The 144,179-nt window shown below is 39.4% G+C and overlaps 3 long non-coding RNA genes and 2 pseudogenes across 8 annotated transcripts; 2 read left to right on the plus strand and 3 right to left on the minus strand.

Moving 5' to 3' along the window:
* Window positions 1-5,771: 5,771 nt before the first annotated feature.
* LOC119714992 (uncharacterized) lies at window positions 5,772-60,615 on the minus strand. Of its 5 annotated transcripts, XR_011805072.1 has the most exons (6): window positions 43,222-43,753; window positions 36,576-36,625; window positions 34,611-36,006; window positions 13,734-13,795; window positions 7,001-7,059; window positions 5,772-6,417 (listed from the first exon to the last, which is right to left on the minus strand). It is a non-coding gene; the product is annotated as an uncharacterized lncRNA (long non-coding RNA). The 5 variants fall into 5 exon arrangements; XR_011805070.1 differs by lacking the exons at window positions 5,772-6,417; window positions 7,001-7,059 and adding an exon at window positions 11,757-12,365; XR_011805071.1 differs by lacking the exons at window positions 5,772-6,417; window positions 7,001-7,059; window positions 13,734-13,795 and adding an exon at window positions 32,431-33,038.
* Window positions 60,616-66,036: 5,421 nt separating this feature from the next.
* Window positions 66,037-71,758, minus strand: LOC113842294 (uncharacterized). 2 transcript variants are annotated; one of them, XR_011805081.1, is made up of 5 exons: window positions 71,302-71,758; window positions 70,894-70,982; window positions 67,510-67,572; window positions 66,848-66,965; window positions 66,037-66,666 (listed from the first exon to the last, which is right to left on the minus strand). It is a non-coding gene; the product is annotated as an uncharacterized lncRNA (long non-coding RNA). The 2 variants fall into 2 exon arrangements; XR_011805080.1 differs by having other exon boundaries at window positions 70,894-71,758.
* A 134-nt stretch (window positions 71,759-71,892) lies between these two features.
* Window positions 71,893-84,463, plus strand: LOC119715325 (serine/threonine-protein kinase RIO2-like; annotated as a pseudogene).
* Window positions 84,464-95,299: 10,836 nt separating this feature from the next.
* Window positions 95,300-98,963, minus strand: LOC139999608 (uncharacterized). The gene is made up of 2 exons (XR_011805079.1): window positions 98,751-98,963; window positions 95,300-96,015 (listed from the first exon to the last, which is right to left on the minus strand). It is a non-coding gene; the product is annotated as an uncharacterized lncRNA (long non-coding RNA).
* Window positions 98,964-99,935: 972 nt separating this feature from the next.
* LOC139999607 (kinesin-like protein KIF27) lies at window positions 99,936-135,874 on the plus strand (annotated as a pseudogene).
* The last annotated feature ends 8,305 nt before the right edge of the window (window positions 135,875-144,179 follow it).

Consider the following 144,179-nt stretch of genomic DNA (forward strand, 5'->3'; position numbering starts at 1 on the left):
ACAAACAGAGAAGGACTGGTGGGAGATGTGGTGGTCGGGAGCTATCCTGGGCAGAGTGACCATGAAATGGTGGAGTTTTCTGTTCTTGGCGAAGTAAGGTGGGGGACCAGTAAAACCACTGTCTTGGACTTCCAGAGGGCTGACTTTGAGCTGTTTGGGACACTGGTTGGTAGAGTCCCTTGCAAGGCAGTTCTGAGGGGCAGAGGAGTCCAGGAAGTCTGGGCACTCCTCAAGAAGGAAATCTTAATGGCTCAGGAGCGGTCTGTCCCCATGTGCCCAAAGATGAGCCAGTGTGGAAGAAGACTGGCCTGGCTGAACAGAGTTGTGGCTAGAGCTTAGGAAAAAAAAAAGAGTTTTTGAGCTTTGGAAAAGAGGGCAGGCCACTCAGAAGTATTATAAGGATGTTGTAAGGATGTGTAGGGACTGTGTAAGGATGTGTAAGGAGGACTAAGGAGAATCTTCATCCTTTACTGGATGCGGGGGGAAACTTAGTGAGGAGAGATGAGGAAAAGGCTAAGATGCTTAATGCCTTCTTCGCCTCAGTCTTCAGCGGTAAGAACAGTTGTTCTCTGGATACCCGGTACCTTGAGCTGGTGGAAAGGCATGGGGAACAGAATGTGGCCCTCATAATCCAGCAGGAAATGGTTGGCGACCTGCTACAGCACTTAGATGTACGCAAGTTGATGGGGCCAGATGGGATCCATCCAAAGGTACTGAGAGAAGTGGCAGAGGAGCTGGCCAAGCCACCTTCCATCATTTATCGGCAGTCCTGGCTATCAGGGGAGGTCCCAGTTGACTGGCAGCTAGCAAACATGACGCCCATCTACAAGAAAGGCAGGAGGGCAGACCTGGGGAACTATAGGCCTGTCAGTTTGACCTCAGTGCCAGGGAAGCTCATGGAGCAGATTATCAGAGTGTCATCACGCAGCGCTTGTAGGGCAACCAGGTGATCTGGCCCAGTCATCATGGGTTTATGGAAGGCAGGTCCTGCTTGATGAACCTGATCAAGTGACATGCTGGGTGGATGAAGGAAAGGCTGTGGATGTGGTCTACCTTGACTTCAGCAAGGCTTTTGACACAGTTCCCCACAGCATTCTCCTCAAGAAACTGGCTGCTCATAGCTTGGACTGGTGTATGCTTCGTAGCATATTCGTTTATTATAAGACATTGCACCTTTGAAACTGATGGCTTTAGTATTGTATTGCTACAAGGTGTTTCTCTGCCAACATTGGCCAGTAATATCATATAAGCTTGATAGTTAAGATTTTATAAGGCCACTTACGAGTTTCTGTAGCATGAAGTTCTAGTCCCAGAAGTGGAACAGCTCTTACTCATATGGCAAATTCAGAGGACCACCAAGCAAGCCAGACTGCTAATGTGGATGTGCTTAGGCAATAATGAGTATCTTGTTTTATATCTTTATATCTTGTTTAATATTGATGTATCAGGCATCATAATTTTGCAGACCCCTATTATTTGACACTCTTATAGAAAGTCTCTATTTTAGTTTTGCATACTGCTAGTAACACTTATGTGACACTAACCAAGAGCATGGAAGTGCATTTTGATGTTTGCCATTGAGCAGTATACAAAACAACACTTATGTAGTAGTAATACCTTATATCACTGTATTGCAGGACAGATCACAAACAGAATCAGCTTATCTAATAGAGAGGCACAACAAATATAAATTCTTTTAGATTTAAAGATTCAGTGGCTCAGTGCCTGGATGACAAGAAGGATAAAGATCTCTTGATGTGACATGTGTGTGACATGTGACAGGCAACTTTTTACATTTTTTATGGAAAAAAAAAAAAAAGCTAATCAACCAAAGATGGAAAATTTGAAAAATTACTATACCTTTATGGAAAACAATTAGCTGCCATTAATACAAATAGCAGATGTATTGTGTGTACTTGGTGCTCAATTCAAAGACACTCTGCGATGTCACTGGGCTTTAAAAGGAAAATCAAGACCAGTTACTGTTTGCATATTTCGTATGTAATCGAAGGTTGAATACAATCCAGAGATTCACATTCGCTGATATCTCTACTCAGACGAATGCTACTTGGTGATTGGCTGCAGTTGGCCTTCAAAAATTTAGTAAAATGATGTGTTTTTGAATGTACCAAACACAAAGCAGTATAGTCAGTGATGACTATACACTAAACAATTTTGCAACTATAAGCCTGCAGTTATAAGTGTGTTATTCATTTCTTGCTTTCAATAGGCTGTTTCACAGTATGTACCTATCTGTCTCAAATATTTGTCATGTATGTTTAAGAACCTGGGTTAAATAATGCTAGTTTTCAAAACACTGAATGCACACAAAGTTATCCCGAGAAAGAGGTATGAAGAGGTAACGAGGAGTGAAGACTCCAAGCAGGGATTTTGGACTGGGCAAGGAATAGATGAAACAGAAGAAATTTATGACTGAAACAGGGCAAAAACTGTTCCTTTTAGGAGTGGCGTTATTACAGAGCAGTTTGTGTCATGTATAAGTAGTTTATATTTTTAAAACATAGTACCCTTGCACTTCTGAAACAGGCCCCAAGCCAATCTTATCTGGTTTCAGATAACCATTATTAATTATCTCCTCTACTTCCAATGCTTCAGGAAAGAATAGGGGTCCATTATAATAGGTTTTATACAAATGGCTATTACAAAAATTCTCCAACTGTAAATAGCTCACACACGGAAATGGTGGGGAAAGAAAAATAATATTCTTTGTTTACTCATAACCATCCTCAACATAATTAGTTTAGTAATTTAAAGAAAACCTTGAGCTGGAGGAATTAATAACTTCATGGTTATTCAAGTCATATGGCATGTGATATATTTCTTGATTACAGCAGGACTTGCTCCTAATATCTAAAACTTATTATGCCTCTGTGGCAATTAGGTATAAAACAGCTTCTGAGAAGTCTTTCATAAGCTACTCTACTTGTCATTAGTTCTTTAATTTTATGGTCTACACTACTCAAATACGTGCATCATGATCATTGGCAAGAAAAATTCATAGACAGCACAAAGTCAAAGAACTGCATGTGAACAGTAGAGAATGAGCAACTGTCACACTGTCTCGGAAAAGATAAAAGTTATTGGGATCCTTAAACTCAGCTTTTATGTTTTTTTTGTTTGTTTGTTTTTTCTGTTATTTATTATTATTATTATTATTATTACTATTATAAAGATAGCTTGAGGCATTACTATAATTATATGAACAGCAAATGAAAATCTTTGTAATCTCTTAGGACAACTACAAATACAATTTTATAAAGAGATGAATAGAACTTGCCAAATTCAATTTGTATAGACAACAAACAAGCAGCTGCTGCAAACAGCTTGCTGTCTGTTCATTTTCCATTTGCCATTTTCATTTAAAATGTTGTATGTCAGCTACTTTCTAGACAAATAACAGGTGCTTCTACAAAACAAATGGATGGAGCACCTGAGTAATTGCATACACTATGGAATTACACACAGCACAATAAATAAATAAATAAATAAATAAATAAATAAATAAATAAACAAAGGCCCCCCAGTGTGATCATTTTAAATTCAACCTGAGTAAGTAGGTCCTTTTGTTCATATTTATTTACAGGAATTTGTATTTATTAAATTTGAGAAGTTACCTTATTATCCTAGATCACATTTAAAAAGACACTCTCTGTCTGTCTCTACATTACTGACTGTGACAATAAATCAAATAACAAAAGAATTAAAAATACATCTTCCAATTTAAAACTGTACATATTCACTCTCAAAGCCTAAATTTACCAGCCCAGTTTTATTGATAGCTTTACTGTAAAAAAAAAAAAAAAAAAAAAAAAAAAAGAAGTAGGGAGAGGAGAGAGCGAAGCAGTACTAAAACGGTCTAAAACAAATCTCTCTAAACTTCTCACATTACTGAAGAGAAACAATAAAACACTACCTATTTTCTGTTCACAGAAATTCACAACAAAACCCTGAACAGATACCTGAGGATCAGGGAATTGGCCCACAAGGCAGACATCCTGGTGGGCGTCTGTTGTAGACAGCCAAACCAGGATGAAGAGGTGGATGTGGTCTTCTATAAGCAGCTGGCAGAAGTCACTCAATCAACAGCACTTGTTCATAGAGGACTTTAAATTCCTGGAAAAATGCTAGCAATACTATACAGCTCAAAGGAAGCAGGCTAGGGGATTTCTAAAGTGCATGAAGACAGCTTCCCAACTCAGCTGGTTAGTCAGCCGGCCAGAGGGGGTGCCCTGCTAGACCTGCTGTTCACAAACAGAGAAGGACTCATAAGGTGGACTGGCAGGGAAGAAGAACAGCATGACTGAACAGGGAACTTTTGCTGAGTGTCGGTGAGAAAAAGAGAGTTTATGTCCAGTGGAAGAAGGGGCAGGCAACATGGGGAGAGTACAGGGAAGTTGCCAACATATACAGAGAAAAAAACAGGAAGGTCAAAGCCCAGCACAAGCTCAACCTGGCCACTATGGTTAAGGATAACAAAAAATGTTTTTACAAATACAATTACAGCAAGAGGAGGAACAAGGAGAATCTTCATTATTTACTGGATGCAGGGGGGAACTGAAGATAAGGAAAAGGCTGAGGTTCTTAATGCCTTCTTTGCATCTGTCTTTACAGACAGATGTCTTTACTAGCCAGACCACTTATCCTTGGCATACTCAGCCTCCCAACCTGGAAGTCTGGGATGAGGAATAGAAGAAACCCCCCACAGTTCAGGTGGGAACAGAGACCTGCTGCTCCACCTGGACCGTCACAAGTCCATGGGACCAGAAGGGATCCACCCGAGCTTGCTGAGGGATTTAGTGGGTGTGATTGTTGGGCCACTTTCCATCATCTATCAGCAGTCAAGGTCAACCTGAGAGGTGGACCATGATGACTGAGATGACTGGAGACTTGCTAATGTGATGCCCATACATAAGAAAGGTCGTAAGGAACACCCAGGGAACCACAGACCTGTCAGTCGGACCTTGGTGCCAGGAAAGGTGATGAAACCAGTGATCTTGAATGTAATCACACAATATATGCTAGACAACCAGGGGATCAGGCCCAGTCAACGTGGGTTCATGAAAGGTAAGTCCTGCCTGACCAACCTTGTCTTCTTCTACGACCAGGTGACCCATGTGGTGGATGAGGTGTTGATGTAGTTTGCCTAGACTTCAGCAAGGCCTTTGACATGGTCTCCCATAGTATTTTCCTGGAGAAGCTGGCAGCCCATCGGTTGGACAGATACACTCTTTGCTGGGTTAAACACTGGCTGGATGGCCAAGCCCAGTGAGTGGTGGTGAATGGAGTGACACCCAGTTGACTACTGGTCACCAGTGGTGTTTTTCCACTGGGGGCTGGGGCCCATCTTCTTTAATATCTTTATTAAAGATATTAAAATAAAGATATTAAAGATATTAAAGATTATTAAAAGATTATTAAAATTAAATTAAATTAATTAAAATTAAATTAAATTAAAGATTATTAAAATTAAAGATATTAAAGTGCACAGCTACATGGCTAGTGTAGCTGTGCACTGCATCAACAAGGTTCAAGTAATTCAGGTCAGTCCCTTTCTGCTTTTACTCCCCAGGTTTGGCTTGCAGGATCTTTTATCTGTCTTACAACATGCACTAACTTGCATAAAAGAAACTTGATCTTTCTCTGAACTGTATTTTTGGAATCTTTTTATATTAAAGACTTTAAAAATGAAAATATAAATATTTTTTCATTTTTTCTGCTTCTTCCTCTTCCATACTCTATTAGTATCCATTTTATAAGAGAATAATCTCAAGAAGTCAGTCTCTGAAAACACAAAAAGCTGCAAGTTTCAGATCTATGTTTGATCTGTGAGAGTGTGTGGGTAAGTTAGTTACACTTCTCACTTGTCAAAAGGAGAAAAATTTTAACCTCTCCCTATTTTTCCTAGTACTTGAACCTATTAGAATGATTATCACAACTAGAATGATTATCACAACTTTAACCCAGATTCATGAAGCTTTGTACTCCCTTACACTTTTCAGTGGAAAAACTTTGCTGATTTAAATGAGCCTTCAGTGAGCTGAAGTCTCACTCTTTCAAACTTCAAAACTTCAAAAGCAAAGAACAATCAAGGAAAGAAGTTGGCACTCCTCTGCAATTGTGCATCTGTTGTATTGAATAGTCTTCACATTAATCTGAATAATAATCCTTTCCAATTTGCTGATAAAGTGACATTAAAGGCAGTGACACATTCAGCTTGGCCCCACAATTAATTTTTTGGCACTTTAGAGTTAATGCATCATCTCTGCAGAGCCTCTTCCAATAAAGTTTTTGCTGGCAGCAGTGTCTGTCCTTGTGAGGCATTAAGATGGTGAGAGGAGTCTCATGATGTAAAGGACAGCAGTGAAATTGCTAGACTGTCAGCCTGATGAGATCTTTCTGAAAAGAGCAAACAGTTCTGATTTAAATCCAGCTGGAATGTCATAGAGTTTAACTCACAACACATTGTTTATCTCACTCACAACACATTATGTTAATTAGATGGTGACAGCATCAGAAAAAAAATCAAAACAAACAAAATCTTTTCTACAGGGGATGGTTTAGGATAGGATAAGACAGTGACACATGAAAACCTCTGAACAAAAGTACATCTGTTATTTGGCAGATTAAAATATTAAGGATTTGTCCATATATTTGTTGTTGTTGTTGCTTGTTTGTTTAGTTTGTTTTTATCTCATATACATACTGTCTGCATAACCATTTATTGCTGACAAGTTTTCACAAAACAAAAGCCAGCATAGACAGTACCGGGCAAGGAAGAGCAGAACTTTCCTGTCTCCTTCTGTGCCTAATGGCAAACAAAGAACTGTCTCACTGAGTCAACAGAGTCACACTGGTGTAAAATTAGGGAAAGCAAGGGGAAATATAGGCTTTGTGAACTATAAAATCTGGAGTCTAAAAGCTGTCCATTTGGCTCAGTGAACTAATACTGTAATCTCTCTGACTGCTAGTGAATACTCACCAAGTCAATGAAGAGCTCACATTGTCACCTGTGGATCAGCTAACAGCTCTTGATGTATGCTACAGAGAAATCATCAGATGTTACTGGAAAGAGTACTTGAGCACTTTACAATAATATTTAATTGTTTTTTAAATAATTTAAGATGTAAAGACAATAATTTAAGATGTAGAGACAACTACAGAATGCTGTAGAAGCCAGCAGGGGATGGGAAGGACTGAATTTGCTGGTGACCATGCAGAACATAAAACAAATGGAAATGTATCATGTTAACAGGGAAGTAGGTGAAGTAGAGAATGCCTCTTAAGGATTACAAGCCACATGCCAGTAAGGGAACACGGTCAAAAGCAAGAAGGAAATGTACTGTTTTTTGAATCTGAAATGTCTCACTGCATGGTAGCCTGTTAGTTCAGCATCACCAACAGGCATCAGCTGCTTTGTCAGATTCTGTTTTCCATCTTCCTGAGCATGTGGTGTGCTCCCTATGAATATTTTCAACATGTTGATTCCAGACCAGCTGGCACAGTACTTGCTGCGTATTGAATGTGGCAGACATACAAAATTGTTTCCAACATAGTGAAAGGGCCCTCAGTAAAAAAAGTGGATGCTTTAAAAGAGGATTGTTTTGTCCTTCAATCCTTTTTGATAGTCAAGCAAGCTGTAAGTAGGAGCTCTATGGTTACCAATGGTTACTCAATGAATAGTGCACTGGCTCTAGAAAGTTTGCTGAGATTCTCCAAATGCTCTACCAGAGCATGTGCACCAATTTATTTATCACCCAGTTTCAATAAATAACTTACCTCATGAAGCAGAAAGAATAAAGTAGACTTAGGAAAATCTTATATATATATATACATGTATATATGGAATAAATAGAAAATTTTAAAAACACATACAAGCTCATTGTAATTTGTGCCATATACACATTAAGCACAGACTCTCTCAAGAGAGGTTTGCTGCCTGCCTGTGGCCCGTATTCTTGACATCACAAGGAGGCTACCGAGACTGGTCAAGCCAGGTGGTTACAGCTGAGGCCATGACAAAGAGACTCGGAAACATCAAAAGGGACTTTATGTCCTTTGGAATGATGCTGAAGAGATCAGGAACACAAGCAGTGTTCTCATCAATCCTTCCAGCTGGAGACTGGGATCAGAGGAGGAGGCAGTGTACGGATCAGGTGAATGATTGGCTGCATAGCTCATGCCACAATCAAGGTTTCAGGTTCTATGATCTTGGCATGCTTTTGAGAGACGGAGCATTCTGACACAGGAGGGGCACACCTGACCACATGAGGCAAGAGCAGTTCGGGTAGCATGCTGGCTGGATTCACTAGCAGGGCTTTAAACTAGATTCGGAGGGGAGCAAGTAATATTGGGGGAATTCACATCAAATTGTAATTATGAATACTGTAATTCTGGTTATGGCCATACTACTTGTTTGCAGAAGACAGGAAAGAGTCATGACAGTTTTATAGAAACATGTTCTGTTGTATTTAGGAAATTTACTGATTTTGTAAACACAAACCACTAAAAAATCTTAGTTAAATGGCTTATAAATGTGAAAGTAACTGTCAAAATTAATTGATTTTGTGTCTAAGGATAAACCATATGCCCTCCTGCACAGCAATGAAATTAGATTAGTTTCTGCAGAAGTACAGGAGTAAAATTCTCTGAAAAAAAACTGTCCTCTATGCAGAGTTGATTTAGTGGGACAGTTTCTACCTTTTCTGACTACTTTATTGTCTATTCTTCTGTACAGTAAGACAGAAACCAAATATCAGGGTGCAAAGACGATCCATACTCTAATGAACAAAAATTCCTTTCCATTTCCTCATATAGTCAAAATTTCAGTGACAGAACTGTAGAGCTGCAGAGAACATTAACCTTCCAGGAATGACCCTGTCAGACATACAACCACTAGGTCAGGTAGGACCTGATTCCCAGCACCTTTATGTGGCAGCATTAGACTGCAGTCATGAGGTCTTCATGCAGAACCAAATTCTCCATTATTTGTCTTTTCCTACACTCTAAATCCTGTCTTTCCTCATGTTTTTCCTTATAATGAATAAAGACAACAGGAATAGACAGAGAATTTGGAAATTTTCTCTTGCTCAGCCAAGACTTCAGCACTTATGTGAGAAAGAAGAGGAAATGAGAGGCAGATAGTAAACAGGCTGGGGAAGCTGCAGTGGAACACATTCAGAAGAAAGAATGATGGATTAAGTCTTAGCATGGTACTCTACAAGTCATTCTTATAGTGTCACAAGTCTATCCGTTGATAGTTACATAGCAGATCCTAACAGGATTTATAATATGTGGAAATTCCAAATTCAAATACATCATTTGTCCAATAAATTGAATTATAGTCTATTGGTGCTGCAGAATGATAGCTAGCAGAACAACTCATATTTTTTTAAGCTTCTTAATGCAAGGGCAGAATGTTTGCCTACCCAGATTTTTAATATTTTCTGTATATGTTAAAAAAATGGAAAAAAAAAAAAAGACAAATTTATGTGTACCTTGGTTCCTTTTATTTACTGCTTCAATTTTCAGCTCCTTAACTGGGCTTTTGCTGTCACTGTCGCTCTACAGGTTTAAATCAACTGTCCCAGGTATGTGTAGTGGCAAGGCTTTTGTAGTGGGGGGCATAGGGGTGGCTTCTGTGAGAAGAATCCTGAAGCTGCCCCATGTTAGATAAGGGGCCGACCGCTGGCCAGAGCCAAGACAATAAGCGATGTCATTTGCATTTCTGTGAGAACAGATTTAAGAAATCAAAAAGAAGAAGTGATGAAAAACAAAAAGAGGTGATGGGCACATCACCAGAAAAAGAGGTAATGGGCACAAACGGGAACACAGGAACACAGGGGCTTCTCTCTGAGCATCAGGAAGCACTTCTCTACTGTGAGGGTGATAAAGCACTGGCATAGGTTCTCCACAGAGGTTGGGGGGTCTCTTTCCTTCGAGACCTTCAAAAGCCTTCTGGATGTGGTCCTAAGCAACCATCTTGAGCAGGGGTTTGGACCAGATCACCTCTAGAGGTCCCTTCCAACCTCAACCATTCAGTGATTTTGTGAGATAAAAATGAGACACTTTGCCCAGTGATTTTGTGCCTTCATTGGTGAAAACATGTAATTTTGAGAGAAATATAAGTTCTGTTCCAGGCTCTGGGAATAATACAATTAGAATCTAATTAGAGACAAGAATCTAATTAGAAAAATAAAATGGAAATAAATGGAAATTTAAAATATTATTCTATATTGTTTTTCAACATTAATCTCTTTCTTGAGACGAGCCACACATGACAAAGAACTTGTCACAATTAGTGGCTTAAAACTCATCTGATTTGACTTAAGTTGTTCTGCATCACTCACACTAGCTCAGAACCTAAGAAGAAGAAATTTATGAATCTGAAGCTTTCCTGTTGTAAGACACTTTCTTACAGTTGAGATGCAACAACTAACAGTATGATGCTCTTGCCTCCTTTTTATCAGACCACAGCCCCAGTTCACACCCAGCACAGTTGGGTAATCAGTTAAAGAAGTGATTTCTGGTTCTTTATTGGACTACATTACTGTGTTACCTGATATACAGATGAATTTGAATTAACCATGTGCTATATTGTATAGGACAGTTTAAAATCTTTAGTGTCTCTAGGCAATGGAGTTAAGACAAAAATGAGAAAACCCCTCACAGTTCTGATTCAGGTTTCCAGTAAAAGTTCCAGTCCCCTTTTCCGAAACTCCTCTTTGAATGTCATCACATTTCAATTCAATTCTTAATATTATCCCAGTGTCATGGGTGCACTTGGTTTCCTGCTGACCTTGTATCTGACTCCTAGTCTTACTGTAAGTTTATATTGCAGGAGTACATTTTTTTTTCTTTAGAACTTTTTTTAAATCCTTTACTATTTTCGCTGCAATACTTCAGATCTCCAAGTCAGATCTACAGCATGAAAAACTTTAGTCTAAAAAAGATAAAAGCTCCTAACTGTCACAAATAGGATTTTATTGCAGAAACTCTTGGGCAACTTAAATAGACAATACGACGAGACCAGGATGAAATACTGTAAAGTATTTATTGTAAAGTATTGTAGATGCACTTAGAAAGAGTAATCTTTTATTTTTTTAAGGTGACAGCAGTTTCTCTTCTGAGGGCTAAATGTTTCTTTGACATCTTAAAGCATTATACTTTCTAAAAATATTTTTTAATTAGTCCTCTTGCCTACTGTCTGTAGGATCTCAGAGAATAGAATGTATATATATTAGAAGGAGGAAAATAAATCATTGTCTCCTGTGATTTTGATATCACTTTTATTAACGTGTAGTCTTAATCTCTCTCTCACGAAAGCCTTTGAATCACAGTTTGTAATGATGGCCTGATGACTCTTGTGATGAATGATTCTCACTGAGTTCCTCTATTCTAACAATCATGTAGTGTGCTTCAAGACATATTCTTTGTTTTAATATACTTCCTAAATGTACTTGATTTCATAGAGCTATCTAGAATGAGTGCTTGGTTTAAAACAAACCACCCAGTACATCATGAAGTACAGACAAAAATCAGAACAGTCGCACACATGATAGAGACCTTCAGTCATCATGAGGTTTTGGTCTGCAGTGTGTTCCATGAGTGGTAGCACATTTTCAACGAAGCATTGTGGCTTTTCTCCAGTTCCCTAAAATGTGAATATACTGACTAGTAGAGAACTTCCATGTGGAACTAAAAAATCTGGATGATATCACCAGCAAAGGTAAGGAGTTATGAGAAGATTAAAATATCTTTATGAGTTTATGGTATTTAACCTCAGTCAGTGTTTTATGGGTATCCAACCTTTTTGGTTTTTGCTTTTATCTAAGGTAGTTGGCTCAGAAATTGCAGAGTCCAAGAAATAGTTTAGCAATAAATAAATCCTGTTAAAATTCTTAGACCTCATTTACTTCATTAACTGACAACCATTCTTTATTTCCTCTTCATCCAAAGCAGCCTGAATGCAATAAAATTCCATGTATTCTACAACTAAAAACAAATTTAAAGATAACAAAAATAAAAACAAACAAACAAAAAATGAAACCAAACCAACAACAACAACAAAAAATACAAACAAAAGGCAATGAAAAAACAACCCCCATTTTTTCCATTTTTCAGAGATTTTTGAAGAGGATAAGGAACTTTCATGAAAGGACAGAAAACCCTGAAAAGACTCTCTGGGAGTCCTTTCAATTATTATCTTTTTTTCATTGATGATTTCATTAATGGAAGAATTAGCTGTGTTTGAAGGTATGCAACATTTGTTCTTTTTTTTTCCTTTTTTTTCCAGATCTGTAGAGAATGGTTTACCAAGCTCTGCTGCAAGTGACAAGTTGATCGAGCTAGGAAAAAGAACATTTCATCAAGTCTTGGCAAAATAATTTTACAGTCATTTCTACAGTACTAAATTTCTTCCAGTACGAGAGAACAACAGTTTTCCCTGCACTGAGGTAACTTATGTTTGTGTATGAGTTTCAGCATTGGTTCATTTTGATTTATACAATAATTTAATTTCCCTGTTATGAGAATAAACAAGGAGAAATATTAGATCATGGCAATGGACCTTTTGGTAGGAATGAATATAATACTTATATAGAACAAAATCACTTTTTACAAGTTCTCAAAAGAGAACTGTTTTTGTGGTTGGTTTTCTGCTTGGGTCTTTTTCCTTAGGCAAGTATCAAAAAATCAGTTAGTCTGATTATATAGAAGTCAGAATGTGTGCTTCTGAGGAATGGAAGGAATACTTATAACTACAGCACCCCTACCATCATGGTAGAAAAATCTGCTTACTTAATCAGTGTGCAAATTCTGCTGACAACTATGCTGACAGCTTTTTAAGTTGTTAACATACTTCCCAGAAGCGCATCCTGTGGTCCCAAACTGAAAGGAACTGGTCTTGAAAAAGAACATAATAAAACTGCATTATTGTTTCAAATATTACACTTAAAGTCATTTTTCCTTCTTTCCTTCATCTTTTTTCTTTCTTCTCAGATTCAACCTGTTGACCTCAGAGTCCCTCCAATCACATCTATTCTAGTCACACTGACATGGAAGAATTTGAAGAAACAGAAAGGTAAGAAAAACAGTCACTTGGGCATGTCTTTTTGCTGAAATCCTGGGGATATACCAAACTAAGTGACATCATGCACCAACATTTCTGAGAGGTGAAACTAAAGGTGAATGACCTGTTGATAAACTCAATCACAAGCAGTTGACAGATTTAATTATCTTGTCACCAGTTCAAGTGCTGCCTTATTGTACGTTTCACTGAAGCACAGGCTGACAGTAGCCAGAGGAACTGTGTCCCCACTTCTCCCATTCATCCATCATTAGTATTCATTCTGAGTTAAAAAAAAAATAAAAAAATGCTTCTGGCACATTTATCCAAGTTGTCAGCAGAATTCCTAACATCTCTGTTACCTTCCAGGTGTCATGACTGCTCATTTCAAGTCAAGAAGCACTCATCTCCCTTAGTCATTTTTAAAAGCAGAGCAGATTACATGCCCTGACTTTAATTTTTTCCCTCATGGCACACAAAGTAATTTCTCTTAGGCTCACAGTAGTTCTTCTTGTCTTCAATACTTATTACTAAGAGATCAGACTAAGAAGAGGAGAAAAAGAGTGTTTCTGACAGAGGCTTTGATACAAAGCCCTAAATTCTTAGATGTTCCCAGCTTCTCAAGATAAAGTACAATATCTGCACTTACTTGCTAAGCAGTAGTAGATGCACAAGCCCAGACATCAGAGATAACAAAAGCATCTAGAAGAGCTGTGAAAACAAACACCAATACAAAAATAAGGCATATTTGTTGTTGGTTCATAAAAACAGGTTTATGTTCTGTGTTGGCCAATAACGAAAAGTCCAATTACATTAAGTATCTAGGTGTAAGCAAGAACTGGAACTTGACAAACCTTCCCCTGAACCTGTTCTTTCCCACAGAAGGACATGCCACTGTGCACCAACTACACCTTCTTTAAGGTTCACATGGTACACGATATGCATCCATAATGATGCATCAGCAATATTCTGTTATGACTAAGTAGAGAAGAAGCTATTGTTTCAAACTAAGTTACAAAAATAGAATATAGAGCAAGAGTAGCTTGGGAACAGAGAGAAGGCTAGTTTGAAGAACTGAAATTTTTAAGTAAAACAGAGAAAAGCTGGTCAAAAAGAGAACAACTACTCCAAGTGAGGAAAAGTCTGCCACTTTCATAATTTTTATCAGTGTAATAATTGTGAAGACTTAAAATTCCATTTATTCCACATGAAATGAGCCTATTTTCTACACATACTTAATGTTAGTTTGTAGAATTTGGCTGGTGTAGCCAGAAATCCACTGAAGATTATGAAAACTATTTTTAAGATTCCAGCTGCTTATGTATGCAAGAAATTAATCCGAAGCAGAATATCCTGAGCTTCATCCTTTTGAACTAGTTTTCAGAGCCAAATGAACAGGTCTTGGAAAACACTATAGAAGCTGATTGTGCCCATTAAGTTTTTCATGGACAATGCTGCATATTCCTGAGCACAATGAACTGTTACTTTATCTATGGAGATGTTCCTCCAGAAGAGTATTCCTGTATTCTCATGTCTGAATAGAAACATGAGGACAGCATTGTGGTGCTTTCAGGGGCTGTATGACAGAAGGATAGCTGTTCTTCAGCTGTACATGCTGTACCTCTGGAGCTGCAAAATCCATTCTGAATACTTTTTTTTTTTTTAATAGAGTTTGTCCCATTCGAAATACATTTTTTAAAATAGTGTTTGCTTAGTCTTCATTCTTAAAATCTTGTGTTACCATTTTGCATATGTATACTAGCTATATCCAGTAACCTCATGAAACCCGTATGTATGTCATAGAAATTAAATTAAATCAAACAGAATACCTGGGCTTAAATTTCATTATTACCACAATGAAATAGAACATTGCCAGAGTTAACCCTCTGCTTAGAATACTTAGAGACATGACACAGCTCTAAAGAAAGGGAGACAGTGGTTAGGATACTTTGGAAGCCAGTCAGAGACAGTTGATGATAATCCAACCACAAAGCAATCTGTTGGGTCCGACATTAACTACCCCAACATCTAATAAATCCCAGTACCATTAAAGTACCCAACAGAAATCATGCAATAAGACTACATTTATGCTACATCTCCAGGGAGTGAACCAATGTCTGAGTGGTAGGGTGATATATAGGCCCAATTTCATTTCTCTGTATGGAGACTTGGCATTTTTTCTAGAGTTATTTGCTTGTGGTTTGGGTTTGATACCTACTCTGTAGTCTCTATGTGGACATTCCCATGTAGTTCTTAGTTTCACAATCTCTAAGTCCACACTGGCCTGTTCACAAGTTTATCTGATACCCAAAGTAAGCTGCAATGATCTGCTTCAGTAACTTGCCCAGTATGTTTTCTATGTAGATATCTCATCGCTCTTCTTCCATAAATACAACAACAGTAATATGTGACCATAGAGTCTTGATACAGCAAAGAAGGAAGCAAATATTTAATCATTACTGCTGCCAAAGTCTTTGGTAATGGTGGTTTTTTGTTTGTTTGTTTTAATAATAAAAAGAAAAAATTCAAGTGTTGAGGCACTTTCGAATGTAATCTCTCTCTTTTTATTAGAGACCACAGTGTTAACTAGCTCTAATGATTGAGATCACATGACAAAAAATTTTGCCATTTGACCCATTTTAGAAAAACTTTCTATTGAGATCCATTACATCATTTTATGCAAGAGTAGCATTTAATAAACAAATAAAATTACTAGAATGGTCTTTTTTTTTTCTTCTTCTAAAACAACAGTATTTAAGCTAATTCAGTATTGATAAGCTTACATCATGCCATATCACAAGTGAAAGCAGATACACACGTGTAGATTCCCTTCTCTGACACCCAATATAAAGTGGCATTACATTGAGAAAAGCAAATGCAACATTAAAACTGTAGAATCTTTTCTTTGTCAAGGATTCTGGAGAATTTCAGGGAAAGTAATATGATTTTCTTGATTCTCAGCTGACAACTGGGGTTACGAAAGAAGACAGACCTTAGTCATGCAGTAAAGATGAACAGAATTACACTAACAAAGGTGAGTTCTAATGCTGCCCACTAGTAGAAATGAATGGATTTCTATTTCACTTGACTATATTTTTATACTTCCTTGGACTGTGAAGTAGCTTATTGTCAAGAAGCATGTTCACTGAAAACTATCCAGGGAAAGCACAAATAATACTAAAAGCAAACAACAAAGCAAAAACAACCCTAACAATAAAAAGGAGCTCTGTCCTGTTACATCTCCAGCTTAGTTCTCTTGAAAAGCAAAATTCTCATTCTTTTAGTGAAAACCACACCCTGGTTTCTGAAAGGTTGATTGCAGTCTAACTGCTTTCTGGTATATATGGTCAGCATCTGCCTTAGTAAACAATGACTAAAGAACTTTTTTTCTGTTAATCTTTAAATAAGTCTGTCCTCTTAATCTCAGTTAGCCAAATGGAGAATAACCTTACCTAACCTTATGGATATGAGAACAGTTGTAGTGCCAGGTGTTACTCTGTAAACTTCAAATGTAATCACTCTTTGAACAAAACTACAAAAATTTCAACTATGGTCTTAAAAAAAAAAAAAAAAAGATGTTATACGTGCCCTAGCATACCAAAAAGGTGGTCAGTTCTATTGAAATTAATAAAATATTGATTCCTCAATAAATTGCAGAGTTACACTGTAGGAAGCTTTTAAATAAATATATAAATAGTTTTCAATATGCCAACTCATTAAGCTTAATTTGAACAAATCTCTTTGTGTCGTAGCAGTGCATCAGTGATACAGCAGCACTTATCAATTAAATTACTTCTCATTAAATTTTTAAAAAGAAATGAAAACACAAGAGTTAAAAACTTCAGTACACCTAAATAACTAAACTTAATAGATACAACTTTAAGACAGTGCATAATTTATATATATAGGGAGAAAAACAACAGGAGAATACTTCCCATTTTTAATCAAATGGTATTGAAAGAGGAGGTGAGGCTGAGTACATCCATGACAGATGAGAGGAGAGGGGGCAGATCCTCCTTTGGCATTGTATCTGAAAACAGTTTCTGCTCTAGTTTAGTTTCTAGACAGCCCTCTGTCTCCACTGACCACACAAGGATCCTGGGGAGAATTGAAGTGCTGTATAACCTTTATGGCGTTGTCCCATTATCAGACCATGGGCAATCATAGGTGAATTTCTGATTAAAGGAAAGGGAAATTCTATGTTCCCCTAAGTGGTATCAAGTGCTCAGTACTGAAGTCCAAACCCATAAAGTCCATTCTTCCTCCAGATGATAACAACATCATTTGTTTTTTATAAGCAGGTTCTTGCTGATATTTGATTTAAACAAAGAATAGAAAAGCACAGGATAAAAGTGTGTCACTTCCTTGCAAACCTAATTCTATTACTCTGCTTTGTCACTGTTGTTTTGACCAACATGTTTATTATTTCATAGAAGAGGAGTACTCATAGTAAAAATCTGAAGGAAAATGACATTTTTTCATTGTTTTTGTAATTGAAGTTATTGTTTTGCTACAAACTTGCAGTCTTCCTTATTCTTATTTTTTGTCCTTGTGTGTTTACATCCCTCAGGTTTGGGGTGGAATAAATCATCAGGTGGAATAGCAGGTGAGGAGGAGAATATTGGCAGACAGATGATAATGCTGCTTAGCTTTCTGCACAGGAGATGCTTTTCTGGGCAGCACATTGCCACCTACCAGCAGCTTGGCTGAGCAGCACATTCCCCTTTATGGCTGAAGCATTTCCAACTGCACTGAAATGCAACATGAACGGTGGAAATAACATGCAACACTGCAAGCTGCACTTAGCAAGTGCAGATGGAGATCTCCCTGGGCTCATGCAAAATAAGAAACTAAGGGCATGAGACTACCACATGAACTAGAGAAAGCCCAAATTTCAGCATCAACACTAAAAGGAAATTCAGTCTACCTTCATGGTGCTTTTGTAGCTTTACTTTTAACACCTTTCCATGCACAATCACTGAGTCCATTTGAGAGACCAGTAGCATTAGGGTTTTTAAGTAGTTGACCATGTTGCAAGGAGTAGTCTGATGCTTAGCAATTGTTTAGAAATTCAGACATAATTAGGCAGTTCCTCCAAATATACTGTTGTGCAGCAAATTGTTTAGGAGAATGCAGCTACAACAAAGAAGCTTCCAGAAAAATCTGAAAAATCTACCTGGCCATGTGATGAGAAATTCTAAACTGCGTGAGTCTTTAAAACGTGATCAACTTTTATTCCTTTCTTGCAGGGAAATAAGAAACTTTTTCAGTGTGCTCAGTGACCAAGGTGTATCTAGTTAAGCACATGGTTTCATAAATCCAAGCTCTTGAGGTGCTAGCTATTCTGAGAAAATAAGTCTTCGGAAATTTCTTTATGAAGTCTTCAATCTGAAAATATTTTATCTAAAAAATGCTACTTTTTAAAGTCTTCTGTGCATGAGCAGATTGACTATGAATCTCTTTTGTCACACCTGTAGAACTCTATTTACCATATATAAGCTAACAGTGACAAGCACTCCTTTGCTCTGCTCTGGGCTAAGAGCCAGCTGAAGTCAGCTGCAAGCAGCTGGCTTGGCTCCAGTGCACCTTACACTCTTTCCCACCATTGAATTATTACCAAATTCATCTTCTTAACAAGTCATCAATCCTTTATTCTGCTGCCCTGTGCTGCCCTGAGAAGCTGTCATCAGCCCAAGCTTTTCCTGTTGGTCTCTGCACATTCCCTAGTCTTTCCATTTTTTTTCCCAGCTGTGGATAACATATTGAAGAAGGATCCTGTAAACATCTGTGTCAGGTTTATCATTCATTTTAAATGAAGATACTGTTTTAGTATAATATCCAAGCTGGTAAACTCCTGACAGACTCTCTGAGATGCAGTTTCAGCACTAAAGCAAATAGGGAAACCAGAAGCTTCCTTATCAGTTGCATTCTATAACAAAGAGAAAGACGGGAAAAAAAAAATATGTTTTAACAGAGGGGAGCTTGCAGAATGACAGGCAAGTGGAAGAGAATCTACTAGGAAATGCTACTACGGGAGTGTCTAAAAATAAGTATTTCTATTTTAAGATTGAAAGAAAGCACAAAGTACTGCACGACTACGTCCTTTTGTGCAACAAACGTGCCAAAGGTCTATTTTTTGATGTGTTTGTTTTTTAAAGCAATTATTTATACAAATAAGAAAAATTGAAATATTGAAGTGAAATCTGCAGCTTAGGGGTTGAACAAGAGCAATTCAGTCCCTTATCCATAAGGACTGATTCACTGTCCTGGAACCGCCTCAAAATCCCAGTACATCCTACGCCTTCTTCCTCTTAATCGAGTAGCAGCAATAGTTCAGACCCATGGGCCATCTAGGTCGCAGCCAGAGAAAGGGATATCCAGTGCTATCCAACAGTCATTTGCAATATTCCACAAAGGAAAGGGCAGCCAGCCAACAGACAGTAGCCTGGATTTGGTCTGTAATTCACACTGATTAAGGGTACAACAATGATGACCTCTGTCTGATATCAACTACAGAACACTGACATCACTGTTCTATGCCTTAGCTTTCAGTTTGAGATGGCTAGACAATAGCTGTTGAGAAATACTATCAGCTAAGATAGTATATCTTAACATACAAAATAACTTTAACTAAGAAGCAGAAAGATTTCTTGGATTTTGGCAGTCCTGGCTACCAACTTGAAAGGAAATTGTAAATATAACAAACACTCAGGATAAGACCTGAGTTTCGTAAGAGGACTGTAGATTCCAGCCAGATAATTTGATTGAAACAAGGAGCATCCTTCTATCACTAAGTTTCGTTAGCTAATAAATTTTCAAACTCCTATCGAGCTGATGAAAGTCACAAACAAAACACTGTTTTTGGTGGCCTTCCTTAAGCACAACGGCGGTTTCCCAGATAATATTCCTCACAGCCTCCTCATCGTCTAGCACTTATCTTCTGTTTGACTTTGACTATGCTATTATTATAAAATGCATTGCAGAGCACTTTACCATTAAGCTTTAAGTCTGTGAAGCATATTGCAATGATCTTTTTTGCTTGTGTTAAAGGACCATGCCAGATTTAAGAACATGACATCTCATGGCATACAACTTGTCATTTGGAACACAAATGCATGTTGCAGTATGTCTGGTCCAGAAGACAGAAGTTTCACATGGTGAAACTAGTAAATTAACCGATATTGCAAGATGACCTCAGATAGCTTCACTGCAAAACACTCCCTTTCAGTAGACTGATTTAAGTAGTCAGAAACAACTTTCGGAGAATGAACCACCAAAATAAATAAAAGCCTTTTGTGTCCCATATAACTTTTAAAGAACCAAGAGCCATATCAAACAGGTTGCACATTTTTTATCTCAGGTGTTCCTTGGTAAAGAAAATATACCAAGTTTATATTATTTCCATAAAAGGTCAGCTTCAGTGAAATTTCATTTCTCCAAGGCTAAAGAAAAGAAAAAAAAAAAAAAAAAAAAGAAAAAGAAAAATTAATCCAGGCAAAGTTTAGCTACAGTTGCATATTGTACACAAAAACTACTCTCCGCCTCCCACCCCTACATCCACCTTTTAAAAATCAGCTTGCCAGTTGCTATCTCCAACACATTCCTTGAGAGTTGAGGCATATCTTCTAATTTTTGCTATTTTCTGAAGCACCGGACATGTGCCATTTGCAAGCACCTTTTAAAATAGAGTTCTCCAAGGACAGCTTATACAGCATGCATCCAAAGTTTTAATAGAAGTAAAGGCAAAGACAGCTATTTGAGAACAAGATACGGGTATTGATCCATTAATAGAGTTTTAATCTTCACATAGATTATGATTAGACATTTTTCCTGTTTTAATAATATATTACATGAAGGATGGAATAACATTATACTGAAAAAGTACATTTGCTTCCAATTTGATTAAACGTAGTCTGTCAAAAATACTTTATCTCCTCCAGTATTCTTCCCCTTAAATTTTTGTTTCTTTTGTTCTTAATAAGCACAAAGCCAAACGTTAGTGCCCTGAAATCCTTTAAGAAATGGAAATTCAATCCTCAGCACACATGCTTTTGTCACACGTTTCTGGTTTTATTTTATTACAAGCCACAGCACCAACACAAAGCTTGAGTACAAGCACAATATTTCATGACTGCTGCAAAGTAAGCAACAAAATATAAAAATCTGTTTAGTAAAAAACTCGAGCAGTGTCTGCCTAGCTATAGTGGTGCTTCAAATATCTTCGGATTAGTGCCAAAGTAGTGCAGTATATGATTTAACAAGCACTTCAAATGAAGTGTTTATTTCATTGGTTATTTTATTTCATACACCATTCCCCCTAGATCTGCTAAAACATTTGAGAAACAGTAAAATGTAGTGGCAGACACACTAAGCCATACAACAATCTACTGAGGACTGTCTCAGACAGAAAGCTACACAAGGAACAATAATGAATAGCAAAGAAAAAAAAAAAAAGAATATTGTAGTATGTTCAGGGAGCCAAGGATGTAGGCAGAAGAGGAGTGATCTTTTGGCATAAGGAATAAATTTAAGAAGCAACAGCTTTAGCTTTTAGATCCTGCCTCATCTGAACCAAGGCTTGTTGGACACTGTAGAAAAAATTCTTTTGATGTCCACAGGTTAGCAGTACTTTGCCTGAAGCCATCCAGGGGTGAAGCCTGATTTTTTCTTTGCTCAGGCTGCCAGCACATAAACCTGAACAGAAAAGGTGAGGGCCATCAAATTAGAGCAACAAATTTGCTGATTCCCAGAACACAAAAGACAAAATACGAGGAATCTTCAGCAGAGATGTATCCCAAAGCAAAGAAGTGGGAGGAACATATACTGTGGAAGTGCTTATTTCACCCTTTCTTTTTCCTCCAAACCTTGTAGACTTACACCACACATAAAATAAGAACAATGATGCCTCTCTAAGTATGGGAATGGGAAGAGGGAAGGCTGCTAGGCACAATGGTCAGGAATGTGATTCCAAAGCCAAACATAAACACCTATAAGTTTGTGACAGATCATCTAACCAGACTGCTTCTGAGGAGTGGAAATAATAGAGGCTATCTTATAGAGATGCTTTGTAGTATTGATGATTCTCCAGGCTCTTATTTTTTCTTCACAACAAACTGCATTTATTAATGCTTCTGCATTTGCTCTGTTCTAAATTCCCTAACTACTTGCATCTTTTCCTCATGTAGGGTTCATTTTGATGGTTCACTTTCTTTCTTTCTTTCACATACACACATTTTTAAAAAAATGCAAACCACAATGAGCTGAATATTAGTTGGACTCTAACTACAACTCTACTAAGCTAGTAGAGTTTTCTGTGCCTACCAGCAATTGACATCCGTGCCTTACTAGAAGTACATAATCTACAAATTTCATAGGCATGAGTAAGATGTCAGCTGTCCAGTTGCCTGCCTGTATGAATAGCTCTTCCCCTTTGTATTCTTTTTCAGCAAGGTTTTTGACCCATTCTCATCAACTCTTCCTATTAAAAATGATATAGAGGAAATTTGTTTATTCATTTCTGACATTTGTGGGAGTCTTGTTCATTCGTTACTAACAAAATAGAGCATGATTAGTCATTAGCATGTTGCCTAGCAATGGCAACAAAGAAAAAAAAAGAACCTCCAGTGCTCTGCAGCAGGCACAGTCCTTTGAAGTGTTAATATTAAAATTTCTGAGAATGCAACAGAGTTCCTGTGCCAGACAAACAAACAAACAAACAAAAAAGTGAGGAAGAGGCCTGCAAAAATGGAAACAGAAAGAGGGAAGGGAGACATTTCCTCAGTTTTCCTGAAATTTTTAATTGGTATTACTCAATCAGTTGTTAGCATCATTATTTTTAATTGCTATTACTAACTTTACAAATTAAATACATTATTTTGTAAACACACTAGTCCTTCTCTGAGAATGTGTTGGGAACAGCCCTGAGCAGGAAGCACCTCTCCTATGAAGACAGGCTGAGGGAGTTGGGGTTGTTGAGCCTAAAGAAGAGAAGGGTCTGGGGGGACCTTACAGTGGCCTTCCATTACCTAAATGGGGCCTACAGTAAAGCTGGGAAGAGACTCTTTATCAGGCAGTGTACAGTGAAGGGGACACGGGGTAATGGTTTCAAATTTAAAAAAAAGGTACATTTAGATTAGGTACTAGGAAGAAATTATTTATTCTAATGGTGGTGAGGCACTGGAACAGGTTGCTCTAAGAAGCTGTGGATGGGATGCCCCTGGAAGTGCCCAAGACCAGGTTGGATGGGGCTTTGAGCAACCTAGTCCAGCAGAGGGTATCCCAGCCCATGGTAGGGGATCAAACATGATGATCTTTAAGGTCCCTTCCAATACAAACCATTCTATGTTGATAAGACAGGTGGAAAATTTAACCCCTTAACTAATACTCTTAAGCGTTGAGTTTGGCTCCTAAATTCACTAGGAGAATATGGGAACAAACAAACAAACAGACAGCGAGACAAACAAACAAAAAAAACCAAAACCAACCAAACAAAAAAACCCTTTGAACAGTCTTTCTTGCCATTTCACTTTAGCTGCAGTGACTCTGAATCTAAGCATAGTCCTGTAAGAGTTAGGAGGAGGTGGGAAGGAATAAATAAAGGAGCAATAAACAAGATAGCACTTTACCCTGAAATTAATTCAGATCCTATGAAAGAACAACCTTCACGTGACAGACTTCTGGGTGCCATAAAAAGGTGGTTGTTAGAATATTACAACAAATTTCCATAAGACTAGAAGCTTTGTGCTATCTCATTAACATGGCTAAAAAAGTAAATATCACTCCTGCAGAGGTTTTAAAAAATATTAAACAACAATAACAACGAAGCTATGTTTCAAAAGAAAAAGCCAACCTTTTTTTTTTTTCTGTGAAACAGATGCTAAGCTTTCCAACAAAATTTACTCAAAGAAAACAACCTTTTTGTTTTGAAAATTAATTTATTAAATGCTCTTTTAAGGTTTTAGAAAATAAATACTTAGTGATCAACAACATATTTCCAACATATGGCTTAATTAAATCAAATTGATTTGTAATCTTACAAAGATACTAAGGAATAAAACTAGCTCCTTAGCCTTTAGAAAGGTCGTTCTTTTTTCCCCTGATTAAAACTCATAATTAAATTACAGCAGCTATGTTTTTCATCAAGGAAGTGGTTAAATTACTAATTTTATATAAATACATTACATGCTAGCTCAATAAATTAGAAAGAACAAGGATAATCTGGTTAGAATCCAATTCAGAGGAAACTGTGGGCGGATCCTTGTGTGCTAAGGATCCTTGAGCTGTGTAATGGCATTATTGGATGTGCCTAAATAGTTACAAAACTGTGTCTGTAGGAAGCCTGGAAACTATCAATGCGTTCTGCCAGAGCGAACTGGCAGCAAACAGAACTGGAGGTGTGCAGAAATTAGAAACGAGTGGGAGATAAGAGGTGACAAAGTTTGTAACATGGTAGAAGGGATCATAAAAACTAACTTAATGCCTTATTCGAAAAAAAAAAAAAAAAGTCTCTTTACTAGGTGAAGCTGTGTCAGCTGTGTCCTGTTGTTTCTGTACAGTTCACAGAACAAGCTTTAGAGACTCTGACTCCTAGTATCTGAAACTTTTAGTCAGTTTTTACTGAATACAAGATTCAAAATCTCAGGTGTATTTAATGATATGCATCCATTTCCTGCAAGTGCAAACTTGCTTCTGATCAACTTCTTAGAGACACTAGAAAAAATGAGGGCTTCATGGAAACTGGGCAGGTGTTTGTGGTCATCTAGCACAACTCTATAACTTGAAAGCAATTACTTGGTGTAGCTGGGAACCACTGAAGAACTAGTGAAACTGTTTCAGCTCCGTGGTGTGCCAGGTTAGTTCCTTGCTCTGTTTAAACAAATGCAAGAATTTTTCACTACATCTTTATCTCACACTTTGCATTTTGATTTTGAGGAAATGCAATATTTTTATTTAAAAAGAAACCAAAAACAGGCATATGAGGCCTTAAAAAAAAAAAAAAAATTATATATATCATCCAAGTAAACTGTATATTGACAGATTCCAAACTTTGACACACCTCAAACGAGAACATCTGTAGGTCCTCTGCAGTATGTGAGGCAAAATGCACTCCTAAGACACAGCTTGAGGTTGCCTTAAAGTAGAAACTGTTGGTAATTTTTGTTTTTTGTTGTTTTTTTTTTTTCCCCACGTGCTGACTTTGCAAATAAGTAACTTCTTTGGAAGCCCGTAATAGAAGGCTGTGAACATTGTGTATGCAGTATTTTCTTAAACTCGTGTTCCTACAAAAAAAACACACTTCTAAGCATGTAAAAGCTTACTTTTTCAGTGGCTATGGCTGTACAAGAAAGATATATAGGGAGACCTTTTAGAAATTAAAAGAAAATCAAAAAAAAAATAAAAAAATTGTAGAGCTTAGGGATATGGTTTAGTGGGGACTGTTAGTGTTAGGTTAGAGGTTGGACTCGATGATCTTGAGGTCTCTTCCAACCTAGAAATTCTGTGATTCTGTGATTCTGGATGGCCATTTACATGAGAAAGCACAGGATAAATAAGGTTCATAAATTATTCACAGCTCACCAACAAAATTTAGGGCATCAAATCTTTTTAGAAATTAAATGAGAACTGCTGGCAGAGTGATTCAATTTATTCCCCCTGAAGGGAGAGAAAAAATAATTTCCAATCTTCTAATAATTCTGATTTCTTTATTTTGTCAAAATTACCCTAAAAAGGAACCAGTGACACATCACACTGTCACCAGTACTGGTATTAACCGTCTTGCTACAGTTCCGATGTTTCAAGGCAGATAACATAAGATTTTTTTGATTAAGTCTTTCATTTAATTAATGAATAAAAATGTCTGGTATTCCATTTTCTGTGTGAGTTACTCACATTAAATGGAATTTGGCCAATTCAAAAGCCAAATTTTTTTTGCAGCTTTAGAAAACTGCTGGTAGTGAAGTAACAGTCTGCAACCCTGTCAGAAAAGCAGTCTGTGGTGTGCATCAGAACATTCTAACAAGCTGGTTTTTAAGCTGTTCCTAAATCTTCCTCTGTTCAGGATCTGAATCTACCACTATTATACTATGTGAAAAGTTCCAAATTTAGGTGTTATCTTAAAACAGAGTAGGGCTTTTCACCTCCAGAATCTTTTTTTTTTCTTCTTTCAAAAGAAGAAGAGCAAGACTTTGCTCTCCCTCCTTCCAGCTAAGCTAAGGTTCTTGCTTCTTGTGCCGCAATAAAAGTTATGATGTAATCCTTATTTTTCCACATATACTATCAAGGCTTTATTAAATTAAATCTTATGATTAATATGGCAGTTACAGAAAGGAAGCTGCTGTCATCATACAAGGAAGCATTTCCAGAACCATTACTCTCTTCCTCCCTGCCCTGCCTTCTTTAAGCCCTTTCCTTCTTCAAGCCCTTTCCTTCTTCATGCCCACACTGTTTACAGAATCTGTCTTCAATAACTAGTTAAAGCCAAGAAATATCTAAAAGGGAACGAATTGTACCTGCTTCTTCAATGCCTGAAGAAGGTGCAAAGTTCTGCAAAATCTGTGAAGTGTGAAGTATAGGAAGGTATTTGAAGCACAAAATCTGTCATGAAAATGAAACAGGCTGAAAAGGCTTTGCTATTTTGAGGCACCTCACAGGACTAGTCAGATTAGTGAGTTAGTTCTGCACAGAAGCCGTTTGATTTGTTTAGAATGTAGTAATTTCTTACCGTATTTACAGTACCCCCAAACCATGTATCTCTTCTCTTTCTTTTAGGAGGTAAATAATGGACAGAGAAAAATGGCTTCTCCTTTCCCGTACAAACTAAGCCTGGGCCATAAAAACAAAAACAACCACAGATTTTACAAGTTTCTGAAGTTGTGTATTTTTTAATGTATTTGTTGTATCTGCACATACGGATTCAGTATTTATGTACTTGCAGACTGTTATGGTTTAATTTGACACTTCTCATCTTTCAAGTGGAAAATTTTTAATGATGTGTAAAAGTCAAACATAAAATTGTGAACAGGATGGGTTTTTTGTTGTTTGCTTTTTTGTTGTTGTTTGTTTGTTTTTGCAATCATTTTTAAGCATGTTTCTTGAAAGAATCTTCCCTTAGTCCTACCCATACTTAAAAAGGTTTTTCTATTTGTCAGTGTTTGCTTCATTTAAACAAGCTGGTACCTCGATTTTCTAGTGCACTTCAGCACACTGAAGTCATTCTGACTTCAAAAATTAATTTACCTGCCTGTCTATTTCATGAGTAATTAGTTACCAACTACTTTTATTAAGAAGCAAAACAAAACAAAACAAAATGTAATGTGTGCAATGAAGTGACCTGGATTGTTTTCTGATAGATAATCTATGCAAGTAGATTGAGGACAGTATCTACCCTAGACCTCCACTGTAGAAGAGCAAACTTGGCTAAGATACAGGCCTGTGGCACCAGGTTTCATATTGGTCTATGCAGATTATGAGGTATTTTATCCTACAGAAATAAATTACTGTTCTAAATCTTCAGAGTACAGAAGAACAGACTGGAGTGCAGTTTTGTTACATTCAACAATAAGCAGCCCCATATCATTTTAGAGCATCTAACAAGTTTTTCCACCCTCAGCCTTTGACAAAGATTTCATTTTACAGACTTTTTACCTGTTGAAATCTTTTGGATACAGAACCAATGACTTGATTGATTCTTCTACTGATTTCTTGTGTAAGTTCATCCTTTGTATAACAGGAATAAAAAAAGATGAAGCACATAAGAATTCAGCCTCACCTTCACAACCAAAGTAGATTGTTTGCTGACTCTCAATGTCCAATATGGACTGTGTGGATATTTGCCAGGCTAGACTTAAACAGCAGAATATGAAACGTCATAAACTCATATTCTGTTTCAATTTTTCCTCTTCTCAAAAGACTGACAGCAGAAGGTGGTCAAAATAATGGTATTTAACATGATCAAATGATTGCATCTGAGCTTCCCAGCTAACCTTCTAAAGGGGCTAGTGCAATCTTTGGTTTGGGGCAGAATACAGAAAAAATAAATAAATTTTATTGAAAATTATCAGTGCACTTATGCTGCAGTCACTAACCTTTCAGATAACTGAAAACCCTTTCCAAATTGTGGAAACTACGTTAAAATACTTGAAGTCTTCACGGATTCTTGCCTGCTAGCTGTCTTAATCTCTGCTAATACAACTGTATACTTCTACACTACTAGCCCTGCTATGGAATGTGACAAATTAGTATTTTAATTTGGGACAGTCACAATAGCAGCTTCCACTGGCTATATGTATATTTGGTAATCATCATTTTCAACTCAGATAACAACAACTGGAAAAAGAGTCAACCGCTCTGAGCAACCATATATTCATGATATGTCCATCCCTGGAGATATTAAAACTTGACTGGACAATTCACTTAACAAGCCAATCTAAACTGATCTGGCTTTGAATATGACAGTTAACAAGATGTCTTTCAGAGACCAAATTATATACTTCTGATTTCTGTTTTGTACAAGTCCAAGCAAACATTCCCAGCAAAGACATAATTTTTTCCACTTACAGGTTTGGTACTATGGAAATGGACTGTAGGAGCACACATATTGATGTGATGGAAATATAGAAGTTCCTGTATTGTGCCTTGAATTGGTGTTACAGCAAGACCACAGGGACAGACTCTGAAGAGTTGAAGACTTCTAACAGTATTTAAAGGCAGTTCTCAGTGCTTTTGTATTCTAACATATGATGTTTGGATAGATATTATTTCCTCTCTTCATTTTCAAAATGCATCATTTTTCTCTACTCCTGCACAGAATTTGATACAACATGGATTTTAAGATATTTTATCTGCTGTATCCCAAACAAAAATTAATTTATTCTTTTCCATGGGTAGAGAAGGAAGGAGATGACACTGGCCTAAAGCACTTGACTTTGCCCTGCATCATGTAATATTTCAAAATGATGCAATAGGAATTTTCTTCAGATGGAATCATTCTGTCATCAATGGTCTTAGCCTCAGATGTATCATAGCATCTATCTTCAGTTCTCAAAAATGTCCATGTAATCTCAATGGAACAATGATCCTTGAATCACAGAATAGCAGGTGAGACTGGATACAAAAGGGCCTTTCAGCTTGTGCTCACCAAAAATGTTACGACTATATTTCACAAAGCCATCTTCATCACTTCTTTCCTATTATGTCCATCTCTAGCCTCTACCACGCCCACAACTCTTCCTCTTACTACCACAAACTCCGTTTTGAAGCCAGCCTATTCTATCTGATCACAACTGATAAGCACTGGCTGTTGATACTTGTCTCAGCTCAGCACAATGAGAAGCCAATGACAAGATAAAAACAGATCTGTTCGAGAAGCAACTCAGATGATCTTCCAGTGGTACAAACTACAACTAAATATACACTCTTCCTTCAGCTGGAAAGACAAAATATATGAGCCAACCCTTGGCAATCATAAACATGAGCTTTGAACTCGGCAACCAACACTACCCTATTAGCTTGCATATCAAACACATTTCCAGGGGTTCATAGACAGAGATCAGAAAGCCAGTCTAATAAATATAGTTCTTGCCTTTGAAGTTGGAAGTGTTGAGGCCTACTTTGATTTATTTTTGCTAACAGAAACTGCACACGTAGTTGAAAGGAAATAGTTAAAAAAAAAAAAAATCAAAACAACAACAACAAAAAAAACCTGCTGAACTGCTGCTGGAAAGAAAACAGAAGATTACATGTATATGATTGATTACTAGCCAGCTACAGTACATTGCAGAGCAGCCATAACAATTGTAAAACAAAATAAAATCAAGTGCTACACGTGCATAAAAAAAAAAAAAAAGAACAGACACTGTCAGAAAATAGAAGTGATGGGCATCAAGGGTTCACTTATTCCTTGATGTTACAAGTGATACTGATGCACAGCATCTGGAGCATGCGCTGCCAAGTTCCTGCTATAGTTTGAGTAGAGAAGATGAAGGTTCCCCTCAGCTGCATTCACTTCCAAAAATGTATTTATATATCTCTCAAAACACTACGGAAAAATAGAGCCAATTATTCTGAAACAGAAAGGCCATGTCCTGGCTCAGTACCCATACAAACATAATGGATTATCCAGTTGATTTTAAAAGGGCTTTAAAATTTATGCCGCTGTTCTCCCTCTATTTTCTACAAAATTTTCTCTGCAAAGGTTTGCACTCAGCTTCAGGGTGGATATAAAATTCACACCACCTTATCTCCTTCCCTCAGCTACATCTGAAGCTGTGCTTAAAACCATAAATAACCCCATCAAGATGGCTATTTTACTGCAAGCTTTCAAACCTTCATACACATTTTAGAAAACACGGACAACCTGTGTATTGATTACTGTTTTGAGGTTCCATTTTGCATGGACCTAGCCAATTTTTTGGAAGGGTCCGCAAACCAGCTGCCCAGGTATACAGAAAAAAATCTGCATGGAAAATTCTTTGTACACTGTCCTCCCAGTTTCCTGCATTATCTGCTCCCTTGTGACACTGACATAATACCTACATGCTGTTGCTTCTTTACTTTCTGTTCAGCATCACGTGTTCTCTATCTACTGACTGTCACTGTAAATGAAGCAAGTTATATATTTTTGAATGACACACTAATTTTCAGAGCAAAACAGTCAAACTTAGGGACAAGGCTGGTGCAGACCAAAAGTAATATTCCCCCTCTGCTGTACAGGTGACAGAGCACTGGCACAGGTTGTCCTGAGAGATTGTGGGGTCTCCTTCCTTGGAGATCTTCAAAAGCTGACTGGGCATGGTCCTGGGCAGCCTGCTGTGGCCGGCACTGCTTGAACAGCAGGTTGGACAAGATGACTGCTAGAGGTCACTTCCAAACTAAAATAGTCTGCAACTCTATGAGATGTGAGATAAAGTAGAGAAGAAAAAAATAAGTCCAATTTGGCAGGAATTTTGGATAATCTTCTATTTGTCAGAGAGATCAAAGTAACTCTTTACTATAAGTGATCAACTGTGCACTAAGGCAACAGACAATAGCTTGTAGGTGTTGGCTTTGTAGGTGTTTTTGTGGCTTTCTCCTATCACTGTCTATGACCAGAATAAGCATTTGCATGACTATATGAAAGAGGATTTTTTTGGTTTTCATCTTCATCATTAAGAAAGAAACCACTAACAATTTACAGAGATCACAGACAAAGGAACTAAATGACAGATGGTTCTGATTTTTAAGCGGCACAAAGTACCCCAAAACATTGGAAAGTAGAATTTACAAAAGGCCTGGCTGCCTAAACTAATGCTGAAATTGGTAAATTTCAGTCCCACAACTGATCATTCACCTGTGATACTACACATAGCTTTACAAGCAGCACCTGCTTCAGGTACAGTTTCAAAGAAGCACATTTCAAAAGTTTAATATCCTTTACTCAGGATTCATTTTGCACTGTTATAATTAATTGTGTGTGACCTGTACATAAGCTTAAAAGGTTCTAAGACATATTATCGACAGCTATGGCAGGCACAGAAGATTTTGAATATTGAACATTAGAAACTATTTTCTCCTTACATTTACACCTAAATTTAGCAGATTTGTTTTAAAGAAAAAGTTTAAGTACATGCCTATTTGTTGAGAAGCCTAGATTACAATTTTTTTCTTTTCCAATCTTCTGTTGCAGAGGTGGAACTAAGCGGTTGGTTGCTTCCAACCTTACTGAACTGATTCCATCTGTTTACAAAGAAAACAGCTTGACTTTTTTCCTCCTGGATGAAAAACAAGATTTTGTTTATAGCAGGATGGCATAAACCATCTGCAAGGCTCCTTCAGATCAGTGAGAGTGATTTAACTTCCGTTCAGTACAGCTGTAGATCTTGTACAAACTTAAAGCTGCTTTCATTTATAATTCATAAAGGATTGACCCCAGTTTTCCAGATGGATGTATATGCTGAAAAAATGTGTCACAGTCTTCAAAGGCTGTGATTTTGCCATAGCACACACTCGTTCAAGTTATGGCCTATTTTATGCTACTACCAGTTCAAAATAATTTAAATAGCTCTGACTAATTTAAACAAAGCAACAATAACATAGGCAAAAAAAAAAAGCCCTCTCAGATGCCATTAGTATTTATGTAAGGTATCCTTCAGCTAGTGTATGTATTTTGATAAATAGATTCTTCATTTAGTTAAAAGAAATATTAGGGTACCCCAGTAAAACAAACCAAAAGTGAAACCATGAATTTGCAAAGTTGCTTTAGAATTTGACATTTCTGCTATTGGATTTCAAAACATATGTGGTATTTGACAACAATAAAACAAAATTAAAAGACCTTATAGTATACTGGGAATTACGCACTTATGATTGTATATATTCTAGAAAACAGCTTTATTTGTTGTTTTCATAACTACATACATTTATAAAACAACAGCAGAGAATCAGGAGGTAAGTACTGATATAAATATTTAGGTGTATCTCTTTAAATAAAAAGCAATTAGCCTTGATAATAATTTTGTTCTTCTGTCATATGTGAAATGTTGACTAAGATAATGGATGTCATTCCCATATGAATCATTATACTTACATATTTACAGAGGAGAAAGTTTCTTTGTTTTAGAGATAAAAACACTAAATTGTGATCCTACTTGCTTAGTCTTTGCATTGAATTTAATCGGAAAATTTTGTCTGACAATTCCAGATATTTAATACACATACAGCTGAGGAGCAAAAAAGTAAATAAACAAACAAACAAAAATCTGTAAGATCACTAGAACTACTAGTATAATACACAAAACAAAAAGTTTAAATATAGTTTTAGGATGAACAAGTAGATGTTTTAAATGAGTACATTTGGATGTCGGCATTCACACTGATCAGTTTAAAATGGCTTCTGTCAGAGAGGTAGAGATAATTGAGCTTTCTTTAGCTGGCAATCTTGAATCTGAGTATTAGTCACTTTTTCATTTCCAAAGTCATTCTTAGGGAGAAAAAAAAAAAATGGTTTTTTTTTTTATTTATATATTCAGCTGTTCGAGACATTTATGCATTAATATAGAAATTAATGCATTAATATGGAAAAAGCATTATGTTTCAGACTGAATATGTGTATGGAGAAAAAGCAATAGGAAGTTTTTATGATTAGAATAATCAGCTACAATGAAAATAAAATCTGTAACTAAAAGAAACCAGCAGAAATCTTTGAAAATTGCTACGTAAACTGGTCTGGATGGATAAGTCTGTATGCACAATTAGCAAGAGGGCAAAGTTCTGATATGGACATTTACTGACTTAGAATCATAGAATCATAGAATATCTTGAGTTGGAAGGGACCCACTTGCTTCATGGAAACGCTTCTTCTGAAGAAGAAGCCAGCATACTCTCTTGTGTTAGAAAGGGCCAACTGCAGTGTGCTGTTTGACACCTATAGCAGTAACACTTTGGTATAAACATAAGCCATCAAGCCAATAGCAACAAAAAAAGTTAAATAAAAATTCACAGGAGATAGTATATGCAACCAGTGCTTTGATGTGAATTTTTAGTTTTAAGGCCACAGTAGCTGATAAAATGTTAACAACAGAGCTATATGATACAGCTTGTAGAGTAACCTGGATAGGAATAATCATATTTTATGACACCTCTCCATCCCCACTACCTCTGGAATATTGGGTAATCCAGAAAGTATTAAGAGACCCATTTGAATTTCCTCTCTGTCACAGTGAAAATCACAAGGTACTAATAAATATTATATCACAGCCACCCACTATAAGTGTTACTATAACCCAAGGCACTGTATGTCCTTCTCTACTAGCACCATAAATAACTGATTATGACACTCTAGGGAAGGTGGGTGGTTATTTTCAGTTATAAGCAGGATCCATGTTCAAAGAACAGATTACAGATAATTATGTGTGCATTTATCTCTATTAATTATTCATTAATAATTATGCATGTTTATGTCTCCTGTCAGCTCAGCCAGCAAATCACTGTTTTGAAGACAGTCTCATCATAAGACAGCTGGAAGCAAAATGAAGGCTTACACTCCATCTTTCAATAAACAGACACTATGCATTTTGTAGAACCTAGATATCTTCTAAATCAAAGTGTGTTCTACCTTACTAAAGTTTCACCTTCACCTTGTAAAATGCAAAAAGCTGAAACAGGAATACGACCAAAAACTTATATGCTTTCCTGATATTTAAAAAATAAAACATCAACATACATGTATATGCAAAATAATAACTACCAAACAAACAAACAAAAACACTTATTATGAATATTTGAAAGGGTCAAGCCAAAGAATTACTAGAACTTGACAAAACAGTAACAGTCCACAGTCACTTTACTGCAGAGTACTGAATTTCTTTTTAGATATCACTAAAAAGGAATGAAAAGGAATGAAGGGTACATCTGTCTTTTTTCCTGTTGGAAAGAACAGAATTTTTTTTGAGCCATAATTACTAGAAATGAGCAACAAAAAGGGAACAGGTCCTTCATATCACTCCCGCAGTCATCTATGCCACAGAACCACAAGTTCCAAGTCTGTGCTTACCAGCAGTAGCTGTAATGATAATCAGCCTCAGAATATTGCTGTGTCAGGACAGAACTGAAAATACAATGATTCAGCAAATCATGAAAAAGTTCACTGCTCTGTCAAGAGAATGTCACAAGATTTCACTGTTACATACTTTCCCATCTACTTCAATTATAATGTACATTTTAAAAATAATCTAGTTTATATTAATTAATACTAATTAAATATAAACACTTTACCAAATCAGAGCTATTGCTAGATAAATTTATTACATAAAATAAAGTGTAGGCACTTTGTAGGTACTGAAATCTCTAAATCTTGTTAACAGTATGCACTGAGCATGTATGGTGAATGTGTAACAGGAAACTCTGTACCACAGCATGCCAGAAGATGAAGCATCTTATCTGCACAGTCCCTTCTCAGGACACTTCCCCAGCTGGCTCCAAAGGCAGAGTTGCTCATGGAACTGCCACCTAGGCTGGCCATGACAAGGTGCATGTGGAAAGATAATTGGGAAGTCCCAACATGCTAGTCTTGTGATTTCACCACTGAATTAGACAGTGAGAATCTGCTCTACAATTGTGCACTTCAAGCTTTATCTTTTAAAACTAATCTGAATGAGGTAGGCTTTTGTTTTTATATTACCCCATCAGCTGAAAAGAGTTTGATTCTATCATGCTGTCCTAACTTGGAAAACCTTACCTCTGCAGTCATTTACACAGAATAAGCAGATTCACTCTGCACAGACATCAACTGACATGATAGTTCAATCTCATTTCTCAACTTTTTTTTGCTGGAAACAGTCTCTTTGTACTGTTGAAGAAAATTCCCCTGGAATATACTACTCAATTTTATTCAAATGTACTGTTACTTTTCAAGCATTTCCAGATAAACATACCTTCATTTTAAAAACAGCAACATAGTAACACAGAACACACAAAAGAGGAAGCCGGTGCGTAAAGGACATATGCCTTCAGTTATAAACAGAAATGATAAAGTTATGGGAAAAAAAAATCCAACTTGCAATGCTCTCTTCTTTACTCCACACCAATACATGTATAACTAATTAAAAGGGAAATTTATTATTTCTGTAGCTTCATTTCTTCTACTCTGTTACCACAGAATTTTGTTTTACTTCTGTTATTAACAAAAATGCTTAAGAATAGCAGTATTTATTATACAAATACTGTTGCTTAGTGCGTTTTCTAATACATTTACGTTAATTAGGAAGAATTTATGCTTGCACAGAAAATTCAATATATCTTTCCCTGTTGCATTTTGTGTCTCTTAATATCTCTTAGTTTTCCTCCTCCTTTTTCTTCATTTCCAGGAAGTTTCTTGATCTTTGATTTAAAGTCAAAATCTTAAAAGTTTTGGCTCTCCTCATCAAATCATCATCATCATCTAGAAGAAACTGAGAACCATAGCTTGCTTTAGTTTTTTGAAAACATTTTGGGGAAGGAATGGAATAACAATCATTAAATATTTGTAGTCATCAATATAAAAATAAGCTTTGTTTCTGCTTCATTTCTCTCAGTCATTCTTCACGAATCTTCACCCATCACCACCACAACTAATACTTCATACTAACAGCATCTGCTTAGCATATTCTTTTCTATAAACTTCTTGTGGAAAGCTTTACCTGAACCTTGTTATGTAACTTAACATCAACTTTTCCTCACAAGTCCATTTAATGACATTATTACTTGCAGTCTTGGAAGCAGAAGGCAATCTAATCCTTGTCTTTCGGTTCTACTCAGTATTTTCCCCAGTGAACAACTAGTCTGAGTACAACGATTTACAAATACTGAGCTAGTGTCTTCCTACACCTCCCAATTTGTCTCAGAAACTATCCTTTCTGAAGGTCTTATTGCCTGGCATAGGACGCTGGTGCAATTGCTAGGCCATGCCTTGTGAAAGCAGTAACTAATGCTCTTCTTTTAAGAAACGCAGCATTCCTCTGAGTTAATAAATACAACTTACCTTGCCTGAAATTCCCTTCTTTTAACTATTCTTGCCATCTTCTCCCAAGTCTGTAAAGCAACAGAGGCCATAAGTGAAGGAAGAAGAGGATAAAACATGGATGGAAACACAAATGGCAGTCACACACTGTGCAAGCAGAGATGCACTTTTCACACTGTGGGAGGCCTCAGTAGCTGTTCAAACAGCAGGGTCTGAGTAAATCTCAGCTAGTCTGCCATGAAGAGAGTTATTACTCCCATTTCCAGGGAATTATAGGCTACCTGGTATAAGAGACTAAGAAGCAAAAGAGGATGATGTCTCGAACTCTCAGCAGAAAAGGTTGTAGCCACATTTTAAATTGGCTTAGAAAAGAGCATCCTGCAAAAGCAGGAGAGCACTGTTCCAGGGCCAGCCTCCTGGAAACCATCTGAGACATCTCTGCAGCTGTGGTCCTGGCAGTGGGCAGAAGGGAAGGCCTTAGCAACACCTTTCTCCAAAGACCTTTCTAAAAGGTTCTGCACATGCAAAGTAATGGCTACTGGCTTATTAATGTGGTTATAGCTTGTTTTGTGATTACCTGAAATACATGAATACGGATATGCATGAGATTTTATGCCAGACCTCCACAAATCCACAAGTGAGTTCACTGTGAACTTCTACAGAAGAATTTTTTTTCTTCTAATAGAGAAAATAGTTTACTAAAAATAAATTTAACTGGAAAATACATTACACTTCTGAAGATCTAGCATGTTGGAACTTTGGATTTCCTGTCAAATGTCATTGAAGCACGAAACAGTAAGATTTGAATCCTGTTTTAATTGAAAATATTGCTACAATTTCAACCAGGAAACTGCTAACAAAGCTTTCATAATAAAGATTTTAAAACAAAATTGTTTGTTTCTAAACTCTACACATGCACTCAGTTTTATTTTGACTGAAAATGTAATTATATTCTTAAAGGCAAGAATTATATTCTCTTAAAACTGAGACTACTGCTGAATTATGCCAGTTATACAGCCATTTCAAATTCATATTGAGCTTTTTTTTTAAGAGAAAATAAATACTTCCAAACAATCCTTTGCTTCAGAAAATATAAGCATCCTTTCATGATAAATTTGTGTGTGTGTGCATGTACAAACACGTATATGCATGAAAAAATAATTCTTCCCACAGTACTTGTCTTCAAGAATCTCACTGATCAATCCCTTATTCTATCATCCCTTATTCTATCATGGCAGCAACTAGGAATTAGTTTTATGCCTTGCAGTAGATGGCACCTTTTGTGTTAATCATGCTACAAAGCTTAAATTTTATAGCTAATAACTAAAATTCAACAATGTGAGCGATATGCTAAGGGCCACTTCAAACTTCAGAATAGCAAATCTATTTTCTGCTCATGGTTAAGTGTATTTACATTTCTGGAGGCCTGAATAAAGAGGTCCTATTTACACAAAGGGTCAGCCATTCTTGAATTCTGCATATTGAATGGCATATTTTCTTTTGTCACTCATGGTATGGGTACAGGACAAACAACTCAAGTTCAGGATTTCTACAGATATTCTTTACTTTTTGCAATGTGGAGGTGTGTCATTTCTCTGTTGTTAATGTTTTTAATTCAACAACCTTCTTAGCAAAGAGGGAGTTGTTACATAAAATACAAGGACAGCAGTAACATGAAACTACTTAAATTTAAAACTGAATTATGTTGTGATATTATTGCACACAGACATGAATTCAAGCAAGAAAATGAAACATTTAATAAAGCAAGATGAATAAAAAATAAAAATAAAAATAAAATTTGCAACTTGTCATGACCACACTTCCTCTCAAATCACTTTTGAAACCTGTTTTCATAACTTAACCAAGACTCTAATCTTGACTTCCAAAGCTTGAAGTCATTTTAAAAAATAACCAACAAATCAAACAATGAACAAACAATTCACAAGAATCAACTCACTTAGTTTGCTACACTGTCCTGGGTTCAAATGATATGACTGAGTTTGGGGAATTACACATCCAATATTGGTATACTACAATTTGAACTTTTGAATTTTTTGAATTTTTGATTTTTTTTCGTTTATTATTATTATTATTATTATTATTCCTATGGCTTCACAAAGATGGAAACAATTTTGTTTCAAGGGAAAAAAAAAAGTTTTTCTAGTTAGAAAACATTCTGGTTTAGGCCACTTACTTATTCACATTACACTAAAAGAGACCTCAGCATTTCACATGCTTCATTTCTCAGCACTATGATAGGAAAAGCTGTATCTCTAGATAGTCCTGACAATGATATTTCTAGAATTCTGGTAGGAAAAACTCTAAAAACTCATGGACACATGTAGCCCATTCCTGTATGATTCCATTACTTTTATATATATATTTTTTTTTCTCCTGAAGTGTTGTCTGAAGTTCTTTCTTTCAGTTTATATCTGTTACATATCTTAAAATACATTGCCCAAATCTGAAATGGACACCTTTCTCTGTGTAGCAGACTTTTTTATGGTCAAATATCTATGTTTCTAAATATTCAGAGTTTTTCTAAACTTCTTGGACTAAGCAGCTGCAATTCATTCACTTGTACCTAGCAGATAAAGATTTCTAGATCTCTGATCATGTTCATTTGTAGCTTTTGAGACACTGGGGATCAACTATCTGGGGGCTTGGCCAGAGTAATTCAGTTAAAATTCAAAGCTGAACTTTGAAAAAAAGCAATGCTGAGCACTTCCATTACCAGGGCTATAGCCCTGTTCATTCATCAGAGAAACAAATTTGCTAAACATTCCTTCTCTCAGTTAGTTTTTTTCTCTAGTTAGTTTGTTATTAAGCAGATAAATAAACAAATCTAATTCTTGTATATTATTCTAGCACTGGCAATTAAATAATTTCTTTCACATTTTTGTGTTTTGTGGGTTTTTTTTTTTGGTTGTTGTTGTTGCTGTTCTCAAAATCATGTTATTTTAAGTACATTCCATTTGTTCTATTTTTCCTGTTTTTGTCACTTTGTTGACTTCTTGATTAGACAAGTCTGTCGCTAAAAATGAAGTTCTCAAGCCATCCACCTTTCTTGTTCTTGCTGTACAAAAGTCGACCTACAGTCTGCAGTATCTAATGTTTTATTTTCTACTTTCTAGTTAGGGATTAAATTCTAGACCTCCTGCTCTTAAATTTTCTCTGAACAGAATGATCCCTCTGGCGTTATTCTCATACAGCACATTTCTGAGTTCCTTGAAATCACCTGTAACCCCTGATGACTCTCATGGAAAAGCATGTTTATGTGTTAAAATATGTATGCTCAGAGACAGCTAGATAAAGAAGCCCACTTTATCGTGCAACCTTAAATCTGTGTGTGTGTGTGGTGGTTCTACTGTGGTAGGCAGCCAAACACCACAACCACTCTCTCACCCCACCCCCCCAATACAGTGTGCAACAGTGTTATCCACCTTTTCTAGGATGCATAACTTACGAGCATCACCTGCTATTAACAAGTAAGCAAACACTTTCAAGCTTGACATTTCTTACAAATTGCTATAATTGTCTCATACGCAGAAACAGAGCAAAACCTGCCTCAGTTGTTCTGTTCATGCTCTCTAATACAACAAAACAAACTAACCAAGCATTTAATTTTACCATTTAACAAATACACTACTTACAAACACAGAGACCACAATACTGGCTTGTGAAATCAAACCCGATCTCCTGCTTGATTATTTACGTTTCAAAATCTGTCTTCCCTACTGAGACTCTACAGAGAGGTTCAAGTCATTGCAAGTTCTAGTGGAGACAATTGCCTATTCATTTGAAACCACATAAGCATATTTCATCTATACAGCTAAAAAAAACCCACCCATGAGATGGTAAGGTCTTGCTGTTTTATTACAGGGCTGCCTATGAATCAGTCGCTATACAGACAAAAAAGTTTCAAAAGTCTTTTATTATCTCTGAATCAGAAGTGATCCAAGAATCAGCATTTTCTCATTTATCTTCCTTCACTGAACATAATCAGGAATCCTCACTGATCAACAGAATTATTTTGCATAGGTTGGCACATCTGGAAAAAATGGATTGCATCACTCTTCATGCTGATAAATATTTTAAATTACAAACAAACTTTGATTATCATACTTATCCACTTATCCAAAGCATAGAGAAGCATAACTAGAAACATGGGAAAATGATATGCATAAAAGCAACAGACAAATGCAGCAAGCATAATTTAGGTGATTTAAAATGTAAGGATTTGGACCTAAGAAATATTCTGCCAAAAGTCTGTAAAATTTGGTTTTATTATTTACTGAACTATAAAATACAAAGTTTAGAAATGTAAATTTTGCACAGTGCAGATGACACACGATGTGAAAGTAAGCAAGTCACTATCACATTCCTTCAGAGATTGATGACGTCTAGTTGCATGATAAATGTGCCTTAGGGAGGCTGTGGTAAGCTCTCATAGGACTAACATGAAGATCAGTGTTTGCCTTGTGGCAAGCAGGTGTTGGAATAATTCGTTAAGTTTTCCTTTAAGAGCACTGTGTAAAAACAATAAGGCTATGCAAAGGAATAGTAAATGTTGTGAAATAAAAGGAAGCTGATTATGCTAGGTGAAAGGCCACAATCTCCTTTAAGCACCTGCAAGAACAACTGCAAAAATGCTGATGTTTATAAAGTAGCCTGCTGGGACTATAACGAAGATGTCAAAACCTCAGGCGGGCAGCCTTTCTTTAGTCCCCTTAAACCATCTGTGGATAATGTGTGGAGGGGGGGATGATCTCACAAACCATGTAATCACAAATTTCGTGTCTTTTAGTCTCTTAAAACAAATATAAAAACAAAGATCAAAGCCACCATCTAGACTGTGCTGATTGACTTTTTGAAGAACAGCCCAAAGCTAGCATAAGCAAGCACTCAGAGTTCTAAACAATCAGTATCAAAAAAGACTAAACAAGAACATGTTTATCTACCAAATATCTTCTTGTATCCTTTTTCTGTTTAAATCTTCAGCCAGCTGGACATTCAATTTATTGAAAGCATGCCTTCATTTACTAAGAACATGAGTATATTCTTATGGATATGAAAATATATATTTATAGACAAAGTAGAGAGAAAATACATATTAAGCTGTACATAAAATGAGGCAAATGGCTGAGAAAATATGTACTCAGGCAATGCATCAGCTGGTTATCTTTATTTTTTCTTTTTTTTCTTTCTTTTTTTTTTTTTTTAAATGGGAAGTTTTTATTACAACTTATTACATAGCTTGTAAAGTAATGAAAAATCTCTGATGTAAAGTCTTATATTTCATATTGAAATGCAAAGAACCTGGAATTAAAACTACCACTTAAAGATGATATTTTTATGGAAACTTGAATCCTATCACTGTTTTTGATTCGAAGTGTTCTGAATCATTATTTCTCATAATTACATGCAAATTAACATCTCATATGAACACATGGATTTCTATTTTATTTCATTAAGAGACAGAAAATAGCAATCACAAACAAAAAGTAACTGAACTCTTTCCAAAGTCTGAAAGTCTACAGACAAAATTTGCTTTGGTCTTTCAATAACCCAAGCACTTGCCCAAATTTTTAATCTTTCTGGATCCTGCTTCTCTGCAAGTCTTCCAATGTTTTTGCTAGACATAGCCTGATTTCATATGGCAATAAATATTTAAAACAAGAACAGACCCAAAAGCACAGATTTCCTGCAACAGACACCGAGATTTAACTCTTAGTTTTTCACTAATCCAGGAGCTCCAATCGTCAAAAATAATTTACAGCTTTTTTTGTCTTGGTCCCTCATTAGCTATGCTAAATGTCCTTGGCATCAAGAAATGAAGTAGCCATTTGCTCACTGTAGTATCCTTTGAATGGCTGTAAACCAGTAACATCAGGAAAGGTACTGCTTTGCCTCATTAGATTTATTGAACTAGCAGGGAACCATTCTGTTGCATGACTGAAGTCACTATTTGACTAAGTAAACATTTAATGTATTTTAACTAATGTTTCATGCCTACTCACAGCTTACAACTATTGCAACTATATATTTCAGCCATTTTCCTTTTTTTTCCATAACTGCCTCTGATTTTCTTCAGTCTAAACAAGACAAACTATAAAAAGGTCTTGCTCTGCCAAACTGCCAACCTGCATTGGTAATTTACATATTAATAATTACATACATAAAAGAGTAAAGCATTACTTAGCACAATTCATTAACAAAAAGCAGTTTGCATGTTGCCAGAGTTGAACATCACACAAGAATTGCAAGACCTGTCGCCTTTACATTAATATGCAATGCAGGACTTCAGCAGGTGCTCTACCTCCTGAAATCATTTTCATGAACAATTCGTCATGAAAAGTACTCTGATGGAAATATAATTTGCAATAGAGACCAGTGAAAAAATCAGATGTTGTCTCTGGCAACTGTACCAAAATTTCCAGTCACTTGTATGGGTCAAAAAAAAACTTAAATCCAGTTCCATACCCTCACGTCAAATAAAAAGATAAACTTATTAAGTACTGTCCATAAGGATATGAGTGTTTTTATCTGCTTTTCATGAAAAACAAAGAAAGAAAAACACACGCACCCTATCCCAAAGTATCACCTCTCCTAAGGCTTGAAATTTGCTTTTAATTGAAGTTTTAACACATCTGTGCTCCATTCCTACCTCATCTCTGTGTGCCAATGGTGTCCATACAGAAATACATACTTCATAAGAGAAAAAGAAAGATGATGACAGTTCCCTTGATCAATTTTTAGCAGGCTCCTCTAGGCAGCTGTAGCTTTAATCCCAGAGTCAGAAATTAAGACTAAATCTGTGAAGAAGTGCATTAAACAAATTTCACCCACTATGAGGGTGGTGAGGCAGTGGCACAGGCTGCCCAGAGGAGCTGTGGGTGCCCCATCCCTGGCAGTGCCCAAGGCCAGGCTGGATGGGACTTTGAGCAACCTGGTCTGGTGGGAGGTGTCCCTGCCCATGGCAGAAGGGGTGGAACCAGGTGGTTTTAAGGGCCCTTCCAATCCAAACCATTCTGTGATTCTATGAATTGTTGGAACTGTACTGTAGCATTCCAGCCAAGCTTTGTGTACTGGGTACACATGGTAAAGGTTTGGCTGCAGGGGTGAGCAGAGCCCAGCAGCTGCCTCATGTCAGAGCAGAGCTAGCTCCGGCCGGCTCCAAAAGGTTCTGGCTGCTGGCCAGAGCTGAGCCAGAAAGTTTAAATCACGAATTTAAACTTTCCACTTACCACAGCAAACTTCTATGTATGTCACCTCTTGGTTGCTTAGATCTCTTCCTGATGCACAGTAGCGCAAGGCTCAATTTTAAAAAGTCCCTTATTAGGAAACCAGGATGAATGTGACAAGGAGGGAACAGTTTATCACTTCATTCTTTCTCTAACTATCTCCCATTCTTCACTTCTAGGGCGGGACGCTCAATTCACTATAAGCAGTAAAAAAAAAAAAAAAAAAGGCAACAGGCTGTAGCCACCAGGAAAAAAACAGCTATGATGGAAAGCCTTCAAGGTAAATCATTAGCTCCTAGACCTTTTTAAGTCCAGTCAACTGATCTCGTCATAAAATGAAGATGAAAGACATGGTCAATACAAATTCAGAGAATGGTAGAACAATCTGTTTCTTCAGACACAGAACGTCTGCATCCAGCTAGTTTGCAAGTAATCCGATGTGCACAGGAGGATCAGGTGGAGCAGTCAGTTTACTGCAATACCACTTTTCTCAACTTATAACTTTGTAAGTGCCTTGTTTTATCTCTGCTTGTCAAGCCTTTTGTACCAGGTATGTTTTTGTACCGTGCCTTCTGCCTATTCAGGAGAAAGCAGAATGATAAGGACAATATGCTTGCTTGCCTACTGCATGCTACAGTAGACAAATCATGGAAACCTTAAACATGGAAGTTAAAATTTTCATGAACGTCTTAAAAACAATAATAGGAAACTTCTTTAATAGTTGCTATGATCAATCTAAGCACAACTTTTAATTTCCAGACCACTTGTTTTCAATTTTTCATTTCTAGACTATGTCTTTCTAACTGTGGGATGGGAAGTGGACAATAAAATAAAAAAGAATCATGGATGGATTGAAGATAAATTAATACTGATATTACTGATATATTTTTATTAACAGGCTGTGAGCTGTGTCTATTTTCAGATTAAAGTTTGCTATAAAAATACGAAGCCAGCATAAGTTTAAAGCCTTCAAATATATTTTGGGTATTTGCATAATTACACTTGCAAATTAAAATTCCACTATTAATTACGTATATATACAAGCACACCTTTTTATTACTTTTTTTTTTTTTTAATGGATTGGCACTGGACATTTTCTGTAACAAATCTTTAAATGACGTTTAGATGTAGAGCTTAGTGATATGGTTTAGTGGAGGACTTGTTAGTGTTAGGTCAGAGGTTGGAATAGGTGATACTGGAGTCCTCTTCCAACCTAGATGATTCTGTGATTTTGTAAAATATGAATGACCGTGATTTTACCACACTTATTACAAACAATTAAATATCATGCCAAGTTTATTACATCAAGGCACATATCTTTGTTGAAGAAGATAACCACAATGCAATTTTAACATTTAAATGATAGTACCCAGCACCTCAATTAACCTAGTGCTCATGGCACTGAAAGGAAAAAAAAAAGACAAAGAACTCCATATGCATCTGCACATTTCTTAGCAAACAGCAAATTAATTCTGAGTGAGCAGTTTTGAAGTTAGATACATCATGCATTTGTGTCTCTTGGTAAGAAGTCAGTTTCTCTCGTATGCACGGTTGAGCTACAAAATAAGGAATTACCAAGCACCTGACCTGTTGTATGTCCACACAGATATGGAAATCAAGCTGAATTGTTTGCAGTTTCTATCTTTTCTAGAAACCCTAACAGAACGCAATGAGGATAACACAGGTTTAATTCCTATTTTCCAGACAAATGGCAGTCCTCCCTCTAACATAGTCTATACTTATGGGTTTAGCTTTAGACAAGTGTACTTCAGAGAACTGAAAGGATTGGCCATCTTAATAGTAACAAAGGAATTTCTCAGAATTACTGACCACAGAGATTCATAGGAGCAAAGAGTAAGAAAAGATTTTGTAAAGGTTTGTGTACTCTAGGAGACCACAATCTCTTTGTCCCCTCGCCCCCCCCACCGCTATAGCCAGAATTGCAAATGGCTCTGTAAATGTTATGGAGAGCTTTTCTGAAATCAATTCTAATAGCTTTGAATATAACTATAATCAGATTTTGTTTAAAGCTCTTGATATGTTCTTTGCACAGGATGGCTATCAGGCACATATAATTGAACATTATATAATAAAGAAAAAATACATTGGCTTTTTGTTCTAGGCACTAGTTTCCATGGACTACTTCTCATTGTATATTACCATTTTCATAAAAGCAGCTCCAAACAGTTGCAAAGACTTATATATGTAGTCATTTTTTTGCAACGCCCACAAGCTTTAACATTTCAGTTGTTCAGAATCTTACTGGCCTATGCCCCTTTCCCCAACAAAGGAAATAAGGGCACAAAAATAATTTCTCTTCTTGTTTTCTAATGTCTTAGAACAACACATATTCTACCTACACCTGAAGAGGCAACAAGTCACCAAATTTCAGGAAGCATAAAGCATTTAAGCAGGGAAGTCATGCATACACTATTTGGCATGTGTGAAAACCATTCAATTTCAAACATTCTTATCTGTATGGAGAATTTAGGCACTTCAGCAATTCCATGCAAATGGTCCAATACTGCTTTCACCATGTTCTCTCTTAAATAATGTTAACCTCATTCATCTCCAGAATCACAAAATTGGTGCAGTTTACTAAAATTTTGAATGAATTCTCCACCTATTTCCAACACTTGCTTGGAAACAGAGCTGAGAGTGACACCTTACCAAATATGTTTCATTTAGAAAAGATTAGAAGACAAAACCTAAGTTTACTGCAAGGAAGTACATAAATTTTAAATTAGTTAGAAATATTAGTACACACAAAAAGCAATATACTATTTTGAATAAATTCCTGGTGCATTACTAAGTAACTTTAGGTAAAATAATGTTTATCTAAGAGAAACACGGAATTGCTTTACAGGCAAGGAGTAACCTAAAGAGGGGAGGCTTAGTTTAGATATAAAGAAGAAATTATTTGCTCTGAGGGTGGAGAGGTACAGCAACAGGTTGCCCAGAGAAGCTGTGGATGCACTTACCCACAGAGAAGATGTGGAACACTTCCCCACCCCTGGAAGTATTCAAGGCCAGGCTGGATGGGTCCTTGGGCAACCTGGTCCTTGGGCACCAGGGAGGTGTCCCTGCCCTTGTCAGGGGGCTTGGAACTCAATTATCTTTAAGGTACCTTCCAAACCAAACCATTCTATGATTCTGGGATTCTCACATCCTCTTTCCTTACTACCCTTTTGGAAGTCAGTACTCTTCAGACAGCTGCAGGCCCTCTTTCAACCTACATTTCTGGGAACAAAAACAAATTTTCATGTTGAATTTATGTCTCACTTTTGAGTATTTGGGCTCCTCAGTGTTGTATTTGTAAATATTTAATTTCTCTGAGTTTGCCCTTTAAAAACCAAGGGCATTAAAGATCTCTTCCTGTTTACCCATTTAAGTTAAAGCAAATCAATGAAGAATCATAGGATCTAAAGTTCTTTTGTTTTTTCCTAAAATTTTTCTTAATCCTCAATATCAGATTTGTCATGGCAAAGAAATCAATGAAGATACTGGTTGAATGTCAGTACCTAGGCTCTTGGATTATTACTACCATTTTTTTCCCCATAATCCATATTTAGAAAGCTAAAATGTCATATATGACTAGAGTGAACACTCCTATCTACTTTTTTCCCTTTAATACTGTTAGAGAGATCTACAGTTTCCAAAAACTACCTCATCAGAAATTCCTTAGTATCTCTTCCAGACTTCACTGACTCAAGAAACAATGTTATTGACCACACATCTTAGCTTCCTTTCTATTTTCTCTGAACATCATCTTAATTTTTGTAATTACTTTCGTTAGTTAACCTATAGAGCTGGGGTTCAAGCAGATCAAGTTCCTATGTCTAGACATATGTTCCTATGTCTATGAGACTTCCCCCATTCCACACGAACACCTCTATAGTGGCATGCTAACCACAACTAATTAATAATCAAATCCATTCTTCAATGGAGTTACATATCTGGTTATCCCTATTATCAGTATTTATATCTTCCTTTTTCCCTTGCCACTTCTCCTATTACTCTTTTGCTATTTTTACTACATTTGCCATTTTCTTTTTTTAATTCTTCTTAAGTACTAAGTTAGTTTAAAAGAATTCATTACTTCTTCCGAAGTCTCATTTTTGACACTTTCTTTTACTATTTTTCCACTCTCAATTTGAAGATTACACTATTGCAGTGGAATCTATCCATCATGAAGAGCTTGATTTCGTTGAATGTTACCTTGTAGTCAGGTATTCTAAATGAATCTTGAAGTGATTTTTGTTTCTTTTTTAACTTTTATTTATTTATTTATTTATTACGGGGATTAAAATAATTTCACCCATATAGCCCCAGCACCTTTCCTAATCTTGGGCAATTACTCGTTACAGCAAATAATTGTCACTTGTTCCAAGTACCAGTCTTTGCTAGTAGTGACATTGTTACCAGCTTACCGTCCCCCTCCATACTAGACACCCAAAATTTTCTTTTTAAGTGAAAGAATGTCCTTCTAGAGAATGGAAGTTTTTACCCTGACATCTTTTAAGGCACTGATCCTTTATTTCCGTCTTACTATTCTAATCTTACTAATTACTATTTAACCCCCAAACTACTCTTTCCCATTATGTTTTTGTTTGTTTGTTTGTTTTTTTAACATAATTTGCAAATTGCTTTCAGGAAAGCATTAAAGATAATGTTATTTCATTAATTTAAAATTAGTCAAGGTGATTCTCATGATATTTTCTGTTGTTCTTATGCACAAATTGCAAAACACAACTTTTATTAGCCTCACACTGAATTACTTAATTACAGGATGAAATCATATTCAGTAATAACAACTAAAGCACTTAGCCGTGTTCAAGAATGAAGTGAAAATCATTTAGATTCTTGCAAGTGGGTTCTCAGAGTTCCAATACATTTTTAAAGATACTTTTATATCACATAAAACGCATTCTTTTATATGATAGGACAATCCATAACAGAAGAAAATGAAGATCTTCATCCACTACAGCACTCTTTACTCTGAAAGAGAATGTCATGCTATAACCATTACAAAGAATTTCATTATTCTCTCAACCACAGCAGCCACCCAGTGGCTACTCTTTTTAATACTCAGACACGCATAAAACCAGGAATTTAGGAGATGGTCAGAACCTGCAATTTTCAGTGATAGCCTCTTGCATTAAATATTCCTTTTATGTGAAAGAGGAAATAAAGCCATCAACATTTTTTCTTTGGAAGCAGACTCTACACAAACATTCAGAAGAAGAGGAAGAAGAAAAAAACAAAGATATGGATGTAAATGTTGTGAGGCTCTTTTGTCATTACTGTTTATATATATATATATATATATAAACATATATATAAACATATATATATATAGTGTCTGTTTGCTTTTCTTTAAATAAGAGTGTTAATAAGAAGATATATTGTTAATAAAGTTTTAATAGGAAACTATTTCTGTGTGATAGGCTATTTTTTTTCTTTAAACTATAAATCTAGAGAGAAAAAAAAAAGTTATTAAATGGAAAAAAAGTTATTAATGGATGTTAAAAGTATCAAGAAATTTAGACCAACAGCACTGACAGATGTTTCTGAACTACATTATAACTCGTTATGAAAGTTTTGCAACAGTTCTCAATCTTGCAGGAACATAAGAGAATTTATTTCATGCCTTATTTAAGTGTCTTTTTGCGTAGGTGCCAGAAAATGGCTTCATATCCAAAAGTTTGCCTGTTTTTTTTTTAACTGTATTGGTCTAGCTAAAAATGTTACTCTCCCTGCCATTTTTGCCTTGAAGATATCTGTAAACCTTCACAGTTTCAATATTAGTGATTATTAGACACTTTAATATTTATAAAGCAATTATATACAGCCAAAGAGGAACTTAAATAATAAAATTCATTTAAGATGACAAGAAGCATGAAGTTCTTCATCCACATTCTTATGATCTTCCAAATACTCTACTTGAAACCACTTCTTTCCATTTTCTAAGTTCCAAGTTTAACAAAATCTGTGTACATAATGTTTCAATAATGAGGAAAACCTCTATAAAATTCAAAAACTATAACAAATATAAATTATTATCAATGAATAATGCATGTTACTACCAGACAAGAAGTGACAGACGATTACAAAGAAAAGAACCAATACACTTTGTTGTAAATGGCATCGGTTTCTGCTGTGCATACCTAAGTATGTTGGAAGATATATACTTATTGTTACAGGAGTTCCCTCCAGCAATCTTAATATTTGGAAACTGCTATAGTGCACTCTCATTTCAATTGAATGAATGCCATTCTTTGATATTCCTGTATAAGAAACAGAATCAGGAATGATTCTTTGAAATATAAACTTGTGTAATAATTTTGCATTCTTTCACGTTATTACTAGCCTCTACAACTGTATTACTTGTGCTTTCAGTAAACTGATAAAAATTTTTGCCATTTCATCTATAATGATAATGATCTCTAGGAAACAAAATACATAATTAAAAAATCATAAGCTGACCTTCAATGTATGTTTGACCAAAGTCTGGAATTTCTCTTTGAACTGAATCTGATAATTGTGTTCTGTGCTAGAGACGATCACGTACAGTCAGGACTATGCTGCAGCTTCCTTGACACAAAGCTACACAGTCAGTGTCACCAGTCTTCCATACATATGTAGGACAAGCCCACTTTCTGCATCAAGCTGAGTGAAGGTCTACATGAAGTCTTTTAGCAGCACCTACAGATTCCTGTTTTTTTTTTTTTTGTTTGTTTTGTTTTGTTTTTCTCTCAGAGATAGCCACTTCTTTTTGTCACATTTTCTGCTTACTTAAATTTCTTTTTCTTCTCCATCATTATTAGTCCCCAACTTCAAGATGACCCATTTATTTCTGCCCATTTTTCTTTGTAGAGGGTTCAGAACCTCTAACTGAGAACCCAGGAATCAAACATTTTGACACATCTACTTGTTGGTTTGACACCTGGAATTTGATATATAAGTTCAGGTTGAGGAACTGGTATGTTCTCCAAAGCAGACTGCAGGCAACACACAAAAAGTTAATGGAAATATGTAATTTCTTCATACATCATCCCTTCTCATGGAGGAAAGTAGTTACTAGCTTATCTTTGTTCAACTCCTTAACCTGAAACTATTTGCTCTCAATAATTTATATTTGACTTTAATTACGTTTCAGTTCTAAGTTCCAATGAATTCTGATAGACCATATTACTGAAAACATTTGCTTAGTGTTTGCATCATTTAACCAAGGCTAGGGTCGATAAATATTAGCTAGCAGTAGGCCTACAGTCCTAATTTTTATTTTTTTTTAAATTCCTTCTGCTGGACTACAGTACTACCTGAAGCTATGACTTCAGTTTTTCCACTGCAACATGCTTAGCCACTGACAGACTAGGCTGTTGTATGGATAATACCCTTGCCAGAATTTTAAACCCTGCCCAGTGAGATTCAATTTTTATTGGACATTGGAATTAATAATGAAATCAGTTCTTAACTGAATTTAGCAAATCCCAAAGACCTTAAATTCTCTAATACTTGATTTTTTATTTTCCACTTTGTGAGAAACACTCCGTAGCCAATAACTTAGGCTCAGGCGAGGATCTCAGTGAAGTAGTAATTTATTCGCGATTGCAATGGCGGGCGCCCCACAAGCAGGAGAGAGCGCATCTACTAGTTCCAAAACACAGTTTATATACCTTTTGATGGCAGGACCCTCCCCTGTTTCCCCACTGAGTGGGTAATCCAGGTTCACAATCTATCTGATGCTTCACAAACAATGCATAGTCTTCAGTTGCCGGCCTGTTAAATTTCAAATTTCTTTTGACATTTTTACTGTTTGAAGTGGTAATGTTTCTTCACTTATCTGACTTGACTTGACACCGTGATTTTCACCTAATTGTCCTAAGGAGACTGGTTGTCTGCATTTTACAAGGTCGCCTGCTAAACTTTCTTATCACTGTAAGCATATCTCAGTACCACATTCCCTCCTTCTAAACAATGTAACTCTGCAAAAACAACATTTCTATTCCCACAATTCCCCCCTTTTCTTTTTTTTTATAAACTGTTGATTTTTGCAAAACCTTTCTCTAAGGTGCAATTTGATAGACTTCTTCTTCTTTGCTTTCCATCTCCTCATTATCTCCTTATCTGAGTAAGGTGGTAGCTCCATGGTCATTTGTTTCAATAGTGCGGTTTCAGTTAACCACTGTACTAGTCCTCTTACACAGGGGATAATGCAGCAACCAATGGCTGTCAAAACTCCTACAACTACGATCAATGTTGCAAATATGCCTATTTTTTTTTTTTATTTTTTTTTTTTTCTGCCAATTCACTGGCAAGGGTGGTAAGCCCTTGCAATGCTCTTGTTACCGAGCCATCTGGGACACTATTGTTGGGTATAAGAGTGCAACAATGGTTGCTCAGTATTACACACACAAACACACCTACTTCCTCTGCGAGCATCATATCTAATGCTATCCTGTTTTCCCAAGCCATTTTGCTGATGGCATCTAGTTGTTCAGCGATTCCTCTCATTGCATCCTTGGTATAATTGATGAATCTCTGCTGATTATAATAGAAATAATTAATCCAATCCACATTTTTATTGATTGTTACCCACCAGAACAGTGACTCAAACCCTGCAGCAATTTGATTTCTGGCTTTATGTTCATCTGGAACTCCTCTAGGTACCCCAATAGAATCTATATATACTCTATCATCAAATGATATTCCTAAGCCTCTTTTACTTCTGGGTATTTGTGATGTTTCTCTTTCAAATGCCAGGGTGAAGGGTATAGCTAATTGAACAAGTGCACAAGTGCCTTCCCAATTAGATGGTAGGGTGGACCGTAAGATCTCCCCTCCACCGTACCACCAGAGATCTGCCCTGGGGATCTCTAGTCTTGAGCAGTTTCCCATCAAGTCCTTGGTAGCACAAGGCAAATTCTCCCAGATGCCAGGTAGCACTCACACCCTGCCGTGAGAGGCAAGCTGTATGGTTACCTATAGCTGTAGAGAATGCAGGGGGAACCGTGATACTGTTATCATGCAAGGAACAGCAAAGAGAGACTTACAGGCCTCATTTCCCCAGGCAGTCTTTTCTTGGTACAATGCAATCATATATCGCATCCCTTGGGAGTCTTTGGTCCACCCCCATGAGAAGGGCACTATCTGGGCAATCGGTCATCCTGAGGCACAAGCATAGCAGTAGCTACGGTTGAGACTCTGGATGGTATATTTGACCCATTCTATCCAGGCATTCACATCCCCATACCTTGTTTGAACTGACACATTTCAGAGGGCCTCCTGTTTTCTCTCCTGTTTTCTCCTTGAGTTTCTCCCTTTCTCTGATGGCAATAGAGGATTGTTTCCATACAGTATTCTCAATCTGGCTGTTGGGTCTCTCTCAGTTATTGGTTCTCTCTGCTCAATTGTCGTTGGGCATTTAAATCTCCACAAGCTAACACCTCACAAACATCAAACGTGACAGAATGTGGTACATAACCCTCTGTCACAGTCACCCGTATTTTGATGGGGTATCCCGTTTTTGCTATTATCTGGTCATGCCTTTTGCAAGTTGCCAATTGACCAAGGCCTTCTCTGAGGCCTAGAATCACTAAAAACAAAATTAGTAATCATTTTTTCCCTGTCATTATTTTTAAACCTTAGGTTTCCAAATAATTATCAATACAAAAAATAAGATGTACACTACTACTATAACAACCCCCCCTTGGGAGCACTGCATTTCGCTATAGGTCTGTTCTTTCTTTCAATCACAAGTCACAGTCGTTAGTTACCTGTGAAAATAAAGGTTAGTTTACAATTGTAAGCTCTTATCCTGCTCAGAGTCCACTATAAGATTTTTCTATTCAATTTCAACTTCCAACAAGTCTTTTGTAGGAACAGCTTCCCAGGTACTAGCGTCGACGGATGCCTTCACTCGAGTATAGTGAGTCCAACCTTTTCCGCAGTTCTTATGGCTGTTTCAGTGGTTAGTAATTGTCCTTCCCATTCAGGCCGGAGTTGACTCTTTCCAGGTCCGAATCAGGACCCGGTTTCCTGGGTGATGGTGGTGAATGGGGAATTCCAAAGGTGGGGTTTGAGCCCACAACCCACAGGTCCTGAGAAATGACAAAGAAGAGGACAACCCCAGAATACAGTTCTTAAGAAAACTCTCTTGTTTTGAATTGTGGTATCTCATCCCTTCTGCCCAGATAGGGCAATCTGAACAGCATCTCATATGGTGAAATTCCTGTATCCTTTCTTGGTGCTGTTTAAACCTGTAGGAGTAAGCATTTTACCCAAGGAAGTTGGGTTTCTAACACTAGTTTAGTTAATTGCTTCTTTAATGTCTGGTTCATTCTCTCCACCTTCCCAGAAGAGGAGGGGTGCCAGGGGCTGTGAAAATCCCACTCAATCTCTAAGGCCTGCTTTAACCCTTGCAGTAAAGCTTTACGCCCATCCAGTCATGTGGTCAATTAGGACAAACAAGTAACTCAGTAAAATTTACCTGTATACTTTGGAAAGGTCAAATCCCTGGCTCCCGTCCCCCTCTAGATGGGTTACAGAAGACCTTTTTATTTACCTTTTGACATATAGTACATCCTCTGCATATGTGCTTCGCTAAAGTGTATATTCCTATACAGACATACTTTTTTAGCACAACATCACACGTTGCTTGCACCTCCCAATGACTCTTTTGATGTAAAACAGTTAATATTTGCCTCATTATCACTTTATTCAGCATTTCTCTCCCATCAGGGAGTATCCATTTTCCTTCAGACTTCATGGCTCCTGATTTCTTAAAAAAAATCTTTCTTTTAAAACTTTTTAGTTCTTTCTTAATTTTCAACAATTCTTTGAATCCTCTCTGCATTTATTCTTTGTTTTCCTTCAGACATTAGATGCCTTAAATTCCTGACTTCTCTTTCTCCATATTGTAATTTATTTATTTTTTTTTTTTAATACTCCCAAGCCCTGCTTTCCCAGAAAGTTGAATAGCTTGTTAGTAGCTTTCTTCACAACTCTTTTCTCCTGTCCTGACAATAGAAAACGATCCACATATTTGTTAACATTAATACCTCCTCGGGAGGTTGTAATTGCTCCAAAGTCTTTTTTTTTTTTTTTTTTTTTTTTAGAACTTACCCAAATAGATAGGTGGCCCTGTATAGCCCTGAGGTAAAATTGTCCACCTATATTGTTGCTTCCGCCCCCATTTCAGGGTCTTTCCAGTCAGAGGTGAATATATGTTTGCTCTCAGGGTCTGAGAGCACTCCATTAATAACGCTGTTATTCCAGTCTAACAATTTACTAGTTGAATGCCCAATTTAATCATCAAATTCCTTCTCAACAAGTTAGTTCCTGCCTTGGGTACATACAACAATTACCTAGCGATCATTTTATCCCCTAGTCTCAGCTTGGTATCCCCCAAAAGTGGCACTGTTATCCCAACCCCTTCTACCCCCATCACTTTTTAGGGTTTCATTAGTTAATTTAATCCCTGATACTTTACAAGTCAGTAATGACCCCAGTGTATTGGGTCTGATGGCAAGGTTCGGGGGCTGTGAGTGGGGGGGGGGTAGGAAACTGCAGTGGCAGCCCCCGTGAGAAAAAACCCAGAAGCCTCCCCGTGGCAGGTAAGGGACAATTTCATCCGGCCCCTAAGGGGCTCACTGCTGCCCAGAGCCAAGCCATGAGCAATACAGTCCGTGCCTCTGTGAGAGCACATCCACGAAAACAAACAAACAAAGAAACAAACAAAAGCCTGCTGCTCAACAGCAGTTGGGAGAGCGAGAAACCCCCCCGCAGACACCAAAGTCAGTGCCGAAGGAGGGGGGAGGAGGCGCTCCAGGCGCTGGAGCCGAAGCCCCCCTGCGGCTGCTGGAGAGGCCCCTGGTGGAGCAGGCTGTTCCCCCCTCCCCGATCCTTGGGAAGCTGACCAAACACCACAGCAAATATACCAAAACTTCTAGACTGTTACTTAGATAATGCCTACATCACCTTTCCCTGCTCATTCAATTTCAAACAGCTCTGTTAAATATTACATGCCACACCTTTAACACCTTCAGCAACCCTTTTAACACTTCCTTTATCTTTCTCCAGCCTGTACTTTTCTAATACCAGCACCAAAGGCTCAGTCAGGGTCCAACTTAATTCCATACCTTTTCCCTCCAAGATACTGAAACAACATATCAATATAGTATATTTCATGCCATTTTCCTTCTTTCTTCCTTCTCCCACTCCAGATATTCCTATTCGAAGTGGCCAGCCTGGCCACACTTAAAACATCTTATCAAAGCCTGTCCCTGCTAGGACTCAGGCCACAACACAGGCAGCCTTCTTTGCCTGCCATTCCTTCATCTCTCTTCCTCTCCTTTCCATCCTGGCCCTGACTCCCCCTGAAGATTTTTCCTCTTTCTCCAACCCTCTGCCTCACTACCTGCTGCACCACTGTCAATACCATTAGTTTCACTCTCTCTCTCTTTTTTTTTTTTTTTTTTTTTTTTCCTTCTTATCTCCCCTCCAGACACACACCTCCAGGGCCTCCCACAGGAGGGTCCCCCAGTGACTGTTCACTACATCCCCCCACCTTCTGAAGCATTTTCTGCGTATTTTGCCAGGCTTTAATCACACAATGAACTTTCAAGAGCGCTTGGGATACTGGGTTCTCAGGTCTCATCCTCAAGTACTTTCTCATTCTGACCCCAAGTCTCTCATATGATTTCTGTGTTGCACACTATTATTATTCCAGCCAGGATTGGCAAGTGGGTATTTCTGCCCTGCCGGTATTACCCCTGGTCCTGGAGGATGAGCTCTTTCCCATTCTTGTATAGCAGCTCTCCTCCTGATCATTCCCATTTCTTTCCCTGTAAACAACATACTTACAGACATAATTCCCTCCCCCAAGAGTATAAATCAGGTCGTAGGAACTGGTCTAATTGTTCAACTAGGCTGTTGGGGTCCTCGAATAAAGACTTCCTCTCCTTCTTAAAAGTCCTAACCTCTCTGCTGGTAAGGAGGAGGGGGTAGTTCACCTAAGAGGATACACAGTTATTGTTAGTACTGTTAGTATCAGGGAAGGCAAAATTCTCAATATCTCTTCTACCTTGTTCTAATTCTTGCCAGAGCCTAGAGTACGATCCTTCTTTAGGGACAAGTGTTAATTACAGTCCCTGTCTCCCTTCCCGGAGTGACTGCTGCTGCCACCAGTTCAATATTAAGATTATAGGGAGCATAACTTGGCTCCTTCTCTAAAAAAAAAGGAATCTTCTTGTTTACACATAAATTTAAAGCCTGAATTTTCATCAGACCCGTATTTTGGCCAAAATACTGCTGTTTCCTTAATTGGTTCTTTTGTCCAGACTGATACACAATATTTAACCTTTTTTTTTTTTTAATTATTTTTCTTTTACAATCCCTCTAATTTTGGGATTATGTTTCCAATCTCTTATAATTCTTCAGGAAGAACTATTAGTAGGCACTCCCCCAGGGATATCTCCCTGTCCCCTGGAACTCATATTTTCCCATTTTTCCTAACCCTCGCCAGTATGTGCTACAGAAATTTCCCTTCTGCAGTGTACCACACACCAACGTACTGAAAAATGGGGGTGTACCGCCAAGCACTTCCCCGTGCCAGCGTTACCGCACACCTATGAGTTTACCAGATTCCCTGGAACTCGTACTTCCCATCTTTCCTAACCCTCGCCAGTATGTGCTACAGAAATTTCCCTTCTGCAGTTTACCACACACCAACGTACTGAAAGATGGGGGTGTACCGCCAAGCACTTCCCCGTGCCAGCGTTACCGCACACCTGAGTTTACCAGATTCCCTGGTGTACTTCCAAGCACTTCCCCGTGCAAGGATTACCGTACACCAGATTCCCCTGGTGTAGTGCCAGCACTTCCCCGTGCAAGGGCTTACCATACACCAGATACCCGACCCCCAAGGCAATACTTAATATTTCTTACCTTGGTCTGTGCACAGAGTTACCGGATCGATTCTTAAAAACCCGGAGTGCCTACCTTCTTCCTTTCCCCACTACTTCACGGATCCTGCCTCTTTAACCAGTCTCGGGCCCTCTGTCAGCTTTCCGCAGAACCGCCACCGTCGATGCACAGGACCGCTGAAATCAGCGGGGCATGCCTTCCTGCTGCTGCGGCGGTGGGGCTCCCCAGTAGGTGACTGGATCCCGGACGAGCCCCCAAATTGTGAGAAACACTCCGTAGCCAATAACTTAGGCTCAGGCGAGGATCTCAGTGAAGTAGTAATTTATTCGCGATTGCAATGGCGGGCGCCCCACAAGCAGGAGAGAGCGCATCTACTAGTTCCAAAACACAGTTTATATACCTTTTGATGGCAGGACCCTCCCCTGTTTCCCCACTGAGTGGGTAATCCAGGTTCACAATCTATCTGATGCTTCACAAACAATGCATAGTCTTCAGTTGCCGGCCTGTTAAATTTCAAATTTCTTTTGACATTTTTACTGTTTGAAGTGGTAATGTTTCTTCACTTATCTGACTTGACTTGACACCGTGATTTTCACCTAATTGTCCTAAGGAGACTGGTTGTCTGCATTTTACAAGGTCGCCTGCTAAACTTTCTTATCACTGTAAGCATATCTCAGTACCACATTCCCTCCTTCTAAACAATGTAACTCTGCAAAAACAACATTTCTATTCCCACAACTTGGAGTTTCTAAAACAAAATGAGAATAATATTAATAAAGTAGTGGAAGTAAACAAAACCAAGCATTAATATTGGATTAGTATTAATGATCCAATTAATGGAGCAGTTTGTCATTCACTGATGGATCATCAGATTAGCCATAAAACATGCAACATGTTACAAAGAAGGGTTCAACATATCCACTATTTAGAATAAACAACTGATGTAGTGTATGCCTCCGTACCTGATGTACGTAGTGTATAAGTGAATGAGAAATTTGGAAGAAGCAATAAAGTAGAGTGAGCCAGAGCACAAGACGGTATGAGAGATGAAGAGGGACAATGTGACTGTGTAAGAAAAAGACTTGGGCAAGCACACAAGACTAAGCATGAAGAAGCACGTGTGAGAAAGACAGAGCAAGAGAGCACGTGCCCATGACTGAACACAAAGGAGCATACAGAAGACTGACGAACAGCAAGTGAAAAGGCAAGAGCCAAGACAATGAGAGAGCACGTGAGCAAGAGGTAAAATGAAGAGAGTGCGTAACAGAGGGCACACGGGGGAAGGGGTGCACACCCAATGATGGCATAAGAGCACAACAGAGATACAGAGCACAAGGTCTCTTCTCTGGTATCTCTTTTAAAAATCAGCACATTATAGCATCCAGATATTTTCTCATATTAGGAAAAATCAGGCAATGTTACCCACATGAGTGATCACCACTCAAACACTGTAACTTCACATAGCATTTGGCATGAAAGGCAAATTACTGGTTTGGAAGGTGGGGGGGTTAAATCTGACAGGGAGCTAACACACACACAAGTGAAAGAGGAACTCTTCACACGCTACTTTCGTGTACAAACAAGAATTTCATCACAGTGGAGCAAAAATATATAGTAGCAATAGCACAGGTGTCCTATGATCAGCAATATCAACAATAAAACCACAATCTTACCAAAGACAGGAGAGAATATTTAAGGTTTTAAAAACAGAGTCAAAAGTTAGTAATTATTTAAAAAAAAATGACTCACCCACTCACCTAGTGCATTTTAAATTGGAGAGCAAAGTTAGGAGAAAGACAGCAGCTGTCTCTTTCACCAATTACCTGCCAGTGCTAAAGTACTACATTTGCATCCACAAAATGCAATGCAAAACTAAATTTTACTGCATTAAGAGAACTGCTTAGTCTATCGCTTCACAGTTCAGAGAAAACATAGAAGACCCAGAACAGAATCTTGATGCACTTCTGTTTTAAAATGCAAGTCCTGACAACCTGACAATGTTTCATGTAGCCCCTTTATCTCAAAAAATATATAATAATAATAAAAATTAAAATTAAAAATCTCTCTCTCATATGAAACTTGAGCTATCCCAGAATGTATTGTTTCATTTCCAGCACACATGAAATGTAACAAGATATTGCACTTTGGTTGCCTTTTAAAAACAGAAGCACAGCAGAACTCAACATTATCCATAATCCTTTCATTCACATATTTCCTCTCACCTCTTTCATTTTTTAATCAGAGAATTGAATTATTATTGGCCTTAAAAGGCTGATACTTTACCACATCTTGCAAAGTACAAAAGCAACTTTACCTTTTCCCTGCTGCAGCCTGCCTTTTGTTCTTCTTAGATTAGTCATTTTTAAAATCTTCTCCACTGTGAAATCAAACAGGTCGCGCAGGCAGGGCGAGCAGGAAGGGAGGAGAGCAACCCCCGCCCACACGAACGCCTCTTAACGACGGTCTTTAGCTAGGCGATAATGGTCTCCACAAGGCACGGAGCGCTCTGCAGGAGGTCGGTACACACCCAGACCGACTGCCCGTTAAAGAATGCAGCGGTTCAGGTCACCGGATGCAGGGAGTGTCAGAGCCTGCTGCTGCCGTCGGCGGGAGGCAGAGACACTGCGTGCGTGAGATGTGAGCAAGTGGATGACCTGATCCGCATGGTGGCGGAGCTCAAGGAGGAGGTGGAGAGGCTGAGGGCCATCAGGGAATGTGAGCGGGAGATAGACTCCTGGAGCAACTCCCTGCAGGGCCTCAAGGAGAGGTACCGGGGTGAGACACCCCAAATGGGGGTGGACCCCCTGCCCTGTCGCCGTCGGACAGAGGGAGGGGATCTGGGAGTTGAGGAGGAGTGGAGACAGGTCCCTGCGCGACATGGCAGGCGATGCCCTCCCCTTCCGGCCCCACCTTCCCAGGTGCCCTTACAAAACAGGTTTGAGGCCCTGGAGATTGAGAGACCAGCAACTGAGGAAGAGATAGAAAGTGTTCCCAGGAGGATGCCTAGGGCGAGGAGGTCGACTCTACGCATCAGGACTGCCTCCACCAAGAAAGAAAGAAGGGTGATTGTCGTGGGAGACTCTATCCTTAGGGGGACAGAGGGCCCTATTTGTCGGCCTGACCCTACCCGTAGGGAAGTCTGCTGCCTCCCTGGGGCCGGGGTCAGGGACGTTGCCAGGAAGCTCCCCAACCTGGTATGCCCCTCTGATTGTTATCCTCTCCTGATAGTCCAGGCGGGCAGTGATGACATTGATGACAGAAGCCTGAAGGCTATCAAAAGAGACTTTAGGGGGCTGGGACGGTTAGTGGACGGAGCAGGAGTGCAGGTAGTATTTTCGTCCATCCCTATGTTGACAGGGAGGGGTACGGAGAGGACAAGGAAAGCCCACCTGTTAAACACATGGCTCCGGGGCTGGTGCCTACGCAGAAATCTTGGGTTTTTTGACCATGGGGCAGTTTACTCAGCACCTGGTCTGATGGCCGTAGACGGGTCCCTATCCTTTAGGGGAAAAAGGATCCTGGGCCAGGAGCTGGTGGGGCTCATTGATAGGGCTTTAAACTAGGTAAGAAGGGGGATGGGGCTGAAGCAAGGACTGTTGGGGCTGTGCCAGGGGGAGCAATGGCAAGGCCGGAGGATAAGGTAAAGGCCCAGCTGAAGTGCATCTACACCAATGCACGCAGCATGGGTAACAAACAGGAGGAGCTGGAAGCCATCGTGCAGCGGGCAGGCTACGACTTGGTTGCCATCACGGAAACGTGGTGGGACCAGTCTCATGACTGGAGTGCTGTGATGCCTGGCTATAGGCTCTTCAGAAGGGACAGGCAGCACAGAAGGGGTGGTGGTGTGGCTCTCTATATTAGAGAGTCTTTCGATGTTGTAGAACTCGAGGCTAGGAATGACAAGATCGAGTCCCTTTGGGTTAGGATCGGCAGGGACAACAAGGCTAGTGTCCTGGTCGGGGTCTGCTATAGACCGCCGAACCAGGATGAGGAGACGGATGAGGAGTTCTACAGGCAGCTGACAGAAGTTGCGAAATCATCGGCGCTTGTACTCGTGGGGGACTTCAACTTCCCTGACATATCCTGGAAGCACAACACAGCCCAGAGGAAGCAGTCTAGGAGGTTTCTGGAGAAAGTGGAAGATAGCTTCCTGACGCAGCTGATTAGTGAACCTACCAGGGGTGGTGCCCTGCTAGACCTTCTCTTCACAAACAGAGAAGGACTGGTGGAGGATGTGATTGTCGGGAACAGTCTTGGGCAGAGTGACCACGAAATGGTGGAGTTCACTATTCTTGGCGGGGCCAGGAAGGGAACCAGTAAAACCACTGTATTGGACTTTCGGAGGGCTGACTTTGGGCTGCTCAGGACACTAGTTGGTGGAGTCCCATGGGAGGCGGTTCTGAAGGGCAGAGGGGTCCAGAAAGGCTGGGCGCTCTTTAAGAGGCAAATCCTAATGGCGCAGGAGCGGTCTATTCCCATGCGCCCAAAGATGAGCCAGCGGGGAAGAAGACCAGCCTGGCTCAACAGAGAATTGTGGCTTGAGCTTAGGAAAAAAAAGAGGGTTTATAATCTTTGGAAAATTGGGCAGGCCACTAAGGAGGACTATAAGGATGTAGCGAGGCTGTGCAGGGACAAGATTAGGAAGGCCAAAGCTCATCTGGAGCTCAATCTGGCTACTGCTGTTAAAGATAACAAAAAACGCTTTTATAAATACATCAACACCAAAAGGAGGACTAGGAAGAATCTCCATCCTTTACTGGATGCAGGGGGAAACTTAGTTACAAGAGATGAGGAAAAGGCGGAGGTGCTCAATGCCTTCTTTGCCTCAGTCTTTAGCGGCAAAACTGGTTGCTCTCTGGATACCCAGTACCCAGAACTGGTGGAAGGGGACGGGGAGCAGGATGTGGCCCTCACCATCCACGAAGAACTGGTTGGTGACCTGCTACGGCACTTGGATGTCCACAAATCGATGGGGCCGGATGGGATCCACCCAAGGGTACTGAGAGAACTGGCAGAGGAGCTGGCCAAGCCCCTATCCATCATTTATCAGCAGTCCTGGCTATTGGGGGAGGTCCCAGCTGACTGGCGACTAGCAAATGTGACGCCCATCTACAAGAAGGGCCGGAGGGCAGACCCGGGGAACTACAGGCCGGTCAGTTTGACCTCAGTACCAGGGAAGCTCATGGAGCAGATCCTCTTGGGAGTCATCATGCGGCACTTGAAGGGCAAGCAGGCGATCAGGCCCAGCCAGCATGGGTTTATGGAAGGCAGGTCCTGCTTGACGAACCTGATCTCCTTCTACGACAAAGTGACGCGCTGGGTGGATGAGGGAAAGGCTGTGGATGTGGTCTACCTTGACTTCAGCAAGGCTTTTGACACCGTCTCCCACAGCATTCTCCTCAAGAAACTGGCTGGTCTTGGCTTGGACTGGCGCACGCTTCGTTGGGTTAGAAACTGGCTGGATAGCCGGGCCCAAAGAGTTGTGGTAAATGGAGCCCAGTCCAGTTGGAGGCCAGTCACTAGTAGCGTCCCCCAGGGCTCGGTGCTGGGGCCGGTCCTCTTTAACATCTTCATCAATGATCTGGATGACGGCACTGAGTGCACCCTCAGTAAGTTTGCAGATGACACCAAGCTAGGTGCGTGTGTCGATCTGCTCGAGGGTAGGAAGGCTCTGCAGGAGGATCTGGATAGGCTGCACCAATGGGCTGAGGTCAACTGTATGAAGTTCAACAAGGCCAAGTGCCGGGTCCTGCACCTGGGGCGCAATAACCCCAAGCAGAACTACAGGCTGGGAGAGGAATGGTTGGAGAGCTGCCAGGCAGAGAAGGACCTGGGAGTGATGGTGGACAGTCGGCTGAATATGAGCCAGCAGTGTGCTCAGGTGGCCAAGAAGGCCAACGGCATCCTGGCTTGTATCAGAAACACTGTGACCAGCAGGGCTAGGGAGGTGATCGTCCCCCTGTACTCGGCTCTGGTGAGGCCGCACCTCGAGTACTGTGTTCAGTTTTGGGCCCCTCGCTACAAGAAGGACATCGAGGTGCTTGAGCGGGTCCAAAGAAGGGCGACGAAGCTGGTGAGGGGCCTGGAGAGCAAGTCCTATGAGGAGCGGCTGAAGGAGCTGGGCTTGTTCAGCCTAGAGAAGAGGAGGCTCAGGGGTGACCTTATCGCTCTGTATAAGTACATTAAAGGAGGCTGTAGCAATGTGGGGGTTGGCCTGTTCTCCCATGTGCCTGGTGACAGGACGAGGGGGAATGGGCTAAAGTTACACCAGGGGAGTTTTAGGTTAGATGTTAGGAAGAATTTCTTTACTGAAAGGGTTGTTAGGCACTGGAACGGGCTGCCCAGGGAGGTGGTGGAGTCACCATCCCTGGAAGTCTTCAAAAGACGTTTAGATGTAGAGCTTAGGGATATGGTTTAGTGGGGACTGTTAGTGTTAGGTTAGAGGTTGGACTCGATGATCTTGAGGTCTCTTCCAACCTAGAAATTCTGTGATTCTGTGAAATACAATTAGATAACATTTCATTTACTGGGGCTAGCATCCTTTATTATATTAACATCATGCTCAAATTTTTATTCTAAAGTTTATTTTAAAAAATCCATTATTTCTAATGATAAAAGAACATAAAGTGAAGGCATCCAGTATCTACCACACTGTGTTGGGTTTATGAGGCAAGGTTTTGTCAGAGATTGCCCTCCAGACTGTGGAGAAGACCACAGTGAAGCAGTCCTCCTGCAGACCACGGAGGCCCCTGCAGCAGTTGGTTGTGCTCTGAAAAATGCTGCTGCCCATGGAGAGCCCACACAGGTGTTTTTTTGGCAGAACTGTGGCCCAAGTTGGGCCCATGCCTGAGCAGTCTGCTGCTGGAGGACTGCACCCCACTGGAGCGTTCTTGAAGAATGGCAGCCAGGGAGAAAGGGGAACTTGTTAGGAGGAAGGAGTGACAGAGGCTACCTGTTACGAAGAGACCACAACCTCCACTGCCAGCTTCTCACACCATTCAGGGCTCAGGGTGCTGAGGTGGAAGAGTTGGGAGTGAAGTTGAGCCTGGGAAGAAGGAGCAGGTGAGGGGCAGCTGTTTTTGTTTTGTTTCTCACCACGCTTCTCTATTTTTACTTGACAATAAACTATAATAAATTTCCCCTAGTCAAGGGTTTTTTGGCCATGATGGTAATTGGTGATTTCCATGTTCTTATCACAGGTTAGGAGCTTTTCCACCCTGCCCTGTCAAGGACAGGGTGTGGGAGGCTGGAGGAGGCTAGGTGGGCACCTGGCAGTTGCCACGGTCAAGCTGTTTTACTGGTAAATAATATTCATGGTGTATTTGGGTGACCCCTGAAGAGACACTCCAGAATACAGACCCAAGTCTGTATTTCCATGAAAAATACATGCCAAAACAAGCTCATTTTAAAAATCTTACCCCCTTTGCAGAAACATACCTGTCTCTAAAGGGAAAGAGGAAAAAAAGAAAGAATTAAATGAAGCATTTGCCCTGCCAATAACCATTATTTATTAATGGCAACACCTCACACATAGTCTGAATTAATCATATTGCTTACAGAGTTTGCATTTACTGCAAGGTAAGTTTTAAATTTTTATAGATGGTTAAAATACAAATGTATCCTAAATTCTCAGAAAGTTGCAAGCATAGAGGAGTAATGACTCTAAATTTCTTTACGAGCATTACGTGGGCAAAAATATATGCTGGGTTTTGACTGCGGATTGGATTCTCGTTAGAGAGAATACTTTTCTTCTTTTTTTTTTTTTTTTTTTGAGCAGAATAATAAGGGTGTATTCTTATAGCTCCCTTTCTACCTCTACAATTACTTTAAAATGTTGTGAAGACTCAGCTTCTCAGCACAAGCTAAATAGGCAGTTCTTTGCCAAGATCCCTGTCCATTGTGCATTCATGAAAGCAAACATGAATGCCATTGATCCCAGCAGGAAGGCTTGCAGGCTTGACACACTCTGTGCCAAAGCAAGGGCTCTAATTAGTGATCCTTCCAGCTGGACAGTAAAGGCCTTACCCTTCCTTAGGGAATAATAAGACAGGCCATGTCTGAAGTCCCCAAGTAAGCTTTATAGAATAGGGAGCATGCAGAGAACTGCATTAAAGGCACTAAACCAGCCGACACAGGTGACCGAACAGTGAACTGTGCACTTGGCAATGAACAGAAAAATGCCTGCTACACAAGCATCATCTGGTCTTTGGTTCCTCCTGTTTGCCTGAATTACTGTCAGAATTCCAAGGACTGTAATGGATGGCGCAACTATTTAAAAGAAAGCAATAGATTTGTTGCAACAGTGATAGTTTTGAATATCTTCAAACCTTTTCTTCAAAAACAATGCTTGTTGACAATATAACATACCAATTCATAACATCACCATTCTTTGCAGAATAATGATAAAAAACTCATTAGCAGTAACAGGCTTTGAAAAATAGGCAGCATGTGTAATTTCAGCACTTCAAAACTGTTCGCAAAAAAGTCACTTTTAATTATATTTCTTTATAAAGAAAAATTATCTAAAGGATTAAAAATAGAAAGTCCTTTCATAGTAAAGATTACTAGCACTAGACTGCAAACACTGTAACCAGAGAAAAGCACTTATACATATATGCAAAGTGTACATCTAGGTTTCTGTATATAAAAGATCTTATACAACTTCTTTTATTGCATTGCTGCTTCAGAATTCTGACAACCACAATATTCAAAACGCGAGTTTCACTGAAAAAGCAGGATCTACTGAAAACAGTGGCTTATTTAAACATACTTTACATATAAGAGCATGAAATGTATAAAGAAGCATTGACATCTTGAAAGATTACAATGCCAAAAATTGCGTGAAGCTACAGTAGAAAAAAAATCCAAATGGTATATGCATATCCATTGTATACATCAATTATCTATTAACAAATTCCCAACGTAGATAAATTCCTCCTCTGTTCAAAAATAAAAATAAAAAAATCCTAAGTTAACACTTTTAAAAATAAACGAGAACGTACAAGTTTACACCCTTCTAATCCAACCACATTTGCTTTTTGAAAGCAAATGCAAATTCTAAAAGTGAAATATTAAAAGTATTTAAAAACGAAAATTTTTCACTTAGAATTATTATCCTACCTTGAGAACTGCAGTTTCTTTAGCCAAGCAAAATGCTTGGTCCTTCTGATGTTTGTTCCATTTTCACATCAAGTGGATATTAATTTTAACTACTAGCTTTCACTGAGAATCTTTCATTCTTGAAGAGAAATAAGAAAATTACTTATTGAAAACAAACAAGTCTCATTTCAAGATAGCAGCTTTTAGCCAATAGTTTTCTGATTTTCTACCTTTTGTTTAATACTGGTTATTCTTACTTGCCTGAAAGACTGCTACATTTCTCTTATCAGCAACATTATTATATTTTTTCTAAAAATAAGATTGAAAAAAGAGAGGAAGAAAGGCTGTAAACAAAAAGCTGTAGAATACAAAGGCAGTTAAAAGTTGGCTTCACAGCTCCTCAAAATAAATACTGAAGGATTATGATTCTGTAACCACAATCAGGATCTTTTTTACATCAAAGCTAGAGAAAAAGTAATGATATTAGTGCTTTGGACTCTAAATGGAACATACTGTTATTGCTGGGCAATAACTGTCCTTGTGCTGAGTGACAAAAAAAAAAAGGGGAAAAGGCGCACTTCCCCTCCCACATTCCCTGTATATCTCTAAAAATAAAGGACAGGTGAATATTCAAGGTGAAAATCAATATAATTTTTAAGATAGCCAGGAAGCCTTTAAATTACCTGAAGCACATTCTGTGCTCATTTAAAGAACATTCTGTATGCAGGCTGTAGTAAGAAAAGTATCTGTAGAATTAAGCAAAAGATCAATGAACAAATTTTCAGTGTACCACAAACACAAAGAATTCATAATGTAATAGTTATAAAACAATTGACTTTATGATTGTTTAATATTATCACAGGCTCATAGAGATGTATATTCAAGGTATTATAAGGTTGCATTAAAGAAGGTCACATTAAAGTGAGGACAATAGCTCTGAATCTCAAAGGATTTGGTCTAAGAATGTATTGGAAAACGAGAGATTCATAATAGTTTTTTCAGCCTGTTTTAGCATGTTTTCTAATACCATGAAGTCTTATGACATATTTAAAGTCAGTTTAAAGCTTATTTTTCTTCATTAAGACAATAAAGTGTGTTTTTCCTACATTCATGCTATCTATAGCACTTTGGTTTGCACTTCCGGATGCAGCCCAGCTAGTATGCATTTTCTTCTACATTCACTAATGAGGTGGTACAAAAATAAAAATAAAAATCAGGGAATAAATTAGGAGACTAAAATGCAACCTACAGTGAGATGCAATCTACAGGTGGAAAAACATAAAAATTGAGAAGTATGTCAGCGTAAATTCATAGAATCATAGAATATCCTGAGTTGGAAGGGACCCTTAAGGATCATCAAGTCCAACTCTTGACACCGCACAGGTCTACCCAAAAGTTCAGACCATGTGACTAAGTGCACAGTCCAATCTCTTCTTAAATTCAATCAGGCTCGGTGCAGTGACCACTTCCCTGGGGAGCCTGTTCCAGTGTGCAACCACCCTCTCTGTGAAGAACCCCCTCCTGATGTCAAGCCTAAACTTCCCCTGCCTCAGCTTAACCCCGTTCCCGCAGGTCCTGTTGCTGGTGTTAATGGAGAAAAGGTCTCCTTCCTCTCGACACCCCCTTACTAGGAAGTTGTAGACTGCGATGAGGTCGATTGTTAATTGATTGTTAATTGATTGTTATGCTCTGGTAAAAGACGTATTCAAGTGGAGAGAATATCTGTCCAGGCTTGGAGTCAATCATATGCAGTCAGTAGAACCTGGCTCAAATAACAAAACCAGTTTCTGACACTAGGTCCTTACTACTTCAAAAATGAGCAGCTAGGTTCATTTGGTGCTAGACACTGCCCCTCTGGTAGTCTACCCAGGGCCTAGAAGGGACATACCTCCAATCTCTAATGACCTAATAGGTGGGCTGGCAGGAAACTGGCCATCCAGAAAATGACAGGTCCAAGTTTGAGGTTTGATAGGAAGGTTTTGAGAGCTCTCGCTTTGTCACAGCCTGCCAGTTTTCTATGCCCAGGAGAGAGCTCTACTCTTTTTCTTCTCATGGTTTTATTCTCCATCTGAACACATAGAAACTGGCTTCAAAGTCTCAATTCTCCCCACACTGTGATCAAATAAATGAAGTAGTATCGAGGCTCATTCTGATCTCTCCACTCTAATTTATGTACCAGAGCTCTCTAAATGGCATCTGACAGACAAACTCCCTCTGCACCCATGTCTCTGGCTGGACAGCAATTCAAATTCAAATAATAATAATAATAATAATAATAATAATAATAATAATAATAATAATAAAGCTCTCTGTCTTTCCTTCCTTTTTTGAAAACTAAGCAGTTATCACAATGACAAAGAAAAATGACTGCCCTCCTTAAGACATTTGCAAACAACAGATGATTGATGATTATAGAATTTGGCTTACAGAACCTTAGTAACCAGTCAGAAGAACTGCCAATGGCATATACATGTATACAATTTTACCACATGGCATCAACTCGTACCCACCTCTGAGTGCCACACACCTTAAGTTAGCACCACTCAGTCTGCAGGAAGGGGCTGTTACCTGCCTTTAATGTTAAATGTTTAATGTCTAAAAAACACACTACCGTGTATAGAACTTGTTGGAAGTCTCTCACCAAACATAAGAAACTTAACTAGCTTAGCAAACGAGCCAACCTTTCAGACTTTATGTTTATCCCTACTAATGAGAGCAGTACCACCACGATGAGGCAGAGCTGAGAAGCCTGCATGTGTGGAAAGAAACCTCACTAATGTACTGCACGAGCACTAAGCTTTACATACTGCTCAACATGAGCATTAAAATAATGGTGTGCTTTGCAAGCCCTATAGTTTTTAACAAATAAAAGAATCTGAAAAGCTGAATTAGTAAGTATTTTAGGAAAGACTTAAGTGTTAAATATTCTGTATCACTGAATTAAAGCTGAAAGGTTCCCATGTTATCCACTCTAAAAATATCCACTACCCTGCTTTACAGCCTTTTGGAGGCTGTTTTCAGCTACGATGGGGGAATAGACCCCAGCTAGACCTCACACGTATCAGACAAGCCTCAACTCCAATGCAAACGGAGCTGTCTGACCACCAACTAAGGCTCATGAAGTGACTAAACACTTCCTTGACAAGTGCCAAATGCTGATCTAAAATTCCAGATATAAACATGTAGGTAACATAGAGCCACCACTGTGGGCTCTTTATACATACAGCAATTACTTTTTTTTTTTTTTTTTTTTACTAATTCACACACCTTAGCAATTACCTAAACTATAAACTTTAACGCTCCCACAATCTATTCCCTTTAGGTTTATTACTAATTTTCATTTGAAATGGAACACCTGAAGCAATAAAACTGCTAAGCATTCATATCTATCTTGAGAACAGTAGTTTCCTAAAACTACTATGAAAGAGCCCACTATATGAACTGCACTGTTCAAACCTTACACTAACCTACAGCTTTTGGGGATTTATAAAACTCCTTGCAGAAGAGAATGTGCAGCATTTGTACACTTGGCATGGATTCTGCTATTCATTAGAAAAACTTTATAAACACTGAGTTTTTTCTGACACCACAATGATCATTCATGTACATACACATATACATGCATGCATATAAAATGGGTGAAACCTATAATGCTTAAAAATACAAAAATTTGAATGTACTTATGTGTATTCTTCATGATGTCAGCCAGGTCCTTAGAAGTATACTGACCAGTCAAAAATAACAGTATTTTTTACAGTGCTTATTAACAGTTACATCAGTACAGACTTCTAGAGAAGTTTCATGGTTAAACTTCTGACTTTAAGATCACATTTTGTTTTTTGCTTTTTTGTTTGTTTGAACTGTTCGTCTGTTCATGCTGAAATTTAAGATCTGATTTCACAAATTCAACTTTCCAGATGCCTTAAGAGCCAAGAATTAAATTCTGGATAGCCTTACTGTCCACTATATTATGCATATATTGAAACAGCCAGCCTCTTAATTAGCTGATTATACAGGGAGTTAACATCCCCTTTTTTTGCATGGAGTTACCTCATTTGGATACTCACGTTGCAGTCACATATTCCTCATGTTTCTAGCAGAAATACTTTATAGACTAGTCCATATAGGCAGCTTATAAGAAGGACTACACGAGGACCTACATGAGAAACCAGAAAATAATTTCTCTGCCATGCCATCTTGCAGGACGGAGGGGGAAGGAACCACCACCAAAAAACACTTCAGTTTCATCTCTAAAACACTGCCGCCCCCCAGAGGCAGCGGTTCGCGAGCTGCAGCTCTGTCAGCTAAAATTTGCAAAATTCGAGCAAAATTTGAGCGCCTGAGAAACATTGCTGGGCGTTTTCGCGTTAACCGGTGCAGACAGAGGTAACCGTGATAACATATAATGGAAAACCAGCCTCCGTGAGCAACATCACACCGCAGGTTAGACATGATTTGTTCCCAGGTATTGCTACCTAACCACACACGGATGGGATGGCTGCAGCTGTATTTCTGCCTCTTTGGGCCCCGGTATTAGTTATGGCAATAACGGGGTGTCACGGCGAAGAAACCTGTCCGCCCCGGGACTCGAACCCGCAACCCCCGGGTCTGGAACCGCCCCGCCCCGCCCCACTGCCCTCTGCGTGCGCACCGAGCGGGGCTGCCAGGCGCATGCGCACTGGGAGCCTCCACCCCCCCCACACACACCCTCATGGCCGTGGGCGGTGGCCGCGCATGCGCAGTTGCAGCCGGGGGGCAGCGCTCTGGGTGTCTGGTGCCGTGGGTGGTGTTCCCACTGGATCGGTCTGGGCAGATACACATGCAACCCCATTAACTCTTTTAGAGTAGAGCGAGGGGTTAAGCCATCACCTTAAGGCTTATTCTGTCTCGATTCGTAGAGGCTTGTTTTGTCTCTATTTTGAGTTGTAAGTGACTTTGCTACCGGCTCGGTATGCGAAGATACATCGGAGGACACGCGTCTCTATGTAGCTGCCAGGACCCAAAACAAGCTCCGCCGGTAGGGCGAGGTAGGGGAGAGGGGGGCGTGCGCATGCGCGGTGCGTCCGCGTGAGGCCGGCCAGCCCTGTGAGGGGGGTGCGGGCGCGGCCGCCATGGGGAAGCTGAACGTGGCCGTGCTGCGGTACCTCAGCGGGCAGCACTTCAGGGTTCTCACCGCGGTGAGACGGGACGGGACGGGACGGGAAGGGAAGGGAAGGGAAGGGAAGGGAAGGGAAGGCGCAGCTCCCCCCCCTCCCCTCCCGTCCCCTCCCCGCTGATGCCGCCGACCGTTCCCTCTCGCCCCCCGGCAGGTGGAGATGGGCATGAAGAACCACGAGATCGTGCCTGGCAGCCTGGTGGCGCCCATCGCCAGCCTGAAGCACGGCGGCTGCAACAAGGTGCTGCGGGAGCTGGCCAAGCACAAGCTCCTGGCCTACGAGCGGACCAAAAGTGAGTGTGGGGCCTGCGCTGGGAGCCTCCTCCCGGCCCTCCCGGTTCTTCAGCGCCACAGAAGTGCGGTAGCTTGGTCATTCGGGTATCCGGGGCGTTTGTGAGCCCCGTCTCGCCTTGGGGCTAGCTGGGGAATGTGAACTCCTTCAGCAACAAATGGTGTTGGTGATTTCTGAAATTCATGGATTCGTTCGTCCAAATTCGTGGATAAAATAAATAATTGTTAGCTAAGGTAGTATTTAAGTTCACATAGGGATCAGCCCAAATGTGTTACAGTCTTACAGCAGACAAACTGGAGCGGACTGCAAAAGCCTTATACCTTCAGCCGGTCAGGAACGATCACTAAAGTAGTATTTATTCTGTCCCATTCTGTTAGTAGCGTTGGATTTCCTTTAGTCTTGCACTTGCATCTGGCTTTGCAAGCACAATGTGGGAGTCTTCATGAAATTCATCTCCTTTTTGTCTCCGTTTTTCAGACCATTAAGGTTTGGTTTAGGTCTTTGAAACAATCCTGAATCCTTGCCGTGTCTCCTAAGTAATCATCTTTCAAAGTAATCCTATGCAACTTGAACCATTGTCACTGCCTGCATTACCAAGGGGCTAACAAAATGTCTACTTTTTATCCAGTTAGTTTTCAAAAGGCTTGCACGAATTTAAACTTACTGTCAAGTTGGGTTGATACTAGCCAACAGTGAAAATACTATTTGAGTGTTGTGTACCATAAGCAGGAAAAAAAAAAAAGAGAGACCAAAATGAAACTTCTTTTAAAAGAAACACATGCATAATATGGAATGAAATGTTGTGTAATTTATTTTTTCCTAGCTGTCCAGGGCTATCGGTTAACTAAGGCAGGATATGATTACCTTGCCTTGAGAACTCTGTCTTCCCGGCAAGTCATCAGTTCTGTTGGAAACCAGATGGGTGTTGGCAAAGAATCAGGTAATTTAAAAAAGTGTTTTCAGTATATAATTTTTTTTTTTAGAAGAAATGGGTCTGTATTTTTGTTAATTTGTTGGAAACTTGGTGAATTTACCTTTGGATAGTCATATCAGTTAATCTGTCAAACACCAAAATTTATGGTCACTTCAAGTTCTGTGTGAGTCTTGACTACATCTGATTTTTTTCACAAGTGTTGTTCCACTTTGACCATTTTGTACAATTCTTGGATGGTTCCTTAAAAGGTATTTTGCAAACAGGTGACAGTTGTCTTGTGACTTGCAAAGAATTTTGAAGCCTTCTGTCAAAAAGATTAACATCAAATGTTTCATCCCACCTAAAAAAAAAAAAAAAGTAATATACAGTCCAAACTATTGGAGTGCTATCTTGGTTTCTCATGCTCATATGTTGATTGTAATTTGGCACAGCATGTCTTTTGTCATTAAAAAATGACGAAAAAAAAAAAAAGAGGATTATTGGGGACAAATGGTAAAAATGAAACATAGCCAATTGCTAACACTGTTTTAAAGTAAGAGGTACCTTGAGTTTTCTGTCCAGTCAGGAGAAGTCTTTTCTAGTGTGCCATTAAGTTACTTCTTATCCCCTAGTCTGAAATATGTTTCAGATCAGATGGATGGTTCAACCAGATGATCTTGGAGGTCTTTTCCAACCGTAATGATTCTATGATATTCTACTAGTGGAGCAGCATAATCTCTTCACCAATGACTTCTTCTTGTTCAGATTTGTAATACATAATATACAAATTTGGTTGTCTTTTCTGTTAAAAGAAGTGTAGTAGACTTTGCTATTCCAGAAATAGCAGTTACAAGAAGTCAAGTAACCGATTTCTCACTGCACTGTTGCATTATATACCTGTCAGATACCATTTATTTCTCAGATCTGTGCTGCTGTTTTTTCTCCTAGATATTTATATTGTTGCAAATGAAGACGAGCAGCAGTTTGCAATGAAATTGCACAGGCTTGGAAGAACTTCCTTTCGCAGCCTGAAAAATAAGCGTGACTACCATAAGCACAGGCACAAAATGTCATGGCTGTATTTATCCCAGCTAGCAGCAATGAAAGAGTTTGCCTACATGAAGGTAGGTGGTTGTTTGCACCATATTAACAACGATGTAATAGTCTGGAATGTACTTCTCAGATTATCTTCTCATCACTTCATATTTGCAGTATATGTTAGGATGTATGCTTTTTATTTGTTTTTTTTTAGTGGACTTAAAGTATACATTTCAGAGAATGACAGTGCTGATGCATTTTGTATACTTTCAAGTGACAAAATCAAACTTTGCCATGGAAGTCGTATGGAACTGAAGCAATTTCCATAAAATTTCAGGTGAAGCTGTCCAGTCATCTGAGTCTTAATAAAGGCAGTGAATAAACTATCGCCATTTCACTTAACCTTGTCTTAGGAAAGACTATATGCTAGGGAAAATTCGTGAAGTATCTACTAGTATTTTAGTCTTGTCAATTTGGATCACTTCCACAAACATAATTACAGAGTATTTGTTAGGTCTGTAAGCGATGAGTTTCAAACTGGGAGGAGAGCACACTGAGAGCAGCCCTGCAGAGAAGGACTTGGATGTTCTGGTGGATGAAAAGCTTGACATAAGCCAGAAGTATTTGTTTGCATACCTGAAGGCCAGCAGCCTCCTGAGCTGCATCAACAGAGGAGTGGCCAGCAGGTGGAGAGAGGTGATTGTCTCCCTCTGCTCTGCCCTTGTGAGGCCCCACTTGGAGTGCTGCATCCAGGTTTGGGGCCCCCAGCACAAGAAGTATGTGGAGCTGTTAGAGTGGGCCCAGAGGAGGACCACAAAGGTGATCAGAGGGGTGAAGCACCTCTCCTGTGAAGAAAAGCTGAGAGTCAGGGTTATTTAGCTTGGAGAAGAGAAGGCTTAAGGGAATGCTAATAGCAGCCTGCAGTACTTAAGGGGGCCTACTGGTAAGCTGGGGAGGGACTCTTTCAGGGAGTGTTGTGATAGGACAAGGAGTAACAGTTTTAAATTAAAATAATGGTAGATTGAGATTAGATACTAGGAGGAAATTCTGTGCTCAAGATGGTGAGGCACTGGCATAGGCTGCCCAGAGAAGCTGTGGATGCCCCATCCCTGGAGGTGTTCAAGGCCAGGATGGATGGGGCTTTCAGCAGCCTGGTCTAGTGGAGGTGTCCCTGCCCATGGCAGAAGGGGTGGAACCAGGTGGTCTTTAAGGTTCCTTCCAACCTGAGCCATTCTGTGAATCAAGTGAATGATTTGGTAAATATGGTTAGAGCAAGCTAACAGAGCTACAAAATACTATGGCCTACCTTTAGTTAATCTTTAATGTAGTGTAATACTGGATATTAATATTTAAGACGAAACTTTTGCCTTACTGAGACTGAGTGTGGATTACCTGACCAGGCCAAACTGTATTTACAAGAACTGTTGAACCTTTTTCTAACACCCTATTCCCAATTATCTGCTGGTGGTTTCTTAAGCTAACAGACCAGATACGATTCTGCTGTTTTTCTATCCTGTTGTGTTTTCCTGCCACCTGCAGGATAACTAAACTCTGGAAAATACAGAAACATAGTTAGTAGTGAAAGTTCAGATTGCTCTTCCTCCTTAAGCACATGATTTGACTTTTACAGTTAGCAGTTGAATAATGTGTAGGATGCTGCTTCCGCAATGGTGCTTAACTGCTTATCTTATATTTGTAGTTTGTCAGGTATGTAATGTTTTCTTAATGGTTATCTTTTATTTTTTCAATATGTTGTCTCTTTCCAGGCTTTGTATGACAGAGGATTTCCTGTTCCAAAACCTGTAGACTACAACAGGCATGCAGTTATTATGGAACTCCTTGATGGCTACCCTTAGTAAGTTTGGAAGCTTGAAGTCTGTTTTACAGAAACCCTAACAACGATAGGTTCAGTAAGACAGCAGGGATGACGTTTTTCCTTATCGTGTGAGTCAGTTCTGATCATGCTGAATAAAGCATGAATAAAGTCAGGCCCAGAACAGCTAGGGTTCTGCTTCATTATATTTGGAGAAATTGGTGAGAGAAGGAAAACTAAAAACATACTCTCTTTGTCCAAAAAGACTGGTGGAAATAGACTTTTTTTTTTTTTAAGTACGGAATACATCAGAGGAGCAATGTGATACAGAGGTTAGTGCTACAACCATTTTCTACACAGAAATTTTATGTTCTATATGTTATCTATTCAATGATATTCAATATTGATATATTCAGTATATCAAATATTCAGTATTGAGTTGTGTATCCTCCACGTTCTGAGCTCCAGTTCATGATCCATGTTGTGGTAAAGATTCAGGTAGGATTACAACTTGTACAGTTGCCATTGTAGAACTTCTGTGTTGATTTTTTTGGGGGGTGTTTGTTTTTTGTTTGTTTTATTTTTTATTTTATGTATTTGTGTGCATTGAACGCTGTTTTTTGCTCAAGGAAGATTACTTTTCTTCAGTTTTTCAACATCCAGAAACATGAAAAAATGTTGAATTTTGTATGTGAATGAATGGCTTGTTTTGTTTCCATAGCAGAATGCAAAATAGCTATTTGATACTCTGTATAATGTACAGTAACAAAGGTTCAGTGTAATTAATCCCAAAGTATACAGTTGAAGAGTTACATTGAAGAAGTGCCTTTTAAGACTTTATTCTATCCCGTTTCCCCGCCTTTGTTAAATAGTTCCACATCTGTCCTGTAGACAGAAAGCTTTAAAGTTACATGTGGGCATTGCAGGTGAGGCTTACCATGCTATCCCAGTTCTGCAATTTTAACTAAGCATTTCCTGAAGGAGATGCTGTACTAGATGAGAAATTATTTCAGGTGATCAGCATCTCAGAAGATACCAGTTTAGATGACTTCCAAATTCAAAGAACAAATGATATATTTTATGATACAGACCTCTGGCTATAAGAAATGTCACCAATTAATTTTGCTGTTAATATGAAAATATTCAACAGCAGCCTATTACAGAGCTGCTTGAATTCCATTGTGTTTTGTTTGTATGTGCAACTGATATGTTCTCATAACACTACAGTGTTGCATTCAGGCCAAAATATATCACAAATTAGCTGTAAATGACGGCTTCTTGACAGCTCCTGGTATAATAAGACAGCTGCCTATTTATTCTGCTTGTAAAAATAAGGTGATGTCTATTCTGCGCACTTTTGGGGCAAAACATATACTTTGCTTTTATTCTGGAGTTTATGCTGGAGTATATTCTGGAGTGCTTTAAGCTTTTTTTTTTTTTTTTTTTTGGCTTTGCCTTATCCCCAGCTTAGTCTTGAAAACACTTTTTTGTGAGACATTTGAATGGCATTTGAATACAAGAAGACCTAAGTTACCTAAAACAATCCAGACATAAAAATTCGCTGATCCATTGTTTAAATTAGGCAGCATAACCATCGTGTTTGATAGGAGTACAAGAGACAAAGGGCTTTAGTTGAAACGAGGGATTTAACCTGGAGATAGGAGAAGCTTTCTCCCCATGAGGGCAGTGTGGTGGAGATTGCACAGTATGTTTCCATCCCTGGAAACTTTCAAGCCCGCATTGGTAGAGCTCTGATTAGTCTCATCTAATCTCAGAATTGACATAGCTATGAGCAGAGTATTGGACTAGTAACCTCTGGAGATCCCTTACGACTCAAATTGTGACCCTGTCATTCTCTCAGATGTAACTCATATGCCTTGTCTATATTTTTAAATTAATTCCTTCAGGGTTCAGGATATTTTCTTTTTTATTTAACTTTCCAGATGCCAAGTACACCACATCGAAGACCCTGCCGCTGTCTACAGTGAATTAATGGATCTAATTGTAAAACTTGGCAATCATGGTTTGATTCATGGGGATTTCAATGAATTTAATCTCATACTGGATAATGATGATCATGTCACTATGATTGATTTCCCTCAGATGATATCAACATCACATCCAAATGCTGAATGGTACGTACAAATGATGTATGCAAAATAAACCAGTTAAGTGCTGATAACAACAAATAGTCAACCATGATTTGTTTTCATAAGCCTGCTTCAAATTCTTTTTCTACTGTTTTCACCATACATTACAAATGCAATTTGTTTCATGAATGAGTAGAAATCTCCTTAGGATAAATGTGTAATTAATTGCTTCTCAGTTAATATTATTTCTTTCAATTAAGAAATGAATAGAAATAATCTGCATTTATGTATGTATACCTACACGTGTACTTTCTCACTTCGAGTCACTGATGGTTATTAATATTCAAATAAAAGGCAAGAAAGTAGAGTAAAAGTTTGTCATACCAGTAGACTTAATTTCCTTGATTATTGCATTTTTACAATTCTGTATTTTTTAAACAGGTATTTTGACAGGGATGTTAACTGCATTAAGGAGTTTTTTAAGAAATGCTTCAACTATGAGAGTGAGCTCTTCCCATCATTCCAAGATATCAGGTAAAAAATGCCAGCTGACTCGTAATTCCCCCATGTTATGGTAGTTACGTTGGTTTTCTGAGAAAAATGGATGCCTCTGAGAGATGATTTTAGAAGTGAACAGGGGGAAAAAGAGCCAATTTGAAATATTTTTGTCATTCTTACAGTAAAAAGGATACATACTTTCTTCACTGGCAGTTACTAAAAGTGGTTTCCAAAAACTGAAGCACGTCTTAAAATCTGCTGTCTCCTTTGTCTTACCTCTTGCAGCTAGGGGAAGGAGATACATCCAAATGCCGTAAATGTTACGGTGACGCAGAATTAGTTTCTCTGACTCTTAAAACCATATTTAACAGTCCTGGGGGATCAAGTATTAACTTAGTTTTTAATTTTAAATTTAATTTTCAAAATGCTAGTACATGTGGTGACCGCCTCTTCAAATATTATCTTCAAAATTTTCCTACTGTAGCTTGTCCCTTTTGAAAAGCAAACAATTTTCTCACATATTTTAAGAGCAAAGCTGATTCAGTTAAAAGGGTTTTATATCACTCTGAGCCCTTTCTCAAAGGGGAATTGTCTGTGTGTGTGTCAACATGTCCTTCATCGTTCTGTTTGCACAAGCATAATTTAAGTATTATATTTGTTAAAATCAAATTGTTTGCTTTCAGTAAGTGCTGATTATGAAGATGGAATCATCTTGTATGAAAGTCTGGTTCTGTCAGGCTACATTCTGCTAACTACCCAAAGCCCTGCACTGTAATATGTTACCTATGTTCCAATGGAGTATACTCTTTTTGTTAATAGCATGGTAATTATAGTCTAACTGGATAGTATTTTTAATCCAAAATACAGCATAATGATTTGATATATTAAAAGAAAGATCACTTCTATTTCTTTCAGGAGAGAGAGTTCTCTTGACATAGAGATTGCTGCCAGTGGTTATACAAAGGAAATGCAGGAAGATGATGAGCTGCTTTTCCCAGAGTGCTCTGATGAGGATGATCATACAACAGAGGAGAGGGAATTTGTAGAAGATGCTGAAAGTAACGCCAACTTCCTCAGCCAAGATAAAGAAAACAATGCAGACCTCATATAAGAAGTGGTTTCTGAAAGCAGAACCTCTGAAGACTTGTTATCACAGTGAAGATGCTGAAGCCACAGAAAGTAGTGAAAATTCACAAGGACTGAGTATGTCAGAGTTGAGTTCAGCCTTAGAAAAGGTTGAAGGGCAGCCTGTGCTTTCGAAGTCCAGTGAAGATGCAGAGAGTTGTGCACTTGGTTTTTCTGAGCACAAAAGAATACCTGACAATGCTGCTGAAAATCAGACAGAGGGCAGCAGTGATAAGGACAACGATGAATGCCCTGATCTGGTTGACTTGTCAACTTTAAATAAGGAATTGAGACCTTACAGGTAAATACTTATATTTACTGTCTAGTGGTGTGGTGAAATTTTCTTCTTTTTTCTTTATTTCTAGTAATAATGTGAGTAAAAGGTTTTTTTTATATTAAAACGCTGCTGCTGCTAAGTAGCTTTGACAAGTGAGTTTATAATTAGAGTGCTCTTTCTCAGCCTCTGCCCCTCATTCGGCTGAAATTAGCAAGAACAAGCTCTTTGGAATATATTATTCAAATATATTTTACTGAACGTCATACCATGTGGCTTTTAATGCCTTTACTGACACACTTGGAAATTCCTTCTTACCTTTAAGCTAACCCCTTCTTATATAAAATTCAAACTATTAGTTTGCAAGCTCCCCATGTACCTGAATGCATATATAAAGTTCATATACCCTGTTTTCTTTTTGAATTTTTCCTTTTTCGTGAAATTCTACGCCTAGGCAATGTACAGAATCTGAATTAATCTTTTTAGTGTTCTGAAGCTTCTTTTTCTTACACTACTTTGTGTAGTATGTATGTGGCTATTGCACTATAATCCTTCCTGTCATAAAATGTGTTTTTTGAACTAGTGTTAATATTTCAAATGTAAATGTTCTTTCTGTAGTACTCAAATGTTCTGCTAGCACTTTTGATTGTATATCAAAAAAAATGACTGAAACATGATGCTCACTGAATGGAATAAAACATTAATTTACATATTTTAGAAATGAAGACAGTATGGTTCATATTGCGGAGCACAGAACAAGAACTAAAAGTACGTCAACCAGCAGTGTTGGGAGCTGTTCAACCATTCCACCGGTAATTATTACTGCTACTGTCTAGTTTACTCTGATACCATCTTAGGACGTAGCTGTTGAAGATATTTTTACAAATACGTAGTTAGCAGTAACTGTCTTTAATTGATTACTACTATGTACATCTTTGGTTTGTAGTTCCATGTTCACAGAAAATAGGTCTGATGCTTTCTACATGTTTACAAGTGAATTATATCCAGTGCTGTACTTCATGTGTTGTTCTTTGCTCTTTCACAAAAGCTCTACTCCGGCATTAGCAACTTTAATTTCATTTCTGTTGCTAGAAATCAATTCTGTTGCCCATAATTAATGTTTTTGTATTTTAAATTTGCATGCGTGAGTAAAGATTTAACTTGGCCTTTTTTCATCTGTCTTTTTAACACATCTCTTACCACATTTCTGAAACATAGATATGAATTCATTGTAGTCATGGTGTCTTTGGCAATATGAATTTGACTTTCAGCATTACATAAATCAATACTTTGTGGCAGAATTTTACATCTTTCTTCATCCCTACTCAGTATACTATCCAGTATGGCTACCTCTATCACATTTTAAAGAGTGTGTCTAAATTTTAAATGGAAGAAAGGCCAGTTTTATGCATAAATAAATGTGTTAGGGAACAGCATGTTTGCAAGTTGTGTAAGACTTTTACAGGACTTCGTGTGAAGGAAAGAGAGACTTTTGTTAGTCATCCCTGTTCTTACTGTAGGACATGGCCTTGTGCCTTATTAAGGAGAAAAAGAATTAGCCTTGAATTATGAAATGAAGTAAAGAAGAGCTAGGATAAATGCTAGGATAAATGCTAGGAATCGCCTGGCTTCTGATCCATGCGATACATATTTTTTCCCTTTCAGTTTGCTAACCTAAATGTGTAGGATTTCTTTTGGAATCGCCTATAGATCCCTATTTGAAATTATATTTCTGTACACCAGTAGGTGGTAGCAGTGGTCACTCACTGTAGAAACCTTCCTGATTGTTTAGCAAACACATGTTTTTTCTGTAGGCAGACACATCGAACTTGTTAAAATATTCAAATGGCATTTAAGTACCTAATATTCTGTTCTAAAAGAAAGATAAAAGCAGAAGCAGCTTTCAAGAGATTCAGCCACATAAACATCCTGTGTCAATTTACTTTGTGTAATCTTTCCATTTATATGCTCTTACGCTAAGTAAAATGTTTCTGCCCATTGTTAAATCTTATTTGAACTTTTGAATACTAGAACTAAAGAAAGGATATGCATGATGAGCTATTTGTAACATCAGAACGTGATTGCAAAACGAAAAACACAAAAGGCACTGCAGTAAGACCCACTGAGCTGCTTAGAGCCAATGCCTGTTACTGCTTCTAGCACTTCTCTGTTGTTTATATAGCTTTCTCAATGAAGAAACACATTAAAACATAAGCAGGTTTCCAGATTAAACACACAGAAGGAATTCATATGGGCATGTATAAACAATAGCAGTAATAGCAGTAGGTGCAGTCATAGCTGGGTGACTGTGCCAAAAAGAAAGCCTTATGAGTTACAGACAATAAGCTATTCCAGACAAAATAAAATGTCTTGTTGTGCTTGTACAAATCTTTGTAGGGACTGCTGCAATTTAATTATAGGAAATAATGCAAACTATGCAAAAATTTAAATAATAAATGATAGATTTGTTTATTCATTTTGCTTACAGTCAGGCTTAGGATGATGGAGAGACTAGTGAGACTTGCATGCTGTGGTTGAGCAGTAGTATTTTGTGAATTTACATTTTTGCATAGTGAAAATATCTGGTATTTGTATTGCAAAGTTTCTTCTAGCGAGCCTTGTATGAACTGTGAAGGAAGTCATCTGTCCACTGAAGTGGGAGAAGTAGAGAAGCCTTCTTTCAGAGCTCTGCCTATAAAAAGCAGAGGATGACAATTGTCTTACTGACAGAAGAAAAACATCAGTGGCCCAGTTTAAACTAGTTCTTACCAGCTTTCCTCAGGAATTTCTTCTGGAATATTTTTAAAGAGCATTCACAGATTTAATTTCCAAAATGCTCTTGTTTAAATACTGAGTTCTGCTAAGCTTCCGAGGAAAGAAAGACAGATCTTATACTACTCTTTTTATTCACATTTTTGATAGTCAACCTGCATGTGGTAAAGCTTAGGAAACTACTATTCAGGTGAATACTATGTAATTACTACAGCATTCTTACTGAAATCAGCATTGGGTACCTGGATTTATTTACTACCTTGTATTTGCATAATTTAGTTGTATTAGTCACAGCAGTTTTTAAACAGTGCCAAAAGAATTCTTTCTGGTTCCTGACTTAACTACCAACTTACTACTTAATGTGCTGACAGTATCATAAACAAAAAACAAGGCAAGAGAAATTGGGGTAAATGCAAAAGAAATGTTACTAGATTGTGGGGTAATTTTGCACCAGCAGGTACCTCAGCTCCTCCATGCTTCTCTTAGCCCTGTCCTCAGGTGGAAAAAGGGGGAGAAAACATGATGATGTAAAAAATATTCATGGGTTGTGATAAGGACAAGGAGATCTCTCCTTGTGCTGGAGCAAACTCTCTTGGTCCTTTTTCTACTTACAAGATGTTTGTCAAATCTCCAAGCACAGGACATTATCATTTTTGCTGAAGGCATATGTTTTGCACTGAAAAGTACTGGTTCATTATGATTCCTGAATGAAAGGCACCTAAACTCTGCAAGATATCACCTAAGATGCTTTTTATTAGAGCTAACGCTAAAAGAAAAAAAAAATAGCACAGGTGATCGTACACCCCTTCAAATGCTAGAGCCCTGACCCTGACTCCAAACCACATAGCTATACTGTAGACCTTGTCTGTAGCAGAGGTTTTCCCCTTTCACTCAGTTGAGATAACTACATGATTTTCTTACAAAGAAACAACTCTGCTTGCTCAATTTCTGCTGTTGAGAAGAGGTGAAGTTCTTATTATAACTTCTTTCTGCTCTGTTAGATAAAGGCAAGACCACAGAGCAGTGGTAATCACTGGAACCAGGCGGAAGCTGCCTGCAGGCTCCTCTGTCCCAAGAAGCTGGCTGAGTTTGCCCCAGGCCAAGGGATTTGTGCAGCCCCACAGGGGGTTCTGGGGCCACACAGTATGGGCAGCACAGCACAGGGCAGGCCTGGGCAAACTCGAGTTAACCCTGGTGTGGATCACCAGCTGCTCAGCGCATGGTGGTCTTCTCGACAGGTTCACTACCACATGTTCATGTTAGTACTGAGAATACAGTATCATTATGGTAATGTTAGTACTAAATGATGTTCAAAAACTTCTGATACTGAATTGTTTATTTATTTGTAGGAACTGGTGAAAAGGAAGATAAAACGTCAGCTGACAAAACAGCAGAAGTCTGCTCTGAGGCGACGACTACAGAAAGGAGAGGCAAACGTTTATACCAAACAACGTCGAGAAAATATGCACAACATTAAGTCAAGCTTGGATGCAGCTAGTTTCTGGGGATAATTTATCATAGCTGCCACCGAACATGAGAAAACTCACAGTACATACAGCTAAAACAGTTACCTAATAACCAAGCATCCTTTTATACAGTGGAGGAAAAAGTTCTTAACGATACCGTGTATTTTTGGAAACTAATAAACATCACGCTGGTTCCTCTGGTTTTGTTTGCATGATTTTATTTTGTGTTCCTAGTTAAAAATATCGACTGTGATTTAAAATAAATTAGTAGTACTAGGTACGATCATTTAAGTACAGTATTTCCAACAGTATCTTGTTTTAGGTCAATTTTACTGTTTTTGTATAGATTAAGAATCTTCTGATGTGCAGAGGATTCCTCTTTAAAAATTTTCCTTTGTTCCTACAACATAAAATTTAAATGTGAAATTCTGCCCTCAGGTTACAAACAGATATTTGTTTGATTTAATTAAAAATCAAAAGGAAATAAAAACTGATAGCTTTTAACACTCTAAAATTTCTTTTGAACCTGTACAAGGATCATCAAACAACATGATAATGTACATTCTTTGAACCAAGCAATTCTTACTTGTTTTTCCTTTCACTCCAGGATCTTGTATAGATCTTGAAAAGATCTATAGATAAGAGAAAAGGAATAAGTCAGTGCTGTAGAGATCTGGCAGTCACTCAGGTTTTGAATTTGGCTGTGCAGTTACCAATAAATCTAATTCATTTAACAATTTACATAAAGTGGTGAGCATTCTGAACTTCTCTTTTTAAAAAATATTACCATGTTTTTTTTTATGTTATTTTGGGTCTCTGAAGACCTAGAAAAACAAGTATCTTGATGTATCTGTGATTTAGGTGAAGAGCCTTCCTAGAGACGTATGACATGGTAAAGTTTGTCATCAACCCATAGTTTGCAATGTTTTAAATCTTTTACTTGGCTGGGGAAATGAGGAAGTTTGGATTTGAGGTTGATTTTTTATTCACACCTGATACTATCTATATTCTACTTTACCCTAACTGAAAATCAGCTTTTAGTCTATTGAGAATTACAGCCTCTGTCCTGTCTTGCAGCATGCTCTGCTTTGAAAGTTTTCAACTTCTGTCTTTTTGCTTTTACAATAAAAAAACTAGTCTTAGCTAGCAGCGGTATACATTCTTAAAAGCATGGCAGGCCGGAGCAGAGATGTAATAGATAAGTGTTTCTTTTAGCATCAAAGCTGCAGGAAGGTCTGGTGACAGAAGTAAGGAAGTCCAATTAAATCTTAAATGTGATTGTTATCAAGGTATGTAGGGCTGTTTCCTGATGCAAATAGCTCTTTTTAGCACGGGCAGAAAAGCAGCCTAATTGAATTTAATTTTATTTCCATTTTAAATGTAAAGGGAAAAAACATACTTTTATGTTTCTACACTCTTATCTGTTAAGGGGTTGTTTCAGTGACTGCTTAATGAGATTTCAGTTGAAGCTCTTTGCATAAGATGTGCACACACTTTTTGGCTTCTAATTTAGAGCTTTTCACAGTGGGTGAGTTCTTTCTGGTGCATGACCTGAAGTCTGTCTTGGTAATGGGTTCCAAAAATATACAAAGCCTGTCCCGTTTTATTGTGCTCCATGAGAATAGAAAGGATGGAATGATGGAAATCCATGCTGTTTATTTTCAAAACGTTCCTTTAAAGCATCCATTAACTCTTTTAAAGGTATTCTAATGGATGGCTGTAAGTTATCATTTTCATTTACTCTGCCAGACGAGACTTTTCAGAGAGTAGAGTAAGTGAGGGAATTACAGCTTAATATATCTTTATTAAGCCTTTTTTTTTTTTTTTTTTTTCAAAGCAGCAGAATTCCTGAAATATCTGAAGTCATCAAAGGTCGCCACAAAGTTTACACATGGGATGAAGTTTAGAGTTCTCTTAGAGTGAACTTGGGAAAATGCAGAGGTTAAGACAATAGCATTATTGATTATCTTAGCGAATTCACCTAGCAAGGAATGTGCGGGTAATAACAAAATGGGTTTTAAATGTTTTAGTAAACAAACACAATGTTAGTTCATTAATTTGTAAACAAAACATGAAGATAAAGAGTAGATACACCTTGTGCAACGCACACTCTATAAATGAAACAGTATGTACTGAAACTTGCAAGTGATGGAGATAAAAGGTTGCCCAGCAGTTTTCCACTGCTGCATCTTTAAAAAGAAAAAAAGAAAAAAATAATTTTTCTTTGGGAAAGACTGTACAGTAATTAAAGAACACACATCCTTACTTTGGGATTTTTTCCAAATCAAAAAGAAGACTTTACTGGAATTGAAATAAAAGTAAGCTGAGCAAAGCAACTATTTTGTACAGTTTATGACTCTTACACAAATGTGTGTGACAGCAATGTATTTACATTCGTGCTTCAAGCTTTTGCCACTGAATCTGTGTTTGCCTTGATTGGAGTGCCTCTTCAGACCTCTGCATATCCCACAGGTCCTTTTAGATGTAAAAAGTTTAATTCACTGGTATTTTAATACATTTATTGTATAGGGAGTAAGGAAACTGCTTTTCAGGAAACCAGATTCAAATTGGGTTAACCTAATATATCACAAGTTTAATTTTGCTAATCGGATTAATTTTCTATTTGCTATTAATATCCTTCTTCTCCAGTTACATAGTTACAGGAAGAAAAAAAAACACCATACTTTTTATCGAATTTGTTGTTTTCAAACAAGAGCCTGCATGCTGCTTTCAGGCTATCACGTTTAGTATAGCTTTACATAAGTATTTCCTTATATTTGCAATCTTTTCCATAATTTGAGGGTTTGGGTGAGCAAGAGAGTCTCTTTATTCATTTGGTATGAACCAGAGAGGTCTTTGCCTCAGCACATCGCCAATAAACCGATGAAACAAACTTCTTTCTGGTGATTAGCTTCTCTCCCTGGCCTGTAGGTGGGTGTGTTTAACAGAAGGAAGGAGTAGGAATGCGCCTGTCAGCCTGCCTTTGCAGCTAATTAGCTCAGCATACAGCAAAGATAAGCAGTCCGGGGAGGTGGACCCTGCGGAGGGTCGTGGGGTTTGAGGCAATGCCTGATTGGGAGACGTGGGGAGATTCCTCAGGAATCCAGAGTTGGTACAGGACTTGCCTGACTCAGGCATGAGGGCAGCTTGTGGCTGCTTTCTGGAAAAGCAGAGCAGAGATGGATAGAACCTTGGAGTCTCTGCAACTTGTAATTGCCCAAGTTCTGCCTCATCGAGACCCTGCCCTGGTTTTTAAAGACTGTAAGTACCAAAGATAATGATTTTATTTCCCTGATAGTGAGTGTATTTAATTCAAATGTCTGTTGTACCCAACAAATTAAGAGAGAGAAGTAATTAACATGCTTGTACATGTATTCGTGTGCATACCACAAACTATCATTATTTTATCTTGCCTATTTGAAGGCAGTGTTGCTGCTTATTTTTTAAGTTTGCATTTCAGAAAACTGATTCACAACTTTTACCTAGGATATTTAATTACATTCTAATAACATGGTAAAAACTTTACTGCTTGACAATTTTGGAAAACTTTATGCCAACTCTCTTTCTGTGGTTAGTTTGTCCTATAAATTACCTTTCTTGACTGTAGTACTGCAAAATATCAAATATTGCAATCTTAAAACATAAGATGTTTTCCTGCAAGTATATGGAATGTGATTTCCCTCCGCCCCCCCCCATATCAGACTTGACTATGGATGCACTTTTTAAACCTGGCCAAAACACTTTATTCTCTCTTTCTCTCTCATTTTACAAACTATCCCTTGTGAAATGTTCTGAAGTACCTTTCAGTAGATGGCACATAATAAACTGGCCTGATGCATCCCTTGAAACAGAGTTCAATGCAACTCACATCACGGAAATAAGAGTATTTAAATTTGAATTTATGATTTGAGTGGGGCTATGCATGGAACAAAGTGCTATTTAATTAGTAATTTCTTAGAAAATACATCCACAGATTTCATACAATGGAAAAAACCCTCTTCAACAGATCAAATGAAACAATAGTTAAATTCCATTGTTCTCAGTTTTCTTCACAGGTGAATGAGATCTCTTGATGTCATGCCCCCAAATCTGGTCCTACATAAACAATTTGATTGTAAAATTAGTATTTTGCTGGGTGTCATTTCAGTCTGAATCACCTAGTCAATCATTTAACATGCAAACAATGCTGGAACAATGTTAGATTTTTAGAAGGGAGTTTTATTTATTTATTTATTTAACATTCACTTCTAATTGTAATCTCCCGTGTGACCTGAGGCACACTGCAGAGACATTTATTTAATCTCCACTTCATTCTTTTGTCAACAGCTCTGTTAGAGTTAATAAAATCAGTCTCATACTGATGACCTCAACTGTTGCCTTCTAAACTTGCTGTAAAAGGAATAAAGACTTAAAGACATGGCTAGTGATGGACCTAGGGGAAAAACCCATGTACATCTGCATTAAACAACTCCACTTGCCAGATTCTTATGCTCATAGCCACACTGAAAAGTCAGAGGCTGACCCAGTAGTTCCCTGGGACTAAGTTGGATTTACTCTTGTAGAAGGATGCTACTCTTGTGTGAATGTAGCATAAGGATCTGTCCCAGAGCTTAGGAGTCTGACATCTGTTTCTCAGGCCACCCTGCAGGAGGTTTGTATGCTGCTGGGTAGGTTTGTATTACTGTTGCAGTCTTGGGACCTCGTGGAGCAGTCTGTGAATGTACACACATCACAGGAACAAAGAATTTGATCGGGGTGCAGTGTGGGGGGTGGGCTCGAGGAGAGGGGCATTCCCTTTCATAAGTTTCCACTGGTAACCAGTTCCTGCAGGTCTACTGACAAGGCTTTTATTGAAAGTGTATGTACAAGCTGCTTGGACAATGCATTTGTAACCACCCACAGATCTAAGGGAGGGAGAGATGATTAAATAGAAACAAAAGTGCGAGTGGATTCGAGTAGTTTTGTTTTTTTTTTTTTTTCTACTTTAGATTTTCTGAGGTATGAAAAGAATTTTGAAGGCATTCTAATATAAATTTAACCTATACAGGCTTGAAGTTGCTGTGAGTGTGTGCCACTAATTCTGACTGGTGACAGACATTCATAGTGCTTTGTCTGTAAGTCAGATGAGAATTTACATGCATTCTTTTTATCTTCAGCAAAAAGTCATCTTTAGATCTAGGTGGTGTCCATCTCTGACTTTTAATCAGATTTAAATACAGCAAGCAAGTATTAGACTAGAAAGAACATAGTGTCTCATGTTTCCCCATGGGACCACGTCCACATCTCTTACAAACGCATTACTTTCAGACCTTATTGGAAAGAACAAAGTAAGAATGAAGTCCATTCAGGATCTACTTTGTTGCAGCAGCATCTACCCTTTTCACAATGTGGTGTGACTCAGTATGTCAACAGGACTGAGTTTTGCTAGGGCAAGATGTCAGAGCAAGTCTGCTCATCACTGCTCAGCACCACATACACTTTTTGTTCCCATTCCAACCTAGAGGTCTTGGCTTGCACTGTCCCAACACTTTGTTCTGTTGGGAATGTCTCACAGAGGGCTTTCTTCAACAGCAGCAGGGAGAGACAAGATGTTCAAAAGTCCCTGCCCTCCTGGGTGCAGCTTGCAGGAGCAAATACAGTGAGTGGTGCTGTGCCTGCTGCAGCAGTGCTCCTTCTGGGCTAGCATCTGCCCAGCAGAGGCAGAGATGATGGGATTTGGGAAAGATGCAAGATCATGGCTGGGTGCCCTGGCAACAAGACAGCAGGGATAATTTGTTTCTCACAAGTTCCTCCCTGCCATGAGAATGCTTTATCCTTATAGTGGTAAACAATCTTTGGCAGAGAGCAGGGGTCTGAGCAAGGCCCCGTGGTGCAGGCCTGTCACCAGCCCACCGATGGGGGACGGGGAACAGTGGGCTGCAGAGGGGCTGGCAGCTCCAGCAAGAATGGGACAGGCAAAGACATGGAGGAGGAAGGCAAGAAGAAGGAGCCCAGTGCTCAACCCATGCTACTGCAAGAGTTGTGTTTGCTTTTTGGTGTGTGTGTTTCCCTGAACTGTGCGCTGTATGTAGCTTCCATCCCAGATAACATGATAAAAAGATAATGCTTTCTACCATGCAGACCTAATTAACCCCAGCACTGGTCTAATCCATATGCTGACCTTATTACAACTTCGTTTTCATATCAAAAAATATTATGGTATCAGGTAGGAATTACGATAAAGCTTGGAAAAAAGCTAAGTACTTCCAGAAAGTCTTTTTAAGCCCTGACTTGAATTCATGGTTCCTAGATGGATTGCTACTTGGTTGGTTTGTGAACATTTAGCAAAGTGATTTTACATCAGCTGAACAGCACTGTGTCTCCATTTCTTTTTACTGGTAGCAACAAATCGCACATTTTCCTTTGCACGTTTTGCCAGCAAAGATTTCAGGTCAGCAATAGATGGACAGGTTAGACTGTAGAGTTTTTAATAAGAAAGTATGTTAACTTATGGGGATCTGCCCATAATTTTTGGTAGAATCAGCCCAGCTCACTTTTCTTCATTTAACATTGAAATAGATTTGTCAGTGGGTACCATACTAGCTCTCTGATACAAGCTTTTAAATTGAAGTGCACTATAGCCAGAGTAAGTCAGTTGCCTTGGAGAAATATTACAAGATTAAAAGTTTTATCAAACAAACAGTCTTTTCCTTTCTAGATTAATGTTATTATTACTATACTATTCCTGTGCGAATCAGTTATACTTCTGATTATCACAGGAGATTGACCAATTTATAATTCTTTATTGCTATATTCAGATGCTGAAATTATACCAAGGTTCTTATCATTTTCCCATGTAATGCTACATAAGAATGTAGACCAAGCCAAGCTCTTCGGCAATGATTAACAGTTGTCTTCAGACTATCAGCTTAAAAACACCTGACTTTAGTATGTCTACTCATTCTGTTCCAAGTGATAACCTGCTTACTCAATTCATAATGCTGCAGGGATTGACTTTTTGCCTCAGTCCAACGGTGGTGTCAGTGAAACCCTCCCAGTCTCTACCCTTCCTTTCCCTAGCTGCATCTAAATCTGCTGTGACTACAAACATACCAATGGTTCACAAAGCCTACACCATTCTCTGGGCTGCTTGCCTCCAACATCTTCTTCGTTCTTCCTTTACTTGGTAACATGTTCAGAATGGCTCTTGAGGAGGCCATCCAGTTCATTTATTTAATTTTATTTTGTTCTTTTTCCAAATCCTTGAAGTCTAGGAACTGTCAGTCAGTGCTGGATTTAAGGTAGCCATTGCCAATTAAAGATGTTGCTTCTCACAAGTGGAATCTCACCCCACAATCAGATCTTCTTTTCCTGAAACAACATCTTGCTACTTTTTGTGCTTTTTAAGGGTTTTAGACAGAATCACCTAGTAGTCCACTGCTAGATCAGCTCACTCATATAGCATCCAAATCCATCATGGAGAAGGAAAAATGCCCCTGAAGTCCTCTCAGCATATTGTTGGTGTCCCAGTACATGATACTTGATAATGTTTTTATATATATTTAACAATATACCTAATTTCATTAGGTTTAGTAAGGATATGGGGCTTTTTATTTTTGTACATATACATGGAGAACAGAATAGTATAGCATATGGACCAGAATATCCTAACAAAATCACTGCTAACATGCTAATACATAACATAATATATATGATAAATGCATAGTAAGATCATGGGAAAATTAATTGATATTGCCTACTCACATTTGTACCTTTTTTTTCCTAAAGCTATTATTTATATGTTTAAAAATATGCAAAATAAATCAAAAGAGAAGCAATAAAACCTTCCCTCAAAACAGCTGGATCCCACTCCAGTTGCTGCCTTTTTTTTTTTTTTTTCTAGAGATTTAAACAGTATCTCTTTGCTAGCCTGAGCCCAATTTAACAGCTTCCCTAAGATGTATGCATTAAGTTACAAGCCTTAATAGGCTGCAGCTGGGGAAGGGTGCACTTGTAACTTATGAACTTTGTTTAAACGATATAGTTTTACTGATTATGTGCCATGGCTTGATTTAAGACATGTAAGGGAACTTTACTAGCCTCTCACTGAAGAATCTTCTTTAATAGATTTCATATTACATATTTCTTTCATTCAAAAAGCTTGTATTTTTCTTCTGCATTCACGTATTAAATTAAATCCACGAAGGCAGTTAAAAGGACTTTTAGAAACAGCTGTTTTAAGTTTTAAAATGACAAAGTAGGTGGTTATCTTGTGTGTGTGTTCTTTATACTCCACTCTCTCGGCAGTGAGACGTTGTCAAGTATATGACTCCATTCCACTTCAGTGGCAGAGTCACTTGGCTCCCACTCCGATTTGCCCTTCCAGTCTTGGCCAAAACACCCCCCTCCCAGTTGGCCAGCCTCCTGTTTATGGCATTGTTTGTTTGCCTTGGTTGAGGTGAATGCCTAGCCAGTATTTTTAGCAGTAATTCACAGAAACCTGGAGCTATTTTTTTTCTGGCATCAATGCAGTGCAAACTTACTGACATAATCCAAGTTGGAGAGTTCTGTTTCCCACTTAGAATGATATTTAATTTGACTCACAGACTTCCTTGAGCAGAGGCAAGACAGTTGCTACTGAAAGGTGAGAAATTGTCTGGAAAACAATGTTGTGTTATAATAAATGTGTTATCATTTAATCCTCTTTCAAACACAGTTCACATCAAACTGTATTTCTGAACTCTCAAAAGAGCTCAGGGTTCATTTAGGGTAAATGCAGCTGTATAACCCACATATTTGTTGTTCCACAGAACTCGCAGCCTGTCCTAAATTCAAATATATATATATATATAAATAAATAAATAATAAAAAGTCCTTAGAGTCTAGGAAAACTTCAAGAACTCTACCAGGATTTGCACTTGGGGACAGCTTCATTTGGTACAATGCTCAGCCCCTGGGCAAGAGGCTTTTCCAGCTGAGTAAAAAGCAAAGTAGAGAAGAAAAATCATCTTCTCACCTCGTAACTAGGCATTACAGCCAGCTTCAAATAGACTGTTGTGGAACCATTAATATTCACAGATGGGAGAGTACTAAAGGAGGGTATATGGAATTCTTGCTCTTGAACTTGGTGATGCACGTACTACTATGAAACTCTAACTGAGAAAGATCTGAGGTATAAAGTGGATAAAATATTGTCTGAATGGGGTCTTGGCATTGCCTACAACAAAATCAATACTGTTAACTAATTCAGCAACTGACAGTGTACAAAATAAATTGTTTTAAAGCATGGATGATTTAATCCTGAAGAAAATTGTTTGTCATTGCATACAAATACTATAAGCATTATCTTAAAAACTCAGCCACATCATAGGCATCTTTCAAAATACGAAAGTCAATTACAATGAGAATGTCCTTTCAAAATGAGACGTAAATTACAGTATTTTGCTGCATTAAACCATGAATCTTGTTGTTTCATTTATGTACTTCTGAAAATTCTCATTGTTTTCCATACTGCATTTTTAGACTTAAGCCAGTTGGATTCCAAATACCGATATACAGCATAGAGACTGAACAACATTCTGCCTGGAATGTTTAGAAATGAAGGCAAACAATGCATGTGATTGCAGGAAAAATGAATATTGAGAGATCTTAATACAACATTAGTAATCATCATATTAGTAATCATTAGTTACTATCTTAGAATAGTAACTTAGTATATTTGATTGTGCATCTGATCATATGTATACATTTTTCACATCTTCCTAAACTACTACAAATCCATGTGATACATAATGAAGGAAAAAAAAATAATAGTGGCTGTAGTGGCTGTTAGGCATAAATAAAATCTTTTTTTTTTTTTTTTTTTAGTAGAGAACTGTTTTCACACACACCGAATTTTTACAAGTTTAGCTGAAATTGTTTTAATTATATATTTGAAATTGATATGCTGTTTTAATTTAATGATGATAAACATACTGATTCAAGCTAAACAGTTGAGTAAAATAAAATTAATTAAATCAAAACATAAAGAATTCTTGGGGAAAAAAAAGTTTGAGGCTTTGATATCATGGCTGCATTCTGTAGTTTAACCTGATGCATCTTCATGTTCATCACTGTTTTGAGGTGCTAGTTTTGGCTAGGATTGAAAAAATCACAGCAAAAACTGCAGTGATAATTTGATGCTGCCACTACATATATACCACCAAGTATTTCCTGCTACCATCCTCACAGCTAAGCCAGGTTTTATGTTTATCCAATTCAGTACAAACCCAGGCACTTTTAATTACTTAATTACAGAGATATCCAGCTGCACTGTGGGATAGGCACATAGCTTTCATTTGACAGAAATTCTAAACAGAATAAAAATGATGCTGCTCAGCTACTGTTTCTGTGTTAGTCATACACGTATTAGTTTAATCTGTAGCAGCTACTCACTGCTTACTAGTCCTCTGGTAAAATATTGCTTTATCTGTAAAATTTGAGACAGCTTAAAGCATGTTTCAGGATTTCAGGAAAAGAAGGGAAATATATTTCTGTTGGTGTATTGCAGTGAAAGTAGATACCTCTCTATAGCTCTAAAAAGTCTTTTGAATATTAGTTTTCAGAGTGGAAACTTTCAGCCAAGTGAGAGATGCAGGCTGTCTAAATGCTGAATTACCATCGAAAGGACTCATGAACAAGAATGGAAATTAAAACAGAAATTTTACACTCTGAACTCTTAATTTCTGTAAAACTAACAACAGAAGAGAAGCAAGGATCAGACACACAGCAATTTAGGTCACTTATTGCTATCATTGATACTAAACAGTTTAAATACCTGTTTCTTTTATAGACCACTATACCAGTATAATTTCCTCTTGGTAAGCAAAAGCACGCATGATATTTATGGGTAGTTTCCCCTCCATCAATGAGGGGCTTAGGATACTAAAATCTAGGGACTTGGACTGGACAAAAAATGATCATGCTTGGGATTTCCCTGTGCAGCTTTGCCAATTGCATTGTACATCTTCTTAGAAGACTCAACAGTTTATTACCTACAGAATAATCGATCTCATCATGATGTGGGAGAAATCAAGCTTTATTAAAATTTATTTATTTATTGTTTTACCAAAAGTTGTATCATACAGGCTGAATGATGAGACCAGAAAGAGTACTGTGGGTTACCTACACCACCAAATTCATTATTCCTGTGGACTTTGCATTATTGTTTTTAAGGACTGCACTCTTGGACAACAGTTGTTTCAAAAACCAAAGCACTTTATGGAAACATCCTAAATCAGTGATATTCTTAAAGCTGATACTTTCTGTTGCTATCTATTTCAATACCAGTAAAGGACTGAATGTCACCAATACCATTCTCACACTGAAGCAACAGCTCCTACTGAATTGTCATGTTTAAACTTGGAAATTTTACATTCATGAATTTTATGTTCAAATATCAGTTTTCACTTAATGGGTTTAAAATTAGATTGTTACCCAATGTGTGCATGCTCTGTGGAGCAGAAGGTCTCATAAAAAAGAAAAAAAAAAAAGAAGAAAAAAAAAACACTCAGATGTTTACATCAGTGAGGTATTCAGCCAGAGACCAATTTCTGAAGGTGGATTACCATTTGGAGTCCGTACCGGTAGCAGTTTCCCTGGCTAGTAGACCAGTTTTTCTCCCACATTCATCATCATTTAGAAAAGCAGAAGTCAGTTTCTGTGGTTAAGAGTTCCTCAATATTTCAGTTTTTTCTCACAGCTGCACTGAGACAGTGGTTATCCCAACGTGTTTCCTGTTACAAATACAAAATTTATTCAGATAGCTTTCTTCTTTACGGTGAAGCAATATTCCAATGCCATGAGAGTTCTGCAGCTTTAAATGCCCAAAATGCCAGAACTGGTAGGAGCCAACACTGCTGCTGCATCCGTGACACCATCCAGTGGCAGACAGCAGTGTGCTCCAAACACCCTGCCTCGCCTCCCCAGAGCTCAGACCATGCCACCCGCACTTCCTCATGGCTTGAGCACAGCAAAAAGGGAACTGGTGATGACCACACTCTGTGTGTCTGCCCTTGTCATGGCTAAATGCCAAGAAAAGCTGTTGTCTGTGAGAGCAGTGCAGCTGCCAGAAGTCAGGAAACAGGCGGTGACAATATTGGAGCTCACATTGCTCACCCTGCAGCAAACAGAGCAATGCCCTGTCCATAGATTGCATGTGAGCTACCACCAGGGTGACACTGTCTCAAAATGGATCACTTCTACATTATTCCACTACTAACAAGGTCAGACGAGATGAAGAAAGAGGAAAATTATACATGTATGAGGAAAATTATCTCTGCCACTGATTCCTGTATGCACTAACACTTGATACTGAACCAGTATCAGTACTCTGAAGGACCCATACTGCTGCCTAGGGCTTCCATACTTCCACTGGAAGGTCCAAATTAAGAAACATACTTCTTACCTTCTGAATTTAAATTTTCAAGTGAGAAATGATGAACATCATACACAGCTGTTTTTTTTTTGTTTGTTTGTTCATTTGTTTGTTTTTGCATAGTGTTGTGGTTTAACCTATTAGGCAGCTAAGCACCACGCAGCCATTTGCTTACCCTCCTCCCTCCCTCTGTGGGATGGGGGAGAGAATCAGGAAAAAGAAAAAGAAAAAAAAAAAAAAAGGAAAGAAAGCCTGTAGGTTGAGATAAAGACAGTTTATTTGGAGAGAGGAAAAAAAAAAAAAAAAAGAAGAAGAAAAAAAAGGAAAATAATAATAATGATGATAAGAGTATTAATACCACTAATGTGTACAAAACAAGTGATGCACAATGCAATTGCTCACCACCTGCTGAACGATGCCCAGAAAGAAAGAAAATTATCTCTAAGCTACACATGGCTCTGTAAAAGGAGTCTAGATAAACTATACTAAAATTCTTTTCGAGTCCAAGCCGAAAAGTGTTGAGAAAACCCCAACACAGAACGTAAAACTTTGGAGTACTGGCTCAATAGTCATGATGTCAATTGGATTTCTGGTTTTCACATTTCTATTTTCACATTAGCCTGCAACTATTATCATCATAATATACAACACCTTTTTTTCCAGCTACTTCATAAAGTTTTGCATTAAAAGTCAGCTGCTTTCCTTGCATGACCATGTGTTTTTGTTTTTGTTTTTTTTTGAGAATGGAAAAGAGGAATCTGAGTATAACATTTTCTCATGTTTGAAAGTGAGCAGCTTAATGGCTGCTGTGATATCAAAGTTCCAACACATTGACTTAATAGTACAATATTGCTGACCTGCAATTTATGTACTACAGTAGCCTGCAATCCCAGAAAGTCCAAAATTGCCACAAAATCATATTTTTCACACCAGCAGAAATAATCACAGACATTTTATTATCAATAATAAATGTATCAAGCTCATATGTCTGCATTTCTTGTGTAACACAGAAAACACTAAGATCAAGGACATGTATGCATCCTACATTCAGCATTTTTATGTCTTTGACAGTGAATGTCGTAGCAATATTGCAGGAGTTCTGGGAAAGCAAACAGAAGCAGAAGGCCGTATTCCCAAGTGAAGGCATCATTGTGTATGAATCACTGAGCTCCCTGGGCCCACCATTTGTGAGCTATGTTACCTTGCCGGGAGGAAGTTGCTTTGGTAACTTTCAGGTAAGTGTCAGCTTCCAATCTTTGCCAGGGGAATTTTATCTATTTATTTATATATTTATTCAGGAAAATTCTTTTGCCATAGAAGATACAGGACAACTACTTCTGTAACAATGAATACTACACTTGACTTTTCCAATCTCATTCTGTCCCAGCCCTCACCGACTTGAGAGACAAGGTACCTGAAGGAAAACAACACAGAGTTCTAGGAATGATTTTACCAGTCTTGTCTCTGGTTTCCAGTCATATCTACAATGAAGTGAAACATTATGAGTAACTCAAGTCAGGCCAGATATGTCCCTTCTACGTCAATAACCAAACCTGTCAAGTTAAGAACATGGAATTAATGAAAAGGAAATCCTTCTATTTTGATCTGAGTTCACTTTTTTTTTTTTTTTTTTTTTTTTTTTTTTTTTTTCTAGACCAAGAAGAACCAGCAAAAGTCGGGTGAAAAATGAAATGAAAAATGTTAAGGCCAGGCAGCTTGCTCACTGCAAGTGCTAATCTGAAAGCAGATGGAGTGCATCTTCATACACTCCATCCTGAGACACTCCACTCAACAGGCCAGACCAGCTGATGAAGTGCATTGCTGTCCTGAAGTTGAATGTGATGGGCTACTTTTAAGTCTCTTGTTTATGCTGTAGTACTTGAGGTCTATGGCAGGACCACAGCACACTCTTATTTGTCTACCCTTCTTTCTTGATCGTGTGTGGGAAAGAGAGAACGTGCAGAGGCCCTCAGCCACATGTTGCACCTGTCACTCTGTGCAGCTACATCCCTGAGCCAAAGTACCAAACTTCATGCTTGTGAAAGGACTTTACACAAACTACAGAAATCTAAAATGAAGCATCCAAACACTTACAGAAGGGTGGGCCCTCTCGATGCACCTCAACGTGGGATCCACAAGTCCTCACGTGGTTTCATCCAGCACACTTCTCTGTCCCTCCTCGCTAAACTTGCTCAGAGGCAGCTGTTACCAAGGTGTCACAGTGACATCATTCAATTCTGTTTCTGAAGTCATCACCGTAGGCCCCTGGCAGCGGCAACACAACACTCTCTCTTGCTAATGCGAATGTCTCTGAAACAAGTAGAGAAGTCCCACTCTCCCCAAGCTGACTTTAATTGGAGTAGTTCCAAAATTATTCTCTGCCCCCCTACATCTGGGGAAGGTGTGTGAGAAATCTTTTCCTTAAGAAAGGATTACAAGCCAAAAAAAGCTTGCTTCTGATACGTTCCCCTTCCTTTTAGAGCTGTTCACCTTTGATTTCCAAGGAAGAAAAAAGAAGGTGAAATCAACAATTCTCCTCCTCCGAGTTGGGAATATGAAATAAGCCCAATTATTTAGGAAGTGTGAAAAAGGAAACTATACATTTCCTTGTTAAACACCTTGTTGCTTCTGAAAACTTTTCCAGTACTTTGCAGCTGCAGTGCTTTTCGGTGGGTGGGCAGCCGAGCTCCATCACGGCCACTCTCTCCCTCCCCCTCCTCAAAGAAAAGGGAGAGAAAATACGAGGCAAAGGGCTCAAGGGTTGAGACAAGGACAGGGAGATCGCTCAACAAGGATCGTGATGGGCAAAGCAGACTCAGCATAGGGAGACAGTAAGATTTCCTGCCTAACTACTACTACTACCAGGCTAGACAAGTGAGAACCAAAGGAAAGAAACCAAAAACACCTTCCTTCCCCCCATCTGAGCTCTTCCAGCTCCTCCCCCCGTGCAGCGCAGGGGAACAGGGGGACTGGACTGGGGGTTGTGCTCAGTCTGTAGCACTTCATCTCCACCACTCCTCGGTCCCTCTTTGCCCCTGCTCCACGTGGGCTCCTGTCCACGGGCTGCAGCTCTGGCCCGGGGCCTGCTCCTGCGGGGGCTCTCCATGGGCCGCAGCCTCCTCCAGGCCACATCCACCTGCTCCACCGGGGGCTCCTCCACCCATGGGGGGGCTGCAGCGTGGAGATCTGCTCCATGGGGGACCCATGGGCTGCAGGGGGACAGCCTGCTCCACCAGGGGCCTCTCCCTGCACAGCCCGCAGGGGAACTGCTGCTGCCTGCCTGCAGCACCTCCTGCCCTCCTGCGGCGCTCACCTGGGGGGCTGCAGGGCTGCTTCTCTCACGCTTTCACAATCCTCTCTCCCAGCTGCTGTTGCACAGCAGTATTTTCCCCCCTTCCTTAAATCTGCTCCCCCGAAGCCCACCCAGCAGCACTCCCTGCCTCGGCTCTGGCCAGCAGCAGCTCCTTTTTGGAGCCATCTGGAGCTGGCTCTGCTCTGATGCTGACAAGATGGGGCTGCATTCATTTCCAAACTGCCTGTCATAAAGGCCTTCACCTTTGCATTACATTGAGGCAGCGGTGATCTCAGCCTTATTGTATTGCTCTGCGTAATGTAGCTCCCAAAAGAGATCCCAAGGTCCAGAACAGACATGGAAATAACTGGGGGGTTGTAAGGAAAACAATTGCATTCCATCTACATGCTTGGGTGTTATTAACAGAGCTTTGTATACTGAGCTGGTGCTTGGTAGGAGAAAAACCATAAATCTTCCCTAGGAAAGTAGGACCCCCTCAGCTACATACTGCTGTGAGGAAACTCAGATGTAAGAACACACTTAAATAACACATCAGCAGAGCTGTTGTGCTCCTGACCACCAAAGGCACCTTTTTCCAACACCGTCGTACTGGAAGTTGATGCAGCTGGTTCCATCCTTAACGTGGGACTGTACAGTGCTTTAAAAGAAATATTTTTTCACAGCTTTGGAGAAAGTGAAGCAGAGAAAACCCCACCTAACCACTGATACCTGGACCCTAAACTGCCACAGACTGACAGCGATGCCCACTGGATATCTCCTGCTGCCTTCTGACTGCTCCAGCAGAAGTCCCGTTTGAATTAGCCAGCAGGTCCCTCTGAGTGGCTTTGCTAAAACTCCCGCCGTAGGAAGTATCCTACGGGAGCCAAGTTGCTAAACTGATGTGTGGTTTTCCCTTAACCCCCTCAGCCCTGACTTTGCAGCTCCTGACGACACTGCCAACGTGTGCAGTGTCACCGTGTGCCAACTAGGTGCCAGCTGCCATGGTTTATAGATTGTAAAATGAGTGATTTGGGACTCGTGAGCACTGAGAACAGGTTAGCGATTGCTTAAGAGCTTTACTTGTGTCGCTCTGGGGCAGGGAGATGGGTGAAACATCTTAGGCTTGAAAGTGATTCCCTGCAGAGGGACGTGCTCAGATCTGCACAACAGATCTGTTGTTTTGCTCACCTTATTAGATCCCTGCTTGAGAGGTTGCTTGCAAGAATCGATTCCTCTTTACCTTGATGTGTCAAGCTAAAGACAAATCTGTGCCAAAGCACTGTCTGATCAGACGAGTGCCTCAGTTCAGGATTGTTCTTGGACAGCTCCAGAAACACCAGGACGATCAGCGCCTTCAGGAACAGATTAATTGGATCTCGAGGCTGTCATAAAACAGGTCCCTGAAGTTTGAAGACTCTTCCAATAGTTTGGGCCAGCAAGGAGCAGCTGTACCTGGCGGCTGCGGTAACTCGGGGCTCAGAGTCTCAGAGAGCGTGCTGAAAGGTGACCCCCAGCTGGCTGCTGGAGGAAGCTGAGGCAGCGTTCAGCTCTAACCTTTGCCTTCTTGGCTGTCATCTTTGCACTCCTGCTGTCAGTGGGTGTTGAGTGTCCTTCCCCCCAGCCTCAGCACGTGCCCTCAGATGTAGGCAGCCTTTAGCAGCTAGAATTCACTCAAATATAAAGAGTACAAATCATGTGTTTTCTGCTTTTGCTTTGGAACTCTTAGCTTGAGGTTTTCCTGCAGGCCATGAGGTTTCTTGCAGCAGCAGGGATGAGTTCTGTTAGCAAGAGGCTGTTCTGTGCTTCGACTGTGGGAAGATGAATGGTTACCTGTGCACCGTTAAATAGAACTTGACACCTAGCACACCGCACTTGCAGCCTGTGGGGTGCTTTAACAAGCAGGTAAATCAGCAGAGGCTGTTTTGCAGCCGGGGTGATGCTGGGTGATTAAAAAGCAGGGGCAGAACAAGGAGTTTCTAGTGTTTGTTCTTGCTTGTCATCCGACTCTCCACTTCCACTGTTCGTTAGAAAAAAAACAAAAACAAAAACAAAAAACAAAAAACAAGGGGTAAGCATCTTAATATCTTTATTACAAATGGAAGGCACAAAACAGACCAGCTACAGAGACTGTCCAAGAGAAATACTTGGTGCTTTATAAACAAACAAGGAAGTACCCTTAGGTGGGTGTGATAATCCTCCTCTAATGCGTTTTTGGAGTGCAAAAATAGATTTGTTCCTTTCTTGCTCTTCTCTCCAGGACAAAGGCAGAATAGGCAACTGCAAAGTTAGACCAGGGAGGTCAGTTTGTTCCATACTGAGAAAGACAAGCCTGTAAAACAAACTAGACAGATTTTCTTGGTACTATTCATCTTCCTTCAGCAAAGGCAAAGCTTATGACACTTGTTGGTGTGTATTTCCAGACCCCCAGCTACTGGCACTGTAGCGCATCTCTAATTCTTTGGTACAAAAGGTTCAAAATCTCTTAATGCAAACATTTTACCAGCACCCTGGAGCAAAAAAAAGAAATCTAAAAATCTTACCAACTTCTATTACAGACCTGCTGAGTGCACCAGAGTTACTCATTTTTATTCAGGCTTTCAGGGGCAACTTCAGTTGGTTTAGTGCCCGGATTGCCGTGTTAGCAGGTGTCAGTTTAAAAAAAAAAAGCTTTTGAGGTCCTTTTTAAAATGAGACTGCTTTTTTGGAATTTAGGGCTGCGAGGTATGCTTGGTTTTGCTTTCTTCCCATTCCTTAGACCAGATCCATTCAGATTCTGAACAGCGTTCCCGGTCTGTTCAGGAAACTGGAAGGCAACAAGCAAAATGATGAGCTCCTTGGGCAGTCAAAAGAGCTAAATCTGGAGAGTGTTTTGAGTCAAACTTCCATGCTAAGGAGCACCAGTAATTGTTAGAAGTAGATGCAGAGGAACCTGCATGGCACTGGGTGTGTTTCTGAAGGTGCTAAAGGTCCGAAGTGACGATTCCTATCCATAGTAAAGAAGAGAAGGAAAGCTTGCACTTAACTACTGTTTTTATTCCCTTTGCCCAGCAGTCAAAAGCAGTAACTAATATGAGAAGCCAACTTTTCCTCTCTTTATTTTAGATTTGGGAAAATTCCCTGCCAAAAAAATATTTCCTGGAAAATTCACTAGTGTTTGTGTGAGTAAAAGGTTTCAACCTTTGATTATTAATTTGTAAGAACTATTTCATCCACTTTTGTCCAGAAGAGTCAGAAATAATTTGCACAGAAATGTGCAGCGTTTTAATGAAAGGTTTCAGAATCACTCTAATTTGAACTTTATCTGGTCTGGTTGCAGGTTTTGTGTTTAGTGTCTTTAAAAAAAATAATAATTAAAATTTCTGACTTCATCTCAGAAAAAAGAAAAAAAAATGCTTGTGGCTAAATAAAATCTGTTGCAGCTCTGCTCATCGAAAAATCATTGGCTGTTAAATTGGACCTAAGTCGTCTTCTCTAACCTTTCATGATCCTGCAGCAATGGATGAGGATGGATATATGGATTAGGGAACAGCACGTGGTGGCAAACCTGTGGTATTTGCTACAGCGCAGAAAGAAAAACCCAATTGCTTCCAAAAAATCCAACTAATTCAAAATCCTTGGCATCATGCAGTCATGCCACTGGCAAAGTGAGCATTCCCCTGCCTCTCAAAGCTTGCTGTACCCTTGATCTGCTGTCTTCCTGCTGTTAATTGATTGCAACTCTACGTGTCTGATCAGGGCTACGAGTTGTTCTCGCTATGGAGATCATACAACATATACTGTGCACGCTTGTGTGTATAGATCTGTTTATCCTGTATGCATGTACATACGTCTGCATATTTGTGTGCTGGCCCCCAGATCACTCATGTTACAAAGCATCGGCCTCGAAGGCATACTCATCAAAATCTTTTGTAGAGCCTCCATTTTTTTCTAGTTCCCTCAAAATGAGAGAATTTTTACGCGCTCTCTGTGTCGAAAAGGCAAAAATTCTGATTTTCACTGTCGCTCTCGCTAACTTTCTCTCACTCCCTCCTCGTGTGTGTATAAACACAGATGTGTGTATGCGTATGCATATCTGTGGATTTATATGCACTGGTATGTTTTTTGCTGTACAGGTAATAAAGACGGGGAAAGGTTTTTGTGTTTTCTTAATAGGTGAAGAAATCTTGAAGACCAGAGATTGGAACATACTGAATTTTAAATTAAAAAAAAAAAAAAAAAGTTAAATTGTCCGGCTGTGGAAGATGGAGCCTCATTTTTGCAGCCACTTTGAATCATGAGTTCATCTCTAAATGCGCTGGGTTTTTTGTTTTTGTTTTGTTTTGTTTTTTGGTTTTTATTTTTTTGAAGAGCTAACTATCCCTGGCTGTCTCCAGTCTGAGAGAGCATTCAAATGGACTTGCTTCCTCTATTAGTTATAAGCTGTTTAAAAGCACATCCTATGTTTGAATTGTGGATGAGAGGTTCCCTTGGCAAAGTGAGGAGGAAAATTCTTCCTACCCCTTTATTTTTAATTCACGGATTCAGTCTTGGTTTGGCCTACAGGAGAAGTTAACTGGAAGTCTTTGAAGATCGATAACTTTGCTGAGGTTGTCCAGGTAGGTGAAATGGAAGACCCACAGTGCCTGGAACGTGCTGTTTAATGCGTCCTAACTGTGTTCTAGAGAAGTTATTTGTAGCCAGAGTTGATTATTGACTTGCATGTATGATCAGGTGGTTTTTTAAGGAGTGACTCCGTTTTCAGGCTTCCAGATGTGCTCCAAGTCATCTTATTGAGGATGTGGAAGAGAACGCTTGCTGACAAAGCTCCTGGCAGCTTTACGGAACTTTCATATTTAGTTAGTTCATGTAGCAGCTGATTTCAAGGCTTTGCTCTCTTCGAGAGACTGATAACTTGATTTGATGAACTGAAGAAAGCTGGAAAAATGTTGGTTCCTCATTATTTTTCACTTGTTACTTTCTTTAGGGTTACTTTTCAAAAGAAGATTTCCCTGCTCACAAGCCAGTAGAAGACTTTCAGCCCAAGCAAGGGTGAAGACAGCTCTCTCCAAGAGCAGAGGAAGGCCCTGTGGAGAGGAGCCGAGCTTTTTAGCAGAACTCGTCGGCATGTCTAAACAAGGAGACGATTGCTACTTCTATTTCTATTCTACCTGTACCAAGGTATGGCTGGCTTTCCTTTGCTTTGCTTTTTTTTCCCCATTTTTTTTCAGGAAGGAGTAGATTAGGAGGAGGAAGCACGCTGGTCTTTGGTTAACTTGAGAACCAGATAGATTCTGAATTCAGTTGTAGCAACATTAGGCAGCAGCATGGCCATTTTTGAGGCTGTACTCTATTTTCCTCGTTGGTTTCCTTTTGGTTCCAGGGAGACAAATGTGCCTACCGCCACTGCAAAGCTGCTCTGGGCAATGAGACGGTCTGCAAGCTGTGGCAGGAGGGTCGTTGTTTCAGGAACATCTGCCGATTCAGACACATGGAAATTGACGTGAGTGCCTAACGATGTGTTCTCAAAATCAATCAACAAAAGCATTTTTCAGTGCCGTAGGTGTACTGATTGTGCTTTTGCAGGATAGATTTGTTTGCTTCAAAATCATACTGGTTTCTGTTACCAAGAGAGGGGGTGGGAGGAAGCAGAGGGAAATAAAATCAATGCCTTAGGTATGTCTTAGCAAGATATATATATTTTTATTAGATGCTGACAGTTTTCTCAACAGATGCAGAATAGCTGTTAAATAGACTGCTAAAACCTGCTGGAGCAGGGGGGTAATAAACAGGCTGTTCTATCGTCATGGGAGCAGGCTTGATAATGAACTCTCAGGTCTCTTCTGACCCACAGTCCTTCCGATAACGCTGTTCTCGCTGCCTGGGGTAGGAAGTGGGGAAAGTTAAAGGTGCAGAAGAACTAAGTCTCCAAGAAGTAGTTCTAGACAGGGTTAACCTAGGCAATTTCAGATGTTCTTTTTCCCTCTGAATAATGCTAGTATAATCCTAGGTGTATTAGTTTAACCCACCCTCAACTGGTGTCTGAGAGTGCCTGTCTTCTCTAACTGAATGATGACAAATCTAAATGTGCATAGTGGTTCCAGCTTATGCAAACTTTGTGAATATGCCCAGAAATACTCCACTTAACTGAGAAACTGACCTTTGGAATGATGTTTCAGCACTGTGTTGTGACAGCTGTCATGATCTGGAGCTGCGCATCTCTTTGCAAGCCTCAGGTGCATGTTATCACGAGCTTTTCTTTCTTTCTGTCTTCAGAAAAAGTGCAGTGAGATTCCTTGCTACTGGGAGAAGCAGCCGGGAGGCTGTCAGAAAGCCAACTGTGCTTTTCATCATGCAAAGGGACGTTACATCGATGGACAATTCTTCCCACCAAGCAAGAGTGAGTTTAGGTCCTTTTTCTTGAAGTGCTGAAGACTTAATTTGGAGTATTACTTAGTGGGTGCCAATCCTGTAGGGGGCATCAGGTAACTGTTCATTTGTGAGTACAGGAAAAGGTCTGCAGTCATAGGTGTACTGCACGGAGTGTACTGCTGGTGTTTGTTTTCTGCTTTCGTGCTCAGCTTCTCTTGGCTTTGTGTGATGTTTGCCTTGCAGTTTGCTTCCTGTTGTTTCATCTTTTGCTGGGTGGTAGGGAGATGTGTTGTTGTTCGAAGGGAAGTCTTTGTTGACGGTGTAAACAGTGATGGGATGGGCAAAAGGAGATGATGAATTCATTGTCTGTGCGGGTTATCTGCCTTTCCTACCACCTCTTTGCTAAATTGTGGTCAAAGTTTTAAACTGCCATATTACCGATGATCATCCTCTTCCTCTAGCTACACTGCCAAGTCCGCCTGAGTCCGCGGACGATGATTTGAAAGTGGCTCAGATGTCACTGCAGCAAAACAAACTTTCTGTCCAGTCAAATCCCTCTCCACAGCTAAGGGGGTGATGAAAGTGGAAAACTCTGAAAATGTCCCAAGCCCTACACACCCTCCAGTTGTAATCAATGCTGCAGATGATGATGAAGATGATGATGGTGAGCATGTTTTGGTTCTTGGAAGGAATTTGTGCTGTAAATGATTGTGTAAATCTTTGGTTTTTGAAGGAATCTGTGCTGTAAAGGAATGTAGAAATCACAGATGACCTGAGGTCTGACTAGCGATAGGGCAGGCAGTGTGGCCAGGTCACTGGTGGCTTTGTCCGGCAGTCAGTGGACAGAACCTGAAACGTTGGAGGAAAGCTTAGAACCACTCCTGGCTTTAGCTGGTCTGTTGTGTAAAGTTCTATGTGAAACTAGGAAGGAAATTTCTTTTTTCTGTCTGAAGAGCAATGTGTTGTGTAGTAGTTAAAGCTGCAGAGAGAATCTAGAGTCCTAGATGTTTTGTCCTAGTGTATTCTACTTAGGAGTTCATCAGGTCAATGTAGCTCTTTAAAAAACAAAACAAAACAAAACAAAAGAGCAACAAAGTTTTTTATATGAAGCATGGGCTGAAGTGTCACTGCATGAGCTACTTAATCATGAACAATCTGGTCTATGCATAACTGAATAGATTTTTCCCCTTCAGACCAACTTTCTGAGGAAGAAGAAACTAAAACTCCTGTCCAGCAACCAGCTGTGGAAGGCAAAAATGGATTATGGGTGATTTCCACTCGCAAAGGCAGTTCTACTGCTACTAAACAAGGTATTCCAGCACCTTAGTAGGATAAATCAGAAGAACTTGACAGTTAACTCAAAAGCAGTGTGGTGTAAAAACACAACAAAATGTAGGGGTGCTGAATGGACTCAGTTATTTCCATGATCTCATTTCTGCCATGAATACCATCATGTGCCAATTGGGTCAGAAAGGTGAACTCCTTTTCTTTACTTTTGGAGAACAAAACAGGGCCACAGCATGGAGTTGAAATGGCTGCATGTGCAGCCTTGCAACCACTGTTGATAAGCCATATCTAACGATAGAGGGATCTAATATCGTGTAAATGGATTAAAATTAAAACTACATTTTTAAGCCTGAAGGATGAAAGGAGGGGCAAAATGCCCTTGGTTCTCTGGCTCTTTCACTTGTGAGGAGTGTTGACAGGCTTTATTCTAAATACTTCAGAAAGTTGCTGAGCGCTAAGAAGCCTGAGGAGCTGTGGTCCTCAGTGAGTGCCTCTAAGCCAGTCTCATGAACTGTTTCCTATTTTCAGAGGGAAATCTGAATTTTGGAATAAAAACACTTGAGGAAATCAAATCTCAGAAGATGAAGGAAAAAAATAAGAGACACAGTGGTGAGTTAGTACAGTCAGTACTTTAGGTGTTAGCTGAGCACGTGTTTCGATGATAGATGGTGGCAAATAAGCATGTTAGGAATAGACACAAGGAGACAGCGTGTGGGAAGATGCTCTTTTCAAAGTTCTTGGAAATCTGTGGCTTTATTAGTTTAGTTGAAGATGGAAGTGGTTCAAGAGGAACTGAGTTGTGTTTTTGGGCTATTCAGCGTATTTTCCTTGAAACAGTAGATCACCGTATTTAAAGCTATGTGGTTATTCCACAAATGCTTGAAAGTCTGCTCCTAACGTCAGCCTAGAGTCCTAAATTGTGATGTGCTGCTCATTTCTTTGTGGTGTTTGAACATTTGCCAGTTAACTGTAAATTCATGCATGTATACAAAGCTGTACGCAGACCAGGAAGCTGCTGATGCTCCAACTGAGTTTCTGGGTGTGCATTACGCTCCTCTTAACATGTGTGTTGGGGGCTTACAGCAGTGCTTACAGTAGAGCTATTTGACCTGCAGTGTGGGTTAAGGTGGGTAACATAGAAAAGGGATTCGGTGTTACTGAAACACTGGATATGTTACTTTTATCATAGTTAGCTTTGTTACATCATGTCTAAAACTAGACTGAAGCTCTTCAGGGCATTGTCCTGTCTTCTGTTTCTGAGAAGTACTTAAATGCTTTAGGGAACTGAAGCTAGAAATACACCCTTTTGTTTCAGTCATTTCACAGTTTAGCTTTCTAAATGTCTCTTTGTTTATCAAGTCTTTAGGGTGGACTAAGCTCTGTGTACTTACAAATTGCTGCATCAGACATGCTAAAGCAGTGTTCCATGTCATTAGTAGGACCGACTTGGTCTTATCTGTTGTTTTAATATAAAAATCTGAAATAATCCATTCACGTATGCTGACATGGTTTGTAGAAAAGCATGACCTACAAATGAGTAAAGCACTAAATAAATAAATAAATAAATTACTACTTGCTAGAAATAACCATTGCTATAATGTTGCCTTAAAATTATATGGTACATGTATATAATGCTCATCTTCTGTTGGTGATGCATGAATCTGAGTAACAGGTACTTTTGGCTGCAGGAGCTGTGTTCACAACTCTTACTGCTTGGAGCAGACTGCACAGAGAGTTGCACTAACAGCCTGCTAGTGATATGCAGATCAGAACGTTTGGGAACTGGGTCATTTATGGGAGCTGTCAATCCATGCCATGATGGTGTTGCAAGTTGGATTATTGAGGGATCTTTTTGTAACGGGGTTACTTACTTCCTTGACACATTAGTGAAAGCCTTCTCTCAAGACTATGGCTCTTGCTAATACATAACACAAATGGAAACAATTTCAAATACTTGCTAGCAGGCTTTGCTTCCTTTTACCTTCATGCGGATTTTTCCTGTAGCCTATGTAGTAGGGAATATTGTGTTCAGATAAATAGGGTTTGGGCAACAGGCTGTTATTTACTTCCAATATTTTACCGCACTTCAAAACTCTTCCTTGAAAACTACTGTAGAAGTTGAAATGATGCTTCAGGTCATAGTTTGATCTGTGGAATTATGAAACTCCTTGTGGTATTTGATTAAGGAGGCATTGGGGAGGCATTGGGGAGGCAAGGACAATCCCCAGACAAGGACTGTATATCTCGAAACAAGACGCTGCAACTCATGATAAGGAAGCGGTAGACAGACAGAGAAACAAATGGAAGGACTATAAATCTCAAAACTGGACATTGGAATTCATTATAAAGATACAACAAATGGAAGAATTAGCAACAACCAGCGCTTGCAATTAAGAAACATGCCAACTCAGCAGATTCCTGACCAAAGGTGAAAAGTACACTGTGAGGAAGACTCGGGGTCTTCCTCCCAAAGACCCCTGCCCACAATTCTTGGGAGGCTCTACGCAGGTGCAAGGTGCCAAAAGGCTAATTAGCATGAGAAGCGAGGGAAGGCGGGGATAGGTAAGGAATATGTATAGGCACTTGTAGAATATTGAGAGATTGATTGTATAAATTCAAGACTGCTTTCCGCCTTGGGTATGCACGATAGGTGGAGAGATCCCCTGTGCATCATCCAGCGCTGCAATAAAGACTATACCACTTAAAGGAATTTCGGCTTCGATCTTTGAATCATATTTGAACACTTTCTTTCTGTGATCAAAAAGCTTCCTTAAACACAGCCTCAAGCTCAATTACACCAGTGTGTTTTTAATTTTCTACGGCTGGTTATTTCTATAGCAATACAGAATAACACTGCTCATAATTCCTGAGGTGGGGGGAACTATACCAGCCTCTGAAAGGGTGCTAGCAAGCACCTCTAATTAGCTGAAAGCTTTTGAGGTATCAGCCCATTGTTTTTTCAGGGAGGGGGGAATGGGAGCCATACTTTGAAACTGAAGTGCTAGGTGCTTAATAAAATGGGTCTGCCAGAATTGTAGGTGTGGTGCTAAAATATGAAGCCTGGCATGGTGGTAGGCCTTGGTGAATCACTGGATCCATCTTTAGGTGTTGCAGAAGTGGGATAATTTGATCCTGCTGTAATATGAATAGTATTGAAATGTCCTACCAACTGAATTAGCAATGTTAACAACTATCTGCGACTCAACTAGAAAATAACCTGCAATCTCATGTATTTGCAATTCACTTTATAAACTCATTGCCATCCATTATGATGATGATGATGTAGAAACACCGAATTCAGGAATAAGGTTTTGTAAATTGATATCATGTTGTCACTATAGTATTTCAGTGAATTGGAACAGCAGAATTCCATGGGTAGTACTTGTTAAATGTACTTGTCAGCTGGGCTCTTAATTGCATGCCAACTACGATAAGACAGCAAAGGTATACTTACTGGTGTATTTATATTGGTGTATTTATAGACGAAAGAAGGGAGTTTGCAGCCACTTTATGTACCTGTGTAGAGGTTCAGCTACGTGTAATTGTTTTCAGATTGTATGTGCAAAAAGAAGGATTTGGCAGCATTAGCCACTGCTGCCACTGTACAAATAAAGACTGTTGTGCCGTTGTACTGTTTACATTAACTATAAATACACCACAGTAGAGAGAGACTAGAAATTCCAGGCTTTTACTGAAGAGTCATACTATAGTTCTTTTTTTTTTTTTTTTTTTCTTAAGCCAAGCACAGCAGGGAGTCTGCAGACAAAACTTTGAGTGTTGTCTGCTTTAGAGCAACATCCAGCATCATAAGTTCTTGTGGAACATGACTGAGCACTTTTATCTGGTGCTTTTTCTTGCTGTAAAGATGCACCTGTAATCTTTTCTCTGAGCTTCAAGTTTCAACATATTTTGTGTCCAGCTAGTAAGAGCATGAAGTCTCTCAACTTTAACTAATTTCCTCAGCTGGTTAACTATATAGTTATTTAGCATTAAAATATTTGTCAATGTATGCACATGTGTGCATATGTGCACAGTCTTGTCTGCACAAAAATCCAAATGTATCCTGTTCTGTCATTTAAAGAGTGACAAATATGAATTACTTATGATGTAGATATGATTGACCTGTATTTTCTAGATACATAGTTGTGGTCTGATCAGCTAATCTGAATATCAGCATCAAGTAGATTCACAGCTCAATGGCCGTTTTCTCCTAAGATGACCAGCTTCATTTTCTCTTCTTTTGAGAGAAATGGAGTTGAGTAACTTTGTGTGACGAGAATGCTCTTTTCTATAACCTTTTTGTCTCCTGTAAACTTAAGAGTAGAGCATGGTTCTTTCATCTCTGAAAAGTGAAATGACATATTCCTTTTAAATCATTATTTTGGGGAATGGTCTCTGCCATGCTATTGTTGCATGTTGACATATCTGAGTATATATGGAGCACCTATACAATTTTGGACTGGAGAAATTCTGGAGTTAAGTGGTAAAGAGAGCCTGTGGAAACTTCTGCAGAGTCTCATGTTCTTTTGTAATAGTACTTAATAAGGAACAGATTTGTAGGTTATCTAAGCAGATAACTCAAGAACTTGTTTCAAACTCTAAAGATCCCTTTTGAACAGTAATTTCAAGAAGTATGTATTATCTCACTACACCTCTGTCATAATATGTCAGCATATCTAGATGTCTGTTTTCTATGAAATTTGTAATCAGAGATGGATATCATCACTTTCAATACTCTGCTAATTGACCAAACTCTGCATGGAAAAACTGCAGTTGGACAAACATAGATATACCCAGGATCTAGCTTTAATGTTAGGTAAATGATTTGATCTTTAGAATGGTGTCCCAGGGATGTACATGTTGCTTTTAGCTACAGGCAACAACAGAAGGCATAAGTGTTACTTAGTTCTGTCTCCCCCCAGCGTATCCTCTGTGTTTTGCTGTAAGAACAGGTGAACTTGATGTTTGTGGACGGTACCAGCTGAAATGCTGGGCTCACCTCCCTGTGGAGAAAACTGCTTGCTGAATCTCCAGTGCATTGCAAACAAAATTAAACTTCTTGTAAAAGAAGAGATAAGGCTGCTTACCCCAAACTGGAGCTTGCGTATGTGTATTATCTACTTCATTTTTAAATTGTGTTTGTCAGGCTCTGGGGATGGCATCTGAAATAGTTTTTAAGCACTAAATTATTCTATTCTATTCTATTCTATTCTATTCTATTCTATTCTATTCTATTCTATTCTATTCTATTCTATTCTATTCTATTCTATTCTATTCTATTCTATTCTATTCTATTCTATTCTATTCTATTCTATTCTAATTGTGTCTATTTCCACCCAGAACATGAAGACCAGCTTCTTGTAGAGCCACCTTTTTTCCACGAAATCTCTCAAGAGCGAATGTATTAGCCTAAAATGTGTTTGGTAGATTGTTGTTTTTTTTTTTTATTTTATGTAATTCTTCTTTAGTTACCTAAGGTAATACAGTGTAGTCGGTTAAAATATAAATAAATTATACTGTATCTTTTTGATTTCTCCCTCATTCCCCCAATTCCAGCCCTGTCTTATGCTTTCTGAGCCAAAAAAAACCACTTCTGTGGTTTAATGATATGAATTATTGCTTGTTTGATCAAACAATGTTTTCATTCTACCTTCTGTGCTACTTTCCCAGGAAACTGATAATTAAAAGAAGCCAGCTCCCTAGAATTTCAGACATGGCAGTGGAATCTGCTCTAATCAGTTCAGTCCCTACCATTGCGTCTCGTTTTGCCTTACTACAACTGGAAAGTGATACTGATTCAGAGCCTGGAAAAGGCAGAAGTGGCCGACGTGCTGGTAAATCTCTAGCTTCAGGGTGTAGATCTATAAATGTGAAGAAAGGAGAGAAAAGAAGAAAAAGGAGAGAACATCAGCAGAGTGAGGCCAATGATGTAAAGGGATTATATTTTCAACAGTGAGTAAGGTTGTTGTCTCATCAAGAGTTTTTGCTGTCCCTGAAAAGTCATTGGTTTTGGTTTTCCCTGTGAAAGAAGAACTACTTAATCGCAGATTACATCTTTACATTGTCCTGTCTTATGTTTCTGAGAAGTACTTACACGCTTTAGGGAACTGAAGCTGGAAATACACCTTTTTGTTTCAGTCATTTCACAGCTTAGCTTTCTAAATGTCTCTTTGTTTATCAAGTCTTTAGGGTGGAGTAAGCTCTGTGCACTTACAAATTGCTAAAGCAGTGTTCCATGTCATGAATGGGACCGACTTGGTCTTATCTGTTGTTTTTCATATACAAATCGGACAGAATCCGTTCGCGTTTTGCTCCTTGAGCTCTGTCGGCATTGTGTCTACAGATGTGTCTGTGTGTGGACGTGTGCCTGGGCACTCCCGGCGGCTGCTGGGCCAGCAGCTGCGAGCAGTTGTGAGCGTGGCTCGCCTACTTGGAGACCGCTTGTGTTTGAGGGAAAACTCAGCCTTTACCGCTGAGCTCCACCGGAGCCGTAAGGAGACGCTCTCCTCCATGACGAGCGCGGCGATGGAAGCCGCATTTCGCACCCCTGCTTTGACCACAAGCAGACGGCCCCCTCCACCCTCCCCAGGACTCGAGGGCGAGCTGTGCGCGTCCCTGGGGGCCGGGGGCTGCCCCCCGCTGCCCCCCGGTGTCCCCTCACACCCACCCCTCAACCCCCACTCCGCCTGCGCCCTCCTGCTGCGGGGGGCAACTGTGCGCGGCGGGGCGGCGCCGCCGAAGGTTGCGGACGTTGCCTAGCGAGGTGCTGTCACCAGCAGCGCGGGCGGCCCAGGCGCGGCCCGCCGGCCCCTCAGCCCGCCCGGAGGCTGCCTCCCGCCGCCCGGAGCAGGTTTGGAGCGGGGAGCGACGGGGCCGGGGCTGGGGCTGGGGGGAGCCGCCCCACAGCGCCGCTGAGCCGGCATTTTGCTTGGTGTTTGTTTGAGGAAGTAGGAAATGGGATCTCTCCCCTCCTCCGCCCCTCCCCTCCCGCGACTGGTTTGGGTGTCATTTTGGGAGGGGGGGGCGGGGGGGGAGTCAGTAAGTTTTCAGTATGTGCTCGTGATTGCCGTGCCCTTTCTGAAATGAGCAGGATTTCAGGCTCTTGCTTCTCTTTCTTGGCTTCCCTTTGCTCTGTTCTGTACAACAAGGCTTTTTGTCAGCTTCCAAAGTTTCTCAGCTCTGAATGGACAAGCCCTCAATGCAAATGGGTGTGAGTGAAATGCCAAAACTCTTCTCTTTGCAACCACAGAAGACTTGTGTTTCAATCTGGTTGCATTTTCATGCAGGCTGAATTTGATGTGCTTAGCTGGTGAGTTCTGCCAGTTGGGTAACAGAGCAAAAAGGATGCGTGGGAGTTGAGCAAGAAGGAAGTTCAGCAAACTGTCCTTTGCATGGCAAAGCCTCCTTGACTGAGAATCAGCAAGAGCAGAAGATGTGTTTGGGATCCGGCAGCATTTGATACCCATCGAGGCTTTGGAGTGTTTCTGGTAGACATTTGTAAAGAAATCCTATTCGATGCTTCTTCTTGTGCTTCAGAATTAATAGATGGGGGGCAGTATAAGGAACCATGGTTGCTGAAATATATAACTAATAAAAAATAGTTCCATATGGGCATAAAGAGACGGATTAAAATCAGAGGAATGCTTGGTGTGTAGTAATCACAACTATTTAAAATCATACCCCCCATGTAAGCAACACGACAGCTTTCTGTGCTTCTGAAATTCTAAATACTTGGCCCTTGTAAGCAGAAGATGGCTTTCAAGCACGTGTGTGTCTATAGGTATAAATTCAGGATAAAAAGGTTTTGTTTGAATAATTTCTGTTGCCTATGCATCGGTACTGTAGCAGTGAGAAAATAAGGTTCATTGTAAGTCTATGCTTTATCAAGAGTTCATTAACAAGATCTTACAATATTGTTGCTTCATCCGGCAGTATAACGTCCAAACAGAAAGTCTGACCACTTTCAGACCAAAGGTTAAGTCTGCTAGCTTAGAAGGTAATAGAAGCAAAATTAGTTTCTGCACTGGTTTAACAGTTGTTAACATATCTGCTTTTTTATCACAGTTCCTTTCCAGGGTGTAATGTTGCTTATGTATTCTTTGGGAAACTCTTCAACATTCTGCTTCAGCAGGGAGTTAATTCTTTCTTCTTTAACTCGGAAAACATTTTTTCTTAGGTGCAGAAAATTGCAAATGAGGTGAACAGAGGAATTGTAACAGATCTCGTAATGACTTCCTGAATACTGAGGGGGGAGCACAGAGATGGAGGCCGGCATGGAGGAGATCCTGGTTAAAGTTGCAGTAAGGGTCAGACCTCTGCTTTCCAAGGAAGTACTTCATAACCACCAAGTATGCGTGAGATTAGTCCCAAATACACAACAAATAATCATTGGGAAAGACCGTGTCTTCACTTTTGATGTTGTATTTGGCAAAAACTCAACCCAAGAAGAAGTTTATCCAGTTTGCATGAAACCTCTTCTAGTGTCTTTGGCTGAGGGATATAATGCTACAGTATTTGCATACGGACAGACAGGTTCTGGGAAGACTTACACCATTGGAGGTGGTCACATTGGTACGTTGTAAAAAGTCTTTTTTTGTGTGTGTGTGAACAATGTAGTTCTGCAAATTAAGTATTTAATACATAACAGATGATGCTTGAGAATTTTTAAGAGATAATGAAAAAATGTATAGCAAAAAAAGACATATATATTCCAAAGTTTATGTGATGGTTGTGTTCTAAACACAAATTCTGTGTCCGTTAGGCTATACCAAAAGTATGAGAGAAAAAAAAAATAAAAAAAAATTAAAGTGCTCTTTCCCATTCTCTATTCTAACAGGCAACTTACCCTACTTTCTGAAACACAGTGCTTTAGAAATTTTGGCTCCATTTATCCTACTTAGAAAGTATCTGCTTTAGGTAATTGTATGAAGCAAACTCACTCTTGGACTTTTTTCAGAGTCTGACAAAGAGATTTCATAGATAAATTTCATGGAATAGAATCCTAGAATGATTTGGGTTGGAAGGGACCTTAAAGATCACCCAGTTGCAACCCCCCGCCACGGGCAAAGATGTCACCCACTAGACCGGGTTGCCCAGGGCCCCATCCAGCCTGGCCTTGAACACCCCCAGGGATGGGGCATCCACAGCTTCTTTGGGCAACCTGTGCCAGTGCCTTGCCACCCTCTGAGTAAAGAATTTCTTCTGAATATCTAATCCAAATCAACCCTCTTTTAGTTGGAAAGCCATTCCTCCTTGTCCTATCATTACACCACCTGCCAAAGAGTCCCTCCAGAGTCCCTCCCCAGCTTTCCTGTAGGCCCCCTTTAGGCACTGGCAGGCTGCTGTGCCTAAAGCCTCTTCTCCAGGCTGCACAACTCCAACTCCCTCAGCCTGTCTTCGTAAGAGAGGTGCTCCATCTCTCTAAGTATCCCTGTGGCCCTCCTGGACTCTCTCAAATACTTCCATGTCCTCGTGCTGGGGGACCCAGAGCTCCAGGTGGGGTCTCACGAGAGCAGAGCAGAGGGGGACAATCACTTCCCTCCCCCTGCTGGCCATGCTGCTTTTGATGCAGCCCAGGATATGGTTGGCTTTCTGGGCTGGAAGCACACATTGCTGGCTCAGGTGGAGATTCTGATCAACCAACACCGCCAGGTCCTTCTCCTCAAGGCTGCTCTCAATCTGTTTTCTGTCCAGACTGTAGTTGTGCTTGTAACTGTTCCAGCACAAGTGCAGAACCTTGCATATTGGCCTTGTTGAACTTTATGTGGAATTCAAATTTTGCTTTTTTAAAGGCAGATATCTGAAACTCTACTATTCGACTTACTTGGTATTTCCAAGTCAGTGTTTCTCAAACACCCGAGACTGGAAACTACTATTTTTCTGTATTAGTTCGCAGAAGAATTCTTCAGCTTCTGCATGTATACAATTTTGCTTTCTGACTTTCCCTGAAATCGTGTATCACCAGCTCTGGTTATCTTCCCTTCCGTATCGAGAAGTCACAATTTGTTTGTCTGTTCTGCTGAATAAGAGAGAAGAAGTGGAGTAGCAGGAATTAGAAGACTATCTGGATTTTTCTTGGTCCTTGATTCTGAATTTGAAACCCTGAAAATTATGTATTCGTTCTTTTTGCATAAAGGATTTGAAGTTTTATCATTAATTCATTAGCAAGTTCAAAATATTTTTTTCTTCTAGCGTGATTTTTTACTAATTTAATTTTCTTGTAGTCTCGTACCCGCAGAAAGTAGTAAAGTTCTGTATCATTTCCATGCATTTCTGATCAACAGAAAAGCAAATCTTTACATGAAAACTTGGGAAAACTGAGCTCTTCCTATTCCTTATTATATTGAGTGATAAACCTCGCAGACTTCTCTTTAGTTTTAGTCTTTGTAATTTGTGTGACAGAATGACTGCAAGTGTCTGTGACATCTGTGTTTCTATTTTAGCATCAGTTTCAGAGGATGAAAAAGGCATAATCCCACGGGCTATTCAGGAGTTATTTCAGCATATTTCTGAAAACCATAACATCGATTTCCGAGTGAAGGTATCTTATATAGAGGTTTACGAGGAAGAACTTTGAGATTTATTGGAGTTGGAGACCTCTGTGAAAGATTTACATATCTGAGAAGATGAAAACGGAAATACAGGTAGGATTTCAGCTCTAGAACTTCGTGCATTTGATTTCTGTTGTGTGCACAAATTATTGTTTCCATCTCTTGAAAAGAGAGCTTACCGATGACTAATACTAGACGAAGTCACGTTTTCAAAATATCAATTCAGTTTAGCTGATCTGAAGCAGCCTTCATTTGAGATTCCTATGAACAATATCAATGTTCCTCCAGAAGCAGCATCAGGTGGTAAGGTAGTACTGTTACTGTTTCTGCAAATTCAGCATAGAAACACAATTGTGCATGATTATTCAGTTGAATGAATGCTTTAAGATTAAGCCTTTGCTTCTCACTTCAAAGTTATATTTGTTAAGCTACTTATGCTGTAAATATCTGCTTCCATTCCACTAAGAACTATGTTCTTAACATAGGGTGGGAGTCACTTTTACTACAAACTTTCAAAATTTCTGTCTTTTTTTTTTTTTAACTGACAAAGTAAGCTTTGAGCTAGGTTTGCTCATACTTTTTTTCTAGATAGCACTAGGTTGCAAATTGCATAAGACGATGTGTAAACACCTAAGTGTATTCTGTGTATTCTGTTTACAATACTGTTTCAAATGGTGTGACAAAATACACCCATATATTCTATTTCTGCAGGTTTCAGATGTGCTGTACTTCGTGCTTTCCACATACTGTTTTATTTTATTTAGCTATGTGCTACGACCTTATAATAATGCAGGCTTGTATGCTTGTGTGATTTGTGTTTATAGATTGACTCTTCATAATTGCAGTAAGCTTTTACTGAAAAGTTTAAAATTAATGTAATTATTCTGATTTTCTTTTGGTGTTTGAAGTGATTGTTGGTGCTAAGGAATTCCAAGTAGAATGTGCAGATGAAGTGATGAGCCTGTTGGAAAGTGGCAATGCAGCTCGTCACGCAGGCACAACACAAATGAACGAACACTCTAGTCGATCACATGCCATTTTTACTATCAGTATTTGTCAGAAACAATCTGCAGAGTCTCAAAAAAAATAGTGATCCACAGGATTCATCTTGGAAATCAGTCCAGATGATTGCTTCAAAGTTCCATTTTGTGGATTTGGCAGGATCAGAGAGGGTGACAAAGACTGGAAATACCAGTGAAGGATTCAAAGAATCAATTCAAATCAATAGTGGTTTGTTGGCCTTGGGAAATGTCATCAGTGCGCTTGGAGACCCAAAAAGGAAAAGCATACATATTCCATACAGGGATGCTAAAATCACTCGCATTCTGAAAGACTCCCTAGGAGGGAACGCCAAGACTGTCATGATAACATGTATAAGTCCATCCTCATCAGACTTTGACGAATCTGTAAATTCGCTCAAATATGCAAACAGAGCCAAAAACATTAGAAATAAACCAGTTGTCAACTACAACCCTGATCAAGACCGGATTGATGAAATGGAACTTGAAATCAGATTGCTCCGAGAAGCTTTGCAGAACCAACAAGTTGGTAATCAGTGTTGACATGACTTAAATCAAGAAAGAACCCGAATCAGTTTGCTAGAAGAACAGCTCACCCAGCTTCAAGCTCAGTGCTTCAGCTACAGAAACTGTTTGGATGAAGCCTTCCCATTCCTGGTTGATTTGAATGATGATGTTAGCTTAAAAAGCAGGAAGCTCTCACTGTGCAGCAAATTGACACTGGAACTGGCACCATGCAAGAGCCCCATCATATCACAATTCTTCAGCTGAGGAGAGAACTAAAGAACTGCCAGGTATTTCATTCTAAGTTGATTGTTTAGGTACCTATGAACAAATCAGGAAAGCTAATGTGTCTGTCTCGTAGGAGGAGGAGATAGAGTTCCAACAAGTTAGAATTTTATAAAATCAACCTATTTTCATTTTTCACACTGAATTCTGGTAAGCCTGTAGATTGTTACCTCGCAATCGCATACACAAATTCTGGCTTTTCTTGGTTCTCATCATCCTAAATTACAGCTCTGTTATTTATTCTTCATTTTTTTTCTCTGGCTTATTGTAAAGCTCTGCTTCCCAGGTTCAAAACAGTGTAAGAGCTGGGTTTAAACTGAAAGATACCCAGGTAAGCATGCCATCCACAGCTCGGAGGAGATGGTTAGGGAGATGCTAAAATAAACAGGGCAATAAAGGCTCTTGAGCAGCTCTTAAGAGTTGTATTTACTTGAAAGATATAGGTTGTACAGAAAAGATACAGTTGTACAGAAGTATCTGTCTTTAGAATGGTAAGACATAGTGTGTCTATACTTTGCATTTGGCTCCTAAAGGTTTTCTGGAAGGCCAACTACATTTGGAAGTAACCTTCAATCACTATTGGATCACTTGCCCAGAAAAACATCTGAAAAAAAATAACATTATAATTTCTTTAATCTTTAGGCTCTTCTTTGAGATGAAAAATGAGGAGGGCCATCCTTATTTTTTTGTTTGAGAAGTGTATTAATATTATGATTGATGCTGAGATTTTACAGCCAAATCTCACAGCACACCGAAGAAAGTAATTGGATTTAAATACCCACTTTGTAAGGTAGTGTTGGTTATGGGTCCATTATTTCCTTTGGGAGAAAGAAACTTGTCAAAACAAAATCAATAGATGAGAAACAGAAGTAAAGAAACGACTGGTGGAAACCACTTTTGAAGGGAGCAGCTGATTCCCCAGAGGGCCATGCTGCCATAGCCACAGGGACCTTGACAGCCTAGAAAGGTGGGCTGACAAGAACCTCATGAAGTTCAGCAAGGGCAAGTTCAGAGTCCTGCACCTGAAGAGGAACAACTGCAGGCACTAGTGCATGCCGGGGGCCACCCTGCTGGAAAGCAGCCCTGCAGAAAAGGAGCTGGGCGTCCTGGTGGCCACCAAGTTGAACATGAGTCAGCCATGTGCCCTTCCTCCTAAGAAGGCTAGTGGTTTTGTTGGCTGCACTAGGCAAAGTGTCACTAACAGGTCAACAGATGTGATCCTTCCGCTCAGTGAGGCCACAGCTGGAGTAGTGTGTCCAGTTGCAGTTGCAAACTGTATTTTGTGGTGCGTTATACACAGCATAGGCAGCCAGTCAAAAGAGGAGTCTCCCACCATATTTAGCATTGATGTGGCCTCACCTTGAGTATCGTGTGCTCAGGGGCACCCCAGTTGAAAAAGGATGTGAAGATAATTGAAAGTGTGAAGAGGAAGGCAACAAAGCTGGTAGAAGGGCTGGAAGGCAGGTCCTATGAGGAGAGACTGAGAACACTTGTGTTGTCCAGTCTGAAGAATAGGAGGCCAAGAGGCGACCTCATGGCTCTCAGCAACTTGCTGAGGAGGGAAGGTGCTGGTCTGTGCTGCTGGTAACTGAGGGAAGAATGCATGGGAATGGCACAAAGCTGTGGGGGATGTCCAGTTCACGCTGGACATCAGGGAAAATTTCTGTACCATGAGGATGGTCAGACACTGGCACCGGCTTCCTAGCGAGCTGTTTGGTGCCCCATGCCTGTCAGTATTCAGGAGGCGTTTGGGCACTGCCCGCAATAACATGCTGTAACTTTAGGTTAGTCCTGAAGTGGTCAGCCAGTTGGACTTGATGATCTTTGTAGGTCCTTTCCAACTTCTCTACTGCATTCTGCTTGATTCTGTTCAGTTCCGGGCTCCCCCATGCAAGAGATTCAGGGACATAATGGAAAAAGTGCAGCAGAGGGCCACAAAGATGCTTAAGGGACTGGAGCACCTCTCCAATGAGGAAAGGCTGAGAGAGATGGGACTGTTCAGTTTGGAGAAGAGGAGGCTCAGTGGGGGATTTTAGCAATGTCTTACAAATACCTGAAGGGAAGGTGCAGTGAACGTGCAGCCAGGACAAAAGGCAGTGGGCATATACTGGAACACAAGAGCTTCTAGGCAAACATCTGGAAGCACTTGTGTACTGTGTGGTGGCCGTGGCTGTGCACTGGAACAAGTTGCCCAAAGAAGTGGAGTCATCCTCTGAGACCTGCAAAAGCCACCTGGACATGGTCCTGGGCAACCTGCTCAAGGTGGCCTTGCTTGAGCCAGGGGTTAAACCAGGTGACCTCCAGAGGTCCTTTCCAGCCTCAGCTGTTCTGTGATTCCATGGTGGGAGAATTTGCCATATATACGTCACAACTTTGCAGTTCCACTCACATCTTTGAACAACAAATAAATGTATGTATGTATTTAATTTTCCAACTTCAAGAATAACAATGCCTGCTTTTCCACTGGCTGAATTTTCCTTTTATTATCTAGCAGGCTCTAGCTATGGATGAAGAAGTATTCAGCCAGAAGGATCATGAATTGAAGATATTGCAGAATCAGATAAAGACATTAATACAGGAAAATGAAGAGCAACTGGAATCTTTAAAGAAGGCTGAAGAAAGACATAGATTACAGGTATTTTTCCTCTGGCATATATTACATATATCTATATCAAACCATCCGTCCACTATAGGAATGTACTCATGATTTCAAGACAGATCCTTCAGAATTTTTTTGGATGTAAACACCTACCAGTCTTACAAGCACCTTGTTTGAATTAGAGCTGTATTCCCTAATGAGCTGAGATCATCTAGTGGGTGAATCACAGTACTGTGATTCCTGAAGTTTGTGTATCAGCCTAACTGCCACAGCCTTCCTGTATGATATTAAGTGATTCATTCACCCTCTCTTTGCTTCCTGCCTTCCTCCAGATCTGTGTTGTTGCTAAGTTGTTTCAGGACGATTCATGATTTAGGACTTGAAAGGCTTTAAAAGATTGTTTAGAATCTCAAAAAGACCATCAAGTTCCTACAGAATGCTTTAATTGAAAGGCTGTGTAGAAACATGCTTTGTTATATCTTTATTCAGTGTGAGAGTAAAGTATTGTTGCCTTTTGACTTTTTAAGACAGAATTTCATCCTAGTATTCTGAGAGTTTACTATTACAAGAAGCTGAGTGACACAGTGGAAACACTGCTTGCCTCCTTCCCTCTCTAGATCTTGTATATGCTAATGAAATTGTAATGGGTAGTAAGTGAATAGCATTTCAAGATCCAGGAGACCATATATAGGATAGTTGATAGATCTAACTTTATAGGATGATAGATCTGACCTTTTTTAAAGGGAACAGCATAAACATGGCTAGTTAGTACTCTTCTCCTTTTTCTCCTTTTTTTCCTTATTCTCCTTATTCTCCTTATTCTCCTTTTCCTCCTTACTCTCCTTTTCCTCCTTATCCTCCTTTTTCCTCTTCTTTGCTGATGGCTTGGGGAGAGTCAATGAATGAAAGGTAAGTACACTGGTCACCATCTTTTCCTTCCCTCTGTAACTTTTTTTCTGTTCTGTCATCTCTGGATAGGCTTTTTTTGTGTGTTTTCCTTTTTTAACCCATACTGCATATTGTCAGCTTATTAGACTGAAACAATCCATGCTTCTAATACACATAGATGCTTATATACGATTATGCTTATAATTGTATCCTATGGAGGATACGAGGCAGATGTTATGAACAGAAACAGTTGTACTGTAGGCAAAAGATCGCAGCTCTCACTTTTACTTAAAAACAGAAAAATCAGTATAATAATTAAATCAAATGCTTGTGTCAAATGGCTTAAAGTTGTATGCACAGGAAAGTGTCGTTTCAATGATACATGATAGAATAAGAACTGTAAAAGTAGCATGTAAATGTTTGTACCCATGTATTTATGTAACAGGTTATGCACTATGGGGTTGTATGTACAAGGGCATAAGGGACAGAGTCTTATAGGGATTAAAAAAAAAAAAAAGTTGTAAGGTGGAGTTGCCCATTACTACTTCCACAATCATAAAATGTATGGTATTGACATATATATTCTTTTTGCTATGACACAGAAATATTATGTATTGTATTCCAACAAAATGTCAATTTGTGGGGCATTGTCTATGTATGGGGAAAGGACTTGCAGTCTAAGAAGATGAGAAAAAAAGAATAAATAAAAAATATATGATTCAAAGTAGGAGAATGCATACTTTAGTTAACTATCTCTAGCTGTTATTCAAATTTCCTGTTGGTAGGCAAGATTTTCGATGTATTCTGAAAGGAACAGAGAAGACTGAAAATTGTATGGTCTTGGCCTTATGGATAAATCAGTTCAGTGAAGATATGTAATTTTGAACAATGCACAGAGATTGCTGTAGGAAAGGCAAGTAAGTTCTTCAAACTAGCATTACCGACAAATTTGAGGCTGGGTAGAAAAGAAAGTAACGGTTGATACAGGGGATCCTGGGGTCACGTCCAATTTTATGAATGTTAATTAATAAAAATAATCTTTCAAGTTGGACCACTCCAAGAGGAAGAGGAAGCCTACATGTATGTACATTTCATTCTTTAAACTCAGACCATGTGCTTCATTTGAACATTTTTCTTGAATTACCGTTTTATTTATCCATGAACACACAAATAAGGCAAGCAAGGGCTGATAAATATGTCATCTACTTCTCACTAGATGTCTAAATCTAGCTGACATAATTTATATAGGACAGGTCCTTTAGAGACAAAAATGTCTCAAAAAAAAAATGATTGGAGTTTGGGGAGAGGTAAGATTCTACCTGTCATGCCAGAGAATTTTCAGTTTGTTGCAGAATTTGCCTGTGCACTGCAGAAGAATTTAGAGTTGGTGAATGATATACAAGAAGACTGACCTTTATAATGAATTTAGAAAGGTATGATGCAAACCTGATGATCAGCAACCGTTTTTGTTTTTGTTTTTTTCATATGAGAATGAAAAAATGGTGGAACAGCAAATCCTTATTGATCAGCTAAAAGAAAAATTAGAGAAGTTTATGGTTGTGAAAACTTGGGACTTCTCAAGTGCTTGTGGAGATGGGCCTGCTGTTACGGCATCTGCAAGAAGGCCATACAGTGTCCCACTCACAAAGAGTCTGCTACACTCCCTTTACCCATCTTCAGGGACAGAGACACGAAAGGTAAGGTCTACCTAAGCATTACATTTTTTTTAACAGTTATCGTTCAATAATTCTATTGGGCGTGACAAATTATGGTGACCTATTGTCAGCTGCTGTTTGGCTTTGAAGCATTTTAGCATTGAAGACTGAAAAAGTACTTTCGAATGTCTTGCGACACACGCTATGTCCCAGTTGTCCAAAATCTATGGGTTTACATTTTGAATCCCAGAATGGCTGGAGTTTGAAGGGACCTTTAAAAATCATCTAGTCCAACTCTGCCATGGACAGAGACACCTTTCACTAGATCAGGTTGCTCAAAGCCCCATACAAATTGACTTAAAACACAGAATTTATCACAGTCATAAAGCTGTAGTCTTTAGTGATCTTTTTGTGCAATGTTTAACAGTTCAGATAGGAAGCATTCCCAAAATGAATGATTATTCTGTACTGATAAACTGAACATTTTGGGTAATAAGTTGGTAACAGTACCTTCTTTTGCACTTGGGACAAGTGTTCTAAGCAGAACCTTCTCTTGCAAAACCTTCTGGTACACAGGTACTCAGAAATATTATTTAAACACCTGCAATTCTGCATACAAGGTCAGGTAGTGAAAGACTTTTAAACTGAAATACTATTGGAATATCAATAAAGAATTACTGAACTATTCCAAGTGTTTTTTTGGTGCTTTTTGGCAGGTGTATACCAGTCCCCCTGCTTTTTCCCTGGCTCGGATGATGGCAGGATTCCGTGCTCGTAGCCAGATGATACTGAGCTACATAGAAGATCAAGATGAAGTCCTTCACTGCCACCTCTCTATCAGAGTGATGAAGAGAAAGAAAATACAGACAGTCAAAAGTAATTTATTTTTTTTTTTCTCATTTAGGTAATTTTTTCTTTAACTTTTGTTACAGATAAATATATAGCAAATACAATATTACTGCCTGATCCTACTGTAATGTGAGGCCATTTGTGATACTACTTAAAATAAATTTGCAGGACCAACTAGGCATATTATGAAACTAGTTTAAAAACCACATTTTTTTGATGCGATAAAGATTGCATGATCTTTGTTTTGGGGACATCATCCAACAAGATCAAGCATGGGAAGAAGAAGGTGCAAATGCTTATGTAAGCTTTCTCAGTTTGGCACTCTTCTCTTTAATATCATGTACTTTATATAAAGTTAAAAGAAAAAAAAATCCCTTTGTGTTTAGAATGTATCATGTTTTCCATTCTTTCTTAGGCATTCAATAAACCAAAAATGGACACGAAAACAGGCTTCTCTGTGCTTTCCCTTTGAGCAAAGTGACATGAAATGTCAAGTTGACAAGTCCAGCTTATGTGACAAATCTGTGCCACAGACTGATACAGCCACAGGTAAAATGGAAGTCATGAGAGTAAATTGTGTTAGATATAATACTAGAATATGCAATAATGTCTTTATCACATGTAATTATTTTTCTCATCAAAATGTCTTTATTTGCTACAAATACTTTTTTCATGATAGCTCAACATAAATTTATTTTTTAATTATTTTCCTTTTCCCTTTTCTGAAATTGACATCAGTGACCTTAATGTTTGAGTACTACTTACTAGCGAGAAAGCACTTGACCTACAAATCTAGTACTAGTTCAAGAAAAGGAAACATGCTATTATTTCATCAGAGATGCACTGAAAATGCTTAAATTAAATATGTTTTTTCTCTCTCAGATTAGCATTCATTAGCATTCTTGAAATGCTAATGCATGCTGTCATTTCCATATTTAGACGGCAGGGAAAAGACTCTTTGCAATACTCTCTCCTTTTGGCTCTTTTGCTTCATTTGTAAGAATTCTATACATACTATATTTCAGATCACTGTCTTTTGGCTAAAGAGTGTATTCCTTTTATTCCTTTTTTATTCCTTTTTTTTTTGGTCTCCACATTGTTTTGTTTTCTTTCAAGGTGAAGAAATTGACTGCCTCCAGAAAAGTCATGTTTTTAACATGCAGAAGTTAAAGAATTCAGAGTTGAGAATCACTGAGGCCAAGCAAAAAATGGGAGAACTTGCACTTAACATCAAAATGAAAGAAGAACTTATTAAGGAATTAGTAAGAACAGGTAAGTGACTGAAAAATTGAAATGAAGACATTCAGAAATAAGCAAGAAAAAAGACACAAAACTTCTGAAGACCTGCATATCTTAGTTTTTGGGTAATTTTCTTCTGCGGGAATACTTCTGGTAACTTACAGTTTCCTAACTTCTATGAATTACTTGCTATGAGTGCATTGAAGGCTGCAAATTTTTATTGTGTCCTACTCAGCTGTGATCTGCAGATTTGTTTGTTAAATATTTTTTTGTGTTTTGTAGCTTATTGTGTTTATCCACCTATAGTGTAATTTTTCATGTATGCTTAGTGCAACTGATCTCTTCATGGACATGTGTTTGTCACCCAGTGTCTGGGATAGGAGAGAAGATACGACACTGTGCTGGGAATGCTTGCATTGCCATCATAGCAGTAGAGAAGCAGGAGTCAGAAGTGGATGAGGGAAAAGGTCAGTGTCCCTGTTAGCCTATATCATTACACACCTGTCCTGATACATATATGCTTGCCAGAAACTTATCATTGTGATGACCCTAAAGATCTGTGCTTACCTGTTTCAATCACACTCTTCTAGTGTGTACATATTCTCCTGAGGCAGTCTTTTGGCATTGAGAAACATTGTGCGCCCCCAGTAACAGTACTTACGGAATCCCAAACAGAGCAAATCAGATTGCCCGAACAGGGCAAATCAGTAGAAACACAATCGAGAGTTTTTTGCTGATTACCAAGTTGAAAGCTGAGAAATATGTAGCATATTCTTCTGGGGAACAAACAAACAAACATACAAACAAACAACAAAAAACATAATAATACAGGCAAGCTATTTTGTCAAGGACTGCAGTAGGCAGAAAATTTTCACTTGATGTGGCACTCAGGTGTGACTTTCTTTGGTGACATCAGATGGTTTATGAAGAGTTCAGATTTAAAATTCCTTTGTTCATCTATATTTCAGTGTTATAAGGGAGCTGTTTGTTTAGGTTTGGAAAATGTCTCAGAAATTTTTGGTTTAATCAGGATGAAGTAAGTAACGATTCAATTACAGGTTTAAGTGATACATTGCAAATTATTAGCTTGCTGCTTTAAAACTATTTGGATATGATGTCTTTAAGGTAAGGATGCAGAGTGTGTAAGCAGGCAATATTCTTTGAAGATAACTAAACCGGAGCAAGAATCCGAGCAGGCCAAAATGGAACTGGCCGAAACTCAAAAACAGCTTCAGGAGCTGGAGAATAAGGAGCTGAGAGAGCTTCCTGAGAAAGCCAAGCTGCAAAGAGAGTTCTGAAAGAAGATGGATGCAGCTAAGCTGAAAGTGCAGGTATTTCCAATATGACCATTAGGATTTGCAAATTCCTGTCTCAGCATCACCTGAGACACTATCATCCGTACACTCTGCTTGTGAAACTCTCACCAGCTTCACACAATTGAAGCTAGTTGGATTGAAGTAGCCAATGAGAACCTTCACACAGTTATACCCACTACTATTTAACAACTAAGTAGTTAGATAGTTCTGTCTTTGATGATTTTACGAAGGCTCAGAGACCTTAGAGATAATGTGTGATTGTTGTGGCAAAATGTAGCAAGTCTTGCTCACTGTCCTAACTCAGTGAAATAGAGAATTAACCTGAGTCGGGTTTTAGTTTTAAGTTTTCCTGTTGTTAAGCTGAAATTTTCCATGAACATTCAGGCCTTACAGAAGAAGAAGCAAGACACTAAGAATCTGGCTTCTCTATCTAACCAAAGTGAAAAACGAGCAATAGAACTTGAACAGAACGTGGCTCAGATGAAGCATCAGCAGACCCTGCTAGAGAAAAGACTGCGTGAGGAGAGTGAAAAAAAAGAAGCAACTAGAAGCAGAGCTTCAGCGGGACCAGCTACAAATTAAAGTAGGATTCTTTCTGTTTCCTTATGACAAAGAATAAGATCAACCAGTTTGACCTTTGTTTTCCCAAAGGCAATGTACTATACTACCAGATTTTGTCCTTTTAAGTAATTGCTTACTTGACACTGAAGAAATTGTGTATAAGTATTTTCACAGAAATCTTCATTCTTCCTTTCTCTTCAGCTATGTTTTTGAATGTTATTATGTGATGTCTAGCCCTGAGTTGCAATTTTGCATGTAAATTAGTTCAATATTTCTGATTTCATGATTGTGTAGATTCTGTCATTAAATGTGTTTGAAAAACACACTGACTGAGGCAGAAAGAAAGTTTTGTTTGTTTTTGTTTAGAGGAACTTCAGCTTAAGATGGAACAGCAACAGAAGATTCTTAAAGACAGAGAGATTGCTGCATTTAAAAAGAAGAAAAATAACTCGGTGGGGACTTTACAGAAATCAGAGGTAGCTAATCTATTCCAAATCTGTGTGGACACTGAAAAGAAAGGTGTCTTTATTCACCCCGTGTCATCTTTGTAAAGCGTTTGGAAGAAGAGTATTCCGTCCTCCCTCCCCTGTTTTTTTTTTAAATTGTTTTTTTTTTTTTTTTTTTTTTTTTTTTTTTTTTGTAGCAAAAACTGAGACAAGTCAAGAAGCTCTTTAACTGGTTTTGAATGAACGAAAGGAGAGGGCTGTAATGTCTTTGTTTTTTCTATGACTTGTCAAAGGTAGTAATTCAGATAGCTGGAAATTCAACGAGTTTGGTTGTCTGGTAGGCTTGAAGGTGATTCTGATGAGCTCTGTTATAAATGTTGCACGGTTTGTTTGTTTATTTCTTTTCCCATCTGACAAATATGACAGACGGCTATGGTTTTGGTTGTTCATGACAGTGTTAGAATAGTAGGTTTCCTGTGCAACAGTGCTACCTGCATGATTTCAGAACTAGACATTGGAACATGAGAGTTTCATGAGTTAACCAAAGTCTTTAGAGGTGAAAATCAATTTAAAAAACGAAATAAAAGCAACTTCTTAGCCATACCAGCAATATGCCCACTGATAAACCATTGCTTCAGAAGAGACTTATAATAGACTCTGCTAGCAGGATCAGAACTCCCATTTTTTCTTTCTTTCAGCATCACAGTTTCTCATCACGATGTGTTTTTCCACAAATCTTGGTCTTGGGCAAGAATCATGCAATGAGGATGGGCTAGCTGATTTCTTGTGGTACCTTTCAAACTTAGTTGTTGTCATTCTATATATGACATCTATTTCTATAACTGTTTTTAGGAAAATAATACATTTCCTTAAAAGCATCTGATAAAATTGTTTGCATAAGATGTAGTAATATAACATTGCTGAGCCTCTCCTTAAGTCAGTCCTATTTCTGTATTATCCTGAATCAGGATTCTGTTGAACACTTAATGTTAAGAATTGAAATGTTGATTTATCACGTTTTATCAGTTACTCTAAAAGAGGAAAAACATAGTCATAAAATTCTGACCCAAATAGTCCTCGTTAATGCTCTCTGGATCTCTGTTTAAATTGTAGAAGTTAGAAGAGCAAAAGAAATGGCTGGATGAAGAAATGGAAAGAATTCTTCAACAGCACCAACAGTTAGCGGAACTAGAAGAAGATTTAAAGAAAAGAGAAGCCATTGTAGCTAAAAAAGAAGCATTATTGCAAGAGAAGAGCCTCCTAGAAATCAAGAAACTGAGATCTAGCCAGGTGATTTAAGAAAAAAAAAAAAGAAAGAAAGAAAGAAATTTAACACAATTGTAGAGCTGCCTGAAAAGACTATGGGAGGAGGGCAGCTGGATAACAGAAGAGGTTTAAGCCATGCGACTTGTATCTCTAGCGCTGCCATTACATTATTGTGTGGCTTGATCAAATGAACATTTTAAACATGAATAATAGAATGTAATAACCTTTATTTACATGATATCCCCGAAATTCTAACAACAAAACAAAATCTGACTTCCAAAGTTCTGTTATTGCAGCACATTAAATAACAATATCTAAAAAATTGCTCAATGCCTGCAAAGTAGAGAACATGGCAGAGAAACATTCTGTATTATTTACTTTGGCTACTGAGAAACAGAAATTGAAATGTCATTGTCACCGTAATGACTAACTCATGTAAGATATGTAGAAAACTGCACATTGCTTTTCTTTGTTTTCTTTCATCTTTTGATTAAATAGTAAATTTTATGGTAGCTGTCTACTTAGCCTAAATGGCGTCCCTTTACAAGAAGTAGACAGGTCTTCCACTTTAGGATGCGACAGTCTCATGTACATGTTTATGGGGAAGGAGTTTTATATTTACGGTTTCTTTCATTCTTCCTCTTATTTCTTTCTCTCTCTCTCTCTCTTTTTTTTCTTTTTTTAAAGGCTTTAAACAAAGATAGTATGAAATTGTCTACTCGCTTAAGTATGCTGGACCAGGAATTGTGTGATAAAGGTATGCAGCTTCAGGACAGCACTACTGAAGATAAGACAGACATTCTGGAAAAAATTCAGGTTCTTCAGAAGGAAAGGGATCAGCTACTCAGAAGAAGAAATAGTGTGGATGAGAAACTGAAAGAGGGTAACTGAAAAGTGTTGTCAGCTGAAGTAAGTAACTATCTCTGAGATACATCAAAGTTTTAGGCAATGTTGTATAATAAAGTATTCCAATCATGACCTAAAATGTCTCCCAGTATTAGACAGTAGAGAATCAAGGAACTGAGGTTGGGTGTTTTTGTTAACAGCCGACATGAAAATACTGCTATAATGGCACTACTTCCATAACAGTGAACAACATATACTTTCAGAGGAACTTACTTACTTTAGCTAGAGTCCGGACAAATGTCGCTGGCCTAACAATTCTATAATTAGAAATAATGAAACAGGATGTCCATCAATTTATCTTAGGCAGCTATTTTCCTATCAGGACATAGAACAAGGTGAAGTACTCTAATAGTGATGTCCCTTGATTTTTTTTTTCATAGGCTTTTGTGAAAGACCAAACCTCACCTGAAGGCCTCCATATAGTTACAATGAAAATAAGCCATATTGTGGATGTTACACACTTGAATTGATCAGTATAATTAAGTTGAAGATTGAATAAATTGATGTAAAATACACAGATTTGTTTTAGGTCTTGAGAAGCAGCAGTTGGGGCCTATTACTGAGCTGATAGCATGCCAGAAAGAATCCTATTTGCTTCACTCCACAGAATCTTCTGCAATACTTCAGGGCATGAATTTCTGCCACCTTCCTGCACAGATAATGGTCACCAAACTGCTTACAGATCTGATTGGTTCATTAATCGCTAATTAGAAAACTAGTTCAACTGAAAAAGTAATAGAAGTCATCAAATTGTGGGGAGGGGAAAATGGAGGAAGAATAGAATGTAGGCTTTTGTGGTGATGAACCATTTGTTTGAACTCTGGTCTGTGGAAGGGATATCAAGACATTTCCTGCTTGCTCCAAACAGGTTCTAGATTTGTACTCTTCCTCTTATTTTTCCCATTCCATTCTCTGTACTACTACTAGTTAGTCTTGCTCTTCAATTTAGATTCACCTTTGAGAATGAAGTTAATGTCTTATGCACACAAAGGTTTGTTTTGTACTTTTTTTACAATCTCACTCCTGTGTTTCTGTGTAGGAAGAACATGTCCTTTTGCAGCTGGAAGAAGGAATTGAAGCCCTGGAGGCTGCTATTAATTACAAGAATGAAAGTATTCAGAGTCGCCAGTACTTGCTTAGATCCTCTTCACAGATCCTTTCACAGAGTGAGGATAATGCAATAGGAAAACTAGTTTCCTTGTCTGCTGATGAGCTCAGAGCTATCCTCTTCAAATACTTTAACAAGGTTTGCTTTGGCTAATGATCAATATTTTATCCTATTACCTGTTATTGCACTAAATAGTTAAATGAAATAGTGTCAAGAAGTAAAGTCAATTTAATCCACTTTCCTTGAAAGCCTGCTTAGGTTACTCACATCTGTTGTTAATTTGGGTATTTTGCATCTTGACATCAACATAAAAAAGATGCTTTTCTATTACTTGTTTGTATCTTGTTTTGGTGTCATTAGCTTAAAAGGTGTTGCAACTCTGGAAATTTCCTTGCTCCTTTCCACTGCTTTATGCTGCTAACTTCTCAAGTAGCAACATATTTAAACAGTGGTGTCGTATTGAAATTCTTCCCACCTGCAGTCTTTATTAACCTCAGGATAGTATTTCTTTTTTCCAAATCCATTATAAAATCTTTCTGCAAACAAGCGCTTACCACCATATACTGAAGAATCGTAATGACACCTGGAAACATAAAAAAGAAATGCATTAGGACTTGGTGTCTCTCTTTGCCCATGGGTGAACCTTGGGTGATTTTGTGAACAAGTTGTCTGTGGTACACAAATTGGCAGTTTTCCAGAAACAGGAAAAAAACTCTTGTATCAGTTTAAGTTCTGCACAGGGCATTAAAAAATCCACTAGTCCATGTGATCAAAATCTACAGAGCTCAATTCTGAAGTGTGAACTCGTGTCAGCAGGCAAATCTGTTTCCAGTATAAGCTTACAGCTTATACAGACAATTGCTTTTGTATCCATTCATCTATTAAGCAGAACTGTAAAAGCATTTGTTGAAATGGTTTGATAGAAGTGTATTAGATTGTCTTAGATTGTTGGCCTGCGAGAGTCTGAACGTAAATTACAACTGCAGACTGAAGAACAGGAGATGAAGGTCATAGACCAGGAAAATATAATACGTGAATTGGAATCTGCACTTGAGCACATCAAGTTGCAGTGTGACAGGCAGCTGACGCTACAACACAGAGAACATGAGAAAAAACTACAGTTGATACTGCATCATTTCAAGGGTGCTTGTTTGTTTTCCAAGGGGAATTGTACAGCAGATATTATCTTTAGTCACTGTTGAGAAATACTGTGTTTCATATGAAAGAAAAAAGAAGATATGAGGTAGAAAGATAGCATTTTGGCTGTTACTAATTCTGATGTCATGTAGGATGCTGATGAACAGACACAAGGTGCTTGTATAAAAGAAAAAAGCTGACCATTTTTAAAAAACGGTCAGAATTGTCACATTTTTATATTCAATTTGTTGACATTGGAAAGGTGAAAGATAGCAATCCCCTTGATCTTTATCCTCTAAATGCTCCTATTAAAATGGAGAATTGGGGTTGGCATGGGCTTTTTGCTCCTCTGTCATACTAGTTTAAATGTACACCCTGAAAGCAGAGTGTCAGCAAAATACAGGACATTCTCTAGCTGGGCATCTTGATTTTGGCACAGAGAAGTGAAGTGAAGATTTGATTCTCATACTAGTTTTACTTGCCCTAGAACAAGATGGTGAAGGTATTGCAGAAACCTTGAAAGAGTATGAAGTAAAAGTCCAGCAACTGGAAAAAGACTTCTTTTATTCTAGAGAAAACCAGCAGAGAGCTGAAGAAGAAATTGAAGGGCTTTTTTGGAGAGTCACCCCATCAACTAATGGCACCTACTAAATGTAAGTACATGATCTTAAAATGCTTTTGTGTTTGTCAGTAGATCATTTGAGGGGTAGCAAACAGACAGAATTATATCAGATAGACATAAAACTCATATTTTTACTGAACTAACTCTTATCCAGGAAGGTACTACATCTCCCCACACTTGCAAAGGAGAGACAACATCAGTTTGTAATAGAGGCAGTGGTATAACACTGTTCTAAATTCGTGTTTGGTTTTCTGTGGATTCGAGCATAATTTCAGAAGCTACAGTCTCACACTGTTGTGGTTGAGAAAACGGTATTTTATGATCTGAAAGACTCTGAATGGCATTATAATTAACAAATGTGTAATATGCTATGCTTTTAGATGCCAGTATTTTAAACAATCAACTTGATTTTGCTGCCAGCACTTGATTTCATAGAAGTTATTTCTTGGAAGATTGTCAATGAGGAGGTCCATACTTCCAGTTAACTAAAATCATTCTTTATTAAGGTTAAAAGACCTAGATATTTGTAGTAAGAAGATAAGCTTCCTAATGTGATCTATGCTTTGACCAAAAAAAAAAAAAAAAAAAAAAAAAAAAAGGACCAACAAACAACTATGAAAAGTTTTTTTGATTGTTCCAGGTCCTACTAACCACAACTCAAACTTAAAATGAAGTAGTTCTAGTGTAGAAGCAAAAATGGTTTAATCATTGTCATTATCTTGGTTGTCTTACACCTCACACTGCCACCACCACCACTTCACACGCACAGTGCAGCCTTCTTGGCCCCGTGTTTCGTCTTAAGGCTCAGCGTGACTCATTCTTCCTCTTAACTGATGGTTCTATTTCGTCACACTTGAGGTAGTGCCATGTCTTTGTAACACGTAGATGCTGGTCACATATGCATCTGTTGCTACCAGAGTGAATTGAGGTTTAGCTCTCCAGGCAGGATAATAAGCCTAGAGGTTCATTAGTCGAAAGTATGCTGTGACGGTGTGAACATGAATATTGCACAGGTTGGACTGTAAATGAGCATGGGGAAGATTATTCTGTGTCTAATACACAAAGAAGCATGTAGTCCAGGACATGTTTTGCTGTGAGGAAACATCCATCGCAGCCAAACTGTAGCGAAATGTAGAAGGGTGAATGTCCCTGTGAATTTCTAACTTTTTCAAATCCATATGTTTGTAACGTTTGTAAGAAGCGCTCAGTATTTTTGTATAATTACCTTTAGTTATCTTTCCTCTGAATATATTTTGGGGCATAATACAATGTAATAAAAAAGTGATGAGCTTTAAAAATAACAAAAATCCCTGTGTACATTAAAGTCACATTCAAAGACTATGTTTTGTGTGTTCTGCTACTGAAATTGCAGACTACTTTTGAAAATACGAAGAATTTCATATTTTACTGTCATGGTTCAGTTGTTTTAAGATTGCCTAAATTGCAAGTTAGAATGGTGAAGCTTGTATTACAAGCAAAGAGCCAGCGGAAAGTAAAAGACACAGTCTTTTACTTCCTTGTCTTTCGGGTCCTTAACATACAATGGTGCTAGCTCAGACCTAGGAATAACCAGTCTTTATCTTGTTCCCTGTCTCAAGTCCCCCCTTTTCTTGAGCCTAAGCAAATTCTTTGGCTTATTACAATCCTTCTTGATTAAAAGTTTTCATTAAATTCTTACCAGTTTTGACTTGGTGCTTGTTTCAGTTACACTTCCAGGTATCATAATCTAGTCCTTCATACAGCACCAAAATGCACATTGTACCACTACACAAGTCAAGACTACTACTCTTAAAAAGAAGATCAGGATTCCTCTAAACGATTGCTTAAGCCAAGAAAAGTTGGGTAACCAAAAAGGTGATTTTGTTGCATAATTCTCGAAAACCCCAGGAGGTGTCATCTTGAATTACCTTATGTAATCACCTTAGACTAATCACCTTATTACCGTAGTCTTTCCCCAAATGTTTTCGTGCTCAGTCTCAATTCCTCCTGCCTCATTTACACACATACAGCAACTAATATTGATTAAAGTGCATCCTTCCCCTTGGGAGGCAAATAAAAGGTCTAGTGCCTAAAACATTGATTTGTTCTAGTTGCTTGCACCAAACTGTAAGATGTTGTTGCAAATATTGGTTTCCGAAATGGGTTAGATCTTCTCCTTTGTCCGGCATTTGGTAAGGCCTGCCATCCAATATCTCCAAAGGGGCTTAGTTTGACCAAGTTTGCTCCTGGGGGATGGATGGAGCCCGTGGTAGGGAGCCATGTGGGAGCAGTGCTTGAGGAGCTGCTGCCTTTGGCAGCCCCTGCAGGCTCACTTCGGGAATCCCGTGTGAGGGATGAAGTTCTGTGTTTTTTGTTTTGTTTTTGTTTTGTTTTGTTTTGTTTTGTTTTTCTGAAGAAACCGGGTGTTTAAGAAGGAAATGCAGAGTTGCCTTTGTTTGGCACTCGATGGTCTTGAGGTCTCTTCCAACGTAGACATTCTGTGATTCTGTGAAGTCACAAACGCCAAGGCATCACACTGGCTGGCTCTGCAGCACAGATGCCAGGAGTGCTGCTTGGCATGGTGGCGGCGGCGCGGTGCCCCAGCCCCAGGCCCATCCCAGCCCCAGCGCACGTCGCCCTCCACTCCCCCATGGAGCCCCCCGCCGCCTCAGCAGCCCCGTGGCGGACGCCCCATGGCAGAGCCGCCCCCGAGGAGAAGGAGCCCGCAGCCCTCTGCCCGCACCGCACTGCACCAAGCGCCGCGCAACGGCTGCCACCACCGCGGGGGCTCCTGGTGTGAGCGGCAAGCGGTGGCAAGGGGGGGCTGTGCTTCCTGAGTCAAGCTGCTGGACACCGGCTTGCCTGGGCAATTGCCCATGTTGCTGAGGAGGCAACAGAGCCAAAGCCCTTCGGGCTGAAGATCCAGCACAGCTGGGGAGGCTTTGGCATTTCTGCACAATGCTGCTCAATCCTGCTTGGGAGCCCAGCCTCAGGTGCGGAATGAAGCCAAGCAAGCTCGAGGGAAACTGTGTGCTGGTAAGTTGTCAGTTCTTGCTTTCTTTTTAATTCCTCACGCCTAAGAAAACCTAACTCTTTCAAGCACCTGTTTGAAGACACGGTTTGATGGACTTGATTCTGGGTGTGCTCCTTAAGCTTGTTCGGCAGCTGTTGAACCCCGCTACACTTGCAGGAGACCTATGCTCGAGTTGATGCTTGCTGTGATCAAGCGGTGTTCTTTTGCTCTTCTTTGCTTTGGGGATGGTGGGTGAGGTTGCAAAGAGTTTTCAGGAGGATTCTTCTTTTCCTTTGCAGAATCCCAGACTGCGTATTAGAGCTGCTCTTCATCTCTGCTCGGAAAAGCTTCACGGGCCAAAAGAGAATGGAGATGAGGAAGGCAATGGAGAATGATGAGGACTATTTGCAGTCAGCACCCGTAAGCTTTGTGAAAGAATCAGGTGCATTTCTGTAGTGGTAGAAAGCGTAGCTGGAAAGACTTCCTAAGAACGTCAAGTCCAATTCATTGTTCTCAGTTAGAGCAATCCCGTAGTTTAGACTCCTGATAAGGTATTTGTCTGTAGGCAGCTGCCAACTTGTCCAGCTAATCCAATTCAGCCTGGAAAACAAGCAAGCAAGCAAGCAATCAAAAAGCACAGAAACCTGCAGTTTATGGAGTGCAACTGTCTCCTTTCTAATCTCATGGGTTTCACCAAGTTTTGGGTGACTCCAGGGCTGGCTTGCCAGGGAGACTTTCTTGAATTGCTGGCAGATCAGCCAGAAGGGCAATACAAGACCCTGGCTAAACACAATCTGTAGGCTGCTTCTAGATCAACAGTTTCCTTGGTTACTCCACAACCTCCACAATCTCCACTTGCTTCGAAGCTGTGAAGATTGCAAGTCCACTTTGTGTTTTTCAGCCACTCTGTGTCAAACGCTAAGAGTTTTCACTGGCTGTTAAAACAGAAAGGACAAAGAGCCCCTCCTCTGGGTCTTCAGAAGGCTCCTAAGATCCCCCAGACTGGCTAAGTAGCGACGCTCTAGTATAGATGCATCTAGATGCAGTAGAGCTAGATGGTGGGAGAGAGGCTCTAGCATGGACGTGACACGCTTTGACAGCATCTTTTCTCTGACAGCAACTTCTGCCTTGGCTCTTCCCATCAAGCCAGAGCAGTTTCTTGGCCTGCGCAACCTGCAGACTGACCTCTCGTGTGTATCCGTGCTGGACTGAGGGTAATGTTTGGAACACACACTGATGCTGTATTCACTAGAACTTTGAGAAGAGAGCACAAGAAGCTAACCTGCATACGAGTTTCTTAGGTTTCTGTAGAGAGAGAGAGATGTACATGCATACATATTTACTTCTGTCTTTACTTCTTTCAAGATATCTTTTGTTCTCCAAAATGAATCCTCTGACTGTTACTAACGTATGGGACACACCTTGACACTCTAATGGCATAGAAATACTTTTCAGCTCATCCTTGCTATTGTTTCTGGATTGAAAAAATAATTGTGAATATGATTACCTGCTTGGAATCTTTTTTTTTTTTTTTTTTTTTTTTTTTTGTATATATCTATTCTATTATGAAATCCTATAAAAAGGAGTGAACTCAAGAGGAAAAAAAAAAAAAAGAAAACAATTTTATATCCACTTCTAAATTAGCTCAACAAATGAAACAGTAAAAAATGCACATAATATTTCTTCTATCCCAAGATTTCATGGTACAATAGTTCTTTGCCTAACCCTGCAATAGCCCCATAGGCATTGCAATTGCTTACTTGTGTTCTTCTCCTTTGCTTGTGTTTAGTGTTTGCTTTTCTAATGTTACAACATTGGATTGATTTACCTCTTTAGGTATCAAGAGAAGAAGGCATTTGCTTCAGAGGACAGTACTTTGATGCTTTCCAGGGCTAATGGCCAAAGTTCTCAAAGCACTTTTTTTTCTTTTTTTTTTTTCCCCATCAGTGATTTATACATTTGTCAATCTTTCCATCTTCATTTACAACTCCGAATTTAGCTTTTAGGTGAACAAGAACCCTGAAACCAGCTGAAGCCATATCAGACATGAAGCCATATCAGACATAGTAAGGACATGTGTCTGTGAGGAAGTAATTCAGAGTGATTCTCTGGTGTCCTTTGGACAGCTTTCCTCTGGTCCTCTGCACTAAGCATCCCCAAGGGATATTTCAAAGCTCTCGGAATGATCTGTCATTCTCTCTTCCACTAGAGTCTCCATTAGAAAAGCGTGACTATTCCTTGCCCATGTGGAAAAGAAGTCCTCCTTGCGTTGTTTCTAAGCAAAACCTCTTTCTTGTGTTCTATGGACAGAAACCACTTGGCTAGACAAACTCAATCATTGCAAATGGAAGGAGTGGAACTACTTCAGCACCGTGCTTCGGCTTCTAAGCAGAACTGTAATGTAGGTGGGGACGTAGCAAGAGGACATGGCCAAGCCAGGGTGGACTTGAAAGTGCCGTGTCCGAGCCACAGCAAGAAGTCCGTGATTGCCCCTTGGAGACTGCTGCTCACCTAGTAGCACAGCAGCTGGAACGCTTCTGGATACTGCTGATGGATTGCCACGAATCAGGCAGTGACACAAGCTACGAGAACGACGGAAGTGACTGGAAGTGATGCTTCTCCCTGTTCTCCATTGCAATTTGTGAAAGAAAGGAGAAGAGAGGAGAAGAAGAAAGGAGAAGACGGGAGGGAAGGGGAGGGAATGAAGAGAACGGGAGGGAGGGGAGGGAAGGGTAAAAACGAGAATGGGAGGGGAGGGAAGGGCAGGGGAGGGCAGGGGAGTTCTGGGGAGGGCAGGGGAGGGCACGGGAGGGCAGGGGAGGGCAGGGGAGCAGAGTGTAGTGGAGTGTAGGGTAGTGTATGGTAGTGTAGGGTAGTGTAGGGGAGGGGATTGTTTGGTGAGGAGAGTGTAGGGGAGCGTAGGGGAGGAGAGTATAGGGGAGTGTAGGAGAGGAGAGTGGAGGGGAGTGTAGGGAAGGGGAGTGTAGGGGAACAGAGTGAAGGGGAAGGTAGGGGAGGTGTGTGTAGGGGAGTGTAGGGGAACTGAGTGAAGAAGAGGGTAGGGGAGCAGAATGTAGGGGAGGGTAGGGGAGCAGAGTGTAGGAGAGTGTAGGGGAACTGAGTGAAGAAGAGGGTAGGGGAGCAGAGTGTAGGGGAGTGTAGGGGAACTGGGTGAAGAAGAGGGTAGGGGAGCAGAGTGTAGAGGAGTGTAGGGGAGCAGTGTGTAGGGGAGGTGTGTGTAGGGGAGTGTAGGTGAGGAGAGTGTAGGGGAGTGTGTGTGGGGGGAATGTATGGGAGTATAGGGGAGGAGAGAGTCGGGGAAGGAAGTGGAGGGGAGGAGAGGGAAGGGGAAGGAGGGAATATTGCCTTATTTGTTACCTTTTTACTGTCTTCGTGTAGAGCCGTGACAGGCAAAATAAACTATGTTGGTGAAAAGGACGTCTTTGTCTGGTGTGATTCCCGCTCCCCCAGTTTAAATTAATCAAGAATAATCTGCTCCTGATTGAGGTCTTCCCTTACTAGTGCAGTGCTAGGACCTACGTGCTCAATGTGCTGAGGATGTGCAAGAGTCTTAGAAAACAGTCAAGTTTTCCTCCCTCCTTGCTTCTTTATGAAATAAACATGATATCATACAGCACCGGGCTGTTTTTCATGACGGAAATTCACTTCTACCCTGCACAACAAAGCTTATGATATATCCAGACCAGAGCTAAGCCGTCAGCTTGGGCAGCCACTGTCAGGCGTTCGCTTCTGTCCAGTCGCCCCTTGGGGAAGCCACTTGCACTGGTTGCTTTCCTCACAAGTTTACCAAGTTTGCGTAAAGCTCCAAAGCTCAGGCCTATGCAGACACAGACCTGCTGCTCCTTTAACACACAAGAGGGGGCTATTGTTCACAACAGCTTTTCCAGTGCTTCTCTCCGTTTTTTGTTGGAAATCTAGTCCTTGCTTGCAGATTGGCTTTTTCAATTCAGTGATTAGTGGGTACTGGAAGGTTCAAAAACAACACCTGACAATCTTGTCCATACGTAGGTAAGGAGAGATCTAAGGAAGGAACAGGTTGCAATACCTAAGGCTTATGCATCGCTCAAGCTTCCAGTTGAGCTGTGAAATCCACGCCTCAGGTCACTTGAGGTACCAGGAGTCCCTGTAGAACATACAGGGGTCTCCAGCAGTGAGGTTCCCTGAGCAGAGGGCTTCAAGAGCTCCACAGGGAATGAAAAGAAGACTTGTGATATCCATGAGGAATGTGGCTTGCTCTCGGCAATAGAGACAAATTCCTTTCTGATTAATGCTCCACCCTGCTCCACTCCAGGGACAGATGCCTATGGCAACCTGGTCCCAGTACGTAGTACTAGGATGAGGTGGCAGGGACTGTCCCCATTCATTTTCTTTCTTCAGGGTGGCCATGCCTCCTCTCTGGCTGAAGGTGGGCTTCATGGACCGTGTGAAGGGGAGAGGTCTGGGGAAGGACTGAAAAACTTGAGAAATACTCCGAGGATAAATCAAAAGTTGGTTGCACTGAAGTAGATAGGAAGTGCAAATGATAGCCTGGGTAGATTTGCTGCAAAGAATCTGAAGAATCTGGGTCTGCTTGCCAGAGCACTCATCCCAGTGGCTCATGATTTCTTTTGCACAGTTTTGGTTTGTTGTTCCCCAAGTCAGGACGGAATTTTGGGAATGCTCTTACACTTACCTCATGAAAGAAAGACATGTTCTTTACTAGGTATGATTTTACCTGCTTAGATTTAGGGTACTTAGGCTATGCTATACAACTCTTCTTCACAAGAATAGTCTTCTCTATACAACTCTGTATAGTTGGTCTAATGAAATGAAAGGAACAGTGTCAATTTACAGGAACAGTGTCAATTCCAGCATTTGAAGCAGTGCTGTGGCTTCATAATTAATAGACAGCTTTTAGAAGAACAGACAAAAATGATTCTATCTATCTTTATTTCCTGTATAGATTTACTTAAGTGGTTCTTTCCCATTCATACTAATCCAGCTATTCACATACAGACCGGAGTTATGCACTAAAAAATTATGTCACTCTGTCACTTTCTGTCATGACGTAATTATTGCTTACAAGCAGCAGTCAATTGAACAAAGCCTTTCACATGACTGGCTGTCTAACAACTATGCTGCTGTTGTATTTCCCAGGTGAACCACTTCAGAATTTCATAGAAGTGAAGAAGGATGCCTATATGGTATGCTATCTGGCTACCCAGGTGTAGTCTGTTGGTTCCAAAACTGCCTGTCTTCACCTTGGGCAAAAGAACACAAGGTACTCAATATTGAAAAGATACCAGATAAGCATTAGTATCTTGAGTGTCGTAAGTACTCCAAGCCCGAAGGGAATTGCCACATTTCCTCTTGGCCAGCACAGCCGTGGTGTTTTTAATATCTTGGAAAACAAAATGATCAGGTATGCTGTGAATCAGCTGGCAATTTGCTTTGTGGCTTTTCTCATGAATTCTGCATGCTTCCTTTCTTTGGAGATACTTGACTTGTACATCCAGGTCTTTCTTCTTTAAGAAAGTAGAAGCATCTCAAAAAGCAAAAAGTTACCAAGGTGTTTGAAAACAGGAGTCCAAATCTAACAGATGTAGGGATTTATAACAGAGGAAGTGGAGACAAAGATCAGCCATGAAATAGATCTGAGAAAAACACAGGTAGCAGTGTCACATGCGGATAAAGGAAAAGAGATAACCAAATGTCTTTCTTGAAGTGGAAAAATAATGGGGAAAACAAGACTCATGGGAAAAGCAAGCATCTTAGCTGGGTGGGAAAAGCAAGCATCTTAGCTGGGATTGACAATAAGTAAAAAGCTACTACGCAGAAGTCTGTAGCTGTTGTAAAGTTGCCATGCCATTTTGCAGAGCAGAACACAAACACATCAACGTGCATTCTGGGCTTAGAGGAAGAAGCTCGTGAATTCTTGGTAGTTCTCATTCTGAAGTGAAGGGTCTGTAATGTACATATTGAAGCAAAAGTCACACTTGTACAATATGTATAGAATTCCCTGGAGCATTTAACAAAAACGCCTGACTGGTAAGGTAGGACTGGCTAAAGGCTCCCCTGGAGAGTTCACTTGTACCCAAAGCCTTCCTTTGCGGGCACTTTTGGATGGGCGAAAGGGGCTCGCAACGCGTTTCCTGGGGCCCAATTTTTCAGACGTCTTCTATGCCGGCTAGGGATACATTAAGGCTTGCTCGGAAACAATGAACCCGGAGGGTCCAGTTGCATGTGGGGCTGCGTAAAGGCTCTCCTGGGGAGTTCACTTGTACCCAAAGCCTTCCTTTGGGGGCACTTTTGGATGGGCGAAAGGGGCTCGCAACGCGTTTCCTGGGGCCCAATTTTTCAGACGTCTTCTATGCCGGCTAGGGCTATATAAAGGCTTGCTCGGAAACAACGAAACCGGAGGGTCCAGTTGCATGTGGGGCTGTGTAAAGGCTCTGCTGGGGAGTTCACTTGTACCCAAAGCCTTCCTTTGGGGGCACTTTTGGATGGGCGAAAGGGGCTCGCAACGCGTTTCCTGGGGCCCGATTTTTCAGTCGTCTTCTATGCCGGCTAGGGCTATATTAAGGCTTGCTCGGAAACAACGAACCCGGAGGGTCCAGTTGCATGTGGGGCTGCGTAAAGGCCCCCCTGGGGAGG

Source organism: Anas platyrhynchos, chromosome 27, assembly GCF_047663525.1.
Source record: "Anas platyrhynchos isolate ZD024472 breed Pekin duck chromosome 27, IASCAAS_PekinDuck_T2T, whole genome shotgun sequence".
Classification (NCBI taxonomy): Eukaryota; Metazoa; Chordata; class Aves; order Anseriformes; family Anatidae; genus Anas; species Anas platyrhynchos.